General features: G+C 40.3%; 1 protein-coding gene across 1 annotated transcript; it reads right to left on the bottom strand.

Moving 5' to 3' along the window:
• Positions 1 to 51,696: 51,696 nt before the first annotated feature.
• On the bottom strand, positions 51,697 to 143,940 carry LOC148539262 (acetylserotonin O-methyltransferase-like). Its single transcript, XM_088451527.1, has 8 exons — positions 143,869 to 143,940; positions 133,108 to 133,282; positions 108,904 to 109,033; positions 86,811 to 86,879; positions 80,468 to 80,586; positions 76,297 to 76,437; positions 55,354 to 55,476; positions 51,697 to 52,083 (listed from the first exon to the last, which is right to left on the bottom strand). Exons 1-8 carry the CDS (start codon positions 143,938 to 143,940, stop codon positions 51,866 to 51,868), a joined length of 1,047 nt encoding a protein of 348 aa, XP_088307653.1. The 3' UTR covers positions 51,697 to 51,865.
• Positions 143,941 to 144,179: the final 239 nt, after the last annotated feature.

Here is a 144,179-nt window from a genome sequence, read left to right as displayed (position 1 = left end):
GCCTGTAACATGACAGTTGGGAGCTGAGTGGCTGGTCGTTTATCACTCTCCACTTTATCACTTTACAGAGATGAATACATCTGCCCCCATGAATACCAGAGAGAAAGATACGTGTAGATGCCACTCATGCACAGTAGCGCATGTCAGAGGTTAGACCTGTAACTGAGCTCTCGCATGTCCTAGAGACCACCTGCTCAACTTACCTGTCTGCACTGAGGATGGAAGCAGCGCTACTCATCCAACAGATTGCCTACTATTTTGTCATGACCCTTCCGTCCCTGCTCACAGTTAAACACTTCTGGGTGCTGATTTGTATCTATAAGGTAATTGCTATTTATATCCCTAGTTGCCCAACATGCAGGTGTTTCTTTTTTTTTTGGGGGGGGGGGGGATTTTCTGCTGATTTGCTTATTGCACAGTTCATTAACCTCTTCAACAGCTGCAAGTTTGCTGTGTTAAAAAGGGATCACAATCTTTTAATCTCATAGGGACTTTAAATCATTCCATTGCTGTATTGCATAGGGACTTTAACTCATTCCATTGCTGTATTGCATAGGGACTTTAACTCATTCCATTGCTGTATTGCATAGGGACTTTTACTCATTCCATTGCTGTATTGCTTAGGACTTTTACTCATTCCATTGCTGTATTGCATAGTGACTTTTATTCATTCCATTGCTGTATTTCAAAGGGAATTTACTCCATTATCACTCCCAACATCTACACATTTGTTGTATCACAATTTACTTCATAATTGAACTGTAGTGTGGGCTCACCAACTAGTGGTCAATAGTTGCATGGCTACTTTTCATAGATTCTGGTGCTTGCTGCATATACACTGTCCATCTTCTGACACTCATTTTCTTCATTGATGTGCATCTAAAGTATCTGATGAAACTACAAGATTGTTCTCTGCACGCACAGCTTCAGGGTCAAGGTACGCATCATGGGGAATAAATTTAATAAACGATGAGTTTTCAGGGGCTTGCAAACTGATGAGCATCACCGTGGATTGGTGACAGGTTATAACTGCAAAATACAGAATTTCTAAAGAGAACCCACCGTCAATCCCCGTTGGTTTTTGAACCGCTATCCTGCCACCATCCTGCTGAAAATTCACTGCAAACCCCCCAAAAATTGATAAAAAGCCCTAGACCTTGAAATCTAGGCTGGTAGAGGTCCCCTCTATTTTTTTAGTAACCAACAGTACACTGTAACATCCAGGGCTAGTAGCACTCAAGCAGGGGGGATACATAGCATGGAGCAAGGTAGGTCCCATGCTCTGATTAATGAGAGTGCTCAAATGCATTCCTATGGCATTTTGTCCAGTAGTGTAATGTCATTTGTGATGGGTTACCTATGGAAGCAGCACTATTTCATTTAACAATTTTTTTTTCAAGTACAGCATTAAAAATCATCCATCATATCTATCCTGGAAATGTTGTCAGCTTTTTGCCACCATCAATTCCTTTGTCTTCCAACCCCTGCCATCCTCCCTTTCTTCACTTACTGCACACAACTTCATCACCTTCTTTAGGGATTAAATTGCCACAAAACACCATAATATTTTCTCTCACTACATACACATTCCCATATACCACAACTTGTTTGCTCAGCCCACCCTTAATTTCTCCTGTCACTGGTATAGAGAGCTCACATCATTATTTTCTTCCACTTCTACTTGTCCTCTTGATCCAATCTCTTCTCAATTCCTCCAGTACTGTACCTTTTCCCAATGCTTGCTTACTTTTTCAATCTTTTTCTCTCTTCACACCCTCCAGTCCCTGTTTAAAATGATCTCATTACCCCAAATCTTAAGAAACCACTCTCCCGACTTTACCATACTGTTCAGCTACCGACCCTTTTTTCTCCTTCCTTTTGCCTCTAAACTACTTGAGCAGCTTGTGTACAAATGCCAAACTTTCTGTCTTCTTCCTGTTCTGAAAAAGTCAGTTAACTGGTACAGGTATATAATACAGGGTCAAATTACAGTATATAACTCCTTTTGTTTATAATATACTACTGTACTGTAGTTGTGCCTTTTCACCTACCAGCACTGTTTTTCCTTTTATCTGATTTTGACATTTGAACTGTACTGTTCCTGTATCTCACACTCATTACTACTACTAACGTTTCCCTTCCTCCAATTCCCTCATCTACACTATGGGCCTAATTCAGACCCGCTCGCGAGCGTGTCGATGGTGCCCTAATGCGCATGCGCACGACGGAGGGAGCTCCATCGTGCGCATGCGCGAGACCCGCATAGCTACAGCCAAGCTGTCATTATGGGTCTCGCACCAAAGGGGGCATGCTGTCGATGGTGAGTGACAGCACGCCCCCTTTGGTGGGCATGCCGGGGGCGTTGCTGCCCAGACGGAGGCGTTCCCATGGGAACGCCTACCGTCTGGGTCCGGCACCACTGACATCACTAGTGATGTCAGTGGGAGTGCTTTTGGCTCTGATAGAGCCAAAAGCACTCCTGGGCTTGCGGCAGCGAGACCCTACTGCAGGGTCTCATCGCAAGCCTGATGGTCGCGATGGTCATGACCATCTTTTTGGCCGCTCGCATAAGCTGTGGGTGGTCACCCACAGCTATGCGAGCGGCCAGGAGGCCGCTCCATTTTTAGGTAGGAGGGCCCTGATTCAGAGCCAGCGCTCTGGTCAGAGCGTCTGGCTCTGAATCAGGCCCTATGTCTCTTTTCTTCTACTCCCCCCTCACTCAGGAGCTACATTATTCTCTCCTCTAGTACCAATTCCCACCTCTTTCCTCCATCCATAGTTTCCTCCACCTTCTCCTCCTCCTGCCTCTCCTCTGTCTTTCTTTATCCCATCTAATACTCTCCACTGCATCTCCCATAACTCCATTATTATTAACTTCTCTTCCACCATGGTCCTGCTGCACCACCACTAAACCCTGCACCCTCCCTTTTCTTCAAGTCACCTCTCCTCTTCTCCACCCACACCACACTAAACTTCCACCTTACCCACCACCTGCTGTCACCCTTCCTCATTCAGAAGCCCGCCGCATACCCGCACCTTTTTCATCCCCCAGCTCTTAATCAATCTCACCTCCACACTACATCAACCCTAATAATCTCATTCTCCTCTCACCTCTTAACTCTGAGCCTCTCTCCTGTGCCCTCTGGAAAGCCAGTTCTGTCTATAACAAACTGGTCCCTGTTCATGAGCCCTTCATCTGCAACTCCTTGATTCTCCTTGCAATCACCAAACCTTTGATTTACCCATCTGATACCACTGCTCCTGCAGCTATCTCCTTTGGGGGCCTCACATTCTCTCACACACCCTGGCCTGGAGGTTTCCATGGTGGTGGTCTTGGGGCCCCTCTATACTTGGGTCACTCATACCAACTCTTACCTTATGAACCCTCCATTTCATTCTTTCCATTCAACACTCATAACTGCCTCCTCTTCCAACTTCTTCGAGTAGCTGCCTTTTTTCATACCCCTGGCCTTAGCTCAAAATTCCTCCATAACTTTGCTTCCTGGCTCTTAATCTTAAAATGGGCTCTCAAGACCTATTTCTTCCTCAAAGCTTTCCAGCACTCCTTTCTCACTGTCTAGCCCATCTGGGTCTCCCCTCACCTTTAGAATGTCAGCTCTCACAAGAAGGGCCCTCTTCCCTCACGTGCTTCTCCTTTCCTCACTTTTACTTTCATTTGCAACGGCACCTAACACTTGATTGCTGACACTCTGCTGCTGAGTTAGGTGTTATGCAGCAATGTTTATAAATCATGTACTTGTCCTGCACTGTTTGTACTGTTACTAACTGTTTTCTTGTGTGCTCATTTGTTTATGTACTTTGTAAGGTGCTGCGGAACCCTTGTGGCACCATATAAAAAAAAGGATAATAATAATAACCCCCCACAAGGCAACCCGTGGCAACACAGATCCAACGAGCAGGCCCCTTGTCAGAGATCGATCGCCGTCTGCAGCATCTCCTGTAAGGGAAGCCGGTAAGAACTCCAGGCGAAGCATTGAACCACTGAACTGGCACTATCACGACATACCTGTCTTGGAGGTAATACTGCGGCTGCTCTATATATTTTATTTTTTCTTTTTCCCAACACTGCCTACCACAAACAGAACCTTTAGAAGGACAGCGGGACACCTCTCTCTGTGAATGACTCTTACATGCACTGTGTAGCACACTACACACACATGGACTCATCATTCCCCCTATAATACTGGATTTTGTTGAATTTACTAGTTGTCTCCAACTGTATCAGCACATATACCTTAGTACTGTGCAGTAGCTTTCACCCTGTATGTATAACATGTGCCTTATGGTGCCACATTTCAACAGTGTAATTATATGTCATATACTGTAATTTGACCCTGTACTATATACCTGTACCAGTTAACTGACTGTATATAATTACTAATTTTAAGGTTAACACTGTGCTTAACCATTAAATAGATCTTTACACAATTACTAGATTATCCTGTTTATACTTATACCACCCGACACTATATATAGGGGTTGAGCGCGGTAACTCCTTCATTTTGTCTGATTATACTGAGAGGAATTAGGCACTTCTCACCTACCTGCGGCACACCCTGCAACAGAACATTGTCATCCAGAGAGCAAGGAAATAAATTACATTCTGCCTGTTCTGACCCATGGTTATATTATTTGCATTGCATTGTCTGTAAACTGTCCTCGGACCTTTTGCTAAATCTATCTGACCCTGGTACCAGGGGGCATGGTCAAGTGTGTAGGGACGTCATTGTGATTACCAGGGTCCTGAATATATTGCATACTGCTCTGACCAATGAATGGAATCTGGTTACAGCATCTTAGGGATGTGGTTACTCTTCATCGTAGTATTTGTTCACTTACCCACATCTGCCTGACTTGTGCCTTGGCTGTATTATTGCTATTATGCTATATGTTACCTGTTCTGACCCATGGCAACGATATGGGTATTATGCTATTACCTGTCTGACCTCTTGATAAGTTTACTGGTGCAGTCTACCTATACCCACTGCTAGACTCCATATTCTAGCACTAGCTATTACTTAGATAAGTCCCTAATGCTCTGAGAACAAAGCCTTGGGGCATCCAAGTACTGGTAAATGTACAGTATCAAGCTCTATGAGAAATGATGCTTGCCGCTTGCTATAGGTGAGCAGCCATAACAAGATCTATAAAATCCATAACCTTCTTTGTTGTACTGTTTTATTTGCTCTTCTTCCCAATTATCTCTTATAATAAAAAAACACCAATCAGGAAATTAATTTTCTTTACATATTTGATTTATCTCTTGTAAATGAAATATATATTTTTAAATAGTATAAAACAAAATCAATTAGAAAATATATGTTTGTCTCATGTTGTTTCACTTTCAATCAAAGGCAATGTGTGTAGGAACCTAGTAACTGGAAATGAGCTTATTTGACAGGTGAGAGACTGAAATGTCACAGCTTATCCAATTTATCTATACACAGGGTCATTCCTTTAGTTTCCCTTCAAAAGTTTAATGCTCTCAATGTGTAGGGATCATGGGGGTCATTCAGACCCGGTCGTTAGCGCCGATGCGCTCGGACCGGGTCGATGGCCCCCCACAGAGCATGCGCACGACGGCGCCGGCGCTGTTGTGCGCATGCGTGAGACCCACTACAACCGACAGCGCCGGTCGTAGCGGGTCTCGATCGAAAAGGGGGCTAGCTGTCGATGTTGATTGACAGCTCGCCCCGTTTGGAAGGCGGGCCGGGGGGGTGGCAGCCCAAACGGAGGCATTCCCATGGGAACGCCTACCGTTTGGGGCGGCCCCACTGACATCACTAGTGATGTCAGTAGAGAGCTTCCGGCTCAGACAGAGCCAGAAGCTCTCCGGGGCTTACGACAACTGAGACCCTACCCTAGGGTCTCGTTGTAAGCCCCGATGGTCGCGATGGTCTCTGATCATCGCGACCATCACCGGAGCGGTCGTTAGAGCTGTGGGTGTTAACCCACAGCCTAACAACCGCAACAGAGGTGGGCGGTCAGGATGCAAGTGGCCGCCCAGTTTCTGAGCGACCACTTGCATCCTCCGACCGCCTCTGAATGAGGCCCCATTTGTGGTCATTTACTATGCAGGTGTATACGGTCAGGAGCAGTTTCAGGGTAGGGGATCAGAGCATGTGGCTACTCCCCATCATTTTGCAGAGTATATTTACCAATCGTTTAACTTCCCTTTAGCTTAAAAAACATTTTCTTTCCATTATAAACATGCTATTGTATCGATTTTTTTGCATCTCAATTAGTTTTATTAAACTGGTTACAGTTGGCAACACTGATGCTCACTTTTTTGGCTTACAGCATTATGCAGTTTGGTTGTTATGTATGACGACTCATGCATACATTTTAGAGTTTCACTTTGTGCACCAGGCCCAGTAAGTGTCATGTCATATATATGTTTTGTTCTATGTATTATTTTGTGCTTTGTGTGTGTGTATGCCCCTTTCTATTAGTAGGAAAGCTCTCACAGGTAGAAGAACCCTTTTGTTCTCTGCCTAGCACTGTCCCTGCCACCAGAGTCTCTGACATTGTTTGCCTTTCAATACTTTGGGTACAGGATAAATCAGTGCTGAAATATCTAGTCTTTGTTGTTATAGAAATGTTGTTTACTTTTGCTATGAATTTACACTGTGGTTAGCTGTCATTAATTGGCTCTGCATTTTGTATTGCTTTTATGTCTAACCCCCTCACAGTGATATAGTTCTGAGGACACTTGCGATTATATCCAATTAGGTGTGAGAATAGCAAAACTCTTGCAAATGCTGGGTTTTTCCCACAGGTGTGAGATTTTTGCTATTCAATCGGGTGCAGGGTTTTTGAATATTTGAGCTTAAATCAGAATCTGTGGTGATCAGCATCCAACATTTCTTGGCTGTTTTGTTATTATTATTATCCTTTATTTATATGGCGCCACAAAGGTTTTGCAGCGCCTTACACAGTACATAAATGAGCACACAAAAAAACAGTTAATAGTGATACAAAACAATGCAGGACAAGGACGAGGTTTAGAAACATAGCTTAGCTGCATAACACAATCAGCAGGGCCTCAGCAACCAAATGTTGGGTGCCAATTGGGAAGTAAATTATACTATAAGTAGGCATAGGACAAGCACGTGAGGGACGAGGGCCCTGCTCGTGAGAGCTTATATTCTAAAGGGGAGTGGCAGACAGACAGTGGCGACACAGATGGGGTATATAGTGAGGAAGGTGCATGGAGCAGTGGGTTAGGATATGTGCTGCAGAATGTGTGTGTTGAAGATGACCTGATGTTATGTCAAAATTAAGTCCTTCATTCATCTATCTCTATGACAGAAAATAGATTTTGTTTATGTGTTATTTACTTGAGAGATGTACAAAATAAAGTTGTAGCACTTTAATTTTTGTGTGTTGCATTTTAGCATCTAAATACATCCTTCTAAAAATGCAGCTCCTGCCATCCTACTTACCTGACCCCTGTTGGGATACCAACCATCGGGATGCCGCTGTTGGTATTATGACAGGAGGCATCCCGACAGCCGGCATTACATACCGATTCCCTTAGCACAACACACAATGAATCTAATACTCCAGCCAAAACTGTACGTCCAGCACAAGTGAAATTCATTTTTCAGAAGTGCAAATTAGTATTCTAAACAGTAAACTTAAAGACCCAGTTGTTTTCCAAACCTGCAGATCATAACACCATATTAAGACACAACAATTTCCATCTTAAATGCCACTATAGTTGGCTTAACTTATTCTCAGTTCTTGAGAGTGTGCAGAATAACAAGTGATCCACAGGATACGGAGAAGCATCTAGGTGACATGATGTTAAAATTTAGAGCAAGAGGGTATCCTCTGAAGGATTTATTGAAAGCTAAACGAAAAGCCCTAGCATGTCGGAGAGAAGATCTTTTAAAAGAGTCTACATTCAAAAACTCAAAACAGATTTTGTCCTGGGTCACCCAGTATTCCACTAAAAAGCCCAAAAATGATGGCTGCTTATCACAGATCCTGTGTTCCAAGAAATGAGGCTGTCGACCAGTTATACTCGTGGGTCCAACATAAAAGATAAAGAGGTCAAGTCAGATATAATTAGCTTCTCATCTGCCCCAGCATCTTCACATTTTTTAACTAGAAATGGTGGCTGTTACAGATGTGTGGGGTATCCTGTAGTTATCTCATTCCAGGAGACACCTTTACACATCCGTATACAGGATGGAAGTTAAAAATTAAACGCCCCCTAAAATGTACATCAAAATTGTACTCTACTTACTGTCTTGCCCATGTGGGTTACACTATGCGGGCATCACAGAGAGACAATTCAAAGAGCATATGGCACAACACCGCTCTGCCATTTGCGCAACCATAAGCCAGGGCACCAGCGAACAGCCCATGGCAAGACACTTTGCCTTGGCAAAACACAGCATGATATAGAATTATAGATCAGGTTCCATTCTCTATTAGAAGAGGGGACAGACTGAAACAATGATTACAGTGTGAATCCAAATGGATCTTTGCATTACAAATGTTAAGCCCCAAAAGCCTTAATGAATCATTGGGCTTGAGTTGCTTTTTATGATAAGCTTAGAACAGTGATTATTTATATTGTGTTTTAACAGCATGGGACCTGATATGGTAAAACAATTCTTATTTTAACAAATATGATCTTTGCATAATGACTGGGTGTGACTTTGCCTTAGTAGTACTTTTGAAGGTTCATGGCATATTTTCAGTATATTATGGGTGTCTACCTTGATCATCTTAGTAGTCTGATAGAGATAGGTTATCAGCTATGTATTTAAAAATTTATTGGGTTATATTGGACATATTGTGCAGCAATATATGATTATTTAGCAGGAGGCTATGTTAAAAGGAGTTCACTGTTTTAATAGCAGTGTTTGTAGATAGATTAGGCCTTGCATTGTTGTTGTGTTGACATACATGCATATTTTTGTTACAAATGATATATTTTTTTTATAAATTAAATGTTATTTGCATTTACTCTTTTCAGATGGCTTGATGTTCATACATTCGGTTTTAGTGCACTATTGTATATTGACACATACCATTATTGTTACACTTGGTAGTTTTTTTTCTGTTTACATGTATCTATGGTAACCACAGGGAACTTTGGGCAATAGCCACGCTGGGCGGCTGTCCCTGGGTGAAGTCACTTCCGGTTTTGCATCACTCCTGTGGCTGGAAGTAGAACGCAGATACCGGGACAACACGTGAGGCGAAGGCATGAAAGACCTGCACTGTGAGTATTTCTATGTCTACACTGTACAATGTTATTTTTTGTGTATCCTGAGGAAGGGGAACCGGACCCGAAACGTCGATAATAAACACCAGCTTACTTCACTGGTTTAGGTGTATGAAACATTAATGTTTGACAAAAGGGAGCCGAGCAGTGATGATTTTAGTTAGGCAAGACAATAAAAAAAATGGACATCCGAGCCCTTTCTTGGCTTACGCTGCTTAAACCATTAAAGATATATCACAAGGATGGACTTTTTTTTATACCAAGTAGAGATTGATCCGTATTATCCAGTTTCTCCTGAAAAAAATGATGTAAGCCCTGTTAACTAACACAAAATTTTAGTTCTTTTTTTTTATTACCTTTCCTACTTCTTTTATGTGAAAAACGATTCTTTAATTTTAAACGAGTCCAATTCCCGGTAAGAGTCTGCTTTGGCATTACAATGAATAAAGCACAGGGACAGACACTTAATGTGGCTGTAGTTGACCTAAGTGCAGACTGTCACCATAAATTCAAAAATTGCTAGTGTATATATGTGTATATATATATAAATATAAGTTATTGAAATTATATAATCTTTCAGTTAAGAAAACTAAAGATGAGCAGAGAAACAAAAGTAATGAAAGTAGTGATAAATAATGTGAATAATACAGGAGTGTAACATCATAAAATACAATAGATAATACATAAAAAAAATTCTGGATCTGCCCCTTATGGTCAGTATAAAGAACAGACATTTAGCAAAGGTGGACCACTGTGCTAGCAGTCCTTTTTGTATTTGCCTTACTTTACAGCCCTTCTTTCCAGTGTATACACTCTTCTTGAGACTTCTCCCTCTAGAAGGCTGAGTGCAAGCAGAGGCTCAGCTTTTTTTCTTGAATCAGTTATGTTTGGTGAGATGCAGTCGCAACACTGTCTACCTCTGTTATGGCTGCACTCCCCACAGTTCTCCTCCTTGTTTCACCTCTTTGGGCTTTGACCACTTTGCTGAGATTTCCATCAGTAAAAAATAGTTTTACTAATGCTAGGAGGTATAGTATCCAGGACCCAAAACATGCTGGATAGTCTCTATTTGCTGTTGGCTCCTTCCCCATCTCCATATAATTTCAGGGACCCAGCCTTATGCAGGTGAAGGCTTGGTCCAATGGCTACACTGATAATAAGACTATATTTTAAAAAAAATGTGCAGCAATTTTAGGATTAATTACATTCAAATAGCTTAAAATCTGTTAGCATACTTTTTAGAATTGCTGGAAAAAAATTATATTTTTTCTAAACATTTGATTTTGAAATACAAGTACAACCAGAAAAGAAATGTTCATCAAAATAACATCAACACAGCAGTAGATATAAAAAAGACAAAGAAGAACAATACAAAAACAGCATGTCATTTCTGCTTTGAAAAGTAAAATGTAGAAATAGAAAGGAAGGGAGAGAGAAGGGATTCTTACACTTGAGGTGCTAACCGTAATTACCAAGCAAAGAGGAACAGGAAAGGCTAGGGATTAGCCAAGGGAAAATCAGCTAAACTCACGCAAGTGTGTATGGGAGTAAGGGCAGGGCCCCCAGGGGACAGGGCAGGTCCAAAGAGGTGGATGCACCCCCATTAGGCTCAATCTAACCTAAGGAAAATTAAACATAAATGAAATATACTAATAACCTTGCATCATAGAAAATAAGAAGGCAAAAGGAATTTATCCTTTTAACCATAAAAAGAAGAAATCTCCCAAATGTGAGATAGTACAAATAAACAGTGAGAAATGTATACACAAATACGCTTTCAACATTAATTAGAGAATACGGCATATAAACACGTAGGAGTCACAGTGGAATGGATCCATAGATTAAATCAAAGTGACGAACCTTCACTTTCAGGAAAAAGAATGTCAGCTAAGAAACTTTAACACAAGGATCTCAGGAGATACTTTCAGGTAAGCAGATGTTAAGGAGATGAATGTGATCTCTGATTTCTAGGCACGACCGACCAAATCTATCTAGGAGAAGGGGTTCAGCAGGTGGAGCAGGGTGAGGGGATGGAGAATGAGAAAGGGACATATTTAGCAGAAGGGTGATATTCAAAGTGGCAACAAGGTCTAACATGTTCATAGGAGATTTATCAGAAATGAATTTAGCATTGAGAGAAACCATAAGGTTGAACAGAAAACCCCAATGATATTTAATGTCCTTATCTCAGAGTAAAGTTGCTCAGTTTGTAACATTTCCGTAATGTAGTAGGGCCTAAGTCCTGAAAAATCACAAGCTGGAGGTCATCAAAGAGACATTTGACCCTGTGATGCAAAGCAGTAAGGATGAGTTCCCTGGATTTATAGTAATGTATGCTCAAAATTATGTCTCAAGGTGGAGCAATGGATTGAGGTTTCTGTCGCAGCACAGACAGTGTAATGGTTAGCGTTACTACCTCACAGCACTGAGGTCAAGGGTTCGATTCCCACTAGAGCCCTAACTGTGCGGAGTTTGTATATTCTCCCTGTGCTTGCGTGGGTTTCCTACAGGTACTTCAGTTTCCTTCCACACTCCAAAAATATACTGGTAGGTTAATTGGCTCCCCACAAAAAAAAATTGACCCTAGTGTGTATGTTTGTGAGCATGTGGTAAGGAATATAGATTGTAAGCTCCACTGGGGCAGGGACAGAAGTGAATGGTAAGATGTTCTCTGTGAAGTGCTGCGGAATATGTGTGCGCTATATAAATAACTGGTAATAATAAAAAAAATCCTATGAGCCTGCTCTACTGTAGGTGGAGCTGGTCAGAGGAGGCTTCAGAAACAATTGTGAAAAAAGTACAGCAGGAATGTTTAAAGCTGTGAAGAGTCAATGGATTCAGGAATATTTTTATAAACAAATTATTTCTGTGAGCCTTGTTGTCCAGATCTTTTTGCCTATCTTTAAGAAATTGGACCTCAGAGTGGAGGGTTTTATACTGAGTCTCCCAATTCTAGCTGAAATTTGGTCATTTTGTCAAACTTGGTCTCTAAAGTATCAGACCTGTGATCAATGTCAGTAATCTCAGAATGCAGATCTGCAACTGCTTGCTGGAGATTGAATTGCAGAGTATGTTTCATCGATCTCCTCCCATGAAGATTCTGAGCAATACTACCCTTGGTAGAATGTTCTAAAGAGTCTTCTTCAAAGTCTGAGTCTGATCCAGGTGGTGAAAGGGCAGAAGAGATATTGTCTGGGAGACCTGGATTTTCCTACTTTGGAGAAGCAACTTCAAAACTTTTTAGATCTGGGCATTGTAAAGGTTATAAAGGCAATTTAATATAATGCAAGAAATAATGCTACTTTATGGTCAAAGCAATGATGGCTTGAGAATGATTGTGACCTGCAAGGAGGATGGAGGGAGACTCAAACTGAAATAATAACAATAATGGATGGAAAGAAAAAACTGGAGAGATCTCTAAATTTCAGGAGAGTAGTAAATACTGTATGCTGGTACAAAAAGCCACAAATATATCGTCTCAGCTCCCGTGCAGCTCCAAAAGGTACTGGAAAGTGCCACAGGTAAAAGCCCTGCAGATCTCTCTTGGGAGGGCCCGAACCGCAATACCACCATCAGTGAGTCCCCATGTCCTGGAAGTAGCGGGGAGTTCAGGACCAGAGCACTTTATGATCCAATATGGCAGCCAGGCCAGGTCACGGAAGCAGTTAAATTCTTCCCGGGCTCAGTACAAGAGGAGAAGAGGGACATAACCTCCGCCTAGTGTGCTGAAATGGGAGGCAATCCTGCCCTCAGAAGTGGGTAGCTGAGAACCATGGATGGAGCTCTGAAAATATGTTTATAATTTTATAGAGAAAATAAAACCTAACAATTGTACTGAAAAGAAAAAATATTACAAAATAAATAAGTATTATTATATTTTTTTTTTATCAACACTAATTTACAAAATATAAAAGTATAAACATTTTATTATTAAAATAATCTGCTGAATTCAGTGTCATCAGTGTCTTCATTACATTTAGGGGTATATTCAGTATGCTGAGGTTTGTCAAAGCCGTTGATGATCATCGGCTTTGACCAATAGTTTTAAATTGGGAATAGAAATTTATACTAAACTAGACTTCTTTTATTCTTATTGATTAATATTTCAACATATGTTCATTGCAATATATTATGATACTTATCTGTCAGGACTGGGTATTCTGGTTTACTCAGAAGGAGCTAAGATACAAGTGGGTTGCAATAATTAAGGTCGTATATATAGGTCCTCCTCGTATATACAATATAAGTAGGAGGATGCTATCACACAGGTTGTACAGAAATAGCCAGACCTAGGATTGGATGTTAAGATAAGCACTGGACTGTACAGAGACCAGACTTGCAGGTAGAGGCCAGATGGGAACTGGACTTGGAAGGCAAGCTGAAACCTGGGTGGATACTCCATAGAGGTCAGACTTAATACACTGATGATGCAGTTGGACAAGGCTTGGAGAATACACTGGTGCTGGAGTGGGACCAGACTTGGAGAATATGCTGGTGCTGGAGTGGGACCAGACTTGAATAATACACTGGAACCAGAGTGGACCAGACTTGGAAGAATACACTGGAACTGGAGTGGATTGACCTGACTTGGAAGAATACACTTGAACCAGAGTGGAACGGACACGGAAGAATACTTTGGAACCGGAGTGGCCTGGCCTTGGAAGAATACACTGGAGTCATCAGAATGACTAGTGAAATTTTGCATGGGAGCTTGAACAGATGCATGTATCAGCGACAAAGTTCAAGAACTGAAAGCTTTATAACCACTGACTCACTTTATAACCACTGACTCACAGTGACTGGCTGATGCCGTCAGGTGGTCATGAACAGAGTGGTCAGCTGATCAGTATCAATATGGCGGGACCCAGTGTTCGGAGCTGGCAGGGATGCCACCAGAACTCCAAGCCACCTGAGACCACCAGCACACAGAGGACCCTCCAGTGACACACCTAATTGGACAGGAGCCACCATGACAGCTCTCAGTGCCCACAGCCGGCAGGAAAGCTGCCGGAGCTCCAGGTTCCCAAGACCACTGACACGCTGAGGACCTGCTGGCAGCACTCTCTGTGAGACCCCAGGCTGGTAACCCCGCCAGGACAGAGCAGCACGACCCTGGACATGAGTACAGTTCCTGACATTATCTTTATAGTTTCATTAATTTAATTTACTTTCTCCACTTTAGTTTTTATAACGTAATTTATAATTCATAGCATTTGGTTGCTAACATTATGATAAGTGATATCCTTTTAATATTAGACAGTCATAGTTTTGTATATCGTTTATCATATGATATATTTGATATCTAGATGAATTAATATTAAGTTCACAACACTTCTATTTTATTACAGTGTTTAGCAGAATTTTTTGATTATGATTGTTTATTAGTGAGGCATGCTAATAAAATATTTTCTTTTCACATATCAATTAATTTGAATCTTTTAGTCATCTGAATATCTGTGCATGCATATATTAAAACCACAGCATATGAGTTGTTTTCATTTTTTATGCTGACTTTAAACTGAGCTATGTTTGGGTGAATTTAGAGCATTTATTCTAGATGTTAACATGCATTTACTGTGATATTTTGCATTTATTAAAATATTGGTTTCAATATAAATTATTTTTCACAAATTTTATTTCCATTGCATTTGTCAACTTTTTTGTATTAAATGTTGCAGGACCCTCATATACAATAAATAATAATTTTGGCTTTTAGTACTGACACTCTATTATGTTAGCATTCTACTTATTTACTTACTATTTACTATTGTGTTACCATTCTACTTACTTACTTACTTATTTTTATTATGTTAGCATCTTAAGTAACCTTTACCCCATTGTGGTCTAATGGAGTAGCATAGCTCCCTATGGGTAATATTGTATGGTGAACATTCTATTGAGTTAGCAATTTTGATGGTTTGCTGTAACTGCAGGTTGTCCCCATCCCATTTTATTGCTTTTAATTGACAGTATTTGTCCTTATTGTTTTTACAGGTAATTAAATTACACAGTAAAAGGCATATGATTTTGCTGCATGTGTTGTAGTAATTAGTGTCGACAAGGGGAATTTTACAAATCTAAAAAGCAAAGGGCACATTTTTTTTGCTCAGTAATTCCTATCTGTCCTCAAAGCAGATAAGAACAACCAATTTTCTAGGTGAAGTGTTCCCATGCAAACACTATGCGATGTCTTGTACCTATTTTCTGTGAATTTGCCTGATTATTAAGTTGCAGAACAATTAGTGAGACATAATTGTGCAGATTGTTATGTAGGTACATTCTACTAAATTCACTGGGCGGAGTTTGTCAGACAAAAGGCTAAATGTAAGAGGTTCCAATCTTCCAACGATTTGGGGATTTATTCGAGTCTCCCCATATTTTTAAAGCAACAATCATTTTAAAGGCTTAGCCAAGCTGTTTTAGCTTATAAAATGGTTGTAGCTTTAAAAATACGTGGAGACTCGCATAAATCCCTGCAGCATCGGAAGATCACAGCCTATTACATTTAGCCCAATGGCTGAACTGGACATTACTATACAATCCAAATTTATCATAAATGCAAAAATGCACCTGTTTTTTTCTAGCAAGTGGAAATATAGCAAAAGGAAATAAGATTCAATTTAGTGGGTTGAGATATTCTAGTGAACTTTAAAAGGGGTTCAGATTGCATATATTTGAAGACAATGTGTCTGATGTAGTGTTGGGTGGAAATTATGTTTATGTAATCCTGAACTATGTGCATGTTTAAGTAATAATAGTATTACTTGTACTTACTGTAATATACTCTATACTAAATACAAGAGATACATTTGGAAACAGGAGAATTTATGCTTACATCCAGTTCAGCATAGCTTACCATTCTGCTAACAAGTCATCACATAACTTTGCTTACATGAGAAAATCTCTTTACAGCACAGTTATGTCTCTTTATTGGATTTGTAGATGCAATGTGTACAATTCTGAATCACCCATACTTGCATCAACTTAGCTTTAGTGCATATGAAGTGTGAAAACAAGCAAGATATGCTCCACCAACAGGAGAACCCTAACTCTGCCTTGCAGGCCTGTCAAGAGCCACACGGGGCCCCAATAAAAAAGGGGGCATGGCCTAATCATGGGAGGCATGGCCACACCCCCTTAGGTAAAAAGAAAAAGTTTTGCAGCACTGCACGCAGGTGAGGGGGTGCACAGAGAGCCCCCTCAGCCCGGCGCATAACCAGTGAGGGGCGTGATCACTACTGTGGCTTTTTATTAGCATCTGCGAGTAGTCTCCAGGGCAGCCCAGAACACAGCAGCGTGTGCTGGGCTGCTGTGTGATGTAAGAGGGGGGAGAGGTGCCGGGCCCCTCCAGCAAGCCCGGGCCTGGGTAATTTGTACCAGCTCCCCTCCCTCTCGGCGCCCCTGCTGCCTTATTGTGTTTAGTTCATTTGTGCTACAAATGTAATTGTAAGTAGTACTTTGGGGATAATCTTTTACAGTAACAGATCAAAACTATTGTACACCTCATACAGTTGATGAAAATGTGGAGTTGTGGGAGATAAACTTCCATCTAAATATCTGGGCTTTATAATCATGTTTATTTCATAGTTTATATAACTTTTGCTGATAAAAAGACAGATGGGATGGTTCAAAAAGTACAAATAGTAAGACAGTGGTTATATGGTTATATAAAGAAGGCTGTATCATCAGTCTGATGCTACATAAGCGATTAATTTGTTGGAGAGTAGTTGTAATGGCAGTTAATAGGTTAAAATGTTGCTCTTTGATTTGAATGACAGTTGCTTTTCTAGGCAATTGCTTGTTAGTTTGGGGTGGTATTTGAGCTATTACTTAAGCAGCTCTATCTACTCCCTCTTCTTAGATTGCAGATTTCCCCACCCTCTCTCCCATGTATGTGTGTGAGGCTAGCCTGTTTATTGCTGTTGTGTGTTTATGTTCTATCTTTTGCTTTACACATGAAGCACACCTGATGGGGAAAAACATTGCTTATCAGCTGTATATTTGGGGTGGAAGTGATAACTGCGGGGTATTGTACAACCCTTTTGTAGGGTGTGTTGTTTCTGTCCACAATAGAGACCAATGCTTCCTCCCAGCAGTTGGGCCCAGTGGGGGTATACCAATTAATAGGAGGTGGTGCCCACACAGCTCAGGTTGTGTCAGGGGCTTATATTTGCCCCAACAGTACTGTAATTAGTATTACATATACTGTATTAGTCTACAGCTGATAATTCAATGCTTTCTTAGCCATCTAATTCTCTTTAGGGTTTTATCTTTAATTAGATAAATAAAAAGTGTGACCTTCAACTTCATGCCCGTTGTCCATGTCATTATTGTATTATCATTTTTTATATAATATATATATACAGCGTGGATGACACTCCCACTTACTGCCCGAAATCAGGGTGCCCTCTGGGGATAGCCGAAAATCAGCAACCAAACATACACACGTAGCCAGCGGCACTCCAAGAAATCAATACACAGGCAGGCAGTAAACTGCCTGCCTGTGTATTGATTTCTTGGAGTGCCGCTGGCTACGTGTGTATATATATATATATATATATATATATATATAGTTAATTAGTATGTTAAGGGATATTATCATGTTTAAACTGATAATGCCAGCTCCTGCCAGCAACTATGTTGCTATAATGGCACTGGCATTTCAGTGTTCCCATAATGATTGTCAACATCATGACTGTCTAACAATCCTACTACTCCTATTATCCTGCCCTGCTGTTTTGGGTTTCCCCAATTCCAAAATCATCTCAAAATGTAAATACTCTACAGCAGCTAGCCGAGGAGTGGAACAGATAACATTCAGAATATTACTATTAAAGTACTGCATAAATACACTTATGTTTAATTATTACAAATATATTATATAAAAAGGTATTTAATTCACAAAAGTACATTTTATCATCTAGTGGTGATTTAATTATTCTTTGACTTGCAAATAGCATTGTTCAGGAGGCATAAAGAAAGGCATATGCCTTAGGGCTCTGCTTTCAATGTATACTGTATATGGTATAAAATGCTAAAAAAAATTGCATCTGCTGTTCACACATCTAGCAGTGTAAAATACAAGTGAGGTTAGAATGCTGGAAAACTGAACAAGCTCTATTTTCAGTATTTTGGTCTCTCTTGTTTCATAGTGCTGTCCATGTGAGTACAGTATTTATAAGAGCTTTATCATGTCTCACATGATATGAGAAAATACTCCACTGAAATACTTTTATGCTATGTCCATATGTTATGTTCCAATAGCCACATCTGAGCACAAAATGTTGATGCCTGATGGTTTAAACAGAGAATTGTCCTTTGTGTATATAAGTGGATTTTTAAAACTGTATATTTTTTAAAAAAAAAATTTTTATTGAAACATTAAGACAAAATTAACATATACATAACGAAAAAAAAATTTAAGACACAAATAGTATCAGCACAATATATAAATAAAAACTATAACGTGAGTTCTTTTTATGTCTAAACAAATTTTTTGGAACTGTATATTTTAATTAAACCCTCTCTGTGTAAAGATAGCCTAAGAGGAAATTTCTTAGCATGTTAGCTGATACATAAATATGAGAGCTCTCAGAATTTGGGGTTATTATTACTGAATGGAAGGAAACCATTGAGTATTTTATTTCATATCACCAACTACATCATCCATAGTAATTTTGTCGGCTATCTAATCAGGTTTTTAGACCATGCATTGAAATGAGCAGAATGATTTCTGATAATACATGGTGAAAAAAATGACCTTTTCTTTAAAGAAGAAATGTGCATGAACTAATGACATGTTTATAATAAAAATATGACAAGTCATATTACGCAGTGAGTCATAGGTCTTTAATGCCATTACTGTCATATTTCTTTGTGATAAAGAAACTTTTCAATTAGGAATTACACTTACTGTACAATGGCATTTGAGATGACTATAATTTGTTAACCAAAATCACTGTAAACATGACATGATAGCAAAAGCATACACATTATGTTTAAAAGTCATTATCATTAACTAAAGGCTTTATTTTATCATCTAAATAATTTATTGGGTAGAGTTTCTATTAGTAATTCGAAATATTTCAAAGATAATTTAAAATACACAACAAATAAATAATACCCTTTATTATGGAAGAATAATGGTGCACAATGGAGTCTTCTTAATAATTTTTTTATCCATGTCCATACAGACCAAGTAAAATCAGATATGCAAGATACTTGTACATGTGCTAATCAAAGTTTAGTGTACACCCCTCATGGTAGTCTCCCAATCTTATGATTATGACTACAATAAGTGCTAACTTCTCTATTTCTTCTAAAAGTTCCCTAACCACAAACTATCATATGCATATGATGGTGTCTGTTTCCAAATATATTTATACAAGGCAATCAAAAACAAAACATTTGTGCACTCTTATAATTTAGTGTTAAAACTACATTAGAACTATATTCTTGATCATTCAGCTTCCGTATTGTATTGTTATTCATAATATTCCTTTCTCTGATGATTCGTCTCAGCATTTTATTACACAAATCAATAGGCTCTTTTCTGAATTACTAAGGAGGTTTAGGATAACCTAGAACAAAGGAAAGGATAGCTGCTCAGGGGACTGGATTAAAAGGTGATACTCAATGCATCAGACAGGGGTGTCCCTAATTTTTATATGAATCTTTGGTTTGTCTAAGAGAGCAACAATAAAGCTAATTGATTATTCACATGTTCAACATTCCTAGCAATATAAAAAGATCCCAGGCACTTATGAGTTACACCCTGATTCAATGAAGCTGTATGGGGTAGTCAGTCCAAAGCAAGAAAGAAACAATGTATAAAGCAGCTTTAGGAATCAGGGAGTGGATACAAGTAACACGTTCACTGTAACTACTGGTAATTGTAAAATCAAATATTTATTGCTAAAAGCAGGTTAAATATAATTTCTAAAACATACACCCACTGACAATAGTTAATAAAAAGTTCAAGAGCCTCCAAAAGGTAAGATGTTAATATCATACAAAATCACAATATTATAGAGGCAGTCATCTCTCTAAGACGATGAATAGAATGATTATTCTGCAGTCTGAGATGATACCTTCTGTCACAAATGCTTTTCACAGTGGCTGCATGTTCAGGTCTAAAGTCTTCAGGATTTATAGAGACCTAGCTCAACCCACAGCTGGAGAGCCTAATATTCACTGTGGGCACTTAGTTTGTTGATTCACTCAGCCATGCGCACCAGGTGTTCAGGACTTCCAATGTTTTTGCTCAACCCGCAATTGTGGGAGCAGATCTAGCTTGCAGCTGTAGCTCCCTATGATTCTCAATGGCTGATGTAGTATTTTCTTCTTCGATTATTGCTACTAGGCTCTCATATAGACTTGCATCAGTGACATTTTCATGTCTTCTGCATGTTAGTATACACAGCTTGTGATTCTTGCTATGTAATTAAGACAGTAATTTCTTTCTTCATTTTAACCTCTGGGATTTCTTAATTTATTGTACACAAATTATTGGTCCACACTATGAATACTATGCCTAAAATAATTACTCCAAACATAATATATTGTATTACAGTATTCAAGAAATCCTAACCATTTAAAAAGGCCCCATCATTCTCCAACACCTATTTTGCTCAAGACTTTCTGTAATTCCTGACCCTATTCAAATGTCCAATAACTTGTAATTTATTGTCATCTATATACCCCCTTCAGCTGCCACCAAGTGGTCCAGTACCATTCTATTCTGTAAAGCCATTTTTCAAATGTGGGAAACGTCTTCCATTGTCTGCTTGATAGAGACAACCATTTCTCCTACTATCTGATCCATCAGAGTAATAATTTCTGAAATCACCTTTTCTACCATTAAAATAGTGGATAATGGAAAAAGTACTTCAGTAGCACAATCACCATCTGAGAATCTAAAGATTATATTCCCTGTTTTCACTTCCCTCCTGCTATGATATTTCAGCTACTGTATGTCAGATCAGCAGGTCCATATCACAGCAGAGGTAGGCAACATTTTTCTACTTGGGTGCCAAACTATCACCCTCCCAACATGTCATATGCACATAAATGTTGTCAAGAGTAATAGACAGACACTTACACCAAATGTTGGCTTTACTGTCCTTCTTTTCTTGAAGTTAAATTGTTCATGTTTGGTTGATAATATGTATTCTAGAAACAAAGACATATTTAAAAATGTTGTACTGTTTATGTACTGTGTCCATGACATAGTGTGTTTTTTAGTCTTAAAAAAACCCTGCCCACAATAATAACTTCTTCCAAAAGCAGTTAATAGAGAAAATGTATCCTTCTTTATTGCTGAGTTCACCCCATGTAGTTGCTAGAATCTATTTTAATTGTTTTTTTTAGCACGGTTTGACTATGACTCTGAAGTTGTACATTCAGGGTACTTAAATGTGCATTTTGTTTTTCATAAGAGGCAACACACTTCCTTAAATATTTTTACATTCTACTTCAAAAGACAAATGTGAAAAAGAAGTTTCATGCTTTGTTTTGTAATGTCCTTCAACACTGGATGTGCAACACAAAGAACATGTGATGCACTCACCTTGTTTACAAAACCACACTTATTTTGCCATTCTTACTGACAGGGTTTATGAATTTTGAGGGGTTTGGACTTTTCAACTGCCTATAACTGGATTGAGTGGCACCAGTTACCAAAAATTGTTGCAAAATACAATATAATGAGATTTTAAAATTTGTTTGGAACACGTTTTTTCCATGTGTTGCATTTTCAGGGAGCTTGCTGAAATGTCTGGTGCTTTATAGTTGAGGGAGGCCCCAGAAAAGGATCCCAGTCCAAGAAAAGTGCTGAAATGCATGTGGATGCAGCATCCAATAGAAAGGAAGGCCATTTGATGGTGTTGATAATGGAGAATATGAGGGAAATGGTTTGTGAGGAGGTATATACAAGTAAAAACAGCCATCTATCCCCTTCATATTCACTGAGCAAGACTTCTTTATAAATTTAGCACCCCCCTTCCTTCCCATAATCAGTCAACTTGCCCCTCCCTACCACAAAAAACAAACATCTACCTACCCCTTAACACACCAAGACAAACACTAACTAAACAGGGTATTTTAATTTAAATAAGCAACCTGTCACCCCACTGACTGAACAGGCCACATGACATTTTAATTAAATGTACTGTTTGCATTTTGAGTGTCACTTGCAGTCTCCTCTGTGGCTATGTCTTCTGTATGGCTTTCAGTCTCCTGTGAGGTGTCCCAGGTGCATAATTGCTTGACTCTGATGTGGATGGTGTTTTGGGCACAGAAAATGGGTCTGCCCTCAGGTGAATGGCATTCTGGGTACCAAAAATTACTGTGCTCTGAGGTGAAGCTGTGGGGGCCCAGAAGACACAGCATGGAGTGAAGCATGGAGCTTGGGACCGTTTCCCAAGTCATCCTGAGCATTACTGTGCTTCCCAAGTTCCAAATTTGGTCCAAGCGGGACAAGCGGAGACTACCATTCAAAACATAGTCTTGTGGGACCCTGTGGCATGTGCCATAGGTTGCTTTCCCCTGTTCTACAGGAATGTTTCTCGGGTATTGATCTAAGTGGTCAGTAACTCTAACAAAGAAAATTACATAGGAGAGTACATATTGTCCACTAGCTCCCAAGTGAATCCATGAATGGACATGTTTTCCACATACCCAATACATACCCTTAGGTAATGCCAAGCCTGCTACTTTAATGTAAATGAGTCCCATATATGCCATAAAGAAAGTCATATTGTTTCCTGCAACATATGTACAACTACAATTCATTGAAACAAGATATTATTCACAACCAAAGACCACACATTATTTATTTAATACTAACTGGAGCTTAGATTAGTAAATGAATGGTTATCTTTGTTACAAATGAATTGTTACTATGGGCAACATCCCACTTCTAAAAATTCTCCGATTAGTAAATTTACCCCTAATTGTTATATTTAGTAACAGATCCACCTAACATGGTAGTGACCCTCTAGGAAGCACTTCCATATTATACCCATCTTTTCTCTGTTAAAATTTAATGTGCTAACTGTACCTTCTTCATCGTTAGAATTACGTTTCTGTCCTATATGGTGTTTATTATTTATATATATGCAAAACTGTGGCCTGAAGAAACTTTCACTTCCTAGTCTGGGGCATAAATTAAACTAGCTGCTGATAAATTAAAATAAGGGTAATCCTCTACAAACTGCGTTTTGGTGACTTGTTAAAGCAGGTGTGATTACCATCTATTTTCTTATAGCAAGACCATTTTGTACTGTATGTACAGGGTATCTTATCTGTGGTGTTGATAAAGTGAGCTAGTAATAGTATGCCTGCCTCTACACTCATAGATAGATGAGTACAAATCCAATATTTACATAGATAGATGAGTACAAATCCAATATTTACTTTTATTAAGTGTTTTTGCATTCATTTTTTTTTGCATTCATTGAATTTCCTGTCAAATCATTGTATGATCTCCTCATCATAAGTCTTTACACAAGGCCGTAACTAGGGGATTGCGACCAGTGCCCTTTCAGAGTGCAAATCGTAGATTATTTTCTTAATTATCCCATTGTACATTTGACTTTTCCATCGAGTTGTGGATGATATGGTGTATGTAGCTGTTGATTTTTTTTCCAAGAAGATGACATATCTTTTTAAAAACTAGTCTAGTGAAATATTTATCTACATTAGGTATTCCATACCTGCTAACAAATTCCTTTGGGAGTTTTTAGCAGTAATTGATGCTGTTGCACTAGCTACAGCATACTCTTTAACCCACCATGAAAACAAGTCTACACATACCAAAACATAGTGAAGCATTCAAACCTTTTCTATCTGAATGAAATCAATTTGCATTATTTGGAAGGGATCTGATTTGGGGAAGATGTAAAGGTATTATTCACCTTCAGAGCTTTGCATAACGCCTTTAATGTCTTGTGTACATTTTTCCCACTTAGGGCATTATTCAGATTTAGGAATAGAGTAAGATAGAGCAAGTAACTGTGTACCCCCACAAACCATGTTGCAATGCAAGCGGTGCAAATACATATATCATTTTTGCATGTGGGGTAAGTATTGGCTGTTTTTGCATGAGCCCACAAATGCTGGATAGCTTTATTTTTACACTGCAATTTAGAATTGAGTTTGGACACCCCTCCCAAATCTAAATCTATCTGCATATTTTGCATCTGCCCCACCTGCAGTGCATTATGGTTTAACCAAGGTGCACAGTTACTTGCTCTATCTTACTCTATTCCCAAATTTAAATCATGCCCTTAGTATTTTTTGGTGAAACACAAGCTTTTTGCATTTTGATTAATGTTTGTTCACTTGGTATACATATATCATAAGTAGATGTACAAACATTTTCTTTTACTATTTTTCTTTGTGCTGCTGCCTTTGCAGCAATATTGGATCTATGATTTTCATTAGTAATTTTATCATGTCCAGTCATATGGGCTTGGCATTTGATTAAAGCAATTTGGGATAGTAATTGTATAGCTTCTAGCAACTACTTATTGCTCTGCATGTGCAATTAATTGCCTGTTGTTGCAAAAAAAGTCTCTTAATTTCCATATATCCTCAAAATTGTACCCCACATCAAAAACATATCTACTATCAGTGTATAAATTTACACTTTTTCCTTCTGCTAATAGGCATGATTTTTTTAGTATCTTTGGCTCTGCTAACTATGTTGAGAGAGAAAAAGGGATGGAAAAAAATGTTTTTGTGTCACCTATCACAGCATGCCCTGATTGTTTTGTCCCATTTTCTGTCTCCCTATGGCAGCTACAATTAATGTATTAGCCTCAGTCAGGGTTATGGAGTGGTACCTATTTCAAATAGTGGATTGTTCATCTACTTATGTTTAGCAATCATGAGGGGTACAGTTTCTTCCCCCCATTCAGAAATCACCAGGTTCATTAACTGATAGTAGAGTAGCTGGTTACAAAATATTACAATTGACCAGGGTAATGTTAGTATAGCATAATGAGGGCTAGTTTTAATTTTCATAAATGTAGCAGTCACAAGTTGAGTTTTCTACCAAGATAGTAGAGTTGCTACTGCATATGTGACATACACTTTTAGATTGCAACCCAAAACAATCTTTGCGGAATTGTAAACAAATATGGGTATATGAGCGCTGCTATGGATTAGAATTGATGGACAGCACAAATAAAAATATATGAATGTAATGAATAATCAGTAATCAATAATAAAACAAAACAAACAAAAAAAAGATTTAAAAAATAAATAAAAAATAATAATTAATAAAAAAACAGATGAAAATAGAAAGAAAAAACAGCAAAGGAGAGAAAAGGCATAAACAGTATTATGGAATTAATGTTTATAGTCTTTATAGACTAGTTGGGGGTGTGCCAGTTCTGCATGTACCCCATGAGGGGTGCGCTGTGCTATTGCCACCTAACTCACCCTAACTAGCTCGGCGTTGACTACTGACTTCAGCTGCAGATTCCCATCTGAGCCGCGATCACATGTCCCACCAGGCTGGCGCCGCTTGATGACAGAGGGCGTCGGGGGATGTTCAGTGGGCTTGTAGCAGCAGCGGCAGTTGTTCTTTTTTCTGGGCACTCCTTCCAATCTCCAACGCATTTCGGACCTTCCACGGGTCCTTTGTCAAGGATGAAGGGGGTGGGCCTTAGTATGGGTTTATTTATAGAGTGATTAATTAGTAAAAAGAGTTAAAACCCGGATATCCAGTCCTGGAATTTGCAGGAGGGTTGGAGGCAAGCACATGTTCTTTTTTCTGTGCCTGACTCCATTTTGGTTTATGCCAGAATGGTGTAGATTGAGAAAAGTTAAAGAAAGATAAGCAATGATATGAAACTAACAAAATAAGGATAAATATAAAGATAAATAAAATTAATAACATAAAAAATAATAAATAATAAATAATAAATAAAATTAAAATAAAGTGAAATAAAATTTAAAATAAAAATAATAATAATAATTGCTAGTGAATAATGAATCTAAAAATTATTTTGATTTTAAAATACTTATAAAAATGCTTTTAATTCTATATCAATGTTCAGTCCATAGGGTTCCAATGTGTGGAGGTTATAGATCCATTCTGTTTCTTTTTTCTTTAATGCTTTGATCAGATCCTCACCTCGCCAGTTTTGTGTTACTCTTTCGATACCCATAAACTCTTGGGTCCTTATTGTGGTTATTTAGAAAATGGGCTGATAAACTGTGATTAGTGAGGCCTTTCTTGATGTTGTATATATGTTCTGATATTCGTACTTTTCTTTTTCTTTTTGTTTGGCCGATATATTGAATGCCACATGGGCACTCTAAAAGGTATATCGCTCCTTCGGTCTCACATGAGATGGAATCCTTAACTGGATACTTTCATCCTGTTTGGTTTGAATTGAATTCTGTTTTCTTGTTGGTGTCCTTAATCTGGTTCTTACAGCCAGAGCAACTTTTGCAAAAATGGAAGCCCTTTGAAGCTTTATTTATTTTCTCTTTGTTGTTCTGGGTCCCGTAGAAGCTTTTCGTTAGTTGTTGTTTGAGGTTTGATGCCTTCCTGTATACAATTGTATACAAGTTGTAAAATTTGTGCTATTGCCCTTTGCTACTAAGTGTAATAAGCTACAAGTCTCTGTCTGCTACCATGTACTTGTATAAGGACATCTGCTGAATGTGCTAGATATTTATGACAGAATAAAGAAAATCCATCTTATAATTTGATAACTCTAGAGCTGGAGCACCTATGAGATCAGTATTTAGTAGTTCAAAGAACTATTTAGTATGTTTTGTTTTGGTACAGAAGCCTTAGTCAAGTCATACAAAGAAGCAGTTATTTGAATAGTTAGGTATACAATTTCTACAGTAACTACCAGTCGCAGAAACCCCCTTAAATTTCTTTTGTTAATGTGCAATCTGATATCTTGAATGGCTGCAATTCTATCTGGAGATAGATTTCTCAGTATTATGATCTGTGTCATTGGCAGAGTGTTATTGCAAAAACAAGATATTATAAAAGCAAGAAATTAGGTCATTGTTTACTTTGGCAGTTCTGTTCAGCTACAGTGGAGTTAACAGTGATTAACTCTAGTCCCACATGCAGTACCTTGCAGTGATACACCCATTAAATTGGTGCTTTGGGCTCTGTTCGGTGTGGGTTATTGTTTGTCTTTTGCCTGTCATGTGCTAGGAGGTTCCTCTGGTGCCTAGCTCCTTCTTGCCTTACTGGATCCTGTCTTTGGACACAGTATTCATCTCCTGTATTATCTAATGATCCCGCTCAGTAATGCTATGGCATCTAGTACTTGCCCTTGGACTCCTGGCTTCTCTGTACTGCCTGTGCTATCTGGTAAACCTGATCAGTTTGACATACAGCATTACTTTCCTTTGGCACCGTATCATTACATTCCTGAACTTTCTCATTATTAACAATGCAATCTTTTGTCAATTATTTGACTATTTGTATTCCTGGTTCACTAATATATTTTTATTTAGCCTGCTGTATTTCTGTTCCTATTACTATTTCATTTGTGCACCTGATCATGCTATACTGTTGGAAAATAAACCTGTTACAATAACCAAGGAAGGCTCCTAGTCAATTGAAGATTGCATTTCCTAAGTGTAATCATAATACTCAGGCCTTCAGATTAACAAAGTTCTGTATAAGAAACTTATTTCTGACAGAGTTGGAGTTTGTCTTTGGATACTTATTGTCTATTTTGTACAAAGAACTGGTATCTGGAAGATACCTAACCCACCTCATGCTCTTTCCTCACTATCTTCCCCTTCTGTGTCATGCCTGTCTGTCTGCCCTCCCCTTTAGAATGTAAGCTGTCATGAGCAGTGACCTCTTCCCTCATGTGCTTCTCTTTACATTTTCTTTGACTCTTTTCTCCCCATTAGGGCACCTAACACATGACTGCCAACTCCCTGCTGCTTATTGTGAGAGCTTTAATCGCTATTGCAGCAATGTATATAAATTGTGTCCTTGTCCTGCACTGTAATGTACTGTAAGTTACTTGTTTCTTGTTCACTTGTTAGTTCTATGTACTTTGTAAGGCACTGCGGAACACTTGTGGTGCCATATAAATAAAGGATAATAATAATAATAATAGGTCTACAATAAAAAAAGTAGATAGTTTGATCGGGACATTAGGTTGACAGGTACAGTAATTGATTGATAGTGACTTCAGTTGACAGAGTTCAAAGGTCATTAGGGTTAAAAGGTTGACATTCAAATGGTTGACACAAAAAAGGTTGACACATTTTTTTTATTGCTAGGCTTAGGGTTAGGTTTAGGGAGAGGTTAATGCTAAAATAAAATATCATGTGTCAACTATATAAATGTTAAACTTCTAACCCTGTCAACCTAAGTCACTGTTGACCAATTACCTGTTGACCTAATGATACTGTAGATCTATTGACTGTCAATCTTCTGGTTTAGACCTATTGAATATCTAGCTTGTGATTGTAGACCTATCAATCCACACCCCAAGGAACTTTAATAGTTCTGCTCTATTCATAACAGATGTTTAAAACTTTGGTTAGTATAGAAGCAAATTATCTACATACTGAATTAATGTAGAACCTCCTGGAAAAGCAAGAGGTTATAAGTTTTCAGCTAAGGTTTGACTGAAGGTTGTGGGAGATTTACAAACCCCTGTGGATTCCTAGTTAAGGTGTTCTGTGTGCCACAATATATGAATGCAAACATATATTGACTATGTCTCTGGATGTATTGGAATTGAAAATAATGCAGAACACAAGTAAATTACTGACAAATGTGTTCTGTCTGATGTAATTTGCATTAAAATAGTGTCAGGATTTTTACTACATGATAAATTGGCTCATAAATTGCATTAATTGCTTGTAGGTCTTCAACTAGCCTAAAGACACTCCCATGGCTATTGGATACAGGAAATACAGATGTGTCCTCCTACACTATTGCTGCAGTTGCACCAAACAGCCCTTCTTGGTGCACCAGGTCCCATGTGACTTGGTTTGCACTGATCAATTTTCTCCTGAAAATGCATCTTAGTCATAACTCGATTTGACAACTGTTTCATGAGACTACACTGATTAATTTGATATGTGAAACTTGTATATCTGTGTGCAACTGAATATGAATCTGTATATGGATTTATGATGCACCAGTCATGGTTTTTTTCATGCCAAGTTCCATTGTGTTTTGTATACAGACTCAGAGGCACACATATACTGTATACAAGTGTTGCACATCAAATTAACCAGTGCAGTCTCATGAAGCAGTTTGTCTCATCCGATTGCAACTAAGACACATTTCCCTGTGAAAAGAGGCTCAGCTCAAGCCAAGTTGAATGAAACCTGGCAGCTCTCTTACGATCTTGTGCCATGTGGTGTATTGAGGCTAGGGGGTAAATTTACTAAGAATCGAGTTTGGGAGAGTTTGCAATCTCTAGAGAGTTTGGGCATTTTTTTCCACAGCCATATTTACTAATGTTAAACTTGGGAGAGAGATCTCCTTTGCTACGGGAAAAAACTTGAGAGTTAGCAAACTCTCTTCAATTCACCATCTTCCAAATTAAAACCTGCATCGGACCCAAAATGGCCAGGCTGTAATGCCACAGCCCGGAGACCCTATTACTGTGGCTCCGTGGCCAAAGCATTATCAGCCAAAGCTACTCAAGCCAAGCCAGGTTCTTAGAGGAAGTAGGGACCCCCCAAGAAGGGGTCCCCCCCAAAACCCCAGGCTTGGTCTGAAGCCCAGGGCTCTTCCCCACACCCCTGGGCTGTGGGTACAGGGGTATAAAGTGAGAAATATAAGTAAACTATTGTATTTTACAGTGGGACTACAGGTAACAGCATGCCTGCCCTTTGGCACTTGTGGAACTACAAGTGCCAGCAGGAGGCTGGCACCTGTACCCCCACTGTAGAATAAATAGTTAAATAAAGACACCACACACACCTTGCCTAGTAAAACTTTATTCCATACATCTACCCACTTACACATACTTACCAGCTTCCAGATGTTTCTGTCCCCTTCTCAAAGTATAATCCATGGCAGGAGCTGAAAAAAATAGTCTATACTCATCTAGATCCTGGCGCTGCTCTCCGTAGCAGATAGAGTCTTGTTAAAATAATAAAATTACTTACCCAAAATAGAGCGAACATGTGTAAGTATATGCTGTTACATACACTTACACATCACGAAATGACAGATGACCGAAGTCAGCAGTAATTTCTCATGGGCCACGAGCCAATCAGTGGTCGTTTTCCATGTAGTGGCCGCTCATTGGCTGGGACCCACGTGGAATCAACCAATGAGTGACCGCTTCATGAATAGTGGCTGCTGATTGGCTCACAGCCTGTGAGAAATTACAGCTAACTTTGGTCATCTATCATTTCGCGATGTGTAAGTATATGCAAAAGCATATGCTTACACATGTCCGCCCTGGTTTGGGTAAGTAATTTTCTTTTAACAAGACCCTGGATGCTAGGGAGAGCAGCGCCAGGATCTATGTGAGTATAGACTCCTTTTTTTAGCTCCGACCATGGATGATACTTGGAGAAGGGGACAGAAACATCTGGAAGCAGGTAAGTATGTGTGAGTGGGTAGGTGTATGGAATATAGTTTTACTAAGCAAGGTGTGTGTGGTGCCTTTATTTAACTATTTTTTTACAGTGGGGGTACGGTTGCCGGCCACCTGCTGGCACTTGTAGTTCCACAAGTGCCAAAGGGCAGGCATGCTGGCATCTGCAGTCCCACTGTAAAATAAAATAGTTTACCTATATTTATCACTTTATTACCCCCATACCCACAACCCAGGGGTGTGGGGAAGAGCCCGGGCTTCAGACCAAGCCTGGGGTTTTGGGGGGGACCCCCTTCTTGGGGAGGTCACCACTTCCCCTGAGATCCCCAGTTTGGCCTGTGCGGCTTGGACTGATAATGTTTTGGCCACGGTGCCCCGGTAAAAGGGTCTCTGGGCTGTGGCATTACAGCCTGGCCATTTTGGGTCCGGTGCGAGTTTTAATTATAGGGAGACCCCTATGCATTTTTTTTTCCCCAAAAAAATATTGAAAACCAGGACTGGCCCTACAGCCTGGTGTTGGTTTCTAAATTATGGTGGAATCCTACTCATTTTGTTCCCCATAATTTTAGGAACCAGGACTGGCTGGCAAGTCTGGGGCTGGTTAAGCTTTAGGGGGGGATCTTATGTCTTTTTTTCTAACATTTAACCCCTTTTTTAACAGCCTAGAACACAAGCAGCTTACACATATCTCACTGATATGTGCATGCTGCTTGCTCAGGAGAATTTTGCAGAGAGAAGACACTGCAAACCCGAGTGAGTAATCTCCTGCAAAACGTGTACCCGGGGGAGATATCACATTCTGCTTCACCATCAGCCGTCTCATTCTCAGCTAAACTCACTTCTTGGTAAATTTGAGAGTTTCAGCGGCCTCAAATCACCCGAGTTTTGGCAAAGCTAATCGAGATTAAAAAAACAAACTCTCCCTAGCTTCATTCTTAAAAAAATTTCTGCTAGGTGTAAGAGGACACATATGTATGGGTGTGTTTGCTGTACTTTGTGTTTTGACCATTACCATTGATGCAGTAGTTCCTGAATTACTGGAAACAAGACGTATTATTTTTCCAGTTTTAAGGGATATTGTGGTCTACTGGGGATTATTGCTCCTGTTTTTACTGCAGCTTTACACTAACTAGTAAAACATGTAGAATCTCTTTAACATAATTACACCCTTTGCAAACAATGTGTCAGTTATTGTTGACAACATTTTTGATACTTCAGAAGGAAGTTCTTTTAGAGGATTAAGCTTCAGAACATCTGGGCTGGGTGGATCACCAAGCAATGCATTAGTGTCTAAATATTGGTTTTAGTCTGGCATTTGTAAATATACCCCATCGGGGGTGCAGGATACAGTGTATGCAAGTTTATACAATAAATATCTTCCTAATAAATTATCTGGGGCATCTGCAGCTAATTGGAATAATAGGAATAAGTCCACATTGGTTAGTGATTGTTATATTTATCTCTTGTGTTTCTTTTAGGGAAATAAATTTGTTTGCTACCCATACTGCATATATGATATTATTTGTAGTAGTTAATGTATTTTGTTTGTTATAGTGATCTTGCAGCCCCTGTATCAATCAGTAATACAATTTTAGAATACATTTTTAATTAGGATCACAACATATTAATGTCATATATTAATGTCATATTGTTAATGGGGACACACGTCACATTGAAGATCTTCTTTGATTACTGCAGTGTAATTTTTAGAATGAAGCAAAAAAGGAAAAAAGGAATCCTGGCGCCTAGCCAACCTAGCACTTATGGATACAACCAATATGTTTGCTGCAGCTATCTGTTGTATATAAGGGGATCGCCAACCCTTATTGAAAGATACAATTGTAAAATAGCAAAAATAACAGATAGCGCTGCAATCAATAGGATAATCCACACAATAAGTTTAATATGTAATATACCTGTTTATTAATACAATATTTAAATTAATAATAAAATTGGCCAATATTGAAGAGAAAAAAAAAAAAAAACAATTATAAAAAATGGACAAACATTGTATGCAATATTCCACTTGTTCTAATTGACAATGAATATAAACTAATCTCTTATAAAAACACCATTAACATGGTACCATCAATTAGTAGCTATATACTCCACACATGCAGAGACTGCACATTGAAAATGAGCATATATGTTTTAGATAATCAATAATTACTGGTCATAGCATTTTATTTTTCTGTTGGCCAGCCATATCACAAGTGGCTTGACTTGCTTTAACCTCTAGATTCATGATGTCAAGACCCGGCCCTGGGGATCCACAGTTGGAGGACTAAGAGTCAGGGAACTAGGATGTGGAGAAAGCAGCAGGCGAGGAGGCTATAAGTATTCCTCATCAGCTAGATCCAGGTGTTGGCTAGACCTGACCAGAGGTGCAGAGTCTAGAGACTAGGTGACAGGAATAGATGATGATGGGACTAACAGTAGTGGAAATCAAGAGAGGATTGTACTGAAGAATATCACTGAGGTCAGCACTATTTATTTATTACCAGTTATTTATATAGTGCACACATATATTCTTCAGTGCTTTACAGAGAATATCTTACCATTCATATCTGTCCCTGCCCCAGTGGAGCTTACAATCTATATTCCCTACCACATGCTCACAAATATACACACTATGGTCAATTTTGTGGGGAGCCAATTAACCTACCAGTATGTTTTTGGAGTATAGGAGGAAACCAGGGTACCTGGAGGAAACCCACGCAAGCACAGGGAGAATACACAAACTCCACACAAACTCCACACAGTTAGGGCCATAGTGGGAATCGAAACCCATGACCTCAGTGCTGTGAGGCAGTAACGCTAACCTTTACACCATCTGTGCTGCCCAGCACTGGTAAATAGCACCAGTGATTAATACTGGAGAATAACACTGGTGAATGATAAATGGGGTATCACTGAAGAATACCACTGGAGATTGATACGCAGAATGTCAGTGAAGAATATCTTTGGAGGTTAGTACGCAGATTAGTACTGTAGTATATTACTGGAGACCAGTACACTGATTAGTACTGAAGATCTGTATGCAGAATATCACTGGAAGTAATCATTGGAGATAAACACAGCATGGAGCCTGGAATGATGCAACAAAAAAGTCACTGGAAGCAATAAGTTGTTCAGGTAACTTCCTGTTCCTGGAGCTCAGCTATATACCCCTAGGTAGCTGGTCATAAGAGAAGAGAATCAGCTGAGTGACCGCAGTGCTACCATTGGAGGAAAGTACAGTCAGGTGATACAGACATGACCACAGCTGCGGGAAACTCCATAGTGGAGCAAAGTAAGGAAGTCTTAGCAGGCCCCGGGGAGAATACTCAGTGCGCCACCCGCCACTGTACCTGGTGTCTGACCACCCAGAAAATCAGGGGAAGCCAGTGCTGTGGTGAGTAGTGGCTGATCCCAGGCCACATCCTGACAGTACCCCCTTCTGTTAGGGTGGACTTTGGACACCTTGAATGTTTATCAGGAAATTTTCGATGAAAGGCACGGATAAGCTGAAGAGCATGAACATAAGAGGCTTTAATCCACGCATGTTCTTCAGGGCCATAGCCTTTCCAGCTGATTAAATACTGGAGATGACCCAACCGATGTCTAGAATCAAGAATTCATTCCACCTCAAACTCAACTCCACATTGAGTGTGAACTTGTGGAGTCTTGGGTGGAGTATGCTGGAACTGGTTGAGTACCAAAGGTAGGAGCAAGGAGATGTGAAAAGTATAATGTATCCTAAATTGGGAAGGTAACTCCAATTTGTAAGCCAACAGGAAATGACTCTTAAGATACAATGAAGTGCGGGCTGAATTTCATACTTGGAACTCTTAATCTTGTTTTTAGTAAAAAGCCTGACTCATTCTCCAAAATTTAGAAGAGGAACAGTCAGATGTTTGCGATCAGCATATTTCTTATAATTGCTGGAAGTTCTCTTTAAGGAGGAATCAATTTTCTTCCATATGTCAGAGCAAGACTCTAGAAGACTGGAGATGGCAGGTACTTCAACCAGCAGTAAAGCTTGGAACTCAGGGACACGAGGATGCCTACCAAAGACAATGAAGAAAGGAGTGGAACCTGTGGAGGTATGATATTGGAAATTATGAGCAAACTCCACCCTAGGAAGCAGATCAAACCAGTCATCTTGGGAAGAAGACAAGAACAATCTGATAATCTTGATTGACTCTTTCGGTCTGCCCATTCATCTGGGGATGATATGCCAATGAGAAATTTTATTTCACAAGACGAACAAAAAGCTCACCAGAATCTGGTCACAGTTTGTACACCCTGGTCTGACACGATTTCCTTAGGTAGGCCATGCAGACAAAAAACTCCATGAAGGAAGACTTTGGCTAGTTGTGGAGAATCGGCCCACCACAACCCAAATAGTGCTGTGTCCTTTGGAGGAGAGTTGATAAGAAATTAAGTCCATGCACAAATGGGACCATGGACTGGTTGGAATGGGTAACAGATGTAGAGGAACAACATTTTTCCTATAAGCAGATGTGTGCTGAGCGCAGTTGGCAGAGGAAGTAATAAAATTGCTGACATCTTCTTTTATGGATGGCCACCAGTAAGATTGTTGGAGGAGCTTAAAAGTCTTGAGAATGCCAGAGTGACCTGCAAACAGAGAGGCATGAACCTACATAAGTAATTGCTTGCAAAGATGGGGAGCAACAAAGACTTTGCCAGGAGGAGTACAAAGTTGAATATGTTCAAATACTAGTGGGTTGAGAATAGTACAGTTCTTATGCTGATTCTCATCTTCTTCCAGGAGCAAGAAGGATCGAGAGAGTATCAGCTTTTCTGTTCCACACACCAGAGTGAAACAGAACCTTAAAGTTGAACCTGGAGAAGAAAAGAGCCCAACAAGCTTGTCTGGGGTTAAGACGTTGAGCTGTCTTCAAATACAAGAGATTTTTGTGATCATAGTTAACAGTTATTGGAAACTTGGCTCCCTCTAGAAGGTGTCTCCACTCCTCGAGTGCTAGCTTCATGGCCAATAGCTCCTGGTCATGATAGCATTATTCCTTTCAGCTGGAGAAAACTTGCGCAAAAAATATCCACACGGATGTTTTTGTACATCTTCTGCTACTTGAGACAATAAAGCTCCAACTCCGAATGAGGAAGTGTCAACCTTGACTGTAAAGGGTTTATTTAAATCTGGTTGACATAGGATGGGAGCTGAAGAGAAGACTTGTTTGAGAGCCTGGAAAGCAGTCAATGCAGAGGGAGACCAACAAGAAGGATTAGCCCCTTTTTTCGTGAGAGCCGTGATGGGGGCTATAATAGTAGAAAAGTTGTGGATAAGTCTTCGGCAATAGTTGGAAAATCCGAAGAACCATTGAACAGCCTTTAAGGAGTTGGGTTCTGGCCAGTCTTGAATAGAACTAATTTTCTCTGGATCCATTTGTAGAGATTCTCCTGAAATTATATGACCTAAAAATGGAACAGATGATTTTTCAAATATACACTTGGGGATTTTCCCAAACAGGTAATGAGCACGAAGGTGAGAGAGGACTGCTTTGATGTTCTGATGATGACAATGAATATTTCTGGAAAAAAATCGAAATATCATCTAAATAGACTTGTAAGCCCCTCAGCAATTGAGTTTGGTGAAGATGGAGGCTCCACGCACTTTGTCGAATAGTTCTGAAATGAGAGCAAGGGGATACCTATTCTTCACCGTAATCTCGTTTAGTCCTCAGAAGTCAATGAAAGGTCTAAGGCCCCCATCCTTCTTTTCCACAAAGAAAAACCCACCCCGGCGGGAGACATAGAAGGTCAAATGAAACCCATGGCTAAATTTTCTCTGCTGTAGTCAGACATAGCTGCTGTTTTAGGAACCAAGAGTGGATAAATGCGGCCACGAGGTGGAACTTTCCCAGGGACTAAATCAATGCTGCAATCCCAAGGCTGGTGAGGAGATAGTTTATCAGCAGCTTGATCACAAAAAACATTGTTAAAGTCTCGATAAGGTTTGGGCACTTGAAGACCTTGTTTAGGACTTGATTTGACAGAGATAGATAATGTATTAGAAGCAGAAGTCTCAGGAATAGCTTGAAGAGTCTGCACAGGAATTATGCAGGGAAGACATTTTTGATGACAAATAGGTCCCCAAGCTAGTACATGCATGGGAGACCAATCTAAAGTAGGATTATGAGCTTGAAGCCAGGGCAATCCCAACACAAGAGCATGGGTACTTTTGGGCAACACTAGAAGTAAAATTTTCTCTTGGTGCAAGGCTCTTATACTGAGAGAAACTGGTAGGGAGATTGAAATAAGGGCACCTCCTCGGATGGTACTGCCATCTACTCCTGAAAGAGCCAAGCAGGATGGATATAAGTCTTCCTCATTGGCTAGATCCAGGTGTTGATGAGACCTGAACAGAGGAGTGGAGTCTAACTCACTGGTTTTTTTTTGCCAGTGACCCCGCCAATAAGGCAATAGGGATATGGGCTTCACAGCACCCAGCGAGCAGGTCATGGTACCCGGGAGATAGCGAGGAGACTTGGTAACAGGAATAGATGATAATGGGACTAACAGTAGTAGAAATGAAGAGAGGATTGTTCTGAAGAATATCACTAAGGTCAGCACTGGTAAATAGCACTGGTGATTTGTACTGGAGAATATCACTAGTGATTGTTACACTGGGTATCACTGAAGAATGCCACTGGAGACTGATATGCAGAATGTCACTGAAGAATATATTCAGTACACATATTATATTATTGGAGATCAGTAAGCAGATTAGTACTGAGTGTATCACTAGAGATCTGTACACAGAATAGTGCTGAATTATCACTGGAGAACAGTATGCTGATTAGCACTGAGTATATCACTGGAGATCTGTATGCAGAATAGAGCTGAGAAATATCACTGGAGATCAGTACGCTGATTAGTACCGAGTATATCATTGGAGATCTGTATGCAGAATAGAGCTGAGAAATATCACTGGAGATCAGTATGCTGATTAATACTGGGTATATCACTGGAGATCTGTACGCAGAATAGTGCTGAGAAACATCACTGGAAGTAATCACTGGAGATAAACACAGCATGGAGCCTAGAACATTGCAACAGCAAACAGTCACTGGAAGTAGCGAACTTGTTTGGGCAAATTCCTGTTCCTGTAGCCCAGCTACAGTATATACCCCTAGGTAGCTGGTCATAGGAGAAGAGAATCAGCTGAGTGACCGCATGGCTAGCATTGGAGGAAAGTACATTCAGGTGATACAGACAACATGGCTGCACCCATGACCACAGCTGCAGGAACCTCCAGAGTGGAGCAACGCAAGGAAGTCTTAGCAGACCCTGGGGAGAATACTCAGCGCACCACCCACCGCTGCACCTGGCATCTGACTGCTTGGGAGATCAGGGGAAGCCGGCGCTGTGGTGAGTAGTGGCCGATTCAAGGCCGCATCCTGACACATGAGTATAGTTTCTGTTTGTAATTTCTTGGTTACCAAATTATCCTCATGTTGTTTGATCCTCTTGCCTTTCAAATGCTATAGAGTAGTGGTGGGCAATGAGCAGCCCCCCAGATGTTGTAAAATTACATATCCCAGCATGCCCTGCCACAGTTATGCTATTTGGCCATGCTAAAAATGTTGCAATGCATGTTGGGATTTGTAGTTCAACAACAGCTGGAGGGCTGCTTATTTCCCACCCCTGCTATAGAGTATCATTAATAGTCAACCTAGCTTTTATATTAGGTTTCAGACCTTCAACAAAATTAGTGGACAATATTGGTAAGATAGATTTTTTTTCTCAAATATCTTCTCAATACCGCCATAGTTTTGCATCTCTGTTCTAAACCAGACCCATTATTCCCTTACTGATTTTGTGGGTACCTGTTTAATCAGCATTATTTTCCCCCAGTTAGGCTAGCATGGAAAATGAGGTGCTTTGAAATGCTTTCATCAACCATTTCCATTCTTCATCCAAGGCTGGTCTACGTGTATCTGATGTACCCATCCTGCCTCTGTAATAAGTGTATTGTACTCTTCATTGGTTAGTAAACCAGTAAATAATTGTACCATGTCAGTATATGTAAATAAGTGTGTCTTATACAGGTATTCAAATTTAGCTTTAACTTCCTCTGGCCTTTATCTTTATTCTGTGCCTTCTGTACATATCTGGTTTAATTCCGGTCTGGTCTAAGGTACATGGTTTGACCATAACCTGCCTTCATCAGAAGTTACCACTCTTAGGGGAGCTTGTAGAAATATTTGTTGCTGCACTTCCCTACTTTGTGTACAACTTGTAGTGATGTTGTCTGTGTATTTTTAGTACTACTCTTCTCTTTATCGGGTACTAACTAATTGTCCTCATTTCTCTCTAAGTGATGTTGGACTATATTTCCATCAACACTAGTACATATTTTGTCATACGTGTGAGAAACCGTATTAGATGTAAAGTATATATTCCTTCCTTATCTTCTCGCTCTGTGATGTCATTTTAAAATCTTCGTTTAATCTTTCTGATATGTATCAAACAATTGTGTTTTAGGATGAAATAGTAATTCTATTTTCTCTGTTCTGTATTCCCTAGGTGCACTTAGTTTCCTTTTATTAGCTAATACCATTATTGTTGGAAGAAGAGTGTCCAATAAGTCTGGAATCTCTGGATTTATTGTCTTAACAGGCTATGAGCCGTATTCAATTTGAGGCGAAAAGTCCGGATCCGCGATACTTTTTTGCCGATGATGTAGTTTTCTCCTGTTTTGCTTTTACCTCGTATTCAATTTGAAAGACTTTCCGCCTAGGTGGAAAGTCAATGCAATGTAATAGGCGAAAAAGTTTTGCCTATGAATAGCAGGCGGAAAAAAGTGCAGAATTGGGGTTTTGGGGAGCAACATTGCGGGAACCCCCCTGCAGCCTTCAGGCATTCCCCCAAAGGTAAATTGTGTCAAAAATTAAAAAAAAAAACACTTAAGAACACCCCAAAAAATCACTTTCCTTTTGGGAGCGAAAAAAAAAATGTTGGGGGCAAAGTTAAAAACTAGTGAACTTGACTCTGGGGGAGGGTCCCCAAGTATGTCCGAAGTGTTTTTTTTGATTGCAGGTGCTTGCGGCAGGTGGATTTTTCACAATTTTTTCAACTTCACTTTAGCAACTTTTAAATATGCTGACCCCCATTTTCAAGTACCCCAAATTTGCTGGGATAACTTATTTTCTGGAAAAAATACTCCTGAATACTATTCTGCATCATGTATAGAAAAACGTTATTTAGCAGCTGTTGAGCCCGTTTAAAAACACCAAATACCTTCAGCAAGCCATGGGGAAGCCCCATGTCAGTGCATCTTTGGGGGGTGTCAGGCTGATTTCCCCAAATCTGACAGTACTTTCCGCCTGTTCAAGTTTCGCCGGGTCCCATTTTCGCATACATTCAAATTGAATACGGGGTAAAGCGGGCACACGCGCGATACATTTCCGCCTACAAAACAGGCAAAGTAGGCGAAAAGTCCAGGCCACGAAAAAGTATTGTGGCTTGGCTCAAATTGAATACGGCTCTATGTCTGTACTACGTAGGATGGAAAAGGAACATAACAAGATGCTTCCATACATAATGTATATTTCTTCCATTCATCAGGCTTTTTCCATAACTTATCTCTTAATCCATTCCATTAATCTATATCAAAATTTCCTATTATTGGTATATCAGGATATTTTGAATGCCAACTCCTGAGATTTTGATACATCTATACTTCTGAGACATAACACTTGCTGGATTGCTGTGAGAAATCTCTAGCATTAGAGAATCTTTACCCAATAAGAATATGCTTTTCCACAAGTCCTAACTTCTCTCTCTCTCTTCTGAAAGGTCCCTAACTCCAAACTATAATATGCCTATGACGCACTAATAGCTGGTATTTGATTCCAAATATATTTATACAAGGGAAACACAACTTTTGTGAAATGTTAGAATTCAGTATTAAAGCTACACTACAATTATATTCATGATAATTCAGCTTTCATATTGCATTCAGTTATCTACATCACCTTTCACTTGGCAGTGGATGAATTCTAAATACATACTGTATACTGAGTAATAAGTTTAGTAAATACCTCCTTTTATTTACCACATAGCAACCAATAACAACTTGATGGAGCTTAGGTAATAGATTCCGCATTTAGGGAACTGGCACATTTTTTGGCAAGTTTGATGCTAAGTTTAAAGTGGCAATTGTTTATAAGCCTGCTTTTGTCTTATATGCATGTGGACAGTTGCCATCACAAAAACTGGCTAAATTCCATTTTGGGTGGCCAGTTTAAGAGATTAAAATGAAGCTGTATGTAAAATGAAATCTTTGGAATGCAAACAGAAAATATGAAAAGTTCACTCTTGGTGCATGGATATGACAAAGCAAGAAAAAATTAGTTTTTAGAAACAGCCAGAAATACTAATAAGGAGGATTTATTCAAGAATAAAGAAAGGATACCAGAGGAGGATAGGTGTCAATGGGCATTTGTCACAAAATGTAACTCCCAACGTAAAGAGATATAGAGAGGTTTTAAAAAGCAGATCCCATTATTGGTAAACATATACCAGAAAAACCAGTGCAGATCAAAAAGCTTTTATAAATGTGGTATGTGTGTGGGTTGTTGAAACATCAATGGATGCAGTAAAAAAAATAGGAAACAGTGATAATAAACAACTGTGAACATAAATTAGTTGATTTTATCATTTGTAATACTGCCAATGTGATATATGCAATAGAATGCAACTGTGGAAAATTTTACATCAGTCGCACTTCCAGACCATTAAAAACTAAAAACTAGAATCGGGGAACAACTGAGAAATATTAGAAACACACTCCTTGTACCTGCACTTCAAAAAAGAACACAATTGCTCACTAAACCTTATAAGGAATTATTTTGGCATCAAAGTGGTGAAGTCTACAGAAAGAGTTGAGGATGTGTCCAGTTTATTAGCCAAAACTGAGACGAAATGTATTTACACCTATTAAACTGTTACCTATAGGGTTAAACAAGGACTTCGAGCTCAAGTGGTTTTTATGACTTATCCTTTTTATTGTAACCTTTTACTGCAACTTTTTGTCTTTTTATTTTATGTTTATATGTATTTTATATTTATTCAACCCCCTTTATACCTCATAGTTATTTATTTATATTTACTTTTACCAGTTATCATGTGGTTTAATTTTTCATATGTTTACTGGCTATTGCTGCTAAAGAGGCTTTAATACCTTTTTTTTTGGTTATATTTATTTACAATATATGGACTGCATTAGTGCCATAACAACAGACTAAACCCGATACTAGAAGATAGGGAAGAGCAGCGCTACTTCAGATGGATGTACTGGTAGCTCAGAATTAGCAGTCTGGAAGTAGGAACTAGAGGACTGAGAGAACGTTTGCTCACTTCTGGCGGATGAACCAGAAGTTTGGACGCAGCCATTTTAGAGAAGTATAAGTTTCAAACAAGATGTAAACAGCACAGTGGCAATCTTGGTTATGGCAAAACAACCTTAAATCTAAAAGAGGACCTATAGGGTGCAATGTCACATCCAGTCTAGAATTCAGAAGTATATGGATGACCAGGACCATGAATCTTTTAAAGTTATCGAGGACTTGATATTATGACTGTATTGATTACACACATGCTGGGGTATTCATAGGGGTGGGCTAAACCTGAAGCCCTTTACTTCATTATAGAAATATATAAAATGGGTATACTTGTAGACACCCCCTACACCTTGACAAAGACCCATAAGGGGTCAAAATGCATAGAAGGGGAGTCATTTGTGAACTCCTGTTGGCCATACTTGAGGACTAAAGGTGGATATACTTGCTAACAGGTCCGAATTTTGTTAAACTACAGCTGCCTCCCTTAATCTGGATATGAGTACACCTCTTCTATGCATTTTATCTATTACCTGTTTACTGTTATAGTGCCACTATACCCGACGTGAGGAGTAATTGTGCGTGAAAGAATGAAATGAAGATTTCTGTTATATAGACCCACCTGGCGTGCTTACTATTTCCATCATAATTGTGAGTGTTCTGCGGATAATAATCTTTATGGTGATGGTGATTGCCTATACTGGATTACTTGATTTGGCTGATTTTTTAACACCATTGTGAATGATTTGATGTGGGAGTCTCCCCACATTTTAACATGCTCTATAACAAAGGTTCTTCAACTCGGTCCTCAGGACCCCAAACAGTGCATGTTTTTCAGGTCTCCTCACAGAATAACAAGTGAAATAATTAGCTCCACCTGTGGATTTTTTAAAATGTGCCAGTGAGTAATAATACACCTGTGCATCTGCTAGGTGACCTGGAAAATGTGAACTGTGTGGGGTCCTGAGGACCGAGTTTGAGAACCGCTGCTCTATAAGATAGCTACGTGTGTCCCAAATGGTGACAAATTTAGAAATATCCATGTGTTAACTGTTTTACATAGGGATAATTTTTGTGTTTCTTTCCTCTTTTTACACATACGTCTCCTGATGCCTGAGACGTTGAGGAACACCTTGTCAAGAAAATCCAAGGGAACTATGGCTAATGTTTTACTTTATGTGCCTCTTAATGATTTGAGGTTAAAATGTGTAACCTCATGTTCTATAGTTAAACTAAGGCTGCTTAAGTGTGTGCACAAGAAGTATACCACCTGTTTTATTACTAGTAGATAACTAGAGATGAGCCGCTCGGTTTTAGTGAAAACTAAACACACACAATACTAGAGGTTCTGAGTGTATCCGAGTACTGGCTTGGGTTTCCTTCTAGCCAAACTTGGATCCCAGACTGAGGCAAAACATAATTTTCCCAGAGTTGCATGTTTTGGATTGCATATATTTATTTATTAATAGTTTCTTATGTAGCGCAGCATACAGTATTCTGTAAGCCCTGTAACCATGAATGGGAGCAAGTAATGCATGTGGATGAGAGACACATCTTGTGCATAGTGGAGAGGTTGGTTTGGAGATACTTTGAGATAAGTGAAGAGATATATAATGGTGTGGTTTGATTTATAGCCTTATGAGTAAGTAAAAGTAGTTTGTATTGAATACGGTAGAAAACAGGTAATCAATGGAGGGACTGACAGAGCGGAGCAGCAAATGTTGAATGTTTGGCGAGGAAGATCAGCCTTGCAGCTGCATTCAAATGGATGGCAGTGGTGAGAGCCTGGGTTGATTGTCGAGTTATTGATAGAGAGATCAGGTTGGTAACTACTATAGGCTAGTGGAAATCTAATTAATTCTGTTTTGAAAATACTAAGGAGAATATTCAATTGGGAGCGAGAAAAGCAAAAATCCCGCACCTGCAAGGTTTTTCCTGCAGGTGCCAGATTTTTGCTATTCAATTAGGCAAGTTTTTTCTTTTTTTGAGCGCCGGGAGGTTTTTATTCTTGCACCTCCAGAGCAAGTGTGATTTTTTTCTAAAATCATTAATTTTAGGAAAAATAAACGGGACTTTCTCTGGCATCCCGGCGGCACCACCCTGAGGACTAATTTAAGCAATTGGAAGTTTCTAATTAGCTTAATTATTCCTTAATTACTTACCTTCTGCAGTGCTGTCATCTGCATTCAGCCTCGGAAGCCGGGTCTAATGCAGCAGGGTGAGTATGTCAGTGTGTGTGAGTGTTTGTGTGTGTATGAGTGAGTGTGTGTGTGTGCATGAGTGTGTGTGTGTGTGTGACCCCCAGTGTTTGTGTACACCCCCAAGTTCAGTGTGCCCCCCTGGAATGGGCGCTGGGAGAACTACATCTCCCAGCAGCCCTTGCCCCTCCTACCAGCCCCTGGAGCTCCCTGCATCCCCTGGGACTCCCAGCAGCCCCCTCTCCAGTGAGAAGATAGAGGGAAGGCCACCGGGAGCAGCAGAGATCACCGGAGACTCCCGGGCAGGTAAGTGCAGAATTCATTTTTTTTACGCAACGCAGGGTTTTCAGAGCTGAAAACCCTGTAACCACTTTTTTTTTTTGAATACCACGGGCATACCTGCAGTAATCCAAAATTGGGCATACCTGCAGTAATCTGTGAGGGGCGCAAAGTTTATTCCTCGCTAAACCTCTCACCCAATTGAATATGCCCCTAAGTTTGATTTGGCAAGATGACATCCAAGATGAAATGGCAGAGAGACATTCAGTGACATGGACCAATACAGGTGGTGATAAATCTGGGGAGGATGGGTAGATTTGAGTATCATCTGCTTACAGATGATACTGAAATCCAAAAATAGCTGATTAGTTTGCCAAGAGAGGTGGTATAGATTGAGAAAAGCAGAGGACCTAAGACTGAGCCTTGCGGTATTCCAACTGATAGAGGTAGCAAAACGGGGGAAGAATCAGAAAAATGAACAGTGAAAGAGCGATTAGATAGGTAGGATGAGAACCAAGAAAAAGCTGTGTCCTTAAGACCAAGGGATTGTAGTGTTTGAGAAGAGAGTGGTCAACAGTGTGAAAAGCAGCAGAGAGATCTAGAAGAATAAGAAGCGAGTAATGGCCTTTAGACTTGGCAGTGACTAGATCATTCACTACCTTAGACAGTGCTGTCTCTGTGGAGTGTTTGGAATGAAAACCTGAGTGAAGAGGGTCCAATAAGTTCCCTCCCTCTTGATCAAATGCCATTTCACAAAGGAGAGTGAAGGTAGAGGGTGTGGGACTGAACTGTAGTATTGCACAAAAAAAAAACACCACTAGAACCTCAATAGGGCACCATTAGAGTACTATTAGTACTTTAGGACAAAGAGTTATTATAGTAGTAGTACTATTAGGTAGATGGAGTAGGTACCTGGAAAGGGTGACTGCAGGTGCCATTGTAAGTGTATGTGTGCTTGTTTGTCGCATACACTGCACACGGGATCGGTATAATTTACCACCGGCCGCATGACAGCCCGACAGAGGTGAAAATCCTGATTGTCCATTAAGGTAAGTGTGCTAACCATATTCCCCCCCTAACCCTAACCCTCGCTTAGGGGTGCCTAACCCTAACCTCCCCCTAGTGCCTAACAATAATTCCCCCTCTAAGTGCCTAAACCTAATCCCCCCTTCCTCGCCGCCTAAACCTAAGTCCCCTGGGGGGGTGCCTAACCCTAACCCCCCCTTCCCCTAGCCTAACCCTAACCTCTAGGGGGGGTGCCTAACCCTAAATCCCTCCCAGAGCCCTAAACCTGATCCTCCCCCCCGTGGCTGTCCGCGCACGGTGCCCGGCTTACTTTCGATCAGTAAGCCATGTGTCGGGCTTACTGTCGGCGTAGGTCTAATGACAGGCGTTGGGGTTTCGACGCCTGTCATTAGACACTTGCCGGGATTAGACAGTCGGGAAGCCGGCGGTTGGGATTCCGTCCGTCGGCTTCTCGACTGCTTCCGCTGCAAACGAAAGGCAACTGTACTGTGTGGGCTGCTGCCAAAATAAATAGGCTCTTGTTTGTTAAAGTGCACCTGCACTTTTTTTCTGAAGGAAACCTGCAGTATACTGTGTTGTTTATCATTTGTGTTTAAAAGCAGAAACAGTGTTGATTTCAAGATTAACTGTCTAAAAAAAATACTCTGTTGTATCTGACCTGCACCCCTAGAAGACCTATTTTGAGTATTTTCCTGGTATTGAAATTTTTTTTTAAATACATTTTTTCCTGTTGTCTAAAAAACCCTACAGTTATTGCTATTGCAATTTAAAAACATTGTATATTTCAAAAAGTGTGGGTCGTCCCCCACTTTTACATTACTATTCTATGTGCAGTGGCATCCCCCATAATCTGCACTCCAAAACAATTCACACAAACGATACTTGTTCTGTTGCTGGTGCAAGTGTTTTGTAAAGGAATTTAAAAAATATTGCATAGTGTATTTTCCAGTGGCAGCTACTGTGTACAGAGGTATCCCCTCATCATCTACACCCCAAAAATCATAAGTGGGAAAAAAAAATTTTTTTTGCTAGTGTCAAAAAAAAATCTATTTTGTTTTTAAGTAAAACTTCATGGTAAAGGTAACAGTGCCTCCTTTCCCCATCTCATTGTTGTACATCCACATGCTCACACACATCCACTCTAGGATTAATTTTTTTGTTGGGAGCCAATTTACCTACCAGTATATTTTTGAAGTGTGGGAGGAAACCGGAGTAACCGAAGGAAACTCACACAACTCCACACTGTGAGGGCCATAGTGGGAATCGAACCCACAAACTCAGTGCTGTGAAGCAGTAATGCTAACCATTACACGGTCTTTGCAGCCCAACATGTCACAAACATGCCAGTGGCAAGGAAAGACTCAGACCATAGCCTTTCTTTGTTAGTGGTGTTCCTGCTACTGTTGTTTCATGCCCTAGAATGCCTATTGTGGTAGCCTGGGCCAAACACAGTTCTGTAACTTCACATGGAACACCTTCTTGCTCTGAGCCTAGAAGTGTCACCTTTAAACAGGCAAATCAGTGCAAAAAAAGAAAACTAAGGCTGAAGAACAAACTGTGTGTTCACAAACCTCACATATCCTTAAGAAGATTCTAAGGGTGTCCACGAGTGCTATATATGAGTCTAATATTTCTGAAACTGTATTTCTGCAAATGTGAGGATGAGTAATAATGAATAATTCATTATCGACTTCTAGTACACTGTTACTCTGCCTTGAATCTTGAGGTCTGAGGTTTGCGGTTTGGATTCAGTTTCCACTTTAAAAAATGGGATTTTGGTAGCTTGTTTTTAATAGTGTTTTACATTTCTCAGATTTGTTATTTTTATAGCTATAGTAGTACTTTTATCAATCAATCAATCAATCACTTACCTGGCTTCCATTAAATACTCCTCCATTTACCTGTGCTAGCCCCAGACCTCTGATCTAGGTCTTGATTAATGAAAACATTCTATAGCATCATGTCCTGTCTGCCACTTCAGTGTCACTATGTTTCATAGATTTGCTGTATTCTTTTAAATTTCCATGTGTTTGTGCCACTGCTCTGTCGCTGACTTTAGCCAGTAAACTCACTGCAGCCTTTGGCCAATATCGGTTAAAATAATATTGTGAGCTGTGAGGTGGTAAAAATTGACTGGAAATTACTGTTATGTATATATATAATACAGGCCCTAATTACATGATTTTAGCTGTTTTGAAATTTTTTATAGAAATCCAAATCCAAAACTGAAACAGAATCAAAACACTAGAGGGTGGTTTTGCCAAAACCAAAACCTTTGAGGGCGGATTTGTCAATACCAAAATCTTTGTGGGTGGTTTTGCCAAACCAATACCAAAACTCGGAGATCCTTGCATATCTAGGAGGTAATGTCTGAAGAAATGGCCATCATTATACAGGACCATCTGTATATAACTAACAGCATCCACTATCTTGATTTCAGCCGCAGCATTATGATTACACTGAAGCTGAATAGAGAATGTTTGATCTGTCTCTGTTACAAAGTGACCTGCACAGCCATCACCCGCCATTTGCACTATCTCAGAAACTCACTTTAACCGTCATTGATCTGACCTTTGGTCAGCTGAGTCACCGGTGGTCAGCTCCTGGAGCCGGCGAATAACTGGGACAAATCAACGTGACTACAGCTATCACCAGTGCCAGACAGATTTACACAGCGGCTTCACCACAAACCTATGAAAATCTACTGGCTGAGTCTATGGAAGACCGACGGGCACTACCTCAGCCAGCAGTCTAGCCTGCAAACAGGTTGTTTCTCATGTCTACAGACATTTGCCTTTGCTACCACAAAGGAAGAACTGTAAGTCTTATATTTTCTGTCTACAGATTGTGATTATGGATATTCCATCCTCCATCTTACACCATCTGAGAAGAGGGCCTACAAAGTCACTCATTCCCAGACTATGGGCTGTATTCAATTAGCAGCGAAAAGCCATTTTCTGTGAAAAAGTATTGCCGATCACGACTTTTCATGTGGTCAGAACTTATCTACATATTCAATTCCAGATGGTTTTCGCCTACGTGGAAAGTCAATACAATGTAATAGGCAAAAAAGATTTCCCTCTGAATAGCTGGTGAAAAGAAGTGCAAAAATTTTATTTTTGAGTGCAATGGTGGAGAAACCACTCAGAACCCTTGGGACAGCCCCCCAAAGGACAACTGTGTCAAAAATTCTGGGGGAAACACTAATGGTGCATACACACAATCAGATTTTTTCTTCAGATATGGACGATAACGATTTAAAAATCGTTCAGTCGTTCATATCTGATGGAAAATCGTTCATATCTGACATGCCTGAACGATGGACGATCAACGATGCGCGTTCCCGTTTGTCAGATAACGATATCTGACATCTGATGGGTTTGCAGTCAGACTTGGACGATTCCATTCATTTTAATGCAGTCAAAAATCGTTCAATCGTTCCAATCGTTCAAAACTTTGGTCAAATCGTCCAAATCGTTCAAATCGTTTAATCGTTCTGTCGTTCATCTGACAAATCTGACAAGTCTGACAAATCTGACCGTGTGTACGCTCCATTAAAAACACCCCAAAAAAGTACTTTCAATTTGGTTGAAAAAACACATAGTGGGGGGACAAGTATAAAACCTAGTGAAATAGACTTCTTGGGGGTCTGCAAGGATGGGTCAGGTGTTTTATGATTGCAGGTGCATGCAACAGGTGCATTTTTCAAATTTTTAAAAACTTCACTTTAGAGACTTTAAAATATGCTAGCACCATTTCCAAGTACCCCAAATTTGGCAGGGCTACTTATTTTCACCAACAAATACTACTTAATGCTATTAAGCCATTCTTCACCACTTGTGCAAAGACTCTAATAAGAAGCTATTGAAACAACTTAAGTACCCCAAACAGTTTTATTAGGACTATTCAGACACATCTGCATTGAACCCAATGTTAGTGCATCTTTTTGTTGGGTTCAGGCTGATTTCCCCTATTCTGACAGCACTTTCCACCTGTTCTAATTTGCCTCATGCCGTGTTCGCGTGGTTTGTAAATGAATACGGCGAATATCAGGGATAGGCACGATAAGTTTCCGCATCCAAAAAACGCAATGTTGGCGAAAAGTCAGGCAGGCAAAACTTTTCCGCGGGTGCAAAACTAATTGAGTACGGCCCTATGTACTATTTCACAGAGGTACATTAGAAGTATTGATACTCTGGGAATAAATGCAGTTCATGAGGAGATTTGTTCTCTATATGAAAATTCCTCTGCAGTGAATGTATTAATCTATAAATGGCAACATTGTTTAAAGAAGCATTATCAATCTACTACATGTTAGTTTAGGTTTATACTGACTTTTTACTACTGGTGATACTGAATTGACGTACAGTATTGAAGCCATTTATTGGTGGTTGTTTTAAAGTGCAAACATTATCAGCTAGTAGTTTTATTTTTTAACATATGCAAACAATGTTTTTTATTTATGAATAACATGTTATCTTTCTGTTGTAATCATTTTCTAAATTATTTAAAATATTTTTAATTGTGTCCATCTGTGGCCGTATCCACTTTCTTAATTTCCCTTAAAGAGATGGAGGTCAAATAGATACAAACCTTACATCAGGCCTGTGTTAGCCATGATGCCAGAATAATATTTGTATTCTAACCCCCCTCCTCTTCACATAGAACATTTGGATAAAACTGATATGGATCACTGGTCACTCCTGTGTATTGGTATGCAGAGCAGGCTGTCACCAGGCCATACGGGTGCTAGCTGGGTTTAACACAGGAGGTAGAAGAGATATTCTGGCTCAGAAACAGGGTATTTTATGGGGGACATGCTAAGAAAACTTTGCTCCAAGCAGTGAAGGTCACAGGCAATGACCTTGGAAATAGTAAGTCCATAGAACTGGTGGTCAGATTAGTATGCAAGGATATTCCTTGGATAAAAGGGCAAAGGAGCATTGTTCACATACTGTAATATGGTTCAAAATCATCCCAAAGTTATTCTGGCGAGGGACTGGGGTGGAGTCCAAGATCGACAGAGCTAGGAAGAAAGTCAATGCAGTAATATAGTCACCACTAGTGGTGGAAGCATCATTCAGCATAAATACATACTATTAAAGGGCAAGGGTTTATACTGAAGTGACAGAGTGTACTTCTCAGACATAGGTTTGGGCATATTCAACAAGGCCTTGCAGGAAGCATTGCAAGAGTGAAGTGGTAGAGGCATACATGCCGACTATCTGGCTGCACCTTCCGGGAGGGAGCAGCCAGTTTGGCATTACTGGGGGCGTGGCCAGCAGACGGGGCCGCCAAGATGAGAAGTTTTTTGGGGCAGGGTGGGGGCGGAGCCACACGAGCGCGTCATTTTGGCCCCGCCACCGCTACACACTGCCGATATTACAGGCAGCGTGAAGCGGGGGGTGGTGCAAAAATGATGCGAATCGCGTCACCACCCCCCTTCGCTGCCGGGAGACTTGCGGTGGGACAGGAGGGGTCGGCGGCAGCCGGGAGACTTGCCTGCCATCCCGGGAGGTCGGGAGTGGCACCCGATTTTCGGGAGGCTCCCGACCAAATCTGGAGGGTAGGCAAGTATGGGTAGAGGTCACAGGATGGGGCTCTGGTCCTCAGGTTTCTAAGGACCTCCTGTGAAACACACAAATCTTTTAATTTAGGTTGCTAGAAGTTTTTTCTCCTCTTACATAGAACACCCCACATAAATGTGTCCCTATATTATATATTCTAATTACTCTTTATTTTGAACTGCATTGCTGATAACTGGATCATTTGCAAATCTGCAAAATACATCATTTACAAGTCTAGAATAATAACAAACTGACAATAACTAGGACTCTACTATATAGTGTAGCAATTATAAGAACAGAGCACAGTATTGTAACTTTATAATTAAACTTTTATAATGTTTTATTTAATCTTTTACAAACGACAACTATTTCTGTCTCAATAACCATGTATAGTATAAAACATGAAACTCTGGCGACATCTACTGGATAATTGTTTTGTATTTCAAGAAATGTTTTCACACAAAACAAAGATAGTTTGCATTAATTTAACATTTCAAATAGGTCTTCGTCCAAAAATAGAAGTGATAATATCTAATTATCACTAAAATACATTAAGCTTTGATGCAAACTGTAACTAATTTGTATAAAATTATGCCAACTTTCTTCCCAGAATTGCATCATATAGCTTTCCAGTTGATTTCACTTGAATGTCCCTGAAGCCACAGTCTGTGAGGAGCTTTGCGTATTCAGATGGGGTCCTTTCTTTGCCTTCCGTCTGGACCAACATGTTTAATGAGTACAGCTGGGAAGTCACTGGGCCACTTCTGTCTTCATTTAAAAGAACTTCAACCAGAAGTACTCCACCTCCTTTACATATCACAGAAGAAACAGACAAAGTACATTTCACAAGTGAGGATTATTGGAAAATTGATAACTAAAAATATATTTACTGTATATTACATGTATTTCAGATACTAATAGAGATATTTACCAAAGTGAAAAGAGAATGTACTAACCAAGCAACTTCTGGCTGTCATATTTTAAACACAGCCTGTAGGGTGACAGTTAAAATCTGATTAGTGAGTACTTTGTCTATCTTCACTTTATCTTTCTCCAAGCTAATTCTCCCCCTAAGAGACAATCATCCTTTTTCTCTCTTTTTTCTCTCTTTTTTCTCTCTTTTCTCTCTTTTTTCTCTCTTTTTTCTCTCTTTTTTCTCTTTTCTCTCTCTTTTTTCTCTTTTCTCTCTCTCTCTCTCTCTCTCTATATATATATATATGGAAGAAAGTGTTTGTGTCTGTTTGTTTGCTATTTATACATGGCCAGAGTTTTGTACCTACAGTAGCTCCACCAAATTTGGCATTTGAAGTTCGTCAGGGTCACATGCTGCCCACCAAGTAGGCCGTGGAAACTGTACTGATCTGAAGACATAGGCTGATATGCACCAGTGGTGAGTATGTAGGGCAGCAATGGAAGAGCAGTGAGTCGGAGGATCAACTGTCACACTGCACCTGCACTGACAGTTATTAATTTACTCCTAGCACATTTTCATATACCATGGTCTCCAATGCTGGTCTGCAATGTAAACAAATGAAGGCTGCAGATGTACTTCAAGGTCCATTTTTAAAACCGGCAATGCCATGTATGCCAGCTAATTATATATATATATATATAAATAAATATATATATATATATATATATATATACTGTACTCATCACTCACTGCTTTTGCCATTTCATATATATATATATACTGTACTCACCACTCACTGCTTTTGCTATTTCATTGACCATAACTTCTGTAGCTCACCTTAACTGCTTTCCAACACCCTCACTTGCTCCCATGTATTCTCACATCAAATTTAATATCTATACCCTTTACCCCACTATCTTATCTTCCCACTCAAAACCCTCCTTTCTCTGTCACTATCTTGGCTTGTCCCAATCCATCTATCACCTTGTACAACTACTCTTTCACCTTTGCTCTTGGCTCTACCACCTTTGTCACTTTTGTCAGCATCCAATGTTCTAAGCCCCAACCCTGGCACTCCAAACTTAATCACTCCAAAAATGCTCATTAAGTGCCACACATGGAAATCTCCCCCTCTTGCTGTGCTCCTTAAATTACTCTCATTTCATTGTATCCTCCCTAAAGCCAAATAGTTTTTCTTCAAGGTTCTCATCTGACCCCAATCCTCCAACCCACCTTCAACTCCCTTCTCTGCTCACCCTCCCTCTTCCTCCTTCTCCCTCCGCCTCTGATTTCACCTCAGTTTTCACCTCCAAAACAGAATCTATCAGACAGGAAAACTCGTCCACCAGATCTTTCCTGCCCTACCCCACTTCCCCTCTTCTACTCCCTCTTATGCTACTTCTTCATTGCAAGGTAAAATTAAGCTATTCTCTTATCTTCTCCCACTCCAACTTGCCCCCTTGATCCCTATCCATCCCACTCTTCCAATCTTTATCCACTCTGCCTCAACCTTGTCCCCATTTCCTTCAAACATACACTTGAATTCCCCATTTTAAAAAAAAATATTCTCTTGACCCCATCCCTCTCTCAAACTAGCAGACAAAACCTCTCCTTTTCTTCAAATCTTTAGAGAAGTTTGTCTACACCCATCTCACCAGCTTCCAATCTGAAAACTATTACTCTAATCTACTCCATCTGGCTTTCTGCCCCTCCATTCCACAGACACTGCCCAAATCAAAGTCACCAATGACCTCCTCAATGCCAAAGTCACAGACCGTTTCTCTGTTCACCTTGTTTTTGACCTCTCTGCAACATTTGTAACCATAGACAACACTATTCTTCTCCACATTCCATACTCATTTGAGCTTTGCAACACAGTCACCCCCTGGCTCTCTTTTTATCTCTGAAAGCAATCCTTCTCTGTCTCAACCACCAGCTTCATGTAGGAATCCCTCAAAGCTCTGTCCGTTACTCTCTTCCCTTTTTACTCTATACCTCCTAACTTAGTAATCTTATCAGCTACTGTACTTTAGTCTGCATCTACATCTTTAGGCTTTGGTCAGCAACTTCATCTTTATGATAATGATATCCAATCCTACGTGTCTTTACTGGACCTCTTCCAATTCTTAGTCTCTCTTACTTCAAGCTTTCTATCCTTTATTTCTTCTTGGATGCCTGAATGTTTGTTCAACCCTAATATTACCACAATGATCGCATTATTTTCCATGCTTAGACTTCCAATCAAAAATATATCAAGTTTAATACAATCATTTAAGTATTTTAATAATTATAATTTTAATTTTATTGATCTAAAAAACTTGTTTTGTTTGCTACAATTTTTGCTTGACTGATTTCCATTATGTTGAAATGTGCCCATACAGAATAAGCTTTTTGTTCATACTCAATAATTTAGGTTATATATGTATAATTCATATTATCTGCTCAATATACTTGAATAGCGTCGAGAAAGGAATTCCCATTACTATTGGATAATCAACCCAATTAACCCTTGTGTTTTAATGGAAGCATCTGAGTGTCCCCCTGGTTTATTGAAATCTGTGTGGTCCCATTACTAACCTTTGGAGGCTGCAGCTGCATGTGCTTTTCTGCTGAATCTGCTTTATTATTGTGGGCTTCTCCAGGTTTCTCTACACTCATTGGTGGCATCAGGATGTCATATATTGACATCCACATTACTGCAATGTTTAAAGAAGCATACACTGCATACTTCACTAGTGCAGGTATAGATTCTCAATGCGTAACTACTGTAGGTGCTCGCTGACTTTTGAAGAAGTGAGTAACAATATATGCTACTCCTGGTGACACTGTGACAAGGTAGGAAGAGCTAACTAAACATGTGAGCAAGAGAAGAGACTATTTTGAGCCCCATACAAGGATAACTTTGTTCAATGTACATTTAAAAGGCTTCAAAATCTATACCCATATTTGTTTGGCCGAGTATTAAGTAGTAAATTTAACACCAATGTTGCTAAAACTCCTATGAAAAGGCTGGATACATACCAATTCAAATCCTGAACTTAGCTGTACTTTTATTGTTAAAAATGTGAGCTGAATATAAAAAAATGTAATTGAACTGGAACCATTTGCCATTACATTAGCTCTTGAAATAGACGGCTTAATTTTTTAAAAGAATAAGAACTCACCAGGTCTACAGGATTGGTAAACTTTATTCAGCAGTTGATGACACTTATCTTCTGCCCAGTCGTGCATAATCCTGGCTATAATATATAGGTCTGCTTCAGGAATTGGGTCAGTAAAGAAATCTCCTTTTGTAAAAAAAAAATCATAATTTCAAACGCTGAAAAACAGAAGTAATTTAATAATGCATGGCAAACAGGCATATTTATAATGGGTGCAGGTTGTGCAGTGCACATGGGTCCAGTGGGGCCCCACACTGTACACACTGCACCCAGATTACACTTCCTTTGTGCAGGCAAGTGGGTCTATCTTCCTCGGGGGCTCCATCTTTCCAGGGATATTTTCTGGAAGATGACACTGAACAATGAAAGCAAAGACTCTGGTATGTGCCCGAGCCTTTACTCTTTTGTGTGCATGCGCCATCTTCCCAAATATTACAGGAAAGGTGGTGCAGAGGAGGAGAAGGGACCCGCTTGCTGTCACACGAGGTAAGATGTGCGGCTGAGGGGGGCCCACTGCTTAGAGATGGGTCCCTGCTGCACATGGGCTGGCTTGGGCATTATTACGCGCCTGATCTCAAAATTAAATAATGACTAAACTTAAAAAATTAATTGCTAACAAACAGTTCATACTTTAAAAATTCATAGAATTTTCCAATTGCATGACTACATGGAATTTGTCTCATTGCCAGTTTTAGATGTTAAAATGTAAAGAGGCCTATTTATTAGTAAACTTGTAAGAGGTTTCTCCACCATTGGGTGTGTTGGAGGTATAAACAGTGCCCCATTCACTCAGACTAATATACTATTAGATAGTCATCCCCTGAGTCTCTCCCTAGTCATCTCTATGACACAGCCATCATCTCCTATACTGGTGACAACCGTAGGCTAGTTTGAACAGAGTAGAGATCCAATACACTAAATGACAGCTGATCGATGTAGCAATCCAATCAGCTATAATTTCATTCCTTTAGCCTAACGTTGATCTTTTGGAGATCTTAAACAGTAACAGCAGTAACCTCTAACACAGGTGAGAATCTGACACAGTTGCAGCAAATAAACCATGGGCATCTCAAGGGTGATTTCTCAAAAAAATATTATAGCATGGTGGAAGGTGGTGTTATATAAAATGTACCAAAAGTCAGAATAGTATAAAAAATATCATGTCATGTATGTGTTCTCACTGCAATGCATTTTGGTGGGAAACTTCTTCTACTGAGGACACCATGTTGTTATTACACCTGAAGGGTGTATATGACCACACAAAGGAAGCACAAACTGAACCAACATACATAAATAAATAAAAGCATTGATATTAAAATTAACTATTTTAAAATGAATAAGAATAAAATACAGTACATATAATGTAAAATATATACATAAGCATATCAGTCATGAATACTGTAATTAAATAAATAAAACGCATAACTAAAATATGTGTCGTTAATAATGATAAGGTGTTACTCTTGAAACAAATATATTAAAATCATTAGAATTGTTAAATATACCAGCTGGAAGGATATTTAAAAAATATATATTATATAGTACAATAAATTTCTCCCTTGCATAGAAGAGATTAATTGTTCATCCACCTGTGATATATAGAAGGCTTTCTACAAGATGACAGAGAGATTAGCATTGCTGCCTCACAATATTCTATTGCTTATAATTTGTCCTGATGTGTTTTGGAACAAGAGTGCGCTACTGAGCATACTTCTGTCTTCCTGTCCTCCAGAAAGGCTTCATGTCCAGTTCCAAGATGGCCACCAAGCTCACTACTAAGCAAGTGTATAGTACATCTTGTCTTTACTGTAGAAATTAAGTTAGCTCCAATGAGAGAACTGGTTAATGCCTGCATTTATTGCTGTTCCAGCATCCAGCACCATTATCACAAGCTCCCCTCCATTAGCTTTGTACATGTAACAGTGAGCATGGCTGTACCTTCCATCTTTCAATAAACCAAAACCACTGGTTAAGTAACTGAGCTGTTCATAGTTTGAGTCATCTGCTGGTGTGTGCCTACATACAGTAACTCTGCAATATCATCACCGGCACACACATCATTTCCAACAATATGTAGCCTTGTTTGATAGATACATTACTAGACTTGACCTTGACGAGGCCTTCAAATCTAGTAAAACCTGTTCCCTGGAACACTATGTGTTCTACAGTACATGGTTCTCCTAATAATTTAATTTCAAGGTACTACAAAAAACAGGTGTTTGGAGAATAGGAATTTCCATAACAAAGTTATAAGTGACCCACTTCTGATATTTAGTAAATCAGATGCAGGTTTGGGAAGTACAGCACCACAGAGTGATCAGGGATCAATTCAGAGAACAATAAGATTTCACTTGCAGAAATCAGACCAACTGCAGAGTCCAATTTTATGGCAAAGCAGCAATACAATAGAGAAGTACACAAATAGGCAAGGCTCAGCCTTCTTGGCAATCCAATGACAAATCCTAGTAAACAGAAAAGGATCAGTCCAGGCAGGAATCAAACAGCAATGTCCAATAAATAAGTAATGGTCAGTGCAGACTGCAATCATATAAAAAATCCTGTAACAAGAAAGTTTTAGTCCAGTATTGAGTAACAGTAATAATGGTTATTACTGTCCCAAAGAAAAAAATTAAAATGCATTAAATTGTAAGTAAAGAATGATAAAAAATATTTTTTTAATTAATTAATTGGAGGCCATTATTGGTTTTAACAAGCAATAATGACATGTAATTATAAGGCCAATTAGACTAGAAGACTTTCAATTGCCTAATTAGTCATTGGAGGATGGAGGGGGGGTGTCCAAGGCGTTCTGAAGGGGTCTTCAAAATATTTAGCTTAAAATAAGCATTATTAATATTTTATACCTGCTCTGGGGCTGCGAGAAAATTGCTGCTGCCATTTCTATAGGAATTACTGTGACTGATTTTCTATTCAGCAATTGAATAGGAAAAAACTTGCGGCTGCCGGAAAAAGCATGTGCCAAGGGGTTTGTAAAAATTTTGCCTGCAATTGGATATTCGCTTATAACCAGCTTAGAGTGATGGGGGCCAATCAACAGCCTCCTTAAAGCTGTAGATCCTTGCACACCTGTGGCTGCGTTCATATAACCGCCTAATAACAAGTGGGACTGTCCAGCAGATATCAAGCAGCAAGTACAGGCTGGACAGAGAAGACAGTACTAGACTAACTGCTCCTGACATTCATATGCAACTAATGCTCTAATTAATCATTGTAAAATTCAAGATAAAGCCAACATACAGATGTGTCCACATACATCTAGCCTCCTTGTGCATTAAACAATCCTTCTATTCACGCTATGCCATGGCGCGACATTGTAGCGTCGAGCATCTGTTAGTGCTGCTTTTTCTTTATGGAGCATGATGTATGCCTATTTTTTCAGTAGTGTCCGGGGATAGGATGGTATTATAGTGGTAGAGAGACGGTTTAGTAAGCACAGGGTCCGGAGTTTAATTTCCCATGAGGTGCACTTATATTTGCAAATAAATATATGTGTGTATATATATCTTTTTGGTTTTAAAACATGGGTTGTGTATTATTATCACTATATATATTAATATTTTTTTTCTTCGTTATTTAGATTCTATATTACAAGTTATTTTTTATACTGGCTTAAATGTCCTATGGCAATATATAAGTATTGGAGTTCTGTTGGAGACAAAGTTGAGCTGAATGTCAATTCCCAAAGAGCCAAATTAAGTTGAACAACAGATGTATGCTTAATTAATGAGAATTTTGAGGAACCCGTGGAATTCAATTATTAATTAAAACAATGGGCTTATAAGGTTGAAAATACTGAAGGTAAATCACTCTTTGAAAAAGCTCCCAATACACAGGAGTGAAACACATCAGTGGATCAGGAGCCCATGTGGAGGAAATACGGGACTATCAGGATTACATTTTGCTTGCAAGCTATCACCTCATTGTCAGGTGTTTTTTCCTGCACGAGTGCACTGTAGTTTCTCCGGTGAGTTCATCTAACCCAGGGGTGGGGAACCTTTTTTCTGCCGAGGGCCATTTGGATGTTTATAAAATCATTCGCAGGCCATACAAAATTATCAACGTGTCTGCTATAAAGAGCCCAGCCCCACAGGAAAATTAAAAGGCACCCAGGCCAGTATTGCACAACTCCAGTTAAGTCTCCTCTCCTCCAACATAGCTACAGCAGTCAGACAGCAATGGGTGCTCCAGCAGGCCCAGACACCCACTGTCTCACACAGTCATCAGTCACTGTGTGTGGGGGTGCAGCACCATGGCTCCCTGGGAATGCATCAGCAGGGCTCACTCCCTCCTCCTTCCATCCCTCAGATATTCAGCAGACAGCCTGAGAGCTGCCTTACTCCGTGTCCCACTGCTCTGCGCTGTACCTCTCCGTCCTCCTCCGCTTAAGATGTCTGCGGGCGGGCTGAAGGAGAATGGGCGGCATGGGGCTGGACGGCGCTGCGTGACTTCTGATGTCACACTGCGGCGCCGCGCACAGCCGGGCAGCGTCTGAGCTGAGTGCTCAGGGTTCAGCGATGCCTGAAAAAAAACAAAGAGAGGGAAGAGAACCACAGCTGGCCGGGCCTGATAAAATGGTCTTGCGGGCTGTATGCGGCCCGCGGGCCGGAGGTTCCCCATCCCTGATCTAACCGATTGGGACATAGAGGTTTTCAGTACTCACAGCGGACATCAATGCTTATAAGTAAAGCAGCATTTGGCAGTGGGACATAAGGACAGTTTGTGGTTACAGCTGCCCAGCCACAGATTACATCATAGTGGATACCCAGGATTACTTTACCCGTCTACTACACAGGACTTTGGCGGTTATCCCTGAGAGTGGTGACTATTGATTTTGCTTCACTTTGCTTGTCTTATTGAACCAGGAGTGATAAGCTGGTATATTTCTCTGGACTAAGACTTTTTAATATATAGTATAATTTCTATTAGTCACATCAGAAACATCGCCATGGGGTTATTATTATAACCAAAGTTGTGCATTAACATCTGTTGTCTTTATTTTAATGCATTTAAGGTATAAAGTATTATATGAAATACTCTTGCATTTAGGTTATACAGCCGGTTGTATTTTAGATGGATATCATCTTTGGTGTGCATTATATTAGATAAATATATATATATATATATATATATATATATATCTTTTAATTAATTTATCCAACCCCCTGAGTATATATGTATATTTTTTATATATACACTTTTTATTCACTTTGGATTAGCGCAAATTGATTTAATATATTTTTTTCATTAGAGTTACACCATATTGATTAGTGGTAGTTGTGTGTCCTCACAAACACGTATATCTATTTGCTGCTGACTTTTTATAAAGTTATGTTATTCTGAGTTTCACATTAGCTACTATTATATTTTAGTATTTAGCGCCTGCACCCTGTTTTTGTGTTTAGAAATAGGACACCCAAGCAATTTTAATTAAAAGATCTAGGGACACTTTTGATGTCTGACTAAATCTGCAGACTAGTTTGATTTGACAAAAATTTTGGTCATCAAACTCCATTAAACACCAGATAAATATCAGATCATATACAGATGTGTCATCATACACCAAGCCTCAATACGCCATACAACGTGAGACACTCGATGTGACTGAGCTGCGCTAAGCAGTGTAGCATGGCGACTTTTGCTTTAAATTGTGCTTCTTAGTTGCATCTCAAATGCAGCAAAACATCACTCAATGTGTCTTAGAGACACTGGGCTGTGATTTTAACCGCACAAAAATTTGTTTTACACACATAAAAAGTCACAGATAAAGCACAAGTAAACTTTTGAGAAAAAGCCGTGGGCGCTGCATCATAGCTTTTAGTATACAGAATCAGACTCATTCGCACACAGATGTACAACTATTGCACATCAAATTGAGCAGTGCAGTCCAGCTAAGCAGTTTTGTTGCTTTCAATTGTTTAATTTGTGTGAGTAAGATACACACTTTGAGCGAAAAAGACAGGACTTGGCACAGGACTTGGCACATCGAGAAGGACAGTTTGGCACAACTGGTGTATGAGGACTCTTCCATGTAGAGCTTCCATTTATATAGAGAGTTATGGAAGGGACTGCTGGTGCAAATGATGAAATGTTCCCAAAAGTCCCCAAATTAGCTAATCTAGGAGTCACTGGGGTTTTGATAGCAACTCCCAGGCACTGTAGACAAAAGGTATCCTGGTATTTAAAATACTGTAACCATGAAAGAAACAGATTTTAAAAAAACAAATATGGAAAGTTTGTTACCCTCTTTGAATTTTGTAAACAATATAATTTATTGTATATAAATATTTACTGTCTATGATTTATGACGGATTTGTAAGAGGATTTTGATACATTTCCATAATTCCTCCCTCTCCACTAATACACAAGCACATATGCCATTAAATATTTGAAACCCTGCTACACACAAAGAAACTTATGTTATTAGCAGTGTCACAGACACCCCTATTTTCAAGATTTCTAATGGAGCTTTTATTTGTATTACTTCAAATAGAACTGATGGCTTGTAGTACTGTGACTCTAGATCATTTTAACCAGCAAAACAATCCATTTTCCAAAAAGATCTTTAGACAGAAAAAAAAGGTTGTAGAGGATTAACATTTGCCTACAGTACTACAAAAGCACATTTATTGAATACTCTATGGTTGCTTTTTAATTTGTCACTCTATTAAGTAAAACACAAACCATACTTCTTTCTAGTAGGCTGATATTTGTGCCTACAAATGATTACAATAGCTTTAATTGGTTCTGTAATTTCAATAAATGTATTTAGAATGTCAAAAACATCTGATTAGCACTGACAGTATCCCTAATATGACTGTCAAACCTCCAATGAACCTCCAACTTGTTTGAGAAATGTTTCTGATTTTCATAGTATCTTTAACTCCCCCTCTACCTTTAATTCTTCATATGCCAAAGGATCTTACATTGATGCTTTTTATAGGATTGTCTTGCAATATATCTCAATCTGTTGCCAGGGATAATCTTAACAATAGAAAAGATTAGTCCTGCAGCTATTAGGCTGGAACATTTATAATTTTCTAAACATTAAAATATTAGACATTTCTGTATTTCACCAGTTCCCCAAGATGCTAAACTTAAGATGCCCATACACGGTGCTATAAAGCAGACAATCCGATTGATCAGTATGATATTGCTGCTATATCGTACCGTGTATGGGCATGATATCAGATAGTGCGCACACCAGAGAGGCCATACATCACACCTCCAGATCTTACTGCAGGTTCAGCTAGGGTTGCGATGTACGATCCCATGTGGCCTTATGCGGGGGGAGGGGGGGGTGCTGGTATATTGGGCGCTCACCCACCTGATCACACCATGTGTGGGGAATGCCCAATATGTTGGCCGTCGGATCCGCCATCGCATGGCAAGGTGCATATCCCACCATGTATGGGGCGGCTTTAGATCCATCAGAGAGTGTGTTTGTGAGTGTCAGTTGAATATAAAATAATACAAAAATACTTTACACGCTCTATATATGCATGTTTCTGTAATGTACAGCCATGGCCAAAAGTTTTGAGAATGACACAACTATTGGTTTTCACAAAGTCTGCTGCTTCAGTTTTTATGATGGCAATTTGCATATACTCCAGAATGTCATGAAGAGTGATAAGATGAATTGCAATTAATTGCAAAGTCCCTCTTTGCCATGACAATGAACTTAATCCCAAAAACAACATTTCCACTGCATTTCAGCCGTGCCACATCATGTCAGTGAGTCTCTCGTTAACACAGGTGACAGTGTTGACAAAGACAAGGCTGGAGATCACTCTGTCATGCTGATTGAGTTAGAATAACAGACTCGATGCTTTAAAAGGAGGGTGGAGGTTGAAATAATTGTTCTTCCTCTTTTAACCATGGTTACCTGCAAGAAAAAATGTGCAGTCATCATTGCTTTGCACAAAAAAGGCTTCACAGGCAAGGATATTGCTGCTAGTAAGATTGCACCTAAATCAACCATTTATTGGATCATCAAGAACTTCAAGGAGAGAGGTTCAATAGCTGTGAAGAAGGCTTCAGGATGCCCAAGAACATCCACCAAGCACCAGGATGTCTCCTAAAGTTGATTCAGCTGCAGGATAGGGGCACCACCAGTGCTGAGCTTGCTCAGAAATGGCAGCAGGCAGGTGTGAGTGAATCTTCACGCCCAGTGTGGTGAAGACTTTTGGAGGATGGCCTGTTGTCAAGAAGGGCAGCAAAGAAGCCACTTCTCTTCAGGAAAAACATCAAGGACAGACTGATATTCTGCAAAAGATACAGGGATTGGACTGGAGTAAAGTTATTTTTTGTGATGAATCCCCTTTCCGATTGTTTGGGGCATCTGGCATCCACTTATCTGGAGAAGGAAAGGTGAGCGCTATCATCAGTCCTGTGTCATGCCAACAGTAAAGCATCCTGAGACCATTCATTTGTGGGGTTGCTTCTCAGCCAAGTCAGTGGGCTCACTCACAATTTTTCCTAAGAACACAGCCATGAATAAAGAATGGTAACAAACATCCTCCAAGAGCAACTTCTCCCAACCACCCAAGAACAGTATGGTGATGAACAATGCCTTTTCCAGCATGATGGAGACCCTTGCCATGAGGCAAAAGTGATAACTAAGTGGCTCGGGGAACAAAACATCAAAATTTTGGGTCCATGGCCAGGAAACTCCCCAGACCTTAATCCCATTGAGAACTTGTGGTCAATCCTCAAGAGGTGGATGGACAAACAAAAACCCACAAATTCTGACAAACTCCAAGCATTGATTAGGCAAGAATGGACAGCCATTAGTACAGTAAAAATGCCTTAATGATTGCTTTGATTTTGTTGGATTTTTGGGAAGATGGAGGCAAATGGTCAAACCACTTTTGAGTTCACTAACACAAAAGAAAAGGCAAAATTTTGTGCCAAGCCTCCTACATGATCAATAGATGTAACTACATCCTGTGATCGGGTCCAGTCCAGATATATTTATTAATGCTGGTGTTTTCCCAAAATTATTAAGAGATTATTGTGAACTGCATATGAGTTTTAAATAAAAGCTCTGCATATAGGGTTGATACTTTATATGGCTGTATTATGATGTGGTTACATATAGAGCAATCATATTTTTATATGCAGATATTACTGTATGATACCTGGGGATTAGGGGATTTGTGCTTTGATGACTGTGGTGTCTATACAGGGTGTATTTGTGATATATTGTGACAAAATTGAGTCTGGATTCAAAATAGTGGCTACCATATTGTCTGCACAACATATATATATATGTATATATATATATGTATATATATATATATCAATGCATGTAGAGGGGCACTCACAATATCACGTTTTATGCCGGGGTGCCATCCATCTGTGATAAATATACGCAAGGAGACCCCTGTACCCCAGGGATCAGGCAGCACTCAGCGGACTTCCAAAAGTAGCAAATAGATTTTATTCCATAAATCAACGTTTCAAGACCTACACGGTCTTTTCATCAGGATATACATTAAACATATAAAACAAAAATAAGCTTACCTATATACCCAAGTGCATCAAAGAAAAATCTAACACCAGCTGCTTTCCGTGACCAGCGTCGTCTCGTGGAGCACAGGGTCCGTGACCTCATCACTCTGCGTTTAGACCGGCAAGGAACTCCCCCAGCGTTGTCTAGGAAACTATTACCAGGCAATAATAAACAAACATCTCTGAAAGGAATATGTGATACCCAGGGCCGCGGACCTCTGCTGCTCCCAGAGAGAGCAACTGTGAACAAACAAAATAATAAAATATTTAAAAGTGAGCAGTGCACATATAAATAAAAGCAAATCAGACAAATATTTAAAAAGCACAAGTCAACGTAAACGGCAATAGTATGTATAGTGCAGCAAATAGATATTGATATGTATAAGTACCAAGGTTTATATTATAAACATCCAATGTGGTCAATACTGGTAAATATAAGTCAGCATTAGTTTAATCCTATACTCAATCTCAAATATTCAGGTTAGTTATAAGCATGTATTCCAGGAAAGTTTTTCATTGAGCCCACCAGGAGATACTGTATTAAGGGAAAATATCCAACGTGCTTCCCTTATCGAGAGCAATTTTTCCCTGTCTCCTCCTCGACTCAATGGGGGTATATGATCAATGATTTTATAACTCAGATCTTTTAGTTGGTGCTTTAATTCACTGAAGTGTCTGGCCACTGGTTGCTCGCTTACTTTGCCTCCGATGGCCGCTTTAATGGCCATCCTTTCTTTGAACATTCTGATTGTCTGTCCAATGTAGCAAAGACCACACGGACAAGTTATCATATATACCACAAAGCGAGATGAACAGGTAACCACATGTTTAATGTCAAACACTCTACCAGTATGTGGGTGCTTAAAAGTGGAACCCATCTCCAAGTATTTGAATGTGGTACATGAAATGCACCTATAGCATCCAGGCTGTTTTGTAGATGTAAAATTGTTCTTCCGTCTAAGAGAGGTTATGTCACTCTTCACTAGAATGTCTTTAAGATTTCTACCCCGTCTGTAGCTTACTAAAGGAAATTTGTTTGATAAACCGGGCAGATCTTTGTCACTCCGGATAATTGGCCAGAGTGCCTTTGATGCTCTAGGGATCACGGAACTTGCCAAAGTGTATTCTGTGATCAGGGGGATTTTATTCCTAGTGTCCCGTATGATCGAGTTATTCAACAATGTCAACCTTGGCATTTGTAGTACTTCTTTCTTTTGTCTTAATGTCTGTTTATTGTACCCTCTTTTTACAAACTTAGTGACAATCTGATCAAGTTGCTTTTCCACTTCAGAGCTGTTACTGGTAATGCGAACTGCACGTATCATCTGGGACCTAGCCAGTCCCTTTTTCAATGCCGGAGGATGAAAACTGCTTGACATAAGTAGCGTATTGTGATCAGTGTCCTTGGTGTATAATGATGTCTCAAATTTATTATTAATTATCTTAATGGTGACATCCAGATAATTAATAGATGAGGTACTGTATTCAAAGGTGAATTTAATAGGGGTATTTTGATGATTGACATTAGAAATCATGTTTTTAAAGGATAATTCATCCCCTTTCCAGAGCAGGAGCTGGTCGTCTATATATCTCACATAGAGACTTATATTCGCTGCGATGGCTGGATCTGTAAAGAAAAAATTCTCTTCGGGCAAACATAAATATGTTGGCAAAGGCTGGTGCCCATAGCACATCCGCTTCATTGTAGATAATACTCGCCATTAAATAAAAAATAGTTTCTAGTCAGGGTAAGTTCTAACAGAGATATAAAGAAGTCAATATCTACAACATCAAAATTCACCTTATGTAGAAATGTTCTTGTGGCTTCAATGCCTTCCTTATGCGGTATCACCGTGTACAGACTCTTAACATCAAGTGTACACATTAAGGTATTATCTGGTACATGTCCAAAAGAGGAGAGTCTCTGTAAAAGGGAAGTAGTGTCCTTGAGAAATGTTTTTTGTGCCATAACAAATGGTTTTAGAAGGTTATCCAAAAATTGAGAGATAGGTTGGTACAAAGATCCTCTGGTAGAAATTATAGGTCTGCCAGGTGGTTGGGTCTGGTCCTTGTGGATCTTGGGCACAGTATACAGTAGTGGTACCAACGGGTGCGATTGTATTAGTAATTTGATAATTTTTGGTTCCAAAATTTTATTTTCATGGGCCTGTGATAAAATATTGTCCAGTTCCCTTTTGTACAATTCTGTTGGATCACCTCTGAGTTTTTCATATGTATTGTGGTCAGACAATTGTCTATCAATCTCATATTGATAATCTTGTAGATTTTGAATAACTAAGGCTCCCCTTTGGCCGCGGGGCGGATAATAGAGGGGTCCTCTGATAGCGTTTCCAGAGCTTTCTGTTCCTCCGGAGATAGATTATGATAAATTTTAGGTTGTGCCTGTAAAAACCGGTGGACTGAGTCATCCATCAGTCTAGAAAATGTTTTTATTGAAGAATTGTTTGATATTGGATCAAAGTTGGAAGAAGAGTGCTTTTTTAGAAAAGATGTATACAATGAAGGGGATTCCTCAGAATTAAGATTTTCTTGATGTTGAAAGTATTCCTTTCATCTCAATGTACGTGCAAATTTATAATTATCAAGTTTCCAATCAAAATCATTGTGTTTATTGGTTGGAATAAAGGACAACCCTTTTTTAAGTACTCTAGCTTCAATGTCTGTGATTGTTCTTGATGAAAGATTAAAAATCAGGTTTTCTTCTTGGTTGCTTTTCTGGAGCCTTTTGGTCTGACCACCACGTCTTGTGGATTTAATGGTGGTAATTCTCCTTGCTTCCTGGTACTTACCCCTAAAGGGATAGACCGCGGAGTTGAAGGCTCATCTGAATCCTGCACCTGAAAATCGCTATCACTTTGTGAAGACATTGGTTCTTTTCTCAATCTTTGTTTCCTATTTCTCCAATTAGGGTGTCCTCTTGAAGGACCTGTTGGAGTTGGTCCAAAGCCGCTAAGCCAATGGTAAACCCGATTTTCTTCATAATCTAAACTCACTGTGGCCCACTTTCCTTTTTTATATTTTAATAAATCTTTTTTGTATTGGTCACATTGGATTGCTAATTTATTCCAAAGTTGTTGGTAGGTATTATCATCCAACATTTTTTTATTTTTAGTTGTATAAGTCTCAATTTTTGTTTTAACATTTTTAAGTTCCTTGCCTGACTCCTCGATCACTAAAATCAAAAGGTCCAAACTACATTTATTTAAAATTGCTACCAATCTACGGCAAAATTCCGCATTGTTACGTCCTATAGTTGGACAATTCTTTATCCTAAAACCACGAGGTATTAGTTTAGCTCTAAAATAATCAGATAAAGTGCTGCCGTGCAATAAGTAGTCTATTTCTTTTCTTTTTAATTTAATAAGATGGTTGTATATATCTTCAGCAGAATTAGCATCCTGTAGTGTGGTCTCATTTGATTGAAATCGTATTGCAGAAATTTCTGCTTCAGAGAAACTTAACTTAAATAGATATTGATATGTATAAGTCCCAAGGTTTATATTATAAACATCCAATGTGGTCAATACTGGTAAATATCTATTTGCTGCACTATACATACTATTGCTGCTTACGTTGACTTGTGCTTTTTAAATATTTGTCTGATTTGCTTTTATTTATATGTGCACTGCTCACTTTTAAATATTTTATTATTTTGTTTGTTCACAGTTGCTCTCTCTGGGAGCAGCAGAGGTCCGCGGCCCTGGGCAACACATATTCCTTTCAGAGATGTTTGTTTATTATTGCCTGGTAATAGTTTCCTAGACAACGCTGGGGGAGTTCCTTGCCAGTCTAGACGCAGAGTGATGAGGTCACGGACCCTGTGCTCCATGAGACGACGCTGGTCACGGAAAGCAGCTGGTGTTAGATTTTTCTTTGATGCACTTGGGTATATAGGTAAGCTTATTTTTGCTTTATATGTTTAATGTATATCCTGATGAAAAGACTGTGTAGGTCTTGAAATGTCGATTTATGGAATAAAATCTATTTGCTACTTTTGGAAGTCCGCTGAGTGCCGCCTGATCCCTGGGGTACAGGGGTCTCCTTGCGTATATTTATCACAGATGGATGGCACCCCGGCATAAAACGTGATATTGCGAGTGCCCCTCTACATGCATTGATGTAATTTGGACTGATCTTTTCAGCCCAAAGACTGGAGGCACCGAAGAAATTAGATTCTTCCAGTGATACATTGAAATTTCTGTTTGCACTGTTCACTTGCACTTTTGCACCAAGCTCTTGTAATTTGCACAAACTGAATTTGGCACAGGCACTTTAGCATTCTCTTCTGCTGGCATTTGGAAGAATTTTTTGCAAGCAAGTGGAATACAGTTGTACTTCATTATTTGTGTTTTGCACCTTTGAATAAATATGGATTCAACTAACCTAGACTGTGACCCTTTATCCTTTGTCAACTTGGATCTACCTAAGGGAGAAACGTTAAGTTTCTCTGAAGAAGAAATTTCTGCAATACTATTTCAATCAAATGAGACCACACTACAGGACGCTAATTCTGCTGAAGATATATGCAACCATCTTATTAAATTAAAAAGAAAAGAAATAGACTACTTATTGCACGGCAGCACTTTATCTGATTATTTTAGAGCTAAACTAATACCTCGTGGTTTTAGGATAAATAATTGTCCAACTATAGGATGTAAAAATGCGGAATTTTGCTGTAGATGGGTAGCAATTTTAAATAAATGTAGTTTGGACCTTATGATTTTAGTGATCGAGGAGTCAGGCAAGGAACTTAAAAATGTTAAAACAAAAATTGAGACTTATACAACTAAAAATAAAAAAATGTTGGATGATAATACCTACCAACAACTTTGGAATAAATTAGCAATCCAATGTGACCAATACAAAAAAGATTTATTAAAATATAAAAAAGGAAAGTGGGCCACAGTGAGTTTAGATTATGAAGAAAAGCGGGTTTACCGTTGGCTTAGCGGCTTTGGACCAACTCCAACAGGTCCTTCGAGAGGACGCCCTAATTGGAGAAATAGAAAACAAAGATTGAGAAAAGAACCAATGTCTTCACAAAGTGATAGCGATTTTCAGGTGCAGGATTCAGATGAGCCTTCAACTCCGCGGTCTATCCCTTTGACCACGTGGTGGTCAGACCAAAAGGCTCCAGAAAAGCAACCAAGAAGAAAACCTGATTTTTAATCTTTCATCAAGAACAATCACAGACATTGAAGCTAGAGTACTTAATAAAGGGTTGTCCTTTATTCCAACCAATAAACACAATGATTTTGATTGGAAACTTGATAATTATAAATTTGCACGTACATTGAGATGAAAGGAATACTTTCAACATCAAGAAAATCTTAATTCTGAGGAATCCCCTTCATTGTTTACATCTTTTCTAAAAAAGCACTCTTCTTCCAACTGATCCAATATCAAACAATTCTTCAATAAAAACATTTTCTAGACTGATGGATGACTCAGTCCACCGGTTTTTACAGGCACAACCTAAAATTTATCATAATCTATCTCCAGAGGAACAGAAAGCTCTGAAAACACTATCAGAGGACCCCTCTATTATTATCCGCCCTGCGGACAAAGGGGGAGCCATAGTTATTCAAAATCTACAAGATTATCAATATGAGATAGATAGACAATTGTCTGACCACAATACATATGAAAAACTCAGAGGTGATCCAACGGAATTGTACAAAAGGGAACTGGACAATATTTATCACAGGCCCAAGAAAATAAAATTTTGGAACCAAAAATTATCAAATTTCTAATACAATCGCACCCGTTGGTACCACTACTGTATACTGTGCCCAAGATCCACAAGGACCAGACCAAAACCCCTGGCAGACCTATAATTTCTGCCAGAGGATCTTTGTACCAACCTATCTCTCAATTTTTGGATAACCTTATACAACCATTTCTTATGGCACAAAAAACATTTCTCAAGGACACTACTTCCCTTTTACAGAGACTCTCCTCTTTTGGACATGTACCAGATAATACCTTAATGTGTACACTTGATGTTAAGAGTCTGTACACGGTGATACCGCATAAGGAAGGCATTGAAGCCACAAGAACATTTCTACATAAGGTGAATTTTGATGTTGTAGATATTGACTTCTTTATATCTCTGTTAGAACTTACCCTGACTAGAAACTATTTTTTATTTAATGGTGAGTATTACCTACAATGAAGCGGATGTGCTATGGGCTCTAATGTGGCACCAGCCTTTGCCAACATATTTATGTTTGCCCAAGAAGAGAATTTTTTCTTTACAGATCCAGCCATCGCAGCGAATATAAGTCTCTATGTGAGATATATAGACGACCAGCTCCTGCTCTGGAAAGGGGATGAATTATCCTTTAAAAACATGATTTCTAATGTCAATCATCAAAATACCCCTATTAAATTCACCTTTGAATACAGTACCTCATCTATTAATTATCTGGATGTCACCATTAAGATAATTAATAATAAATTTGAGACATCATTATACACCAAGGACACTGATCGTAATACGCTACTTATGTCAAGCAGTTTTCATCCTCCGGCATTGAAAAAGGGACGGGCTAGGTCCCAGATGATACGTGCAGTTCGCATTACCAGTAACAGCTCTGAAGTGGAAAAGGAACTTGATCAGATTGTCACTAAGTTTGTAAAAAGAGAGTACAATAAACAGACATTATTAAGACAAAAGAAAGAAGTACTACAAATGCCAAGGTTGACATTGTTGAATAACTCGATCATACGGGACACTAGGAATAAAATCTCCCTGATCACAGAATACACTTTGGCAAGTTCGGTGATCCCTAGAGCATCAAAGGCACTCTGGCCAATTATCCGGAGTGACAAAGATCTGCCCGGTTTATTAAACAAATTTCCTTTAGTAAGCTACAGATGGGGTAGAAATCTTAAAGACATTCTAGTGAAGAGTGACATAACCCCTTTTAGACGGAAGAACAATTTTACATCTACAAAACAGCCTGGATGCTATAGGTGCATTTCATGTACCACATGCAAATACTTGGAGATGGGTTCCACTTTTAAGCACCCACATACTGGTAGAGTGTTTGACATTAAACATGTGGTTACCTGTTCATCTCGCTTTGTGGTATATATGATAACTTGTCCGTGTGGTCTTTGCTACATTGGACAGACAATCAGAATGTTTAAAGAAAGGATTGCCCTCCATCGTTCAGCCATTAAAGCGGCCATCGGAGGCAAAGTAAGCGAGCAGCCAGTGGCCAGACACTTCAGTGAAGCAAAGCACCAACTAAAAGATCTGAGTTATAAAATCATTGATCATATACCCCCATTGAGTTTGTGGAGGAGACAGGGCAAAATTGCTCTCGATAAGGGAAGCACGTTGGATATTTTCCCTTAATACAGTATCTCCTGGTGGGCTCAATGAAAAACTTTCCTGGAATACATGCTTATAACTAGCCTGCATATTATTGTATATTTAAAATTGAGTATAGGATTAAACTAATGCTGACTTATATTTACCAGTATTGACCACATCGGATGTTTATAATATAAACCTTGGTACTTATACATATCAATATCTATTTGCTGCACTATACATACTATTGCTGCTTACGTTGACTTGTGCTTTTTAAATATTTGTCTGATTTGCTTTTATTTATATGTGCACTGCTCACTTTTAAATATTTTATTATTTTGTTTGTTCACAGTTGCTCTCTCTGGGAGCAGCAGAGGTCCGCGGTCCTGGGCAACACATATTCCTTTCAGAGATGTTTGTTTATTATTGCCTGGTAATAGTTTCCTAGACAACGCTGGGGGAGTTCCTTGCCGGTCTAGACGCAGAGTGATGAGGTCACGGACCCTGTGCTCCATGAGACGATGCTGTTCACGGAAAGCAGCTGGTGTTAGATTTTTCTTTGATGCACTTGACCGTGTAGTTCTTGAAACGTCGAGTTATGGAATAAAATCTATTTGCTACTTTTGGAAGTCCGCTGAGTGCCGCATGATCCCTGGGGTACAGGGGTCTCCTTGCGTATATATATATATATATATATATATTAGGGATGTGCAGGCTCGGTTCTACTCGGTTCCATTCGGTTCTTTTTACCGGATCTTATTGGGTTTCAGCTGTCACGAGTTTTGGATAGCCAATAAGATTCGGTAAAAAGAACCGAACGGAACCGAGCAGAACCGAGCCTGCACATCCCTAATATATATATATATATTTTCCACAATTCTTTCTTGCACTCACACCAAAAAAATGTCACCTGAGGGGTGCCGCTAAGATCGCAAAGATCCAAAATACACAAAAGCACTGTCCATTAGCAAAGGACATTGGCACTCTCCAACGTTGAGTTGTTTGAAAAATTGCTTTATTCGGTGATTGTGGCAATATGATGCCTGAATAAAGCAATTTTTCTAATAACTTAATGTTGGAGAGCGCCCTTATCCTTTGCTATAGGACAGTGCTTTTATCCTATATATATATATATATATATATATATATATATACACACATACACACAAATATATACATACACACACAATAGGGAGAGCACACACCTCCACATTATGCATATGCAAAGCAGTTAATAAATACCCCAAATACAAGGATACACGCACATACCCAATATACAGCAGGTTGGGACACTCTCACAAAATACAGTGGGAATAACCTTGAATATACCAGATGCACAGTAACAAAGCATATCTAAACTGTATTACCATAATTATGTACTATATTTGTTACTGTGTTATTTGAAATGAATGTTATTTATGTTAACAGGAAAACATAGTGGGCCAAATGTAATAGGGTGAGAGTTTAGAAAATGTGAGCGTTTAGCAGTAAACTCTCACATTGGTTGAGTTTTATCTTCAAAATGGGAAAACATCTGAATGAGATTTTAAATCTTGAGAGTTTTTTAAGTCTAAAAAAACATGCAAGTTCGCTCTTTTACTTTGTTTTTGGACTCTATTACATTGGCAAAGTTTAAAAAGTGTCAGAAACTCTCACTTTTCTAAACTCTCACCCTATTACATTTGGCCCATTATCTTAAACTGTGTGCAGTCTTCATTATAAGGAATTTATACAGCATTTATATCATGACTCCTATGAAATCATCAGGAAATAATTGTATTTCTTGATTATAGCTTATGAAAAATATTAAAATTGTTAAATGGTCATTGGTATATTTCACACACAATTTTTGATAATTGGATAACCTTGGTGCTAAATCAGAATTTTTATCAATAACAGTATTATGCTTTTTTATTAAATGTTTTAGCCTTGTTTAGATTGAAAGCAACCTTTTCAATTTGTAATTATTTATGAATACTATACTTATTTATAAATATTATATTGCATGCAAACATTTTATTTAAAAATAAAGCAAAAATCCCATTAAAAAAATCAGGTATTATCTTCAAATCACTGAATTAGACTATAAGAAGAATCTTTAAGTACACCATTTTGACTTGGTTTATTACTTCAGGATGCTACAAATGATTTATTATTCCATACATTGCTGTCTATCTGACATGACAACCACAGTCACATGGCACCTGAGGGAGAGCAGAGAAGCTATAAAACACCCCTCCAAGGTGTGCCTCCTTTGTGTACTGAAATTCATCTACATCCTTCCTCCTCTTTGCCTGCACTTGACATGCAGAGAGTTAGTGTGTTTGACACTCATACAAACACTTTGTGTCCTCCAGAATAATACTGTAACTGAGATCATTTGTAGGACAGTTATGAAATGTGACTATTAGATACACATTTAAAAGTTACTTCCCTTTAAAGAATAAAAAAAGTATATGTTGAATTTCTGTTTTTACAAATAAATTAGTTAGAAGATCCCTATTTTTACCTTTTTTAATGATGTTCTCCCATTGCCTGTAAAAGGACATCCCCTCCATAATGTGATGCAGGGAAAACACTAACGGTGGGTTAACCTGTTGTTCGCTATATGCCCTTATGATTCACAATGATTGTAAATTCAATCTGTTATTTATACCAATAAAGTCTCAGGAGCATATTATTTATTAATCTATGTGGCCAGCCCCTGAAAATAAGGGTTCCTCCTCACCGTGAATCTGCGCAATAAGGAATCCTAATTCGCCCGGATGTATTATTATTGAGTCGCCAGGACAGGGCTTGGATCGGAGTCCAGCCCAGCAAACAGTAGATGTAAAGTGATCACAGCTGCAATCACTTTACTTTCTGCTTTGGCCAGCTGTGCATACACTGACGTCCGGTGGCACATGTATGAGCGGACAACAGCAAAACTTCTACAAATGTAGCTCATAGGCTACAACGGGCTACCGCCATTGCATTCCAGAGCTTGGAAAGTCTGACAGCAGCCCTCATAGAAAGCTAGATTCTTCTGTCAGACATGAAGGAACTGCAGCAGATATCGGAAAATGTTACATCCAGGGGATTGTCAATAATTTCAGGTACAGTACCCTCCTGAAGCAGGTGTTTGCGGGGTATATCCTGCAAATATTACTTAATAAATAGGCACCCTGACCTCATTTAATCTATGACAGTTTTTCTATTGCAGCACTCTGCTTTTATTTATATAGCAGGTTGTCACTTCATAAATGTAAGAGCATATTATAATGCGTAATTGATAAAACATTGTTAAATGATCAGTTCTAAGTTAATTTGATTTAATTTTGTATATTTGTTTAATATATTAATACTAATAATATTAGGTTGTAGACCCAGTCAGTATTAAAAGTAAATAATATATTAAATGATAAATACATTTAGTAATGGTGATTCCGGGCCTGGTTGAGAGTTGTACGCTATGCACACAGCAGCTGTGTCTTTGGACAAAAGACAACTCCTGCTGTCATCACAGTCTGAAGATGCAGCATCAGATCTTCTTCGGCCACGATGGTTGAAGCCATTAGACATCTGATTAAGGCTAATCTTACTCAGAATGACTGCTGGAACTGCTCAGCTGGGGCCAGGAAATCAGCGTTGGAAGATGCAGACCCTGGCCTTGGCATGCCTACAAAATAGGGGCAACATGCCCCCCATTTTGTAAAATGGTCAGCGAGATGTCGCCCCCACCCTGCTCATAAACATGCAGAGAATGGGTCATGCACACGCGTAGTCCCCTGCCATTGGACTTGTATGGGTTGTGTACAAGTCTGAATGTAGCCCTCTATTCGGTTTCCAACTTTAAAACATTGTTATACTTTGTGTTTCCTTTTGTAGTTAAAGTGAAACCTAGTTAGAATAAAAAAAATGTAATGTTAAGTAAAAAATGAAATAAATAAAGAATATATAAAATACACACACAGATCATTCTATAATTTTTAATGAAAGTGAAAATTGTTCAGATGTTTAACTGGAAGCAATACTGGGTTTGTTTTCTGCAATTCTTACAATACCTTCTATAACAATAAAATACTATGTACCTTCAATGAAAGATATATGTTGATCCCTGTCAGTCATGAAATATTTCTTTGCTGTTTGTATCACTTTTTGCAGGTCCATTATAGTGACAGTAGATCCGGGATATGTAGTTGCAAATTGTTTTGCAAGAGCTCCAGAACATCCTAGAATGATTTTTTTTCATTAATATGCGGTAAAAGTACCAAAATATACTACCATAGAGATGTTTTCACAGAGAGGGTGGGGTAGATTACTTCCCTGGATCATGTACAATATCAAACACCCCCTACCATAATGATTTGCATATAGATTTGTAAGCACAACAATAGAAATATGCTGGTAGTGCAATTTTTTTTATAGAATAGGAAAGTACTCTATAATGGGGCACTCATCTTAAAACTTCATTTATTAAATATACAGTACATTAGAAATTGTAAAAGGATACTTCTACATGACAAACATGCTCAAAAACATATAGGCCCCCATTTACTAACGAGTTTTATCACCAAAACGAATGATAAATTTCACTGTGTATGATAAATGGTGCTCCAGCCAATCAGCTCCCTACTGTCAACTGTTAGAAAAATGACAGTTGGGAGCTGATTGGCTGGAACACCATTTATCATACACAGCATGATAAATGCACCATTTATCATACACAGACTCAAATGCATTTTGCTGAGTGTCTGTGCTTGCGTCTACGAATTCATAGGCAGTGGGTAAGGCTAAAGAGGCTTACTTCTTCTGATGGGCATTCTGAGTGACCATAAGGTTGCTTAGAAGAGTGATGCTGCGACTGATGGTGTGTCTGTGTACACAAGCCGAGGAATTGAGATGTCTCCAGAGGGATAATACAAATTCCAACATTAGAAATTTTCACACATCCGCTGCATACAGGATCACAACCATAACAGGATTTGTGTTCCCCTCTGAATCAGGCCAAGAGCTGCATATAACTCAACATTACTGTGCTCAGTTCTGGAGCATACACAGTGTCATGCAAGATCCGTCCCCAAAGCTGACTTTCATTCAACCCTGCATCATTCTTAGGGCCTGATTGTGAGTCGGACGCAATGACGCAGTTGAAGCACTTGATTACATTATTCTCTAAGAGTTGTCATTTGCTTTCATGAAATGGATAATTATGTAACTCCAAAATCTCCCCCAGAGGACTCCATGCAAATAATTCACTTGAAATTATAATAAATGGAACAATTATATTTCTTGCAAAATTATCTCTGCCTATATTACAGTTCTCCAGGTCATGTAGAAGCCAACTATCCATACAATCCTAGAAAGGCCAGTACCTAGTTAGTATATATGAGTCTATGCAAGATCCTCTTTGTCCCTCCCCTTCCCTGGAGTCTTCTAAAGCTTTCACCAACATCATGTCTCTCACAACTCCTAAAAGGGGTTATTGAGCTTGAGGCTTTCCTACATTCTGGAGCCACAGGAAACTTTATTTCTGCATATGATATTCCCATAAAATTTCTCCCTGACACTATTTCTCTCATTGGCATAGGTAAAAATCAAGTAAATTTTGGTGTAATGTTGCAAAAGTCCTTTATGTGTGCAGATAGGAACTCTGTATTCTGAAATAATTAGCTTTTTAAAGATTACCTAAACAATTATGTTCCTTATTCTGAGGATACCTCAGTTACAACTGAATGCACCTGTCCTGAATTGGCACATGGAATAAGATCCAAGCCTGGGGAACTACTTGCTATAACAGCTGCCTTAAAGGGTAATTCCAGGAGACACTCTTTTCCTGCTTTCCTGAAGTAGTAGAAGGAATGCCCAATACACTACCGTCGCTCTTGTCAAGCATTAAGTGGAGAAGCTGTCAGCCCATAGAGCATAGTGTCATAGATTTTATTCAGGTTAAGTTACTGCCATGCGTTCAGAATTGTCAAAACTCATAAGAGGTGCTGCAATATTCAGCAAGCTGGACTGCAAGGGGTATATAACTTAACTGCAGTGCTCCAGAGTTTTAATAATGAGATAATCAGAGTTTTGTATACATTTGTGGTCATATATGTAAATAACATCATCATGGTTTCTACACTTTCAAGATAACCATCTCTACTGCAAATTGAAAAGTGTGTGTTTATACAAAATTCTGTTTCCTTCTTGTATTATATACTGATCTAGAGTTGAGTTAAAATGGACCCAGTAAAAGTGAAAGTCATATAAAACTGTCCATGGACTACTTGCCAACTTTTGAAGACAATTTATGCTGTACTCCTCATTGGTAGTCCCTGTCATAGCTATCATTCCAAACATTGTCCTTGTGAGGCTGTTCAAGCTTTTAATTTGTTAAACAAATAATTTCCTTTCTTCGACAATCATTAGTCCACCCAATACCGCAAAATACCTCAATACCATTATTTGTTGAAGTTGATGCTTTATATTTTGGGGTTAGAGATGTCCTCTCCAAGCAAAAGTATACAGGAAGCTTCACCTCTATGTCAAAATATATAGCCCCAACGCTTAAAAGCAGAACAATAAAACTATAATAACCTAATAGTAGTAAATTTATTTTCTATATTTTTGGTAATCTTTCCTGCTGAAGTAATAATGGTTGCTAACCAATAACATTCAAGAAAAAGAAAAAGTAAAATTAACCGCGCTGAGAAAAACATGCCCAGTATAAATGTAATGTACAGTGTGTGCCACATAACATTTTTTTTTAAATAATCTAATAATATGAATATTATGATCAAAAAGATGCAATAAAAACAGGATATTTTAATGATAATAATAAAATGCTATTTCATATAAAAGCTCCAAGCATACACATTGAAACCATAAATAGAAACAATAAATAAATAAAAAAATGAAACAATGTTTCTCCTTTTAAATTGCTGTACAAAAATTATCACAATTTAAGACTGGATGTAGTCAGGAAGCCGACGGCCAAAATGCCGACCGCTGGCTTCCCGGCATGGGACTAATGATAGGCGTCTAAATACCAATGCCTATCATAAGCCCCACGACGAAATTCTGATGCCTGGCATACCGAACGTAGGTAATCCGGGCATTGGGAGCTGATAGCCATGGGGGGTGGGGGGAGTGTTAGGTTTAGGGATTCCTGGGGGACTTAGGGTTAGGCACCCCCTCGGGAGGGTTTTAGTTTTAGGCTAGGGAAAGGGGGGTTAGCATCAGGCACCACCAGGGGGAGGTTAGGTTTAGGCACCCCCGGGAGGGTTAGTTTTAAGGGAGGGGGGATAGGTTTAGGCACCCCTGGGGGGGAGGTTAGGGTTAGGCACTGCTAAGGGATTGTTAGGGTTAAGGGGGGAGAGGGGAGGGTTAGGGGTCTTACTTACCTCAGTCAGGGTCTATATGTGCGGGCCTTCCAGCATCGGTATTTCATCTGCCGGGCTTAGGTCCAGCGGTCATTCATACCGATCCTTTAAGACTGACTGCTAGGAGCTCTATGGCTTATGCTCTTGAATAAAACCAAATGCTTTTTGTTGAATTTATACAGCCGCATCCGGCTGTTTTAAAACAATTATTTATCCAGATTTCAATACATTCTCATGAGTAGTGCAATCAAGAAATGTATGTATCAGACCACCAAGTGTCTTATTCAATGTATCCGTGTATATGGAAAGTTACAGACCCACTGTTTCCATAATCCTTATAGTAAGAGAGGCCCCATATCACTTATATATTACCGCACCTTGTATATTGCTATACCCTTCAATAAAGGTTCAAGAAAATGTAACTTTTTGCATGGTGCATTTATAAACGTACATCGTGCGCATGCCCAGTGGGCAAACATCGACCCGGTTGCAAGCGCTCAGCGCTCGCGACCGGGTCTGAATCAGGCCCAATGTTTCATATTTTGCTGGTTTTTATTGACATCAATAAATTTTATATTTTAAAATTGATGCTGCTAAATATGAATATCCCAGCCGAGAATACTTTCTTCTCTCCCCTACCCTTTCCAGAGGAAGCAATATAATTTGGTTGGCTGCTTTTCCAACATCTATTGCACTTGCTTTTTATTCTGTTCATGTGAAAAAAAAATTTTTTTATGATTTGAAATTCTGCCCTTCCGGCACTGTGCTTACAAATAAACAATGATGATGATTTTTTTCTAAACAATTTTGTTCAACAATCTTGACATTGAATTGTATTTAACAAATATGATGTAAAAAAAAATACTACTGTCATTTTTTTATTTTTTACCTCCAAGGTCATAGACTGTGCGGTACATTGAGAGGTCAAAAGCTTGTATCACATACTTCCCACATACATTCCATATGGAGTCCATAAAACTCACAAAAGTCACCATCTCCTCTTCTGATCTGAATAAATAATAAAGTCACATAGTTACATGTTAAAGCTGTTCTGTAAACATAACTATGATTCACAAAACATAAGTTGCTCATAATCAATTTATTGTCCCATCACCGATGCATGTAAGGGATGGGTTAACCTAGACAAGAAAAACAACATAAAATTCCCCCAGCACCCTTAAATGGTTCAGCAGAAGAGACATGCATTTTACATGACAATAAAATGTAGAGGACATCAAGGCTCCTCTGCTCAGGTGGTCCTACACTACATAATTATTATTATTATTATTATTATTATTATTATTATTATTATTATTTATTTATATGTCACCACTAGTGTTCAGCAGCACCTTACAAAGTACATATCCAAAAAAGTGACTTACAGTACAATACAATATAAACACGATGGAGGACAAGGACAGGTATAATATACATTGCTACATTGGTGACCATCACACCCAAATTAGCAACAGAGCATAAGGAACCAAGTGTTAGGTGCCCTAGTGGGGAGTAAGAAGTAGATGAAAATAAAGTAAGGAGAAGCACAAGAGGGTAGAGGGCCCTGCTTGCAAGATCTTACTTTCTAAAGGGGAGGTGCAGACAAACAGGCATGACACAGATGGGGTAGACAGGGAGGAGGGAGCATGGAGTAGCAAGTTAGAATGAGAGCTGGAAGGCTTTGATGAAGTACTGGGCCTTGAGAGCCTGTATGAAGGATTTTAGAGAGGTGGAGAGTCTGATGGGTAGAGGGAGAGAGTTCCAAAGGTAGGGAGCAGTGTGGGCACAATTTTGGAGGCAGGAGTGGGAGGAAGTAATCAGTTGGCATGAGAGGTGGCGTGCATTTGTTGAATGAAGAAGGCGGGCAGTAGAGTAAAGCAAGATAAGTTGGCAATGTAAGTGGGAGAGGAGAGGGCTTTGTAAGTGTGTGAGAACCTTGAATTGGGTTTTGAAAGATAAGTCGAGCGGCAGCATTGAGGACAGACTGGAGAGGAGAGAGATGAGAGTTGGGTAGGCCAGAAAGGAGGAGGTTACAGTTGTCCAATCTGGAGATGACCAGTGAGTGTATTAGGGTCTTAGTAGCATCCTGGGTGAAAAAGGGTATGATCCTGGAAATATTTTTCAGATGGAAATGACAGCACTGTGAGAGGTTCTGGATATGTGGTATGAAGAAGAGGAAGCAGTCCAGGATAAATCCAAGACAGTGCACTTTGGGGCTAGAGGAGATAAATGTGCCCTCAATTGATAGAGAAATAGTGGGAAATAAGGTTATGTGGGAGGGTGGGACAATGATCATCTCATTCTTAGACATATTAAGTTTAAGAAATCGCTGGGACATCCAGAAAGATTTAGCAGAGAGACAGTTGGAGATATAAGTGAAGAGTGAGGGGTTGAGGTCAGGGGAGGAAAGGTAGATCTGAGAATCATCAGCATAGAGATTATAATGGAGGCTAAAAGAGCTGATGAGTTCACCTAGAGAGGATGTACAGGGGGAGAATAGGAGTGGTCCAAGAACAAAACCTTGGGGAACACCTACTGTAAGAGGATGAGGGGGGAGAGTAGTCATGAGACATGACAGAGCAGTAGGAAGACAGCCATGAGAGGGTAGTGTCATGTAGAACAAGGGAGTAAAGGATTTGTAGCAGGAGAGGGTGGTCAACAGTGTTGAAAGCAGCAGAGAGGCTAAGGAGAATGAGCAGAGAGTAGTGGCCTTTGGATTTGGCAGCAAGGAGGTCGATGCTGACTTTTGTTAGGGCAGTTTCAGTGGAGTGGAGAGAATGGAAGCCAGACTGAAAAAGGTCAAGGAAGGAGTGGGTGGAAAGAAAGGTGTTAAGGCATTGTAAACAATATGTTCAAGGAGTTTGGAGGCAAAAGGGAGGAGAAAGATGGGCCGGTAGTTGGCGAGAGTGTTAGGATCAAGGGTAGGTTTCTTAAGAATGGGGGAGACAAGGGCATGTTTGAATGCAGAAGGGACAGTGCCAGATGAGAGGGAGAGATTGAGGAGGTGGGCAAGATGGGAACAGGCACAAGGAGACAGGTAGCAGAGGAGACGTGAAGGGATAGGGTCAAGAGGGGAGGTTGAAGGAGGGGAGGACCAGATGAGGGCCATGACTTCCTCTCAAGATACAGGGGAGAGAGATGTCAGAGTAGGTAAAATGGAAGGGGAGGGATGATCCAGGAAAAGAGGTGGTGTAGTGCTGGGGGACTGGTGGGATATGATTTCATAACATATGGAGTCAATTTTAGATGTAAAGTAGGTAGCAAAGTCAAGGGCAGAGAGCAAGAAAGGAAGGCGAGGAGGGGGTGGGCAGAGGAGAGATTTCAAGGTGATAAAGAGATGCTGACGATTTGAGGATTGTGAGGAGATGAGGTGCTTGAAATATTATTGTATAGAGAGGGAAAGGGCAGCACTGTAGGATGAGAGCATAAATGTGAAATGGAAGAAATCTGCCTTAGAGCGTGATCTTCTCCACTGTCGCTCGGTGGTTCGTGAACACTTTTGCAGGTTCTGGTGCATCTGGAATGCCAGGGTTGAGGTGTGGATCTGCGAGGGCAAGTAGTGAGTACAACTAAGGGAGACATTGTTTAGGGAAGCCGCTTGTCCACGGCAGGAGAGAGAGAGGATAGGGGAGAGAAGTGAGTCAAGCAGGGAAGAAAAATAAATTGTGTTGATAGCCTCAATGTTACACTTAGTGATGGTGGCCTTAGGAGGTAGAGAAGGGGAAGGAGAGAGGAATAAGTTAAAAGAGAGAAGGTGATGTTCAGAGAGAGGGAATGTGGAGTTGGAGTAATCAGAAATAACACAACAGTGAGTGAAGACCAGATCAAGCAAAAGCCCACTGACATGGGAGGGTGAAGAGATCCATTTGGAGAGACCAAATGAAGACGTGAGGGTAAGGAGTTTGGAAGTAGAGGATTCAGTGGGGATATCAATTGGAATATTGAAGTCATCTAGGATAATGCAGGGAAGGTCTGAGGAGAGAAAGTGAAGGAGCCAGGAGGCAAAGTTGTCAAGGAATTTAGAGGGAGGGCCAAGGGGATGGCAAGTGACAGCTACTCACAGGTATACTGGTTGGAAGAGGTGTATAGCATGAACCTCAAATGTAGAGAATATAAGGGATGGTTCAGAGTGTATGATTTTGTAGGAGTAACCAGGAGATAGAAGCCCCCCAAAACCACCACCATGGTGACCCCCAGGTCAAGGGGTGTGAAAAAAGGTGAGGCCCCAAGAGGAGAGAGCTGCAGTGGAAGTGGTGTCAGAGGGTGAAATCCAGGTTTCAGTAATGGCTAGGAGGTGCAAGTTGTTGGAGATGAAAAGGTCATGGGTGGGAACCGGTTTATTACAGACCGATATGGCATTCCAGAGGGCACAGGAGAAAGGGACAGTGTTTGTAGGGAAATGTGAATGAGATTATCATTATTGCTGTGATGAGTATGTGAGATTAATTTTGGGGACCGAGATGAATAGAGTGGAGAGATTATGCGGGCGCCAGTGCTGGGAAGTGAAACTTTAGGTGGTGAGTAAGAAGGGAGTTTAATTAGATGTGGATGGAGGTGGAATGAGGTAACATGGAGAGAAGTGTTGGAGGAGGGATTAGCATTGGGGTAGTAGGACCATGGTGGGGTAGAAGAAAACGAAAGTGCAGTAGTGGGAGAGGAGATGGAGAAAGGCAGACAGAGCTGGGGAGATAAGGGAAGGAGGATGTGGAGGAGACAAAGGGGAAAGGGTAGAGGTGGAAAAAAGGGGGCAGAGCAGAGGATTAGGTAGATACTAAGTGAAGGGGGAAGTGGAAGAAACCCAGGTTATGGTGTGGCTGAGGTTAATAGGGTGAGGAAAACTGGAAGGAGGAATAAAGTATGAATGTGAGTGAAAGTGCAGGAGATTTGCAGAAAAGCAAGTGAGAATACAATGGTGAAAAGGTGCCTGCACAATAACAGAAGTTTATTATTGAGGGGAGTAAAAGTGGAGATTTAATGGGTGGAGAATTTGAATGTTAAAGTAGATTGTGTTAGAAGATATATGACATGAGGCAAGGCGAAGGACTAAGGTAATAAGACATTATTTCTAGGAGGAAAACTGAAGTTGGCACAGAATACAGTAAGCTTTGAGGTATTTGCGAAACCAGAAAGATAGCGAGTAAACTGTTAAGTTCTTACAATGAGCAAACAGAGGGCCAGATTCAGACCCACTCGTGAGTGTGCATCGCTTGCAAGCGGGTCGATGGTCTGCCACTGCGCATGCGTGAGCCCCAGAGCAAGTGCAAAAAGCACTCATTCCGAGGCTTGCATCAAACGGGGCGGCTGTCGATGTTGATCGACAGCTCGCCCCATTTGGTAGGTGGGGAGGGGGGGTGGCTTGGCAAACAGAGGTGTTCCCAAAGGAACACCTGCTGTTTGTGGGCGGCTCTACTGACATCACTCGTGATGTCAGTAGGTGGACTTCCTGCTCTAATAGAGCAGGAAGTCCACTGGGGCTTGCGGCAATGAGACCCTACTGAAAGGGTCTCATCGCAAGCCCGATGGTCGCGATGGTCTTGACCATCGCGACCATCACCTGGACGCTCGCTAAGGCTGTGGGTGGTCACCCACAGCTTAGTGAGCAGCCAAGAGGCAGCACCACAAAAAAAAACCCTCCCTGATTCAGAGCGAACGCTCTTTCAGAGCGTCTGGCTCTGAATCAGAGCCAGAGTCCAATAATAGCCCACTTTGACTGCTAGGTATGCTGATCCTTGTAGTGCCATATTGGAGGCTCTTAGGATGCCTCCAGGTAGGTTGGATCTCAATTTAGAAATATGTAAACTTGTGACCCACAGTAGAGATGCCTTGACATGAAGGGTTGCTTATCATATATTTGAAAATTAGTGTGACTTAGGAGTCGATTCAGACCCGGACGCTAAGCTGCGCTCTCTAGCAGTAAAAAGGGGCTGGGTATGCAAATTCCGCCATCGCACTGTCTGGTTTAAGGACACCCTCTATGTCTTAGAGAGCGACAGCAGAGCGAATGTGCACCGGTATAAAGATGCCCACTTTTCTCTCTTAGCACACGTCATCTCCAGGAAGTGTATGATTAATCAGAACCATCGAGAGCCACCGGAGCTGCACGCAGTGCTTGAGGTAGACCCTACCCCACTGCAAGCACTGCGATCACTGCAGGCTGAAATACAACCAAGTGACATGTACAATGACGCTTCTTTGCTAATTATGCACACCCATAAAACTCAGTTTTGATGCCCAGACACGCCTGCATTCGCAGCACCACTCCCCCATTCACAAGCACCTTCCCCTGTTACTACCCACAAACGGCACTATCTGTCACGCAAAATAGCATCCAGTCTGTGTACTACGAGTGCATGATTCCCGGACGCAGTGATTGGTTCGTGCATGTGTATTTTGATGCATACGCATTTGCAGACGTGCGTCTGCGACTTAGCGAGTGGGTCTGAATCGGGCCCATAGTCCTCTGCATTTTATTATAATGTAGGATGCATGTCTCTTTTAGTGGCATGTTGCAGTATGCTGGGGAGGGAATTCTGTGTTGTTTTTTATTCCGCTAACACAATTACAAGTTTTAAAAGGGAGATTGATAACCTATTGATCATGACTCACAAGCAGGGTGGTTTTATAAGATCCCCTCTTTGAAAAAAATATGTGCATGCATTATAATTTACTATCTAGTGTCAATGGTATATGTATTCTTGCAAACTAAAATAAGATTTGTGCTCCAAGATCCTGAAGAACTAAATTAATATAACCAAAAGGTACATGATCTAATATAACTGGTTTGTCCCCTCAATAATCCCTTATTTATCTATACAGCGGAAACAGTACAGTGTGAACTGCAAGGGGATACTTGAGAATAATTATGAATATACAGTACCTCGTACGGTCTTATTTATGAGTATTATTTTATTTATTTAACTGCCATTTCCATGTTTTAGTGATATAGTTGAAATTTTAAAAATCCAAGCATATTTATTTCTGCTACTGCAACTTTTTATTAAATCACATTTTCCTAAAAAGCATATTGTAGACACTTACATTTTTATAATACTATTCTGCAAATCTTACATAACGAAACCATATTATCAGTATTGCAGTGATTATGCCATAGGAAATGTTTCAAAGAAAATACATAAAATTGCATTAAAACTACAGTTTATATGAGAAATTACTTTGTAAATGAAAATGTGAAGCAAAGTTGGTTTATGTACAGTAATATTATATGGAAATGTTACCTGTAAATGGCTTCAAATATATCTTTTGAAGATACCCCAAAAGCTCTTTCATACTGGCTTTTTCCTTCTCTGAAACACAGAATTCAACATTATTGTTTATATATATTAGAGAGGTGCAGTTCAGTTTTACTGATTGGAACTCGAATATAAAAAAAACATGTTGTGTTTTTTTTATTTGCATGTAAGCAGGTCCAAATAACATAATTTTAGCTGTTTTTATAAATTTTAAAGAAATCCAAAACTGAATCTGCAGAAAAACACTTGAGGGTGGTTTTACCAAAACCAAAACATGGGGTCTGCGCACATCTCTAATATATACTATGGTTAACAAAACATTTCTTTAGCATTTATGGTTACTCATTTTTTTATGCTAAATTATTGTACCTCTTTTTCTATTGCAACCAAAAGCTATGGTTTTTCATAAAATGTAGGCATTTAGTTGTCATGTGACATCCAAGTACTAAAATTAGCAAAATCATGTCCCATTTACAGTAAAGCTTTTTTGTATTCTTCAGTCCTGTCTAGTTAACATTTTAAAATTCCTAATTATATTTTCACAATTTAATATGTAAAACTAAAGCCCAGCTTGTAGGTGTGTTGCTCACATAAGCATTCAACTCATATTGCCTTTTTATTTAAGCTGCTTTCGGTTTAACTACTATTGCATGGAACAGAGGGCCTGATTCAGACCCGGTCACAAGCACTGAGCGCTCGCAACCGGGTCGAAGGTGGCCCAGAGCGCATGCGCACAACGGAGCCGGCTCCGTCGTGCGCATGCGCGAGACCCGGATAGCGACGGGCAATCCGACGCTTCGGGTCTCGCACCAAAGGGGGTGTGCTGTCAATGTTGAGTGACAACACGCCCCCTTTGATGGGCGGGTAAGGGGGGTGGCTGCCCAGACGGAGGCGTTCCCATGGGAACGCCTACCATTTGGAGGCGGCCCCAATGATATCACATCCCTCCCAGCATGCATAGCCGCATAGAAAGTCTCATCCTGCTGATTCCTAGCAGGATACATATCTACAACCATGAACCTCCTTGGCTAAAGGAAGTGTATACTGATTCTGTTTGGTTCCACGTATATTTAAAAAAAAAAGATTTAGGGGTTTATATATCAAGCAGTGGAAAGTGTGGAGAAGTGCACCACTGGAGAAGTGAACCATAGCAACTAATCAGCTATGAAGTAGCATATATCAAGTACAGTGTATAAAATAATATATAGGAGCTGATTGGTAGCTATGGGCAACTTCTCCATGATTGTCACTTCTTGATTCATAAACTCCATAGAGTATTGTTTACTTAAGTGAGTGGAGACTTGGAATGTATTTTAAGACAATTGATATTTGTCCCATATTGTAACAATATTTTGAGGCCAGAAAACAACTCACAAACATCCAAGATGGGAAGACTGAATTCTCACACCTCAGAACATCTTAAATATGTACATTAAGAAAACAAGCAGTATTAAGCAGTAACTGTTAATTTTCAATTCATAGAATGAAACTTGCAGTGAAAAGATCTGTGCTTATTGTACATTGGTATCCGCTACCGGGTCAGGGGTACTTTGCTTTTAAAAATTGTACGGTGAGCTGTTACTCCAAAGCCATCTAGCATTCTTCATAAAGAGAAGTGTCTCTCACAACATTCTTGGTATTATCTGGTTAGCCTCTCCCATCTAAATCCAAGATGCATAGCAGAAGACAACCATCTTTGTTGTGTGATATCGAGTGAGGGCCATTTTTGTATTAAAATTAGAGATGAGCAGTTTGGTTTTGGCTCAGATCTTCCTACCAATGAGACAAATATTCGCCTTTCATGGTCAAAGATGATGCTTTGTCCATGTAAGATAATGGTTTGCCTACTTCTGAGAACATCCTAGGCTAATACATTCGTACCGCCTGCTGTATTGCTGAAAAACACTGCATATGTGCAGGTAACGAAGATTATACAGCTGACATATTTGCCTTTTGCTTCTAATGATTTAAGGGCTTCTATGGAATGTGAGGAGGACTCTAAACATAATTGCAGCTAATCCAGATGGCACTGCAGCAAAGGTTTTAGCTGTAAGTTATATGGTCACATTGGCACAGATATCCGGTAGTCACTTTAAGAAGTTACCTCAACACTGCCTTAGAGCGGTTGTACAAGGTTCTTTAATTAAGTTGTGTGGCTACTGGCAATATGGAATGGATTCGGTCTTTTTATTTCCTCGATGCTATTTATTCTCCACTCCCAAGGGATCATGTTGCCTTCCCAATCCATACAAGAAATAAAGTACTGATGTGTCTTTATACATCTTTGCTGCAACCATGGTAAAAAGTCAAGCACTAGCAGAGTAGCACGAGACCTGGTGGCTCACTTCCACCGGGCAAGTCACGCTGCATGGCATATTGAGCCTAGATGCATAAGAACACAGCTATATTCTTGTCATCTTCTTAAATATTTCCCATTCCCCATAGACCTCTTCATATATCACATTCACCTGATCTAGGTGAGAAATGTGTCCAAAAAGGTATTTTTGTTTTTCTTGTAATCAGGGTCAAGTATTTTCTGCCATCATTAATACATTAATGAAACAAAGCAATCATAGTGTAGAATTGCAAAGGAAAAAACAAAACAAAAATAAATAAATAAAATAAATAAAATAAAATAAATCTGAGAATTGTATTTGTTATTAACACTTGGGGGTTAATTTACTAAAGTGAGAGTTTATAGAAGTGGAGTTGTTGCCCATAGCAACCAATCAGATTCCAGCAATTATCTTCTAGAAGGTGCTAGATAAATGTCAAGTAGAAACTGATTGGTTGCTATGGGCAACATCTCCACTTCTAAAAACTCCCACTTTAGTAAATAAGCCCCCTGGAGTGCTGTGAGTATGCACTTTTATAATAAATGAATTTTATCTGGTAATGCACTATTGGTGCATACTCTAATTTGTTATATATCCTTTATTTGAAATTTTTGTTCTATTGGGTCTTCATGGAATCAAAAATAATTTGAAAGAAACCATTTAAGGCACTTTCACCTTATACATTAGGTGAGAAATGAATGATAAGTGAGCGTACATATACATGTGTCTTTGCAATACTACAATATGATCTGTTAGTTTTAATATATGTATTAACAAGGGAAGAAAATACTTGACCTTGATTCCAAGAAGTGCAAATATACATTTTTGGGCGCATTTCTCACCTAGACCAGGTGAGTGTAATATATGAAGAGGCATATTTGGAAGGGGACATATTCATCCTCAGAATTACACTATTGTTGTTTTTTTCTCCCTTTTTTTGATATACAAAATATATATACTATATACAAACTATGGAGAAAGACAACAAGAATACTTAATCTCTTCCATGGATTAGGAGGACAATAAGATCCCACACAAATGGTAAAAGTAAAAAACAGCGCCTTTTGACCTACTCATTCTTTGTGTATTGAGTGGGGTTGACCGTAATCCCATCCAGGATTATGGTTACCTCCTCTCCACTAACATGCAAAGCAGGCAATGGTGGCAGCAGTAGTGGCAGCGGTAGCCCTCTCATCCAAAAGGGTAGGAGTCGCTGTTGCATATAATATCACATTTGAGTCAAAAATTTCATCTCAAGTAAAAACATGACCAGACATTTCAGGTTGAGAAAAGCAAAAGGAAGCGTTGCTGTATTTTGCCGATGCGGTCAGATAGACCATTCACTTTGTTGCACTACCACCAAAGTGCATAGAGTGGCCCTATTCTCTATTCCCTCATCCGATCCATCAGCATTAGAAACACAGCCAACTAGGGCTTTTCACAGAACTGCTGGAGGGGCACCAAGACAAGCCCCGCCAGCAGTTCCGTGACTGGCTCAACGAGGAATATCAGAAATGGACAAGCCAGTCTAAGATACATCTTGTATACCTTCATTACATTATCATCACTATGAAGCCCTGAGTCAGTTGACACAAAAGGGCTAAACGGAGGAACCAGGAGATTATGACTACCCAATCCGCAGGCAGCCTCAAGTAATATAGTGATCCAGATCACCTGTCCTGCAAGCGGGTGATGTAAACCCTCATATAAGGAAGCAGTAAAGGGCCATATACTGTGACTCTATATCAATTGGAATCTGGCTGATAACTGTTAATGAATCACCTGGTAGATTTATACCATCAGTCAAATCCAATTAATATCTAGTAAATCCTGGATTCCCAGAACTTGCTTTATCAGGACAAGATTATATTTCATTGAAGTTGATTTTACATATACACATATTTGTTTTGGTCTTGTGCAGGGGTATTAAGAAATTGATTTATATTTATTTTATATTTTTAACTTTGTTACTGAATGTAACTAATGACTATTACATATATATTTTAATTGATTCACTCTCTCTGCGCTCTCTCTCTATATTTTGTGTTTCCTCCATTAACCAGTGAGCCTACAGTACGGTAATCACTTTTATACAAATATACGCAAAACATTTTTTACACTCTTTTTACCCCATTTTCTCCCTAAATTCTTTGTTATTTGTTAAACAATAACTCACAATGTATCAAATTGAAATCAAGGATGTTGACCTTTAAATGAAAAAAGAATGAGAGAAGCATTAGTACTGAAGGAAGAAGAGGTTTGAAAGGAGCTAAACATTATCACTGCAAGTTCTCAGTATGAATGTGAATGTACATAAGGACATTCATATCAAATCTATGTAAATCAGCACAGCATGAACATAAATAAATATATGAGACACACGACAAGAAGGTTTATTGTAAAAGAAACAAAAGAAAAACAAGACCGGAATAGGAAAGAGAGGATGAATTGCAAGTAGGAACAAAATAAAAAAGCAGCAGAAGATAGAAGAAACTGGAAATTTCAAACTCTGTAAAACTGTTCTAATAAAACCACAGATACAAGTGCTAAATAAAGGTCTGAAATATGCACCCAGCAACAACCTCAACAAGTTAGACAGATACATTAGCCTTCATAAATTTATCCGAAAATTAACATTAAAGAAATATTTAATTAAGAAATCTCAGAAGGTCACCAACATGAGGACAGAAAAAAAAGGAGAATTTGTACATACAGATTTGTGTAAACAGGTCTACCTTCTAGCCAAGTCACCTTAAAGGGCCGTATCTGGAGACATTGCAACGAATGGTCAAAAAAGATATAGAAAGCTTGCCAGAGACGAAAACTATGAGGAATAATCTAACACCAAGCAAAAGAAAAGCTCTTGAGGAATTAGTAAAAATAATAAGTATTGTCATCACACCAGTGGACAAGAGGGGGGATTAATAATTATGGAAAAGGAGGACTACATCAACAAATCCAGACGACTTTTGAGAGACATGACTATATATAAAAATTGAAGCAATATTGAGTATCAACAGGAATTGGAAGCATTACTCAAAGAAACCCTGGTTTTTGGAGTTTGTGCCCGGATATGCAAATTTATTTGTTACCCACTGGGTAGATACGCACATATTTGGGCAAACAATCCATTCCATGAAAAATCCAACTGTGGAAGAGGTTTATCGATGATGTGATCTTCATATTGTCTGGGAGTGAAAAAGATCTGGCAGATTTAATTAAGTACATCAACCAGAATGATCTCAATTTAATATTTACTGCCAATATGAGCAAAACCTCAGTGGCGTATCTGGACACCACTCTGGAAACAAAAACACACCTAAAAAAAAGTAGATTGCAACACCTATATAAATAGAAATAACCATCATCAAAATTGTCTTAGAAACATACCGGAAGAGCAGTTCAAGAGGATTAGAAGGAATTGTTCAAATACAGAAGAATATACACAGCAAGCAGGAGAGATAGAAAGAAGATTTATACTGTATGAAAAGTATATGAGAAGACCACAATTAATAAACAAATGAAACAAATTGAAGAGACTGACAAAGCAAACATGCGAAGAATTCACATCTGAAAAGGAGGAAATACCCGATTCAGCAGCCAACATAAGCAATTAGGGAATATCATAAGAAAACATTTGGGTCATCCTCCGAAGAGATGAAAAGCTTTGCAGCATCCCTCCAGGAAAACTGAGATTTGTATATAACAGAGCAAAGAGTATTAAGACAGCACTATTACATAGCCCAGCAGAAGAAAAAGAAATAGCCAAAAACACCTGTCTACAAAGCAATAAAATGGATTCTATCACTTCATGAATGCTCTGGATGTAGAATCAGTAACCAAAGAAACACAAAAGACACAACAGAGTTTCAGTCACAAAGAAACAAAAAGGTTTATCCCATCAAACAAAAAATAACCTGCAACAGCAAAGGCGTAATATATTTATTGTGGCCTCCAATATGTGGGAAGGACTTTAAGAGAACTGAAAACACGGATAGCAGAACACATCCGCAATATTAAAAAAGGAGTGGAGAACCACAGTGTGTCAGCACACTTCAAAAAAGTGGACAACAAAGATCCATCTGGACTCACATTTAAAGGCGTTAAACTTTCCTGGACAGATAGTGACATTGTAGCCAACATCTCACGTGAGGAGGCATGATGGATCTATAATTTAGATACCATCGTGCCACAGGGTCTAAACATTAACTTTGTTTTAGGAACATATTTGTGATTTTAATTTAATAAATTTGTCTTCAGCTTTTAACCATATGATTATCCTGCTCCTCTCAGCCAACTTAGGTAGTGTGCATGCAGCATACAAAAGCTACTGCTAGAGCATTGACATTTGCTGCAATTTGAGAATCTACAAATACAGGTACCAAAGAATAAAAATACCGGTTTCATTAAATGAACATTTATATATATATATATATATATATATATACAGTATATATATAGGAATGACTTCCTTTTATGGGACATTACAATTGCAATTGCTTTACCTGAATTGCAGTCTGCACACATGTAATATCTATCTATCTATCTATCTATCTATATATATATATATATATATATATGCAGTGTCGGACTGGAGCATGAAGGCCCCACCGGGATAATCAGTGGTAAGGGCCCATGCTTAAGGGGAGTGGTTATCCACCAGAGGGGGTGTGGCCTGCCACCACAGACAGTTGGCTAACCATTAGGCAAATCTTGGTGTAGATTCTATAGAAGTGAACCAAGCCCCCTTGTTAATTAGTGGTCCTGCTCCACCAGGTAACTGACTGTCTAATAGTGTAACAATTTATAATTTGGGGTCTGAAACCTGACACCTAGAGGAGGGGGTGGGCCCACAGACAGTGGAGCCCACCGGGGATTTCCCCTATACCCCTGTGGGCCAGTCCAACCCTGTATATATGAGGGTTATATGGTGACGTTGATCCAGATTCTAACAACAGATAAGCTGACCTCCTTGATTTTTGATGTATGTTTTAGATGCTTTTTATTTTTATTAAATGTACTTTTTGTATTACTTACTGGTATCATATCCATTTGTCCAAACCATATGGTCCATTTGAGTGACAGTGCGGATGGCAGGACGATATTATGTAAGTCCGCTGGTATAAGCATTTGCACTTTATCCTTTGGTTTAAAAAGGACTATTGGCATAGAGAGTTTTTGCATAGGCACAGTGCACTTTGTATCCATTATTTGTGATTTTATTTATGCACAAAGCATGGTGCACTTTTGAATATATTGCTGCTATTTTACTTTTTTATTTTTTGCACATTAAGCACTTTTAGTAGAGGAGTGACACAAGTGCACATTTATTTATTAACGGCTGAGTGAGCTGCTGATACAGTTATATACCACGTGTGGGTGATGGTATTTATAAGTGTATTAATCAATATTTTTCACTAATACACATTTAATATTTTTTACTTTCCGGATGCTGCTATATGGGAGTTTTTACTTGAAAATAAATATTTCTAACTACAATACAGTGGTTTATTGGTTTGCACACTAGAGGGTGCCAATGTCTCACAATTTTTGAAGAAAAAACAATAATATATATATATATATAATTATATATATATATATATATATATATATATATATATCTACTGGTGCTTATTAACTGATCTCTATGGGTGTGGTCCTGTCTCTTTCAGCCAGGACCCATATTCATGTTTAAAATGTGTGCCAGCTTGAGCCAAATGAGGCAGATCAAAGATCATATATCTGAGAGTCAGTGTAGGTACTGGCCAGATGGGAATGACCGTGAGTGAAGTGGTTGGTCTGCTTGATACATTATTGCGATATTTTGGAACTAACATACCCTTTATTCAAAGGAAATACAGTTTGAAAAGAAAGTGAGTGGCGAGTTTGTATGATATATATATATATATATATATATATATATATATATATATATGTAATCAAGAAAGAAAAAATATGCCTTTTGTACAGAAGTACCATGGCACGAGTAGACCCCATATGAAGGCTGCAAGGGAGTTGTGGCCGAACATTACTACCTATCCTGATCTGAGAGCCATAAAAGATGCAAAAAACATGCCAAGTTTTACAAGGGACAAGAATTTAAAGGATATTCTAGTGCAGAATGACATCTCTAAATCACTTATTCCTGAGAGAGGTACTTTCCTATCAAAGAAACCCAGATATTATAGGTTTACAGGGTGCACAACGTGTAGTTACATTTATTATTGTTACCAGTTATTTATTTAGTGCACACATATTCCGCAGCCCTTTACAGAGAATATTTGTCCATTCACATCAGTCCCTGCCCCAGTGGAGCTTACACCCTATGTTCTTCTGGTAGGAATATCACTTTGGTAGCTGCATATAGATATAGCAGCCCTTTATTAATTTTAGGTAGTATTATAAGGATACATTTTTTGATGATGCATAATATGTAATTTATTATAGAATTTTAATCTGTATATGCTGTCTTGCTTGTATCTTGCCCATTAGAGAAACTATATAGGACTTATGATATATACCTCTGCATTGCTACAAATGCAACATAGTTTTCTTGCGGAGTTGCTCTCATACCATGTATTCTCAGATTAGATAGCTATATACTGCCACCTTGTGGCATTATGTATTATTGTTCTTGTGATGATGTATTTTTTTCACTGATTACTGTAGTATGCAGCCGTGGGGAATCATGGACAGCACATCAGGCGCACGTTGCACTGACAGTGACATTGTGTGTACCCGAAAGCAGCAATGGGATGCAGGAGTGCACACATCGGGTAATTCACTATAAAGGTAAGCTGTTTATATATTACTCTTGTCCTGAGGAAAGTTTGAAACAAACTAAAATGTAGATGACGTTCACAGTACTAGGGGGTCTATTTACTAAGCAGTGTTAGGAGACAGAGTGAAAAGTGATAAGGTGCCAGCCAATCCACTCCAAAGTGTCATTTTTCAAACACAGCCCGTGAGATGGCAGTTGGGAGCTGATTGGTTGGCACCTTATCACTTTTCACTCTGTCTCCTAACACTGCTTAGTAAATAGACCCCTGTGTGTTGTGTCACCCTTTTTTTCTGGAGTTGACAAACCCCTGTGAGTGCCACTGTTTTTGCTAGGGGTAATTGAGGTTGGAAGCACCGAGGCATTTTTTCATATGAGAAGAACGGAGTGCTGGCTATTTTCTCTTATATATATATATATATATATATATATATATATATATATACTACCGTTCAAATGTATGAGGTCACTTAGAGATTTCTTATTTTTTAAATAAAAGCACTGTTTTTCAATGAAGATAACATTAAATTAATCAGATATACACTCTATACATTGTTAATGTGGTAAATGACTATACTAGCTGCAAATGTCTTGTTTTCAAAGGAATATCTACATAGGTGTATAAAGGCCCATTTCCATCAACCATCACTCCAGTGTTCTAATGGTACATTGTGTTCTAAGCGCGTTAGAAGAGTAATGGATGATTAGAAAACCCTTGTGGAATTAACTTAGCACAGCTGAAAATGGGTTTGCTCATTAGAGAAGCTATAAAACTGGCCTTCCTTTGAGCTAGTTGAGTATCTGGAGCATCACATTTGTGGGTTCAAGTATACTCTCCAAATGGCCAGAAAAAGAGAACTTTCATGTGAAACTCAACAGTCTATTCTTGTTCTTAGAAATGACAGCTATTCCATGTGAGATATTGCCAAGAAACTGAACTTTTCCTACAACGTGTGTACTACTCCCTTCAGAGAACAGCACAAACAGGCTCTAACCAGAGTAGAAAGAGAAGTGGGAGGCCCCGAAGCACAACTGTGCAAGAAGACAAGTACATTAGAGTCTCTAGTTTGAGAAATAGATGCCTCACAAGTCCTCAACTGGCAACTTCAATAAATGGTACCCGCAAAACGTCAGTGTCAACATCTACAGTGAAGAGGCGACTCTTGGATGTTGGCCTTCTAGGCAGATTGGCAAAGAAGAAACCATATCTAAAACTGACCAATAAAAGGAAAAGATTAATATGGGCAAAAGAATACAGACATTGGACAGGTGAAGATTGGAAAAAAGTCCTATGGACAGTCAAATCGAAGTTTGAGGTGTTTTTATCACACAGAAGAACATTTGTGAGATGCAGAACAGGTGAAAAGATGCTTGAAGAGTGCCTGACGCCATCTGTCAAGCATGGTTTAGGTAATATGATGGTCTGGGGCTGCTTTGGTGCTGGTAAAGTGGGAGATTTTTACAAGGTAAAAGGGATTTTGAATAAGGAAGGCTATCACTCCATTTTGCAATGCCATGCCATAACCTGTGGACAGTGCTTGATTGGAGCCAATTTCCTCCTCCAACTGGACAATGACCCAAAGCACACCTCCAAATTATGCAAGAACTATTTAGGGAAGAAGCAGGCAGCTGGTATTCTGTCAGTAATGGAGTGGCCAGCACAGTCACCTGACCTCAACCCCATTGAGCGGTTGTGTGTGCAGCTTGACCGTATGGTATGCAAGAAGTGGCCATCAAGCCAAACCAACTTGTGGGAGGTGCTTCAAGAAGCGTGGGGTGAAATTTCTTTAGATTACCTCAACAAATGAACAGCTAGAATGCCAAAGGTCTGCAATGCTGTAATTGCTGCAAAAGGAGCATTCTTTGATGAAAGCAAAGTTTGAAGGACAAAATTATTATTTCAAATAAAAGTCATTATTTCTAACCTTGCCAATGTCTTGACTATATGTTCTATTCATTTTGCAAATCATTTGGAAAATAAAGGTCAGTTTTCATGTAAAACACACAATTGTCTGGGTGACCCCAAAGTTTTGAACGGTAGCGTGCATATATATATATTTTATATAATATATATATATATATATATATATATATATAAACTATTATATATATAACCTGTGGTGGCTGGGGTGAGTGATGGGTTATCTCTATTACATATATATATATATATATATATATATATACATAAGAAAGACCCGGCACTCCATAAATCCCCAACTGGGTAAATGTCTGGCTCCAGGTGCCCTCAGTGAGGCGGAGACCACTCCCCTCTGTATAGTCCACAATAGGTACAGCGGCACTCAGGAGACTTCACAAAAAGCGTTTAATTAAATAATTAAACGCTTTTTGTGAAGTCTCCTGAGTGCCGCTGTACCTATTGTGGACTATATATATATATATATATATATATATATATATATAATTCTAATTTAATCTCTACACAAAACTGTTGGAAGTATCTTTTTTATTTATCCCAGTGGCAGCATTGTGTCGAAACCGTATAAATTGGTTGCGATCGCTTAATTGCGCATGAATCGCAACACGACATCCATTGAACGATTTGATCGTCCACGGCCATTTTATGCGAACACACGCTCCCGCCGCATTCGTGCACGCACTTGCGCACGCGCAATTGCACATGCTCGCTATACATGCACACGCATCCCATGCCCCCGCAACTCGCCATATTGTGAATGGCGAGCCATGCTTCTGTGCTCACAACGGCTAAGCGCCATTTTACATTACATAAACACATAACAAAGTTAGTACAGCAATACTGTTTAAATACTGTTTTGCATTTCAATCGCATAGCCAGCTTTTAAGTATTATTGTTGGAAACCTTACCCCGACGGACAGCAGCCTTTCCTTACAATAAACTTATATCCCATTTAACCCTAAACTGACTGAGATACGCACAATGCTATGTGTTTTAAAGGTATACAGTGAATGTTACATGTTAAATAGCAGTTATATGATATCTGGGATTAGGAATAAGATAAATGGGTCATGAGTAATATCTACCGATTTCCCTCTGTCTCAATAGGAATATGAAACCAACAGAATGAATATGGAAGGGATCACTATCGAGTTATGAAGACCTGCCAAGAATTATACTCTATACTGTAAAAATCACTGTACACATCCCCTGTAGAGTTGCATGCCAAATGTTAGGACAAAGGGATTTTCTAACACAGTTCAACCTCCAGTGACGTCAACCATCTACTAACAAATGAGTAGCAACAACCATTGTGACTCAGTAATAAAGGGCCAATAGGGAGCCCCTCTGAGTATTCAGCTTATGTTCAAAGGAAATTGTACACCTATAAATTCCTATGCAGTCTGGATCCCAACCCCTTTTTTCTTCCTCTCTCTTTGTCCTTCTCTGCTTGACCCTGAAAGAAACACGCAGCAATCCTGATGGACAGCTGTTAGTCTAGGATCCAGACTGCATGGCAAAATATTGGTAATTGTATCTTTGTCTTTATCCTGTATATAGCTGCATTGTATAGATTAAGGCTGATTATACCCTTTTTACAATATAGTACCTTTGTGTGTGTTGGAACCGCAAACTGTTTCTGTGTGACAAAGTTTATTTTATATTGAAATGGGAGGTATGGGCAATCTGGTCTGTGCAATCAAATCTCTCTAATATCGATGCTGTTCAAACGGTATCAATAATTTGGGGGCTCACCGAGTTGGATATCACCCATCACTGTGTTTTTGAACAGCTCCCCTCGTCTTGGAACAAAAGACTGGAAAGGCGCCCGCAGACTTTTTTCCTGCGTTCCTATTTTTGTTCAGAGACGGAGACTCGCAGTTTGCGAATTCAGAGAGGGCTGATTAGAATCTGGGATAGTGGAGAGAGATTTGTGCTTGCCCACGTTGTTGTAGAACGGACGCGCATTGCATGCGCAACCGATCACACAATAACGCCACAAAGGTTTTAGTGTACACCACGTGCAAATAGTCGCAGCATAGTGCGTGCGACCGGATGTACGGCCACTTCCTGCCATGTGTAGTGATTACATCTAATTGTTTGTAACCGAACGCACAATAGCAAGTGAAGCATGTGACTAGCATTTCTGTTAGAATTCAAAGAAATAATCAAGACTGAAATACGTCATATTGATAGGGCTGTAATCTCCAAAAGGCTGTTAATCAAAAGAAAGGTATTTTTTTTATTTTTGTTATTTGGCCACAATATAGAAGTGTGTAAGGTGTATGATTGAGATTGTGAAATAGGTTGTGCCTTCGTGGTCCCTATTTTAGGTAATAAATATAGGGTATACATAACAGGTATACTGGCAGAGGGGATCCTCCTGGTTTCCTATCATTAAAGAGAGTTAACGATAAAATATAGCTTCCAGTGTAGTTGTAATATTCATCGGTAAGTTAGGGCCTTTGAGTGTTGCGACCGGACCATACGAGTGTGGCATCTCTGACTGAGGCTGGCTGCAGGGACAAAATGACAATAGGTGGTTACTGTGGTTTTATCTATAGCTAGATAACTCCTGTGTTCCCTATTATAGGTGGTACTGTGCTTGCCTTAGTAGGTATTGCTGTGTTCCCTATTTTTAGATATTAGCTAACTGTAGAATAGGTGCGTGGAGGCAGCCTATCGGTTAATTCTTCCACCGGTCTCATCATTGTTGTTGTTTTTTTCGCAAAATGGGCGCAAAACAGTCAACAGGGATGGTAGACGATGCTCTGTGTATGCAAGGTCCGACCGGGTCGGCTCTTCATATAATGTACACTAAATATGGTGCGTACGCAATGACGCACTGTACTGTGTGGGTTAAGATGACGAGTAAGAGTGAGAAACCTTTCCCAAAGATTGGAAGCTTTAATATGGAGATTTTAAATAACCTTAGGGATCACATATGTAGAGTGAAATCCCTAAAGAAAAGAGTGGAGTATGATGATTCTTTGAAACTCTGGCTGAATGAGAGTCGCACATGGGTTAATGGCGTGCATGGGGCACCGTGTGGAGCCACGTGCATGCCTAGGGGTGATGCGCACGCAACGCTACACAGCGTAGCGTACGCATCACAGGGAAATGCAAACTTGCGGCACGGTAGCGTTGCCAAAGGTATTGCGAATCGCGCTTGCGCACCCCCACCACCTTATGTGGTGGGCGGTGATGATACATTACCACATAACAAAAACTATAAAAATGTTATAACTGAACCAAGTAAGTTGTACCCGGTCCTGAGTGAATATTTGGAAAATGTCTATGATGCAGAAAGTGATCCTGTAGCAATGTCTGCTGTATCCCATGCTGTGCAGTTATTAAATGTCCCTTCCCAGCAAGTACAAGTAGCTGCCCCTATGGCATCAAGAGGGGGGGAAGGATCCTTAGCTCATGGGGGGAGGCCCTAGTAGAACCCATGGTGGGGGAGGCTCCTTTAATAAGGGTGCAGGAAGTATTAGAACCAACTGCTTCAATAGCGGAGGTTACTAATACCGTTCGCTGCAGTAATAGGCTTAAAAGGTATAGAGGTGGGAGGCATCCACCCTGTAAGGACAATTATTGTCCCTAATGGGAACGCAGATGCGAATGGTGTCGTACCCACAAGGGAAGTAGCGATGCACTGTCCTTGGACACGGGCAGAACTACATTCCATTATGTCTGAATTTCCAGACCCCAAGAAACATCTGGCAAAATGTCAGCGTTTCATAAAGGATCTAGGCAATGCCCATGAGCCAACCAACAAGGATTGGCGAGTGGTGTTAAGAGCATGTCTCCCAGAAGGTACAGATGTAAAAAAGTTTATCACAGCATGTACTCTGGATGCAGAGATCCCCTTAACTGATCAAGGTAATCAGGATTGCATTGCCCGTATAGTTGCCCAACTAGCCATATTTTTCCCTTTAGTTGTTAATTGGAGTAAAATCTTCTCCATTAAACAAAAGGAAAGTGAACCTGCAGAAGATTACTTTAATCGTGGGCTGCAGGCGATCACTCAGTACACTGGGATCGAAAACATTAAGGATAGCACGCACTACCGGGGAATGGTCATCACTGTTCTAATGGACGGTCTAAAAGACAGTTTGAAAGACAGAGTTCAGACCTCACACCCTGGTTGGAGAGGGATAACAGTTGACGCGCTCAGGGAAACTGCAATAGACCATGACAAGAATATCACCAGGAAACGTGAAGCTCAGAGCGAGAAATTGATGGCTGTTAGCATTTGAGCTCAAGAAGATATGCACTTACAGCCAACAGACACATATCCACCTGCGCAGTTACAAGTCTCAAACACCTACCATCCTGCGCAGGCCCAACCCATACAATTCCCTCACACATACCACACCAAACCACAACACACTCTTCACACACACCCAAAACCATCATACCCACACTCAAAATCCCCTCCTCCCGGACTTCAACAAAATTTCCCCAACAGATCAGCTAAGAAATGTTTTAACTGCAACCAAGTAGGACACTTTAGGAAGGACTGTAGAGTCATAATTCAGGAACCCCACATGCAGCAACGTATTGATGCATCTCGTAACCATAAGAACTACCAGATAAATCCTGCCCACATAGTTGCTGCAAATGCCTTGCTGGGGGAAGATAGCCAACTATAGGGGTTAGGTCATACCTGTAGTCTGCAGGCAGTCAGGATAACGGGAGGTACTAGGGAAGAGCCGGTAATAAAGGTTAATGTAGCTGGTACTGAACGTTCCTTCCTAGTAGACACAGGGGCGACCAGGTCTGTTTTAAAATCTCTTGAAAATCTACAGATAATAAACCAGACAGTACCAGCAATGGGTGTAACAGGTAGCGTACAGCATTACCCTTTAACCAAACCCACGGAGGTTACCATTGGGCCTTTGCATGCCAGGCATTCTTTCCTTCTGGCAGCAACAGCCCCTACTAATCTCCTGGGAAGAGATTTATTGTGCAAAATGGGATGTATTATCTATTGTACCCCTGACGGGATATTTATGGATGTTCCAGGAAGGTTTGCACACGAGGTAAGGGATGTGCTAGACACTCCGCAAAGGTTAATGCTGCACACCATAACATCAGACAAGGGTTCAGCTCAGGTAGATGAAATGTTAGAACAAATACCTAGTTTCCTTTGGACTAAGGATGGACAGGACACTGGGTTAATGGCAAATGTAGCTCCCGTTATGGTAAACCTGAAAAACGGTAGACACACTCCTAAAGTTCCCCAATACCCATTAAAGCCAGAAGTGGAGTTAGGGGTTCTCCCCATAATTGAGCGTTTACTACAGCAGGGAATTTTAGTCCGTACAGCCAGTGTAGCCAACAGTTCCATCTTCCCTGTGAAAAAGAGTGGTGGGAGGGGGTACAGGCTGGTACAGGACCTTAGAGGGGTTAATAAGGTGGTAGAAAGCCAATTTCCCATAGTGCCTAACTCAGCTGTCATCCTTATGCAAATCCCATCAACCGCAACCCATTTCACAGTAATAGATTTATGCTCCGCTTTCTTCTCCGTCCCCCTTCATCCTGATTGCCAATACCTATTTGCCTTCACATACAAAGGCGTACAGTACACATGGACACGACTACCCCAGGGCTTCATTGACAGCCCCAGTATCTTCTCCCAGGCCTTACATGATTGTTTACAGTCTTTTCAACCTGCCAATGGATCGGTACTAATCCAATATGTAGACGATTTGTTGTTATGCTCTGATTCGTTTATGTCATGTTTAAATGATACTAAACTTTTGTTGCTTCACCTCTCGCACACAGGGCATAAGGTTGCTAAGGACAAGTTACAGCCGTGCCAGACCAGGGTTAAATACTTGGGACACTGTCTTACCCAAGGCCTCCAACATCTGACAGCGGACAGAATCCACGCCATACAGACCATGACACTACCGCAGAACCAGCACCAGATCCGTACCTTCTTGGGCATGTGTGGGTACTGCAGGTCATGGATACCCAGTTTTTCCATTCTGGCTTTACCACTGCAGGAGTTAGTATCTTCCACAAAACCAGACCATGTCTTGCACTCTGAAGAGTCAGAGCAAGCCTTCCTTAATCTTAAGGACAGTCTGATAAGAGCACTGGCATTGGGGATTCCAGACTATGGGAAACCCTTTGATTTATTTTGTACGGAGGCTGCTGGTTGTGCGGCAGGAGTTATCACACAAAAACATGGTGATGCCAATAGACCAGTAGCATACTACAGTGCCCAGTTGGACGCTGTGGCAAGAGCACTCCCAACGTGTTTAAGGAGCGTAGCTGCAACCGCACTCTTGGTGGAAAAGAGTGAGGATGTAGTGTTAGGCCATGACTGTACATACACCACATGCTGTTTCTGCCCTGTTAAATTCGGCCCAGACCAGACACGTTTCCTCTGCTAGGTTCACTAAATGGGAACTAGCGTTAATTGCACCGACCAACATTACTATAAAGAGGTGTAATACTTTAAACCCTGCTACATATTTACCAAGTGTGCCTCATGATGCACAAAGGGTGGAAGGTAAAGGTGAATCGTTACCAGTGGTAGAAGGTGAGTTTGGTACAGGAATTAATAGGCATGACTGTATGGAGTATTTAAATCAAAATTTTACAGCTAGGCCTGACATTCATGACACACCGTTAGAAAATGCAGACTTAATGTTTAACACGGATGGGAGTTGCCATAGACAGACTGATACAGGTGAGTTATGTACAGGTTATGCTGTGGTTGATGACAAGGATGTTATAGCGGCCGAACCACCTGGTCCACCCCATTCAGCGCAGGTGGCAGAACTCGTGGCACTAAGGAGAGCGTGTGAGTTGGTCGAAGGAAAAACGGCCAATATTTACACAGACTCCAGGTACGCTTATGGGGTGGTGCATGATTTTGGGGCCCTATGGCATCTAAGAAATTTTCTAACGGCAGCAGGCACACCATTCGCACATGCACTTCACATAAAACGACTGTTGACGGCAATACAGCTATCCAAGACAGTAGCTGTCATTTAGTGTAAAGCCCACACCTGCGAAGATGATCCAGTATCATTGGGTAACAACAGGGCTGATGAAGCTGCCAAATGGGCAGCAGGTTTAAAACTTAATCAAATGGATAAAGTGTTGGTATTTGAAATGGTTGACATGCAGAAACTGGTTGAAATGCAAGGTGTGTGTACCCATTAGGAAAAGGCAAGCTGGAGATCCAAGGGATGTGAGCAAGACCTGGTATGGTGATGGGGTTTCAGGTTGTAACTGCTTTTGTGTATCCTCCCAGAGTTCATATCATACTGTTGTGTTTCGGGATGTCCTGGTTCTGTGCTGGTGGTCGGAGGATGGAGAGAGAGATCGGTAGTGGTGTCGGTGGAGAGGAGCTGGGAGAGAAAGAGCTGCAAAAACAAGGCCAGTACCTGACCAATATTAGCACTGTAATGATTAAAAGATCTGCTCTCTTGGAATCTCGGAGGCAGTGTGAAGGTTTATTGTCTGAAGAGTATTTATATGCGCAAATTGTGGGCCTGTAGTCAATGATAAATGCATCCTATGATGTCAGACCCAGAGTAATTTATACTTGGGCGAGCATCCGTTAGAGGACTACCATTCCCTAGTAGGTAAGGTTTTGAACCAGACCGAATGTTGGGTATGCTTCCAGGTTCCTCAAGGACAGCATAATGTAGGGTTAGTCCCATTCCCCTTAAAGGTCTCTGAAGTCATTGACTTACAGGGAGGCAAACCGGTGGACAGAAAATTTAACATATCCGATTCCCCTAATTTGAAGCTCCACCAATATCAAGTAGATAAATCCCTGTTATGTTTCAATTTCACCAATCCCAACAAACCTTGGAATTGGGAAGTCACAGGAATTAATCAGACAATGACCTTCTCACTGAGAGCCGATAATGTATCTATAGACTCAGCACTTTTATACAACATTGTTACAAGTGGGAAATTCTATAGGTACAGGTATACGCAGAGTAATGTTAAAGTGATGGTTGGAAGAGTACCACCCGGGTACTGTGCGAAGATCATACAACCTGATACTTGTATTAGCCAAATGGAGGAGATAGGGATGGGATCATTCATAGAAAAGATGTGTACCGGTATCATGAAACATTCCATCCCATTCATCCTCCCAGATGATGTATATTATATTTGTGGTAGAAAAGCATATAAATGGCTCTCTCCAAGTTCCAGTGGACTATGCTATTTGGGAAAGGTACTCCCTGAAGTCATGACTCTTGCACATAATGAAATGATTGATGTCCATAGGAACATACCTTCTCCATACCTTCATATGCATTATGAACACAGAAATAAGAGAAACATGATTCCTGGTGATGTGCATAAAGCCACTCAAATGATAAGTGAGACGACTGGCTTCCAGATTTTAGTTGCACTTGATCCCACCAGGATTGCTCGGGGATCTCTAAATTTTAGGTATATTCAAGATCTCGCAAAATTAATAGATAATATCACCGAGCTATATGATGACACCTTTAGGTACACTGGTAAGGAGTTGCAAGCGTACAAGAAAGAGCTGGTCCAACATTGTTTAGTGCTGAATTATTTAACTGCTGTCACTGGAGGGTATTGCGTAACCCTAGCCACCCAGTTTGGTGTTAAATGTTGTACTTATATCACCAATAGCACTAGTGACCCCAAGGAGGTGATAGACCGGAAAATGGATGAAATTCTGCAGTTGAAATGGGAATTTCGGAAGAACCATAATGCTTCAATCGCTGAAGTGGAGGAACAGGTCGAAGAGTGGTTCTCCTGGTTGAACCCTATGAAATGGTTCTCGGGTCTAGGAGAGTGGGTCCAAGGACTGATTGCGAGTATAGGGAAACTCCTGATCCTAGTGTTGGTGGTCATCCTAATAATTGGCATATGTATCAGATGTGTTCCAGCGGCTATGAAGTGTGCAAAAGGTTGTTCCAATGGAAACCAGGAAAATGAAATAATGATGGTAGTTACCCATGATGCTGTGAATACTAATGTAACTAATACCCTACATTATAACCCTGAATTAGAGAGTACGATCTAATGTTTGCTTGCATATTGCCATGTATAATAAAGTATTGTCAATGTTTCTTTAGAACACCCTAGTTTAAATGTAGTCTTCATCTCCCCTTTCTTCCAAGGTTGTCCTCTCCATGGAGTGGTGCTTTCCCACACTAGCTCCCCATTGGTCCTCGACCTAGAGTCCACGTGGTATGTGTACGAGGGGCTACTTTATGTCCTCCAGGGGCGCATTATTCAACGATTCAAATGACCACATGGAGTCATATCATTAAGAACATTGAACAATACTTTATAATACAGTGTCCACATGAAATAAGATCCGAATGATAGTAGATGTCCCATAAGAACACGTACCTTGTAATGATGTGATTTGGATTTGTTTAGCAGTGCATAAAAGTGTTATTAATGCTATTTCAAAACATCTTAAAATGAAGTCTCTACACAATTCAAAATTATCCTTATGGGTTAGGTGCATTCCCACATCTAACATATGGTCACGACCTCTTCAATCTGGCCTGTGGTGTGCACATAAGGCTAGTTTTATGTCCCTTTCCCCAAGAGCGCTTCATTGATGGGTAAATTAACAACTCATGCCATCCCATAACAATAACATTAACTAATGTCTTATAGTATGGCTAATCAAATAACCAATTATTAATTGTTGCTTGCGTATGGTGATAGCGTATAATTGCTATCAAAGGGTGGACTGTCGAAACCGTATAAATTGGTTGCGATCGCTTAATTGCGCACGATTCGCAACACGACATCCATTGGACGATTTGATCGTCCACGGCCATTTTATGCGAACACACGCTCCCGCCACATTCGCGCACGTACTTGCGCACGCGCAATTGCACATGCTCGCTATACATGCACACGCATCCCATGCCCCCGCAACTCACCATATTGTGAATGGTGAGCCATGCTTCTGTGCTCACAATGGCTAAGCGCCATTTTACATTACATAAACACATAACAAAGTTAGTACAGCAATACTGTTTAAATACTGTTTTGCATTTCAATCGCATAGCCAGCTTTTAAGTATTATTGTCGGAAACCTTACCCCGATGGACAGCAGCCTTTCCTTACAATAAACTTATATCCCATTTAACCCTAAACTGACTGAGATACGCACAATGCTATGTGTTTTAAAGGCATACAGTGAATGTTACATGTTAAATAGCAGTTATATGATATCTGGGATTAGGAATAAGATAAATGGGTCATGAGTAGTATCTACCAATTTCCCTCTGTCTCAACAGGAATATGAAACCAACAGAATGAATATGGAAGGGATCACTATCGAGTTATGAAGACCTGCCAAGAATTATACTCTATACTGTAAAAATCACTGTACACATCCCCTGTAGAGTTGCATGCCAAATGTTAGGACAAAGGGATTTTCTAACACAGTTCAACCTCCAGTGACGTCAACCATCTACTAACAAATGAATAGCAGCAACCATTGTGACTCAGTAATAAAGGGCCAATAGGAAGCCCCTCTGAGTATTCAGCTTATGTTCAAAGGAAATTGTACACCTATAAATTCCTATGCAGTCTGGATCCCAACCCCTTTTTTCTTCCTCTCTCTCTGTCCTTCTCTGCTTGACCCTGAAAGAAACACGCAGCAATCCTGATGGACAGCTGTTAGTCTAGGATCCAGACCGCATGGCAAAATATTGGTAATTGTATCTTTGTCTTTATCCTGTATATAGCTGCATTGTATAGATTAAGGCTGATGATACCCTTTTTACAATATAGTACCTTTGTGTGTGTTGGAACCGCAAACTGTTTCTGTGTGACAAAGTTATTTTATATTGAAATGGGAGGTATGGGCAATCTGGTCTGTGCAATCAAATCTCTCTAACATCGATGCTGTTCAAACGGTATCAATAATTGACATAACCATTAATCATGCATCAAGGATGGGAAGCGCAGGGTATATGTTATCCTAAAAATAAATATATTGTCATCTTCTATGGCATATTTTATTTTTACAGACAGTACCTTACAGCTTGAGGTAAGAATTGCCAGCACGTATAGATGGTGTTAGAGTGGTACATCATCGTTTCATACAGTGACTTTGGACTTGACTTGACCAGGTATACAGTTGAAAGATCTGTGTTAGAATAATAAGCTTAAAAAGCCAAAAAGAGAAGAGAAAAACAAAACCAGATTTAAGTGCAGAAGACAGAAAGTCACATAAAAATCTTACAATTATGCTTGCTCTAGATCCACTGTCAAACTATATGTTTAGAGTAGGCCACAGAATTTCAACTGGAACATAAAAGTAAATTACTGCTGCAAAATTGTGGCATAATGTGTATTTTTTCATTCGTGAAACTAGAAAAAAATATATACTGTACAATTTAAGTACTGTAGGCGGCGGCACTAAGTGTGTCTTGATGTAATTTATGTTGATGTAAACATCATAAGCCGTATATAGCTATACACAAGAAGGAATTCTCTAGAGCAGAGGTTCTCAAACTCAGTCCTCAGGACCCCACATAGTTCACGTTTTCCATGTCACCCGGCAGGTGCACAGGTGTATTAATTACTCACTGACACATTTTAAAAGTTCCACTGGTGGAGCTAATTATTTCACTTGTGATTCTGTGAGGAGATTTGGAAAACATGCACTGTTTGGGGTCCTGATGACTGAGTTTGAGAACCTGTGCCCTAGAGGAATTGGGTCTGGAAAAAAAAAACGTACCACATACTGAATAGCCCTGATCTTACAAACATTACAATGCCCAAGCAGTTAATGGCTGATATGGCTTGATGGGACTAGAAGTTCCACAAATGTACCTAATATTCTATACACTTTAGCATATTTCACTAGCTTATGCTCCTTTTTTCTGACCAGGTTGGTACTGTTATAACAGTATGAAAAGGGATACCCTACAGCACAAATATCCCTGTTTCTATATATATATATATATATATATATATACTGTATATATATATATATATATATAAACAGGAAGAATCACCCCTAAGAGTGAATCAATGCATGGCACTGCAGATCGGTAATATAATAAACTTTACTTCAACATTTCGGGGCTCCCATGCCCCGTCATCAGGAAGACATAAAACATGTGTGACCAGTCATTAGGACCCTGCTGTCTTGTCACCCTGTATTGGTATGTACAACTATTATTTTAGGTGGTGTGTTGGTGCCCTGTAGGGGGCTAGTTTACACTGTGCACTGTTTGATGGATGGGGACATACAGTAAGAGACAGAGCTAAGGGGTTTGAGGCAGGGAGTGGAGTTGTTTGTGCATGAGCCAGGTGGCTGTTTGTGCAGCTGTTAAGAGAGGAAAGTTCCAGAGCCTCTCAAGCCCTCCTGGCTGTCAATCATCCAGCTCAAGGGAGAGAGGCTTGCGATGATGGCGGGAGAAGTGGGGGTCACGTGCCACCGGTCAAGGGGGTATAAAAAAGACATGCCTGTAAATGTGGTTGGGAAGGCTGATTGGTCTCGGCTGTCGCGAAAAGAAAAGTATGCATCCCCCAGCTTGGAAAATGTGAAAAAGGGGGGATGTGTGGTGAGAGGGATGGTCTCTCACCTGAATTGCCCACATTCTGGTGGGATCAGCTCCCTCCCAGGGAGAGGAAAACAAGACCGGCACATTCTGCACCTGCAATAGAAGTTTGGAACTCTGGGTTTTTCTGTTCTGCACAGCTGAAACTGGAAAAAAAGAACACTAGCTTTTCCAGGTCACCCAGAGCCAGCAGGAAATCAGCAGCACATGAAGGGTTTAAAACTCACACACACCTGTTGCTCCTTGCCCTGATGCTGTCTAGCAGCCAGGTAGTAGGATTAAGTGTTGTAGTGCCAGGGAAATGGCTATGCTGGGAGAGCATGGCCGATTGTAGCTGCAAGCCACTGCTAACTACTAAGCACGAGGAGTGCTGGCAACTTTTGTGATTCTTCATTTATTTTCTGTTTTGTGCCTGTGTGTGTCCAGGCCTATGCTCATGTATGCTAAAGTGCAGTGTCTGCTGCCATTAAAAGACACTGCTTTACTGAATACCTGCCTGTCTGGAATCCTCATTTCTACACACCTTGTTACATTTGGTGGCCCATATGGGGAAGTCTGCACTGTTGTGTTGCAGCGCAATCACTAGATGCCTACAGCATAGCAAAGGAACTGACAAGGCAGAATGGTCGGTATACAGGAGTATGGTTGGATAGCCAGAAAAAATGCAGATATAATAAGGATATTGTGTAACCTGCTTTGCACTAAAGAAACTGTTTTATGTGTTTATTTTATTTAAAAAAAAAAAAAGTTACTTTCCTTTTTTTTACTCTGGTTCTCAAAATGTTGATTAGTGTGTTCACCAGCTAGTGTTTATGCTCTCTAATTAAGTTTACCTGGTGTTTGAACAAAGCAAGACACACATACTGAGTGGTAATTAAGCACTGCGGTGCTGAAAGAGAAAAAACTGTTTTTTCCAGTGTTTAATCCCTGCATTGCTGAAGAAAAAAAGCAGTGTTTTCTTTTTCTGTGTTAAACTTGAAAAACAGTTGCTGAAAGAAAAAGATATATCTATTTGTGTAAACTGGCTTATCATTAAAATGGAGGACATTTATCGCACTATTATGCAACGCTGGGTCACGCATGCTGATCCTCAGAATTTATTTATATATATATATATATATATATATATATACACACACACATCTATATATATATATAAGTATAGCACATGTCACTATTAGACAGATACTTATCAATGCCTGGTGACCATATGCAATAAGCCCAATCACATCACCGACGGCTATTTCGGTGGTCGGGCATGTGATTGGGCTTATTGCGCTATATATACAACCCATTAAAAATATGGCTGTATTCTAATATATGACTTTGATGACACAGAACTATGGTTTGCTGGCCTCGTTTTTGATCCTCTATGGGGACCAATGCAGAAAGGTGTTTATATATATATATATATATATATATATATAAATATATATATGGAATACATCTATTGTATTCTGGTACCAGAACACAAACCGAGGAACTGGTAACAAATCGTTATATGTATGTATAATATTATTAAATATGTAATCAATTACCTTGCCATTTATATAATATACTTATATTATTATTATAGGTATGTCATAGGTAGTTGACGATCTGGAGTAACATTAGGAGGTTGCTGGAAAAAATATACAAGAAGTGTTGAATTGCTATGTAATGTTAATATTTGTTTATGTAAGTTTTTTTGTGGAATTTACTGATTTGTAACAACATAATAAAACTCATAATCTGAGGGACAGTAACCAGAACATGGTGTAAGTGATGTCAAATACCACATAGTGGTTGTCCTATTATTATAACCACATATGCATTATAACAGAGTTTTCCCAGGTTGACCCTATATACTAATAGTTACATTCACATACTTGGGTGGAGGCACAGAGGATATTGTCTGGAACATTATATACAGAGTTACAGGGTAGGTTACATTTGGAGCAGTGACATGCTGTGGGGTCAATAGCTGGGGGGGGGCACACATGCTGGGAGCCTGTCTCACTTCCTACTCACTGCAACTCTCCCCTCACTACACTAATTGATTCTCCTACATGCAGCACTGGATCTTCTCTTGCTTCTACTGACTGAGCTCCGATCTTTAAACACTGCAGTGCTTTTCCTGGTCACAGGACACATCCAAGGTGTCCATCAGTTCTTAAGGCACACCCTCCTATACTCAGAGGTATGCCTCTATCAGCTTTCTTTCTGTGCAGCTTACTGGCAGTGTCTGACTATACAGAAGTGAGGCTGTGCTGTTGCTGCCTCATCTTTTGTCTCCCTGCAGTCCCAGGGAGCTTCACAAAGCTGGTAAGTGTTAACTATAATAATGATTACAATAAACAAAGAAGATGTTTATAAGTTATAAATATCTTCTTTGTATTATTCTAATAATTTTTATATCAAATCTCAGGAGTATGACAGGGAAGGTTCTGCCTGCCCTTTCTACCCTTATTGCACATCCCTGATTTGGAGGCACCAGCTTGAGATCGCATTATAAACTCAGGTGTAAGTTTAGCCAGTTGCCAACATGACCCAAATTTCCAGTGGAGAGGTCTATGGACGGTGTGTATGGGGGGAGGGGGCATTCCAGTGAGGAGCTTTGTATTATGTGGGGATCTCGCAAACACCACTGATAGGGCTATTATGAATGGGGTGTTATTTCTATATGGAGTAAAACACCCCAAAATTGTTGATAAGCAGAAGAGGGAAAATGGAGAGTTATGTGCAGTACTGATTACTACTGATAATGAATTAGACTCTTCTTTAATCCCTAAAGTGGTGGCTGTGAGGGCAAATTCCACTCGTAGGTGGAAAATTGTATGGCCTAAAAAGGACCATAGTGAAGAGGCTGCTGAATCTCTAGCTGTAAAGAACATCCAATCCCAGAGCAGTGGAGCTCCCACCACGGCTAGGGGTAGGGATGATCATTGTCAAGGTATTGAGGAAAAGTTGGGGAGTCAGTTAGTGGTCATAGCTAAACAAAAAGATAGATCAACTCATTGCTTATATATATATATTTATATATATATATATATATATATATATATATATATACAAAATCTGAACCTGATATGAGAGTCCCCTTTAGCATGAATAAGGGATTTATTAATGGAAGGGGAAATTTCAGGAGAGGTGGAAGTGTGACTGCCAGAGTGTGTTTAGGTGTTGGCAACCAGGCCATAGATCCGTGGAATGTACCCTGGGTTGGGGTCAAACAAGATTAGAAACTATTACACACCCTGAGAACTCTTCAATCAGGGAAACAATGGCGGGAGACTTACAGACCCCTCACTGTCTCCCAGACCTTAGATGTGGATTTAATGGGTTGTGCTCGGTGGAGTAATTCCATACCTGATGGCATGCTAGGGCCAGCTCCACGGGTGGTTGCAAAACTAAATGGATAAATGAATACCTATGCATGGTATTATTAGATAGTGGGTCCCAGGTGTCCATTATCTTTGAGCAATGGTATAGGCAACATCTTTCTGATGTTCTAATTAAGCCCTTGGGAGGACTTATAATATGGGGATTAAGGACCTGATTCAGAGCCGGACGCTCTAACAGAGCGCTCGCTCTGAATCAGGGCCGTCCCTCCTACTTTTTGGTGGGCCTCCTGGCTCCTGGCCACTTGCATAGCTGTGGGTGACCACCCACAGCTATAGCAAGCGGCCAAAATGATGATCGCGATGGTCAAGACCATCACGACCATCTGGCTTGCGATGAGACCCTTGCGGTAGGGTCTCGCTGCCGCAAGCCCTGGAGTGCTTTTGGCTTTTTCAGAGCCAAAAGCACTCCCACTGACATCACTAGTGATGTCAGTGGGGCCGGCCACAGACGTTAGGTGTTCCCATGGGAACGCCTCTGTCTGGGCAGCCACACCCCCGGCACGCCCACCAAAGGGGGTGTGCTTTCACTCACCATCGACAGCACGCCCCCTTTGGTGCAAGACCCTTAACGACGGCTTGGCCATCGTTATTCGGGTCTCGCGCATGCACACGATGGAGCCGCCTCCGTCGTGCACATGCGCACTTGGGAAACATCGACCCGCTTGCGAGCGCTCGTGAGCGGGTCTGAATCAGGCCCTAAGTGAACACAAATATCCCTATCTAGGCTATGTGCTGGTAAACATTGAGTTTCCTAAGGAATTCTTTTGGATAGCTGAGCAGTTCACACAGGATTCCTCCCTGGTGTCTGGACTGTCCATGGAGGATTTGATTGCAGGTTTTCAAGGTAGTGACATTGGTTACTCAGAAATATAAAGAGTTGGCAAGATGACCACAGGTCTTTTCTCTCAGTGAATGTGATTTGGGAAAAACAGAATTAGGGGAACATTGTATAAAACTGACTGATGAAACACCATTTTGGGAAAGGTCAAGATGACGTGCCCCTGCCAATTAGGGGAACATTGTATAAAACTGACTGATGAAACACCATTTTGGGAAAGGTCGAGATGACGTGCCCCTGCCAATTTTGAAGATGTCAGACAACATTTGCAGACTTTTTTTGAGACCGAAGTAATTAAACATTCTGAGAGTCCCTGTGCTTCACCTATTGTGGTAGCTCCTAAAAAGAACGGTAATATGTGTATTGATTACAGGACTCTTAACCAACGTACAGTGCCTGATCAATACACAGGGCCTGATTCAGCAAGGAATGAAGTTGCAAAGACGCACACAATCGGTAGATTAATTCGCACTGCTCATGCATATGCATCGCAGTGCGCAAGCGCAAACCAGCATTTGCGATCCGAACTGCATTTGCAAAGGGTATGCAGACCCATGGCAGAGAGATTGACAGGAATTGCCGTTTGTGGGTGGTGATGGGGGGGTGGTCGTACGAATGCAGGCGTGCCTCTGCGTTGCAACGCCGTTGCATGGGTGTGCATAAATTATCCACTACAATGCCCCACTGAAATTAGCAATTCCTGAGTGAAGTCTGACCTGCCTTAACTGTGCATATGGGTCCGATGTTACTCGATGTTTCCAATTATTTGCTATGTTGCGGATGTAAGGGGAAGTAGGCGTCCTTATGGTAAGCTGTGATTGCAATGAGATTACAAACATCTACATTTCACCGCTGATATTAACAACTGCGGTGCATGCGTATGAGCAGAATAGCGATCCTTGCTGAATCAGGTCCACAGTCCCTAGAATAGAGGAAGCATTGGATTGTCAGCAGGGAAATCAATGGTTCTCAGTGTTAAAATCAAGAAGTGGGTATTATCAAATCCCTATGAGTCCCAAAGATAGAGTAAAAATGTCCTTTAGGCTTCTTTGAATTTTTAAAGATGCCTCAGGGTTTAAATAATGCCTCAGCCACTTTCCAGCGTACCATGGAGCAGACGGTGGGTCATATGAACTACTGTGAGGTATTAGTGATATTATTCTCTTGGCTCCTCGTTGGAGGATCATAGCCACCGTCTGCTCAAGGTGCTGGATAGGTTGCAGAAGAGAGAGCTTAAGCTTTCATTGGACAAATGTAAATTGTGCCAGCCCTCTGTCACTTACCAGGTACATGTAGTGAGTTGACATGGAATTTCCACTGATCCAACCAAGGTGGAGACAGTGAACCAGTGGCCTAAAAAACTCAAGAAGTTAAGATTATTCCTGGGATTTTGTGGTTACTATTGTCGCGTTGTGCCTAATTACTCCTCAATATGTCGGCCCCTTATTAACTTGACTAAGGGGTATCTGCTAGCCGGTAAAACTGTGTCAGGTAGGTAGTGTAAAAAGGAGGGTTACTTCAAACCACCTGAGAAGTTTGGGGACAGGTGGACCCCTGAGTGTGAGGATGCTTTCATCAAACTAAAATGGAGTCTTACCAATGATTCTGTATTAGCCTATGCTGATCCAACACTAGTACCAGTGTTATTTTATGTTAGTCGGGGATTATCTAACCGTAAGAGGAGAGCACTTAAATGGGCCAACCGATTTCATGAATAACTTTACAGGGCAAGTTTTGAGGTGTTTACAGACAACAACCCTCTGACATAAGTGCAAACCACTGCCAAATTTGAAGCTAAAGGGAACAGGTGGTTAGCTGCTCTGTGTGTGTATGATTTAAAAATTAAGTACCGCCCAGTCATCAATTAAACAACCTACACACTACAATTATTGGGTCGATTTGCGAATAATCACGATAGATATTGGGGTTTTCAATTTTCAAAAAAATCGTAGTGTTCCTCATCCCGATTAAAATAGTCTGCCAGTGTGTAGCTAGCTTTACATAGATGCAGATGCTTTATCTAGATTCAACAAAGCAATGACCGTTGATTATTCCTTATGCGCAAATATAGCAGCCTAAGGGTGGTCACTCCCAATGAGGCTTCCCAAACCTCCAAACATATAGCTTAAACAACAGTCAAAAGGGTCATCCTCCACCCAGGTTACTAGTTCAATATAGCAAGATGGAACAAAAGATCCCTCTGGAGTCCCGCGGGTTCCTTCTGGAAATCCACAACAGCTGCCAGGCACGTCTCCTTTCACAGTATCCAGGTATCACCGGTGATACCTGGATACTGTGAATCTTGCTATATAGAACTAATAACCTGGAGGTTACTTATAGTTCTAAAAGCCCTGTCGGTAATTTGCCTCCATTCCAATAATAGGATTGCCATTTCCTTATATGTTTTAACAACTTTTGTATATGATTCATTAAATAGTATTAAACTATAAGTTTTCTTCTTCTCCTCTCTTTTATATCATACTCTGATGGATTCATGAGGATATTTATATCTGGAAAGGGAGGAGGATTAACGTTTGTTTGAGAAAATATTGGAGGAAGATCTAATGAGGAGAAGATGTAGCATATGAAGCACTGTGGATGGAAAAACTCATATTACCATTTTTCAAAGAAACCTAATTACTTATTTCTACATTGCATTTTACTTGTTTCACATTAGTAAGCGCCGGAGGGAGGATGACCCTTTTGACTGTTGTTTAAGCTTTACCTAGATTACCCAGGGAGGGCAGTGAACTGGATAAGTCAGAGTGGATGGAAGTTCCTGCGACCAGAGGAGTAACGTGGAACCATGGCGCCCGCAGAAAGTGCATATCATACCGCTCTCCCCCCCTCCCTGTACTGAACTGTGCCAGTGGGATATTCCCAGCCTGCGGGGGAATACTGAAGTGAAGAGAAAAAGAGCAAACAGTAGCAGTATGACACTTTAGGGTCTATTTACTAAGCAGTGTTAGGAGACAGAGTGAAAAGTGATAAGGTGCCAGCCAATCAGCTCCTAACTGCCATCTCACAGGCTGTGTTTGAAAAATGACAGTTGGGAGCTGATTGGCTGGCACCTTATCACTTTTCACTCTGTCTCCTAACACTGCTTAGTAATTAGACCCCTTGGTATTGAGGTACCATTGGGGGAATGGAATGCTTCGGTGATGCACTGTCTGACATTAAGGGATAGCTCCTTTGACACTGCTTTATTTATGTATAGCTCCTAGGATCTGACTTTTATCTCCTTTGAATGATTGTTATTAGTCAGTAGAGGAGAATGTATTATATATTCTGATCATTTAACATAAATTGACTAAATATATGTGCAAGAGTGAAATGCCACAGGCTGCACAACTTATTACTGCAATTACTGCCCTGGGCAGCTTTCAGTGGAGTGGAAACATCTATGGGAAGCTCCCTTCTCAGCTATGCTCCCACTTAGCAAATATACATTGCACCTATATTAATGTAAGTTAGGGGTGTGCACCGGCCACTTTTCGTGTTTTGAGTTTTGGTTTTGGATCTGGATCTTTCTTCGTGTTTTGGATCTGGATTGGTTTTGCCAAAACCACCCTTCCGTGTTTTGGGTTCTGGGTTTTGTGTTTTGGATCTGTATTTTTTTTGAAAAAAAGCATAAAAACAGCTAAAATCACAGAATTTGTGGGTTTTTCTGCTCCTATGCTATTATTAACCTCAATAACCTTAATTTCCACTCATTTCCAGTCTATTCTGAACACCTCACACCTCACAATAGTGTTTTTATGTCCAAAAGGTTGCACCGAGGTAGCTGGATGACTATGCTAAGAGATACGAGTGGGCGGCACAAACACGTGGTCCATCTAGGAGTGGCACTGCAGTGGCAGACAGGATGGCAGTTTGAAAAATTAGGCCCCAAACTATACATAATGCAAAGAAAAAAAAGAGGTGCAAGATGGAATTGTCCTTGGGCCCTCCCACCCACCCTTATGTTGTATAAACAGGACATGCACACTTTAACAAACCAAACATTTCAGCGCCAGGGTCTGCCACACGACTGTGGCTGAAATGATTGGTTCATTTGGGCCCCACAAAACAAGCTGGCAATTAATCTGTCCCTGCACAAACTGGCTCTACGGAGGCAAGATGTCATCCTCATCCTCCTCATCCACCGATTCCTCACCCTCTTCAGTGTTGTGTACATCCTCATCCTCACAAAGTATTAATTCGTCCCCGCTGGAATCCACAACCACAGGTCCCTCTGTATGTTCTGGAGGCTAGTCTCCCTGGAAGAGTTGATAATTCATTTTATGAACATCATCTTCTCCACATTTTGTGGAAGCAACCTCCTAAGCCTTTCGCTGACAAGGTTGCACTAAACACTCTTTCGGAGTACACACTGGAGGGGGGGCAACTCAGGTAAAATAGAGCCAGTTTGTACAGGGACCTCCAAATTGCTTCTTTTTCCTGCCAGTACAGGTACGGACTGTCTGACATGCCTACTTGGATGCTGTCACCGATGTAATCCTTTAACAGACAGATGCACGCTTGTCGCTGCTGCTTTGAGAATGCAAGTGCGGCTACAGCCCACACAATTCACAAAGACAGAAAAAAAGAAGAATATTTTTATTGTTTGTGGAGCGCACTTTGAGGGTTACACCACCCTTTAACAGACAGATGCACGCTTGTCGCTGCTGCTTTGAGGATGCAGGTGGAATCTAGACGGGATTTGGAACCGGGGACACACTACCTCTACCAATTGTCTAAATCCCACTGCACTAATGGCGGATACCGGACGCACGTCTAACACCAACATAGCAGTCCAGGCCTCAGTTATACGTTTTGCTTCAGGATGACTGCTGTTGTACTTCATCCTCATCGCTAGGGACTGTTGGAGGGTCAATTGTTTAGTAAAAGTAGTGATGTTCCTACTTCCTCTCTGGGATGATGAACAACTCCCAGCAGCAGCAACAGCACTAGGAGGAAGTGGTTCTTGATCTTTCCCTATTTTATTTTTATCAGAGAAAGTTTGGTCCTCCATTTATGTTATATTGATATATACGTGCGGCTAAAGTGCACACAAACACAGAAAATATTTTTTTATTTTTGCTGGAGAGTAGTGCACACAATTCACAAACACAGAAAATAATTTTTTTTTTGGTTTGGACTGGAGTGTACTTTGGGGGTTACAGCACCCTTTAATGGTCAAGCCAGCCGGCCCTTTACTTATGACACAGGCGCACGCTTGGCACTACTTTGTTGATGCACGTGCGGCTACTGTGCACACAATTCACAAACACAGAAAATATTTTGTTAGTTGGTTTGGAGTGTACTTTGGGGGTTACAGCACCCTTTAACGGTCAAGCCAGCCGGCCCTTTACTTATGACACAAGCGCACGCTTGGCACTACTTTGTTGATGCACGTGCAGCTACTGCGCACACAATTGACAAACACAGAAAATATTATTTTTTTGGTTTGGAGTGTACTTTGGGGGTTACAGCACCCTTTAATGGTCAAGCCAGCCGGCCCTTTACTTATGACACAGGCGCACGCTTGGCACTACTTTGTTGATGCACATGCGGATACTGCGCACACAATTCACAAACACAGAAAATAATTTTTTTTTTGGTTTGGACTGGAGTGTACTTTGGGGGTTACAGCACCCTTTAATGGTCAAGCCAGCCGGCCCTTTACTTATGACACAGGCGCACGCTTGGCACTACTTTGTTGATGCACGTGCGGCTACTGTGCACACAATTCACAAACACAGAAAATATTTTGTTATTTGGTTTGGAGTGTACTTTGGGGGTTACAGCACCCTTTAACGGTCAAGCCAGCCGGCCCTTTACTTATGACACAGGCGCACGCTTGGCACTACTTTGTTGATGCACGTGCGGCTACTGCGCACACAATTCACAAACACACAAAAAATATTATTTTTTTAGCACTTGGGGGGAGCACCCCTGATGGACAGAGCACCCCCTGGACAACACTACAGCACCAATTTAGGACTGGGACACTGCACAGGACTTTGGAGTGGACACAGCCCCTATGGAGAACTGACTGCACAACACAGTCCAGCCAGCCCCTATGGACTTTGAAGTAGTGGACACAGCCCCTATTAACAACAGCAGCACAGCACAACACAGCCAGCCCCTATGGACTTTGAAGTAGTGGACAACAGCAGCACAGCGCAGCACAGCACAGCACAACACTACTCTGCACTACACTACACTACACTACACAGCCCAGCCAGCCCTAACTCCCACCCTCCCTCTTCACTGTCCACAGCCGAGTGAGAAAATGGCGCCGACGCGGGTACCTTATATAGGTTCCAAAACCCGCGAGACTCGGAAGGCGGGATGATGACGTTTTGCCTCGATTTCAGATCCGAGTCAGGCGGGAAAAGTCGAGCCTGACTCGGATCTGCCTCGGATCGGGGGGGCTTCGGGGGGGTTCGGATTTCAGAAATCCGAACCCGCTCACCCCTAATGTAAGTACTACTAACCATGTCAAGTCTACCACCATTATTATTATTTCAGGTCTCCTAATATTTTTTAAAAGACCTTTCAAATAACACTGTGTGTTCATGCCTGAGAATACCTCCATTACTTTACATAGCAAAGCAGTGACTTTGTTTAATCTAATAACTTATAATTGAAGTTTAGGACTTTACAATACCTCAGATGTGTCACTTTTAAGTCAAATGAAGCACAATGAATGCATGAGGAGAGAAGGAGGGAGGGGATCAAAGAGGAGAGGGGAGAGGAAAGTGCCGATCAGAGAGGGGAGGTGACAGAAGCCAATAAGAAAGGAGTGGACAGGGACAAAGAGCTGATCACAGGGTAGAGAGGGGAGGGAATTAAAGAGGTGAGAAGTGAATGTAATCAATCTGACAGGAACGGGGAGGTGACAAAGATGATCACAAAGGAGGGTGGGCCGGAGGGGAGACAATCTGGGCAGCTTGAGGGAGCATGAAATGTAGAAACGGATCTCAAATCCATAACTTATTTAGGATATAGAGCAAACACACCAAGATAAACCTAACAGGCGGCCATCATACTGTGCAGTGCCCCATGAATTCCAGTACCCTGGATGGCGCCCTCTGTCCATTTTGGCGCCTGGAGCTCATGCTGCACTGGAACCACCATTGCTACACCCCTGTTGGTAACTACCCAACAAAAAAGTATTAATTATAACATATACTAATTGTTTACTGCTCCCAGATATCAAAACAAGACTTTCACTGGGAATAATCAATTACATTGTGTTGTGCTTACAGAATTACTGTATGCTGCAAAATTTCAATATTTGTCTTCTAAATAAATTTGTCTTAGAAAACAATGGACTAATATATGAGAACCAGCCAGCAATAGGTTACTGTAGTGCAGTGGTTCTCAAACTCAGTCCTCAGAACCCCACACAGGTCATATTTCCAGGTCTCCTGGCAGGTGCACAGGTGTAGTCATTACTCACTGACACGTTTTAAAAGATCCACAGGTAGAGCTCATTATTTCACTTGTGATTCTGTGAGGAGACCTGGAAAACATGCACTGTTTGGGGTCCTGAGGACCAAGTTTGAGAACCTGTGTTGTAGTAGATGCCGAACTCAGTCCACAAGGCACCCTTACAGTCCAGGTTTTAGGGATCTCCATGATTGAGGTAATAACAAGGCACCTGTACTCAAGCATGTATATGCTTAAAACCTGGACCATTAGGATGTGTTGAGGACTGAGTTTGGGAACCACTGGGTAATTGAATAAGCACCAGTGTTACAGTCCAGAGAGCAGACATTGGTCATAATATTGTGCTAAATGTTTGTCTACCTAGAGACATAAAAGTTGGTTGAATTAATTCTACCATTTGATCCAGCTGATAATTAAGTAAAATAAACAGCAACATTGGTGTGTTTAGTACTGCCACTTTTGCAAACTTCTAAAATTTGGGCACCTACATTGAGTCACTGGCAGTAAGGCTGGGTACACACTAGGGGTGAACGGGTTCGGATTTCAGAAATCCGAACTCCCCCGAGCCCCCCCGATCCGAGGCAGATCCGAGTCAGGCTCGACTTTACCCGCCTGACTCGGATTCTGAAATCGAGGCAAAACGTCATCAGATTGTCTCCCCTCCGGCCCACCCTCCTTTGTGATCATCTTTGTCACCTCCCCGTTCCTGTCAGATTGATTACATTCACTTCTCACCTCTTTAATTCCCTCCCCTCTCTACCCTGTGATCAGCTCTTTGTCCCTGTCCACTCCTTTCTTATTGGCTTCTGTCACCTCCCCTCTCTGATCGGCACTTTCCTCTCCCCTCTCCTCTTTGATCCCCTCCCTCCTTCTCTCCTCATGCATTCATTGTGCTTCATTTGACTTAAAAGTGACACATCTGAGGTATTGTAAAGTCCTAAACTTCAATTATAAGTTATTAGATTAAACAAAGTCACTGCTTTGCTATGTAAAGTAATGGAGGTATTCTCAGGCATGAACACACAGTGTTATTTGAAAGGTCTTTTAAAAAATATTAGGAGACCTGAAATAATAATAATGGTGGTAGACTTGACATGGTTAGTAGTACTTACATTAGGGGTGAGCGGGTTCGGATTTCTGAAATCCGAACCCCCCCGAGCCCCCCCGATCCGAGGCAGATCCGAGTCAGGCTCGACTTTTCCCGCCTGACTCGGATCTGAAATCGAGGCAAAACGTCATCATCCCGCCTTCCGAGTCTCGCGGGTTTTGGAACCTATATAAGGTACCCGCGTCGGCGCCATTTTCTCACTCGGCTGTGGACAGTGAAGAGGGAGGGTGGGAGTTAGGGCTGGCTGGGCTGTGTAGTGTAGTGCAGAGTAGTGTTGTGCTGTGCTGTGCTGCTGTTGTCCATAGGGGCTGTGTCCACTACTTCAAAGTCCATAGGGGCTGGCTGTGTTGTGCTGTGCTGCTGTTGTTAATAGGGGCTGTGTCCACTACTTCAAATTCCATAGGGGCTGGCTGGACTGTGTTGTGCAGTCAGTTCTCCATAGGGGCTGTGTCCACTCCAAAGTCCTGTGCAGTGTCCCAGTCCTAAAGTAGTGTTGTCCAGGGGGTGCTCTGTTCGTCAGAGGTGTGCCCCCCAAGTGCTAAAAAAATAATATTTTTTGTGTGTTTGTGAATTGTGTGCGCAGTAGCCGCACGTGCATCAACAAAGTAGTGCCAAGCGTGCGCCTGTGTCATAAGTAAAGGGCCGGCTGGCTTGACCGTTAAAGGGTGCTGTAACCCCCAAAGCACTCTCCAAACCAACTAACAAAATATTTTCTGCGTTTGTGAATTGTGTGTGTAGTAGCCGCACGTGCATCAACAAAGTAGTGCCAAGCGTGCGCCTGTGTCATAAGTAAAGAGCTGCCTGGCTTGACCGTTAAAGGGTGCTGTAACCCCCAAAGTACACTCCAGTCCAAACCAAATAAAAAAATTATTTTCTGTGTTTGTGAATTGTGTGCGCAGTAGCCGCATGTGCATCAACAAAGTAGTGCCAAGCATGCGCCTGTGTCATAAGTAAAGGGCCAGCTGGCTTGACCGTTAAAGGGTGCTGTAACCCCCAAAGTACACTCCAAACCAAATAAAACTTTTTTTTCTGTGTTTGTGAATTGTGTGCGCAGTAGCCGCACGTGCATCAACAAAGTAGTGCCAAGCGTGCGCCTGTGTCATAAGTAAAGGGCCGGCTGGCTTGACCATTAAAGGGTGCTGTAACCCCCAAAGTACACTCCAAACCAAATAACAAAATATTTTCTGTGTTTGTGAATTGTGTGCGCAGTAGCCGCACGTGCATCAACAAAGTAGTGCCAAGCGTGCGCCTGTGTCATAAGTAAAGGGCCGGCTGGCTTGACTGTTAAAGGGTGCTGTAACCCCCAAAGTACACTCCAGTCCAAACCAAATAAAAAAATATTTTCTGTGTTTGTGAATTGTGTGCGCAGTAGCCGCACGTGCATCAACAAAGTAGTGCCAAGCATGCGCCTGTGTCATAAGTAAAGGGCCGGCTGGCTTGACCGTTAAAGGGTGCTGTAACCCCCAAAGTACACTCCAAACCAAAGTAAACATTTTTTTCTGTGTTTGTGAATTGTGTGCGCAGTAGCTGCACGTGCATCAACAAAGTAGTGCCAAGTGTGCGCCTGTGTCATAAGTAAAGGGCCGGCTGGCTTGACCGTTAAAGGGTGCTGTAACCCCCAAAGTACACTCCAAACCAAATAAAACTTTATTTTCTGTGTTTGTGAATTGTGTGCACTGTGGCTGCACGTGCATCAACAAAGGAGCAGCGCCAACCGTGCACCTGTGTCCCATAAGTAAAGAGCCGGCTGGCTCATTTCTTAAAGGGTGGTGTAACCCACAAAGTGCACTACTCTCCAGCAAAAATAAAAAATATTTTCTGTGTTTGTGTGCGCTTTAGCCGCACGTATATATCAATATAACATAAATGGAGGACCAAACTTTCTCTGATAAAAATAAAATAGGGAAAGATCAAGAACCACTTCCTCCTAGTGCTGTTGCTGCTGCTGGGAGTTGTTCATCATCCCAGAGAGGAAGTAGGAACATCACTACTTTTACTAAACAATTGACCCTCCAACAGTCCCTAGCGATGAGGATGAAGTACGACAGCAGTCATCCTGAAGCAAAACGTATAACTGAGGCCTTGACTGCTATGTTGGTGTTAGACGTGGGTCCGGTATCCGCCATTAGTGCAGTGGGATTTAGACAATTGATGGAGGTAGTGTGTCCCCGGTTCTAAATCCCATCTAGATTCCACCTGCATCCTCAAAGCAGCAGCGACAAGCGTGCGTCTGTCTGTTAAAGGGTGGTGTAACCCTCAAAGTGCGCTCCACAAACAATAAAAAAATTCATATTTTTTTTTCTGTCTTTGTGAAATGTGTGGGCTGTAGCCACACTTGCATCCTCAAAGCAGCAGCGACAAGCGTGCATCTGTCTGTTAAAGGGTGGTGTAACCCTCAAAGTGCGCTCCACAAACAATAAAAATATTCTTCTTTTTTTTTCTGTCTGTGAATTGTGTGGGCTGTAGCCGCACTTGAATCCTCAAAGCAGCAGCGGCAAGCGTGCGTCTGTCTGTTAAAGGGTGGTGTAACCCTCAAAGTGCTCCAAAAAATAGAAAACTATTTTTTTTATGTGTTTGTGACTTGTGTGCGATGTAGCCGCATGTGCATCAACACAGTAGCAGCGCCAAGCGTGCGCCTGTGTCATAAGTCAAGGACCGGTTTGGACATCTGGTCCAGAGTGAAGGACGTGCCAACAATTTCTGACAAGTCTACTGTCACTGCTTATGATACTGTTCTCAAAGCAGCAGCGACAAGCGTGCGTCTGTCTGTTAAAGGGTGGTGTAACCCTCAAAGTGCGCTCCACAAACAATAAAAATATTCTTCTTTTTTTTTCTGTCTTTGTGAAATGTGTGGGCTGTAGCCGCACCTGCATCCTTAAAGCAGCAGCGACAAGCGTGCGTCTGTCTGTTAAAGGATTACATCGGTGACAACATCCAAGTAGGCATGTCAGACAGTCCGTACCTGTACTGGCAGGAAAAAGAAGCAATTTGGAGGTCCCTGTACAAACTGGCTCTATTTTACCTGAGTTGCCCCCCCTCCAGTGTGTACTCCGAAAGAGTGTTTAGTGCAGCCGGGAACCTTGTCCGCGAAAGGCTTAGGAGGTTGCTTCCACAAAATGTGGAGAAGATGATGTTCATAAAATGAATTATCAACTCTTCCAGGGAGACCAGCCTCCCGAACGTACAGAGGGACCTGTGGTTGTGGATTCCAGCGGGGACGAATTAATACTCTGTGAGGATGAGGATGTACACAACACTGAAGAGGGTGAGGAATCGGTGGATGAGGAGGATGAGGATGACATCTTGCCTCCGTAGAGCCAGTTTGTGCAGGGACACATTAATTGCCAGCTTGTTTTGTGGGGGCCCAAATGAACCAATCATTTCAGCCACAGTCATGTGGCAGACCCTGGCGCTGAAATGATTGGTTTGTTAAAGTGTGCATGTCCTATTTATACAACATAAGGGTGGGTGGGTGGGCCCAAGGACAATTCCATCTTGCACCTCTTTTTTTTCTTTGCAGTATGTACTGTTTGGGGCCTAGTTTTTCAAACTGCCATCCTGTCTGCCACTGCAGTGTCACTCCTAGATGGGCCACGTGTTTGTGCCGCCCACTCGTGTCGCTTAGCATAGTCATCCAGCTACCTCGGTGCTACCTTTTGGACATAAAAACACTATTGTGAGGTGTGAGGTGTTCAGAATAGACTGGAAATGAGTGGAAATTAAGGTTATTGAGGTTAATAATAGCATAGGAGCAGAAAAACCCACACATTCTGTGATTTTAGCTGTTTTTATGCTTTATTAAAAAAAATACAGATCCAAAACACAAAACCCAGAACCCAAAACACGGAAGGGTGGTTTTGGCAAAACCAATCCAGATCCAAAACACGAAGAAAGATCCAGATCCAAAACCAAAACACAAAACACGAAAAGTGGCCGGTGCACACCCATAGTACACACGTAAAGATTTTCTGTCCAACCATCCAACTACTTGATTGGTTGGACTGAAAATCTGGTAACGTATGAGAGTAAATGATGATCAGCAATTTGCTCCTAAATGCCAGAAAACAGATGAAAATGGTCGTCAGACAAGTTTATTAAATGTTTGATCTAAACAATTTGTTCAAACAACAGTTTTTGTCCTTTTTCTGGCATTTGGTAGCAAATTGCTGATTATCATTTGCTTTCATACCTTACCAGATTTTCATTCCAACCAATCAACTAGTTGGATGGTTGGACAGAAAATCTATACATATGTATGCACCTTTACACATTTTCAATGCAGAATTGAAGCAGAAGAAGAAGTAATCAGCCAAACAAAGTCATCTCTAGATGACACAACACAGCATAAGATCATACATTTAGAGAACAGTCCTATTCTAAATATTGTTTCTTGAAATGAATATATACATTAAGGGGGAGATGCACTAAGCCTTGGAGTGTGATAAAGTGGTGAGATATAAAGTACCAACCAATCAGCTCCTAACTGTCACTTTACATGCTGTGTTTGAAAAATGACAGGAGCTGATTGGTTAGTACTTTATCTCTCTCCACTTTATTGCTCTACAAGGCTTTAGTACATCTCCCCATAAAAATGATCTAATAAATATTATTTACCAAAATTGCTTTCTTTAGGGCAGTCTAATGGTAAAATACAGCAATTCCCCCTCCATTCCATCAAGAACTCTATGGGCCATATTCAATTTGGAGCGAAAAGTCAGTTGCCGGACTTTTTGCCATCATCGGAGGTTTTGCCGTTTAAAACTTAATGCACCCGTCCCCACGTTTCCCCGTATTCAATTCCAAATTGGCGAAAACGGGACCCGGCAGAAACAAAATTGGCGAAAAATCCTGTAGTTTTTGGGGAAATCAGCCTGACACCCCCCTAAAAATGCTCTGACATGGGGGTTCACTATAGGTACCCCCGAATAGCCCTGCAAAAGGTATTTGGGGTCTTTGAATGGTCTCAATAGGAGATATTTAGCGTCTTTGGGAGAGAGGTGAAGAATAGCATTTAGCAACTTTTTTTGGCCAAAAAAAGCAGTCCCATCAAATTTGGGGTACATGAAAATGGGTGCAAGCATATGTAAAAATCGCTAAAGTCAAGCTTTAAAGTGCACCAATAAACGCATCTTCAGCGAGCACCCGCAATAAAAAAAACCTCCCCCATACTTGCAGACCCCCCAAAGGCTATTTCACTAGTTTTTGAAGTTGTACCCCCACTTTGAAATTTTTCACCCACTCTTTCAAAGTATTTTTTTGGGGTGTCCTTTGTGGGTTTTTTTTAGCATTTTTTGATGCAGTTAGTGTTAAGGGGGGTGTACAAAGGGTGCAGAGTGATTTCCGCACCTCTGCACCCCAAAAACCCAATTCTGCAATTTTTTTCCACCGAGTATTCATAGGCGAAACTTTTTCGCTTATTACATTGCATTGCGTTATCGCACCGTCTGAAATTGAATACAGGGATAAGTGAAAACGGCGAAAATTACATAATCGGCAAAAACGTTTAGCCGAAAACGGCTTTTCGCTCCAAATTGAAAATATCTCAAAGGTCAGCTATGTTTACGGAGCTGTGAACATATATGGAATTTAATACAGTGTATAACAGTAACATGGAAAATGATCTCCTACTGCCTCTCATAGAAAACAAAGGCTATATCTTGTGCACGTAGCTAAGTGATGGCATTATTCTACATTTTTATTTTCTTGAAATACCAACATTTTCCACAGTTAGAGGATAATCACGGTACAATATGCTTGTATAGGTAAATGATACCAGGAAACAGCTACCGTGCATCACACAGAGAAGAGGGTAGAATGGGAAAAAGCTCATTATTAAGGATATTTATGTAGCTTAAATTACTGCATGCGCAGACTGTAGCTTCAAAGAGCACAAACCTTTATACATCATTATGTGCTTTTGTTAGTAACAATGTTACTCTAGTCACACAGTATTCTGCGTATTTATTTGAAACTTTCATGAATAAAACATAACAAATCTTGTCATTAAAAAGGCAGAAATGCCCACATACAGGGCCTGATTCTGAGTGCAATGCAGTCGCATCCACATCTGTATGTTTTTTTGGTTGCATATCTGAAACTTTATGCAAATACCGATACAAAGCCCTCCCTGGTGTACAACTGTGCATCCGAATATGCAAAGACTGAGACACCCACTGTTAGCATCTGTACTGAAGACCTTGACACACTGGCATAACTACTGTAGGTGCAGGGGGTGCGGCTGCTATGGGGCCTCACCCTGCACCTAAGGTGCAAGTCCAGCCGTGGGCACATCCTCCAGCAGTGTGCTCCACCCCCGACTCTCCTCATTGACTGATACTGGGAGGAGGCATGGCCGCCTCCTCCCTGTATCAATCAGTGAGGAGAGATGGAGCCTATCAGAAGAGGAGGTGTGACTGCCCTGCGCAGCACACGCTGAAGGAGGATGCGACCACCAGAGGTAAGTTGAGGAGAGGGGGGGCGGGGGCCAGGGACCATGGGGGGCCCATGAAAATTTTGCTATGCGGGTCCCCCTAGGTCTAGTTAAGCCCATGCCTTGACATACTGCTTTGTGCATCTTTAGACAGGTGCAGAGTATGGCATCTAATGTTAGCAACTAAGCGTCTATTATTGCAGACACTTCAATGACTCCCATAACACACCCTCTGTGCATCTGAATAGCCAGCTCCCAGTCACCGCCCAGGAATGCCCAATACATCTTCAATACAATTCTGCATGCATGCATATGAAATTGCAACAGCAACCCTGTATGAACACAATTGGGACATACTGTATGCGCTGTACAAAAATATTGCACAACTACTGTGTGTCCGACATCGACACAGAGTGTAACTCAGAAACAGACCTACAATGTTTTTTATTATGTGCAAATTCACCTATGTTCTGCAACTAGGTGGGGCAGGGGCAGCAGTGACCAATCCTGGGAGTTGCCGTTTCTTGCGGGGGTCGGGAGTGCCACCTAATTTTTAAAAATTCAGCTTGTTCTAGCTCTCTTTATATCTATAGCAGGGGAACATCTGGGCTGATTTTATTACTTGTGTCACTTTTCTGTGATTGCTTTTATTACAAATGTACGTATTTATGACCACGCAGATGCTAAAAGACCATCTCATTCCTAGTATATAGGATAACTTGTGATTACCAAAGCTTCCTGTGTACTAGTAAAGAACAATTGGTTTTCAGAGAGAAAGAGGCTCTGCAGCCTCTCAATAGTGAGAGTTATCCAATAAGTTTGGCTAACTTGAATTATTGTTGGAAAGCCCCAATCTGTTCAGTCATACCCATCACACTATAACATTCTGGACATTTATGCAAAAACTAGAATCATGACCTCACAAAATGGCATATGCAATGTGAGGGTGAATTGATCTTTATTATTTTTTTTTACTTTGGTAGCAAAATCACTCCAATTTAGTCCCAAAAAGCAAGTATTACTGACCCTGGTTCATGTTTTACATATCTCCTCAGTATAGGCCCCCAAACATCAGCAATCGATTGTGGCAATTCTGCATTTTGCAGATGATTGTGTATAAAAATCTGCAATGTATGGAGTTCACAGGTCGCAGATTGCAACCAAAAAGTGATTGGAATTGTCAAATCAGATTGTCCAACATAACAGAAAAGAAATATGCCCGCGCTCGGTTTTACCCATATCATACATGGTACCAGCAGCATGGCAATATTAATACCATATATGTATACAAAACAGAAAAACTTTTGCTATCGGCGCTAACAATAATATACTGCAAATTTATGTGTGTGCAGCAAATAAAACAAAGAGGATTTTGTCATGATTTGATCAAAGCATTTAAGCCTGCAGCCCAGCATCAAGGGACCCCATTTTTCTGCAGGTCCCTAACACTAGCATATGTGCCTAGCACATCATTACATTGCAGTTAAATGTACTCACCTCCTAGATACAGAGGGACACATCTATACAGGGCTGGCTGTTAGCCACACCCAACTAGGCCTTTTATAGCCTTAATTGAAAGCTGCCATAATAGCACAAGGCAAAATTTTGAAACAAAACAGAAAAGAAATATGCCTGCGCTCGGTTTTACCCATATCATACATGGTACCAGCAGCATGGCAATATTAATGCCATATATGTAAACAAAACAAAAAAACTTTTGCTATCGGCGCTAACAATAATATACTGCAAACTTATGTGCGTGCAGCAAATAAAACAAAGGGGATTTTGTCATGATTTGATCAAAGCATTTAAGCCTGCAGCCCAGCATCAAGGGAACCCATTTTTCTGCAGGTCCCTAACACTAGCATATGTGCCTAGCACATCATTACATTGCAGTTAAATGTACTCACCTCCTAGATACAGAAGGGCACATCTATACAGGGCTGGCTGTTAGCCACACCCAACTAGGCTTTTTATAGCCTTAATTGAAAGCTGCCATGATAGCACAAGGCAAAATTTTGAAACAAAACAGAAAAGAAATATGCCCGCGCTCGGTTTTACCCATATCATACATGGTACCAGCAGCATGGCAATATTAATGCCATATATGTATACAAAACAGAAAAACTTTTGCTATCGGCGCTAACAATAATATACTGCAAATTTATGTGTGTGCAGCAAATAAAACAAAGGGGATTTTGTCATGATTTGATCAAAGCATTTGATTGTCCAACATGTTGGATGTCACAGATTGATTGGGGCTGTAGATTGCTAGTGTATGGAGATGATCAGCAGATTTGCAGACCGTTACTAGTAAAATGATGGAGCTTTTCAAGATTGGCAGATCTGTATTAACTGAAATCGATCTGCAAATCACTGGAAAAGATCTTTAATGTACAGTATGGGCGCAGATTGCTAGATTGTAAAATCCTAAAACAGGGCAACAAATCTTCAAATTGTACAATTGTGATTTTCTGATTACTGATGTATAGGGGCCTTATCACAAGTGAATTGATCAGCATCCCCTGTGGTTCTTTCAAAAGGAGTAAAGCTACATACACACGGTACAATCCGCATAACCAACGATATTGCTGAACTTTCTAGAGTGCAGGACAAACGATATTGGGTGTACACACTGAAAGATATCTATAATAGATACCTTTCAGTGAAGTCATCCTGCCACATCTCTGAACATGCAAATCTTGATGAAATCGTCCATGTTGGCCTGCATGTACAGACGACCACAGATATCGTTATCGTCCATGCGGGAACGAGCATCGTTGGTCGTTCATTGGTCGTTTAATGCATAAAAATGAACGAAATTAACAATTTATAGTTATCATTCATATTGTTCATAGATATCGTACCGTGTGTATGCACCTTAAGCCAGTAATCAACATACCTGTGCACCAACTAGGATAAATGGAAAACATATACTGTTAGAGGTCCCTGTGAAACACTGTTATAGAGGCTTGATTCAAACTTTTTGTCATATATACAAATTTCATCTAAAACTAAAGCAGCCAATAAGTTGCTTTAAATATCAAACTAGAACCATGAAAACTGACTGCTAATTGGTTGCTTTGGTTTCAGCATACTGTATATATACATATTTGAGCATAGTTAGTGAATAAAACTTATTACTTCAGCTAAACAAATTGTTGCTAAGGATGGATTGATATCTAACTTTAAAAAATTAAATGTATCTGTAAAACAATGTACACATTTTATATTAATGTGCTATGCACTCATTTGCTATTTACTTCTGCTTACTGTAGCATAAAAATTCAGTTACAGAAGTAGTGGTAGAACAACTATAATAAAGGAAACTGATGTGCGTTCATTCTTCTACATTTAAACTTGCCATGTATTCTAACTCAGCCTCTGATTGCCTTTGTGACTACAATAAACTCTACAGTTGCACATTTGGACGAAGAAACAAGAACATGTCATTCTGGTAATTGTGTTACCTTCATCATTTTTCATTTCAACTTTCAGGAGTTTCAGTCCTACACAGGCAGTGAGCAGCCGATCTGTTCCATCTACACTGGTACATAAGCGACAAGCGATGTTTGCTGTTGTCATAGGCTCCCTTATTTCATGTAGTAAATCAAAAACACCCAGCTCACATGCTGTAAACATGGTCTGCAAGAGAAAGCAAATTGTAAAACTGTTGCATTTACGTTATGGATACTGAAAATCAAAAGACTGAAAAGTCAGCTTTTTATATTTTTGACCAGGGTAAAATCATACATACCAACTTTTTAAAACTCCTGTCCGGGATAAGCTCGGAGAGCAGACGCACCTGGACACTTCGAAGGATGGGGTCAGGCTCTTATGTCATTAGGCCCTTCCCCATCATGGTAATCTGCAATGAATCGTGGAACCACGAGGAGCCGTCGGGGTTGAATGACGCATTTCCGAGTAATTTAGGTTCACTCTCTCCATATGGAACCGCGATTACCGTCAATTATCTCCCCATCCTGCCTACTTTACTAGGATGTGGGTGGGGTGCAGGAGATCACGACTCTCTTCCAAGGGTGCGAGGGGCAAACTGCCTCCTGCAACTTCCAGGAGAGTAGGTAGCATGGGTAAAATGATAGTAAATAAATGTGCAATTTGAGTGTTATATATGACTGCCTATAAATCAAGAACGATAATGCATGTGCATCTTAATTGATAGTGGCAACATTTTGATCAGATAATGTTTATATATGTTAAAGAACAATAAAGAATAGTTATTATTATGTGCAAGCAATGTAAATTTATGAAAGGGGTCTACAATGATTGACACAACTTCAAAGCCATTTTTCTAACATCCCCACTACATCCAACTAACTGGCCTGTGCGGGAGATAAATATGATACATGCATTAAGATCATCAAATTAGAGGATGGTATCGATTGGTTTTAGGCAGATGGGGAGACAAACAATGCAACTATACTAAACAAGAAGGTACATGCAGCTGATGAAGGCATACTGATGGCAAAGACAAGACATGGTTCAATAGTGGGGGGCAGAAAATATCTCAATAATGTCTGTACAAAAACTTTATTTTCATGTAGACGCACAATAATTAACTCTCTGAATATAAGTATAACTATTCTTAAGTTATTATGATGCTTAAAGTATGTAATATATTAACAAATGAGAAACACAATATTCAAAGTACAATATTCATAAAACAATGATATGTGGACATATATAATATTTGTGAATGTATGGGGAGGTGAATTCAATGGACCCTCACATACATATACCAGAGTAGTGCACTAGGCACACAAACACTCTGAGTATAAAAATAAGATGCTAAAGATGATAAAGGAAAAATGCTGGAAGACTGTAATAATTATGAGATTTATGTAAGATGTATAATTGTGCAAGTAACTTTGTATATCATGAAAATGTACCAATTTTGATCAAATTACTTCCAGGCCTGGGACCTGGTCCATCCTACTGCGCATGTGTGGTCTGCTGACTGTGCATGTACGAAGGGCCATTATAGGAAACTTGTCACAAATGCAGTCCATAGATTACAGTGGCTAACACAACCTGAAGATGGCACTAGCAACCAGGGACAATTTTTTCGGAAAGCGTCATCATCTTTAGCTTGCTATATTTGCCATTTTAGCAGCCCCCATAAAAATCTATGGGGGATGCTTTTGCATTCAAAAATGGGATTGTAGCAAATATCTCTGATATCTGCTGCTAGGGCGGCGCGATACGTTCAGCCGGCCCCTAACAGCAGAGAATTACCGGGTTGGAGAGGTGCCGCCACCTTCTCCATTTGCTTGGCACCCTCTGAGATTTTGTTACTAGCGGGTGCCCAGCAGCTCCTTCCCTGATGCCGGAAGCTGGCGCTCACTCCTGAGCTCCGCCTTCCAGCTCCTGCAGTGGGTGTAGGGAGAAATGTCATGACGTCTCTCCCATAGTGCAGTGCTCAAGGAGTTGTCAGACGGTGGCGGGTGCAGGAGTGGGGTTTTATGAAAGTATAGTGTGTCTGTGTGTATGTCTGTAGGGGCACTACTACTGCGGGCATTGTGCAAGGGGCACTACTGCTGTGGCATTGTGTAAGGGGAACTAATACTGTGGGCATTATGTGTAAGGGGCACTACTACTGTGCGCATTGTATAAGGGGTACTACTACTGTGGGCATTATGTGTATAAAAGGCAGTACTGTGGGCATTATGTGTATAAAGGGCAGTACTGTGGGCATTATGTGTAGAAGGGACAGTACTATGGGCATTGTGTATAAGAGGCACTACTGTGTATCATACCATTGTAACCTCCCTTCTACCATTCTAAAGGGACACTAGGTTACTAACTCCCATGTAATACTCTTTTACCCACCCTTAACTCCTATTACTATTACAGTGCTTCCACCTAGGCTGTATTTCAGGGCTTTCCTAGGATTGCCCTATCTCTAAGCTTTCACTATAAATGACACTCAGGCCCTGATTCAGAGCCGGACGCTCTGACAGAGCGCTCGCTCTGAATCAGGGCGGTCCTTCTTGTTTTTCAGAGTGTCCTCCTGGTCGCTCGCATAGCTGTGGGTGACTACCCACAGCTATAGCGAGTGGCCAGGAAGATGGTTGCGATGGTCAAGACCATCGCGACCATCGGGCTTGCGACGAGACCCTTGTGGTAGGGTCTCGTTGCCGCAAGCCCCAGAGTGCTTTCGGCTCTAACAGAGCCGAAAGCACTCCCACTGACATCACTTGTGATGTCAGTGGGGCCGGCCCCAGACGGTAGGCGTTCCCATGGGAATGCCTCCGTCTGGGCAGCCACGCCCTGGCCCGCCCACCAAAGGGGGCGTGCTGTCACTCAACACTGACAGCACGCCCCCTTTGGTACGAGACCCGGAGCGACAGATTTCCCATCGCTATCCGGGTCTCGCGCATGCGCACGATGGAGCCAGCTCCGTCATGCGCATGCGCACTGGGCACCCATCGACCCGCTTGCGAGCGCATAGTGCTCACGAGCGGGTCTGAATCAGGCCCTCAGTTGGGTATTTTGTAAAGAACCTCTCATTTCCTTTATTAGTTTAACTAATATATCATGTTCCTTTAGTAAACAATCACTTGTACAATGTATTATAATAACATTCAGTATATTTCCTATTTCTCAGTTCACACTTTACAATAGCAGAACATATTATAACAGACTACATTAATTAATCAATTGCATCCAATAGAATTAAAATAACAGAAAGGGTTATAAAGATAAACACTCTTCTATTCAATAGCATGTAGTAGTAAGCAGAGCCGAATTTAGACTTCATAGGGCCCTAGGCAAGATACCGGTTCGGAGCCCCCCTCCCTCAATCAATAGCACTATATTTTTGTACAGGAACCTAAAGAAAAGGTCAGCCACGGCCTTGAAACATATCCCATGTATGTACAATACACTTGATTGTGTGTGTGTGTGTGTATATATATATATATATATATATATATTATATATATATACATATATATATACAGTCAGGTGCATAAATATTGGGACATTGACAGAATTTTCATATTTTGGCCTCTATTCACCACCACAGTGGCTTTGAAATGAAACAAACAAGATGTGCTTTAACTGCAGACTTTCAGATTTAATTTGAGGGTAATTACATCCAAATCAGGTGAACAGTGTAGGAATTACAACGGTTTATATATGTGCCTCCCACTTTTTAAGGGGCCAAAAGTAATGGGACTATCAACTCAAAAGCTATTTCATGGACAGGTGTGGGCTATTCCCTCATTATTTCATTATAAATTAAGCAGGTAAAAGGTCTGGAGTTGATTCTAGGTGTGACATTTGCATTTGGAATCAGTTGCTGTCGACTCTCAATATGAGATCCAAAGAGCTGTCACTATCAGTGAAGCAAGCCATCATTAGGCTGAAAAATCAATACAAACCCATCAGAGAGATAGCAAAAACATTAGGTGTGGCCAAATCAACTGTTTGGAACATTCTTAAAAAGAAAGAATGCATCGGAGAGCTCAGCAACACCAAAAGATCCGGAAAACAACTGTGGTGGATGACAGAAGAATTATTTCCCTGGTGAAGAAAAACCCCTTCACAACAGTTGGCCAAATCAAGAACACTCTCCAGGAGGTAGGTGTATATGTGTCAAAGTCAACAATCAAGAGAAGACTTCACAAGAGTGAATATAGAGGGTTCACCACAAGATGTAAACCATTGGTGAGCCTCAAAAACAGGAAGACCAGATTAGAGTTTGCCAAACAACATCTAAAAAAGCCATTACAGTTCTGGAACAACATCTTATGGACAGATGAGACAAAGATCAACTTGTACCAGAGTGATGGGAAGAGAAGAGTATGGAGAAGGAAAGGAACTGCTCATGATCCTAAACATACCACCTCATCAGTGAAGCATGGTGGTGGTAGTGTCATGGCGTGGGCATGTATGGCTGCCAATGGAACTGGTTCCCTTGTATTTATTGATGATGTGACTGCTGACAAAAGCAGCAGAATGAATTCTGAAGTGTTTCAGGCAATATTATATGCTCATATTCAGTCAAATGCTTCAGAACTCATTGGACGGCGCTTCACATTGCAGATGGACAATGACCCAAAGCATACTGCAAAAGCAACCAAAGATTTTTTTAAGGCTAAAAAGTGGAATGTTATGCAATGGCCAAGTCAATCCCCTGACCTGAATCCGATTGAGCATGCATTTCACTTGATGAAGACAAAACTGAAGGGAAAATGCCCCAAGAACAAGCAGGAACTGAAGACATTTGCAGTAGAGGCCTGGCAGAGCATCACCAGGGATGAAACCCAGCATCTGGTGATGTCTATGCATTCCAGACTTCAGGCTATAATTGCCTGCAAAGGATTTGCAACAAAGTATTAAAAAGTGAAAGTTAGATTTAGGATTGTTTAGTTTGTCCCATTACTTTTGGCCCCTTAAAAAGTGGGAGGCACATATAGAAACCGTTGTAATTCCTACACTGTTCACCTGATTTGGATGTAATTACCCTCAAATTAAATCTGAAAGTCTGCAGTTAAAGCACATCTTGTTTGTTTCATTTCAAAGCCATTGTGGTGGTGACTAGAGGCCAAAATCTGAAAATTCTGTCAATGTCCCAATATTTATGCACCTGACTGTATATTACTCCCATTGAACAGCAGATTGCCACTATATTGGCCAGTGCCATAGGCTTAAGGGCCCCATACATCCTGCAAGCCGGCATCGCAGGGTCGGTGAAATCTAACATTGATGGCTGCCGGTCGGCATTTCCAACCGGCGGATCAGCGTTTCCGATTCCATCGCAACGAACCGTCGCAGATGTATGGGGACCTTTACTTGTAATTGTGGTAATAGAGGCACACATCTTTCATTTTTGACTAAGTGCTTTCCAGACAAGGGAGTAGTGTTATTTTTGCCACACATAATTTAGAATATACATGGAGGCTGCAATAAGGCAGCATAATAGAACAATGTTGATTTATTAATTTTTTTTACTGAAAAGTTCAATAGTACTAAGCCCCATTAAATATTATTTTAATGATACATTTCACTTTTAAATACAGTATCTAGTGATACATAACCAGAAGCTTTTTATACTTGCAAACTGGGAGCCTATTCTGATCATTCCACTGGATGATTTGGATGAAAACTTCACAGAGTGGTAACATTGGATCCCAGAAGATATAGTAGGGGGTTGAGGTCCCGATCGAACCTCTAGTTGGTGTACACTGGGCAGAACTTTGATCTGGGTAGGCTGTTCAGGGCCTTCCACTGGATACATTTGGATGAAAACTACACAGAAGGGTGGCAATTGGTCTGGGATGCCTAATGGAGTGGTTGGTGTCCCAGTTGGACCTCACAGCAGAGTGGGCTGGGCAGAATTTTGACCCTGGGAGTCTGTTCGAACCCGGCCACCCTGTTCTGAGCCTTTCACTTTATTGATTTGGATGAAAACTTCACAGTGGTAACATTGGATCCCAGAAAACATGCTAGGGGGTTGAGGTCCCAGTCAGACCTCCTGTTGATGTACGCTGGGCAGAACATTGACTGAAGAGCCTGTTCTGGTCCTGCCACTGGATGAATTTGGATGAAAATTGCACAGAGGGAAGGCCATTGGTCTGAAATGACCAATGGAGTGGTTGGGGTCCCAGTCGGACACCACGGCAGAGTGCACCAGGAAGAACTTTGATCCAGGGAGCCTGCTCTGGGCCTTCCATTGGATTTAGATGACATCACATAATAAAACTTAATTACTTAAAGATACACCCCCGCACCGATAGGGATAAAACCAATGCATGGTGGTCAAATTGGATCCTGGCTAGATTTTAGGGGGTTAGGTTCAGTCACTTCATTAGCATAAAGATGCAAACCTCACATTGGTGTATGCTGGGCAGAACTTTGACCTGGGGAGCCTGTTCTGGGCCTTCCACTGGATGGATTTGGATGAAAACTTCACAGAGTGGTGACAGTGTGTTATGAATCTAGGATAAGATTCACCTCTGAGTTAGCAATAGTGCCGAGAATTATATGAAGCGAGGGGGACAACGGAGAAAGGTAGTCCTTGTCAGGAGTGAGGCTGGTTAGCCCTGACTTAAGGCAATAGTGCTGAGGATGATGTTGTTATGACTATCGGGGTTCCCCCAAGGACGAAGTCCAGCAACAGCCTTGAGGGCTGGTGTAGCTTGACGAGATGCGGCCTTTGGGCCGAGTAACAGCATTGAGGGCTGGTTATACTAGCAAGTTATGGCTTTGGCTGAGTAGCAGCCTTGAGGGCTGCTGGTGCTTTGCTAGGTGCGGTCTTGGCCGAGTTGCAACCTTTCTTATGATATAGAAATAGAGAAATATATTTCATACCATCCTTCTCTCAAGATTGTTTATTTGTATACAGTAATGATGTTATTGGACTGGTGCAAATGTTCAACACTGAACACAATGTCAAAGAGTGACTCTTCCTTGACTCATTAAAAAAGTCTTAAAGTAGTGTTGTTACACAATGGCAAAGTTTGCTTCAGTCCCTGTTGGTCATTCTCCACTACAATGACAATAGATGAATTACATATGGTGATCTTAAAGTACTGTCCATGCTTCTTGATACACAATTACCCATTTGTTTGCAAATAGGACAGATGAGAAAGGGGCCTACACAAGATCGAAAAAAAAATAGCCAAGTAAGGCTGATTTAAAACCTGGATACAAAATGTTATCCAGGCAAGTTTGATTTATCCCTAACAGGCCCTTCTACTCCTCTTAACATCAAACTAGAAGCAGTTTGTAAAAGCTTTGCCAAAAGTTTAAGCATCTGTGTAAAAGTTCCCAGGACTGTTAGATGCCACATTGAAAGAATGCATTTTTGTTGCAACAGACATGAAAAACTTCTAACAGACAAAGAGGTATTTTAAAAAATAAGAAAACTGTTAATAGAGAGGCCTGCAATGCCTTTAAGGAAATTGTAAAGAAGTTCTTGGGGGATTTTCAAAAATTCCAATTACAAGCAATAGAAAAATGCCAGAAAAATGGAAAGCATTAGGTTGTCTAATGAACTTGACTACTTGGAATACTTTCCTGAAAACCTTGAAGCCATTAGTGATAACGATTGTAAAATCTGTACACCAAATACCTTAGGAATCAGCTAGAGAATTGCAGACATTTTTCAATGAATACAATTTTGCTGGCCTGTGTAATGGGTCCTATTATATAATAATGTTTGCACACAGAGCTGATGGAAGCTGGCCATAATAACTCCTGCACTGCATGTATGTAATGAAATGAATATATTTGCCCATATGCAGAGTTGTGAGCATGTCTGTACACTTGCCATGATAATTGCCATCATTATCAGTGCACTTGCACCAACCCTATACTGTACTTGGTACAAAAGGTCCATCTGCAAAGAGGTATATTCATGTCAACTTACATAGACTGGAATTTCAATGACACATCCTCTCTGTAATTAGCCTACAAGAAAACACCATGTTACAACCCAGTTACGTCCTTTCAGTTGTAACTTGGAGATGGGTTCAAATTGCCTATGACTGTGCATAACCCATACTAGCATACACTTGGTCCTGACTCCCAGAGCATGTGCAGAGCGAAAACATGCACAGTACATTCTGCCAACAGAACTGCATTCATGTATCCATCAGCTGCGGAATGACTATATATACTCAGCAATTAAATTAAAATATGTTCTATACCATCTATGTTACAGAAATAAAAATTGGACCTGTTCCTGTATACATGAGTACTATACATTTATAAACAAGTAATCAATTAGATTGTTAACATAAGGTAGGAACCTTCCTCTTAGACATTGAGGGGTCTATTTACTAAGCTTTGTTAGGAGATAAAGTGAACGGTGATAAGGTACCAGCCAAACAGCTCCTAACTGCCATTTTTCAAACACAGCCTGTGAGATGGCAGTTAGGAGCTAATTGGCTGGTACCTTATCACTGTTCACTTTATCTCCTAACACAGCTTAGTGAATAGACCCCTGGATGTTATAACTATGACTTCTGAAATGGGTTCTTCCTATTGTGGCAACCCCATGTGACACCTGATGATCCATATACTGATAGACTCTTCTAAGTGGCTATAATTACTTTTACATTTCACACCCTTACCTTAATAAAGCATAAGCAAACTGCATGTTGGACAGTCTGATGGTCTAATGGTTACTCCAACTCTGTAATTAATATTATGCACAATCTTTATATCCTCCATCCCTTTGATACAGTATAATCAGGCAGCCCGGCAGCAGGGCATACTAGCAACAGTGATTGTACTGTACAATATCTGTGCCTTCATACTATGTAACAAAATACACTAATATACTTATAGCTGCTAATATCAGTATACTGTGACATGATCCCAGAATGTATAAGATCCATAAAACATCTAGAGGGAGACATTCATTATCAAGCAGAGGATTATGGGGTCACTCTGACTAGGATTTAGTCAAGAGGCATTTTGTTCTAGAATAACATTAACAAAAATCAATAAAGCTGTTTGGTTCTACATCAGACTTGAATCAACTGTGACAGCTGTCATTAGATAATACCAGACAATACTTTTTCTGATTACATAGCTCCAATTTATTAATAGAATTTCCCATATCCTATTCCCTTGATATATAAGAAGATGAAGGGGGAATGAGTGAAAGAAATTTAAGGTTAAAGGATAAAAAATGCAACCACTTTTTTTTTTTTCTTACTTTAATATCTATCTATCTATCTATCTATCTATCTATCTATCTATCTATCTATCTATCTATCTATCTATCTATCTATCTATCTATCGTATGTGGCTCCCCTGCAATAATATCCTGTAGATCACTGTATCTCTCAATGAATTACGGAACATCAGGGTAGACTGAAATATTAAATTTATATAATTATATAACTGTTGAGGTTGAAATTCTTGCAATTGAATATAAAGATATTGAAGTACAAATAATGGTAATCATAGCAGTATGAATTTGTTTTGAGTAGCAAATATATACCTCCAAAAATTTTCAAGTGGCCGAATAGGATACCTTATAAAAGCAGATATTTATTTATAATTACAGGCATCATCATTCTTTCAAATATAACATTAAACGACCATAAACTAAAAGTTATTATACAAAGCAAAAAATACCAAAAAACTATATAACATGTAATAATAATACACATGCAGGAAATGTGTTTTTATACTTTTTAGATGCTAGCAGACACTTTTGGAAGGCATTGCTGGAGTATCTTGATATATATCACACTCAAAGGAATTAAAAAAACAAAGAGAAATGGGATAAAAATTCAAAAATCAGGCTGTTCTTTCTACAGAGTGACACTTGGGAGAGATGGTTTATGTATTTGTCCACATGCTAAAATAATTCTTAGAGGCACTTTGCAGCCTGACAGAGGCAGATTTAAATGTAATAAAAGCAAAATGCTTAAAAAAACATTGTATTGTCTTGAGGAACACTGGTACAATCCCAATCATGACCTGTACATGTAATTTGATTATAATGCAATTTGAATGCATCTTGGGCTTGACTTAGTAGCGTATGCATTTGCGATTACAGATGCAGATCAAGCGATTGTTTTCCATCACGCATGCATATAAGCCGCACTGTGCGTGCACAACAATCGCATTGCGATTACAGATGCACAGAGGAATCCATCGCAAAGTGAGTGACAGACTGTCAGCATTTGGGGGGTGGTGACGGGGGAGGGTGGTCTGAGAAACGCAGACGCGTCTGTCCATTTAAATGCTGTTTCATGGGCGTGCATGAATTAGCCACTGAGATTCCATACACAGCATGAGAGCTCTCTGCGTGTGATGAGACTAGCAGTGTCTGCAACTGGATAGTCCTGTCGTAAATGCTGCGTACTAGTGCAATGTGCGATGTTAGCACAGAAGAACGACATTGGATGGATATGAGAATGCAGCAGTGGGCGTCTTTATGTCTGCTGTGCTTTGGCAGGCATTAGCATATTTTAGCAACTGCGATCTGTAGGTGATAGCACTTGCAATCGCATTTGTATACGCTTCTGAATCAGGCCCCTGCTGTGCTAATCTTCATAAAATATTAATTGACACAGCCCACATAATAAGTATGTATTGTGATAATATGATCATGCAGCAGGTGAATTGTACTATGCAATAAGATGCTATTGTAAAATAGAAACATACATAAGAATTACAAAAAATAGGACATTCTTTGGAATGTATGGACAATTGGCCATAATCCACCATTCCATTCTTACCTTCGAGACTAAAAAGCCATCTTTATAATCAATGAGTAACTGTGGATAGTCAAGATCCTCCGTAGAGCTCATGTTGGTGTCCAGATAATATGCAATGGCTAAACTGGAGCTTTATAAGCTTCTTTCTAAGAAGATATGTGTATTTTTAGAGGGCTTAAAGGCTCAGCTAATTAGTATTATGTCACTTGATCTATGTTGAATTCTTATATAAAGTAAGATCTTAAAATTGCTTTTAGACATATCAGTACCGCTAAAAATACTATTGGTTGAACATTTGGTAATACTCATAATTTATTCATTTAGCTATATTC

This window comes from Taudactylus pleione, unplaced genomic scaffold, assembly GCF_031769625.1.
Source record: "Taudactylus pleione unplaced genomic scaffold, aTauple2 ptg000026l, whole genome shotgun sequence".
NCBI classification, from domain to species: domain Eukaryota; kingdom Metazoa; phylum Chordata; class Amphibia; order Anura; family Myobatrachidae; genus Taudactylus; species Taudactylus pleione.
The sequence above is the reverse complement of the archived record's forward strand: the minus strand, read 5'-3'. Positions and strand labels throughout refer to the sequence as shown.

Bases quoted from the DNA above. Each gene is read 5' to 3' on its own strand.
- LOC148539262 (XM_088451527.1), bottom strand. From the start codon at position 143,940: ATGAGCTCTACGGAGGATCTTGACTATCCACAGTTACTCATTGATTAT. The intron at 133,283-143,868 runs GTAAGAATGGAA...TTTCTCTTGCAG, and splicing joins ATGGCTTTTTAGTCTCGAAG to ACCATGTTTACAGCATGTGA. The intron at 55,477-76,296 runs GTACATAGTATT...TTTTTACAAAAG, and splicing joins ACATATATCTTTCATTGAAG to GAGATTTCTTTACTGACCCA.